Source organism: Melopsittacus undulatus, chromosome 10 (genome assembly GCF_012275295.1).
Source record: "Melopsittacus undulatus isolate bMelUnd1 chromosome 10, bMelUnd1.mat.Z, whole genome shotgun sequence".
In the NCBI taxonomy this organism is placed as follows: Eukaryota; Metazoa; Chordata; class Aves; order Psittaciformes; family Psittaculidae; genus Melopsittacus; species Melopsittacus undulatus.
Window position 1 is genome coordinate 30,723,147 of NC_047536.1, and position 137,651 is coordinate 30,860,797.

Sequence of the window (137,651 nt, forward strand, 5' to 3'; positions counted from 1 at the left end):
GGAGCCAAAATCTCTCCTGACAGGCAAATTCATTTAGCCATTGCACCATTTCCTCCTTCCTTCCCAAGAAGGTGAAGTTGTACTGGGAGATAGTTCCCTACTTCCAAGTCAAACACAGATACAGATGTACACATGCCTGATAGTATTAACTAACCAATTTCTCACAGATTAAAGGATCTGAAAGGCTTTCCCTTAATGGATCATTTTTATGAATAGGTTATTTATGTCCCTGTGGTACTACAGTGTGAGTTCTGGGAGCTTTCACAATGAATGCATGGAAAAGGCAGCACAACTTTAAAATGAGATTTCTTTTTAAACAAAGAGATTCTGATTGTATTTATTACACATGTCAAGAGAAACTAAAACACATGGGATATTCATCATCTCTAAAAACACACTGTTAAGTTCAGCTAACAAAAGCATTCAAATAGATATAATACTGTTAGGAAGAGACTGGGACATTTATTTTAATCCCTCCTCCCCCAACAAAACCAAATCCCAACAACCACGATTTCTACTTAGCAATGAGTAACCAGCCAGATGTAGATGTGGATGTAGTAGCCTGCTATTTCAGGTAACAACCACACAGCGCTCATTGCTAACTGGTTCTTGGCTGTAGAAGCACTTCTATATTTTGGGTAATGCATGTGCTACTCTTTCAATAGTTGCAGTTCCGTTAAAGCATTAACCCCCTCCTTTAGGCAACCTGCAGAAAACCAGAGTCTTTTAGATGCAACCACCACCATCTTCTTTTATTAAAATGGAAGAAATGATCTGCAGTACCTGTCCAGGGCAGTGGCCAGACTCTTCTTTCCCCTGCAGATTCCAGACAGGAACACAGGTCCATAATGGAAACTTATAACACAATATTGTTCTTTGTTATTTGCCTGGGAAACTTCTGTAATGTTTCTTTGTACTGAGAACTCAAAGCAATGGTAGAATACTTGTGTCTCCTATGCTTTGTTCTGTCCTAGGATTGCCTTTATGTAGCTTAAAAAAAAGGAAGAAAAACAAAATGCTGAATTTAAAGCAGAACTCTAAGCTGGATTTTAAGCAGTGCATCTTGGTGTCAGGATTCTAGTTAAGGGAAGCAGAGAGCCTGGAGCAGAGGAAGCAGTGAGAGGTTAATCAAACTGGTACTGGGATCCATTTGTCTCACCCACCAAAAGCGAGAGCGAGCAGTGAACATGGCTGCTCTAAACACCGATGGTGTAAATGAGTTGTTCAACTCCTGTTAAAGAACACCCAGCACAACACTGCTACCATATCTGGGCTCCCAAGGCATTTGTAAATTGAGGATGGGAGGCTATGTATGCAAAAAGGTTCTGACTTCCAGCCCTGCTAGAGAGAAGCCTGTCCTTCAAAGCCGCTCTGAACCCTGGGTGCGCCTACAAGAGCAGGTTCTCCTCCCATTGACTCATTCATGATCAAACAAACCAAGATGTGAGCTGGCTTCAGGAAGCTCGAGCTGCCCTACAGAGACTCTGTGGCTATGTCACCACCTATCTCTTTCCAGTCCTGTCTAGCCATATTTAAATCTAATACTAGGTTGTCCTTGGACCTGGAGGGGCAGAGCCTGAAGGAGCATTGTGTATATGTCTCTTGCTATATAGTCATGGTACACAGGCAGCTTGCCACCCCCTGGATCTCCTCAGGCTGAGATTGTATTTAACTTCAGGGAGAATTCAGCAAGAGGAGATGTAGCAGACTGCAGCAGGCAAGGCTGGGAGGGAGACTGCAAATGCAACAAGCCCCAGCCATGTTGAAATGGAGCATGTTGTTAGCACTCAGCTGTCTGACGGGAAGTTTATCAACAGTACAGCCAGGCAGTGCTGTCTGATACACAACCAATTCCCTGCTCCAAGACTCTCACCTCAGAGCAGCTTTTCTCCAACATGCAGTACTTGGGAAAAGAAACTTGGGAACCCCATTAACACATTAAATTTTGCACCTCCTAGAATCAAATTGTTCCCAGCTTTCTGCAGTCCCCACCACAGCCTCAATTCCCTGAATTGTACCTGCTTTCCAGGGTGGGAATGTAAAGTGCATGGGTGGGGAGTAAGAAAGGCAGCGACGCTGGGGAAATGAAAGCTTTCATCTACTGCAGTCTGGAATCTGATGAGTTATTACCTAAAGAATTAAAGAATATGACAAAGACATTATTATTAAGCCATAAAATGCAGCTATGTATTTCAGACTAGATGACAACAGAGATGAATGAATACAAAGCTGTGTGTAGTGTGGTATCCTTGATCCATTTGATCCCTCTGCCTTCAAAAAACACAACAAAAACCAGTGTCCAAAGTAGCAACCCATGCTCCACCTTCTCCAGGGACTGGACTAGGAACCCCAGCCAGCATGGTGGAGCTAGGACAACAGGCCTTTCTACCCAGCAGGAATGAGAGAAGTCACTTTAATGGTGATTGACACATTAATTATGTCAGATGAAGTCCTGGACATATGAAGTCCTCTTTGCTTATAAGAAATCTACGGTAGAACCCCACCCCTTCCACTCTTCCAAGTTCCTTCTCCCTTGTCTCTGAAAGGTAAAACATGACAATGCCAGAGAACCATTTAATCTAGTGAGTTGCCTTTGATGTCATCTCTGAGGAAGCGTGATTATAGGTGATTATTTTGCCTTTTGAGGCTCATTGCTCATGCCTTTATCGTTTCTTTTTGGTTTCCTTCTTAGGTTTCTTGCTTATCTGTGGAGCAGTCGCCTTTGGCTTCTTCACTGTCTCTGAATTCTTGGGCTCAAAACTCTCAGAGTCCTACAAAAACCAATTGAGAAACAGTCAGTAACTTGTTCTTATGATTTGCTGACAGCTCGCTTTGGGAATCTGAGTATAAGCCAAAGGAAGCAAACGCTGGGTGTCCCTGTTGGAACACTTCTATATCAAACTGAGCCTACGTTCAATGAGACTTGAGCAGCATCATCTCTGCTTCTCTTGCATGTGCTTTTTGATGAGTGTGAGTTTATGCACAGAAGCAGCTTGCTACCACAGAAGCTGTTAAAAGCTGAAGTATCTAAAACAGCATTTGGAAAAGAAAACAAAACCAACTTTAAAGGCAAGAAAATCAACACTAAATGAAAACTATTCAAATTAGGAAAGGGAGAAGATATCAGATAATCACCAGTGGAAACATTCACTGCATTTCTGATAAATGTTAACCATTATCACAGGCAAGACAAAAAACACTCCCCCACACAGTAGTAAGAATGCAAAGTTCAAAGCCTCCAAACTGAGCCCCAAATCCAGGGAGGGAATTGCAGGCAAAGGTTTTTTCACCTGGACTAACAAGGAATGCTTAGATATGCTGCTTGTTTCCTTCAGGGAAGATGACAGATAGTATTTCAGCCCTGGGAAATAAAGTCTAGTTATCTTGTAAAAACACAAGGGAACAGCGCCAGTCTCATCTGAGAAAGCACACACATGCAGATTGCCTCCTTTCATTAAATGCATTTGAGTATAAATATTGCTTTAGCATCTTGGTTTCTATCAGTCAGTGTGTGCCAACTGGAAAAGGACACAAAAAATGGCTGAGCAAGACGTGCTAGTTTCAGGCTTCCAAGACAACGCTCCAGATAATGGAGGGGGAGGCGAGCATCTGACAGTATCCTTTTAATCAAAGAGCTTGGTTCAAACATCTCTCAAGTTACTGGGCTATTAAGAGTTCACATCTGTGTGGCTTTCCAAGGAAGAAAACTTGGCTGGCTTTCCAAGGGCTGTAATCAGTGTATGGAGAGCCAGCAGGCTCTGGAGGAATGGAGCAACATGCAGTATACTGTTCAGGGATGCAGCTGCCGTAAAGTGAACACTGCTGCCTTCTAACGTTCAAACCAAGGTAGACTTCAAAGCCCAAAGCCTCCAAGACAGAGATCCTACCATCCTATCCAGACTCAAGCATCATTCCCAAGGTCTGGAGGGGGAGCCTCTGGTGTTCACAGTCTTGTAAATTAGTCATATAGACAATAAACCTAGAGGACATGTGAAGAAAGTAAAAAGTAGAGCAAGCAAACGTCAAAGCATGCTTGCAAACTCAACAGTAACAGGTCCTTGAGCGTCAGCAATTTAATCGCAGGCCTGGTCTTCACTTTCACACTTCAAACTAAAGCTCTCACTCTTTCCAGCTTTCAAGAATCAGGCTCCTCAGTGCTTCTTAAATGTTTATCAGGGGAAACCATGGACTGTAACAGATGGGTGCTGGCGGCTGCAGAATAACAGTGCAAGACTTGCAATGCCACTGCATCGTGACCAGCAGCCGTGACCATCATCTGCCTGCTGGGAGCTGCAGCTCCTGAGCAGGACAGAATGCACCCATGCTGGGGCAGTGTCATTAAGCCAGTACATCACTGCAACTTCGTATCACACCAGCAGTTAAAGGTGGAAAAGTTGGGTCATGAACTGCATCCTTCACACCATGCCTTGCCCTCAGGCATTCCCTTTCTCACACAGGCTGAAAATTTCCATGCTTCCTTCTGCACAAGGCAGATAAAGATACCCTAAAAACAACACTTCCCATGCTGAGTTATTACTGAGAAAACACCACAAACATTTAGACAAAATCTGTATCAAACCACCAAACTTGCTGCCTAATCACCAACACTAAAATCTCTGTCCCCAGCACATGGAGCTCTTTCATCTGAAAAGCCAGAGGGATGCAGGTCATCCCAGTGGGGTCCAGTTTAGAAGAACAGGAGTCCTGTAGCTCACTTCAATCTTTAACTTTTTCCTGTACCAACTGCATCAAAGCATCCTTCACTTGCTGGCACAGGATTGGGTGTCAGTACTGAAAACTGCCTTCCTCACACTGGAACCCCAGACTGGTTTGGTTTGAAAGAGGCCTTAAAGCTCATTCAGTTCCAATTCCCTGCCACGGGCAGAGAACCTTCACTAGAGCAGCTGCTCCAACCCCCTGTGTCCAGCCTGGCCTTGAACACTGCCAGGGATGGAGCAGCCACAGCTTCTCTGGGCACCCTGTGCCAGTGCCTCAGCACCCTCATAAGGAAGAGCCTCTGCCTAAGAGCTCATCTCAGTCTCCCCTCTGGCAGGTTAAAGCCATTCCCCTTGGCCTGTCCCTACAGGCCCCTGTCCAAAGCCCCTGTCCAGGTTTCTTGTAGCCCCTTTAGGCACTGGAGCTGCTCTAAGGTCTCCCCAGAGCCTTCTCTTGTCCAGGCTGCACAAGCCCAGCTCTCTCAGCCTGGCTCCAGAGCAAAGCTGCTTCAGTCTTCAAAGTATCTTTGTGGTCCCCTCTGGACTCCCTTGAGCAGGCCCACACCCTTCTTAGGTACCTTAGATACCTTGTATATCTTAGAATATACTAGAGCTATCACCTGTATCTTGTTCCCAACAACCTGATACGAAGCAGAGCCCAAAGTCATTTCCTGAAAGGCAGGTCCTGCCAAGAGGAAACTCTGGCGATTAATAAAGCGAATCAGCAGGTGGACAATCTGGTGTTGGGACTAAAGCCACTTCCTGCACAGTGAGGAACATCATGTACATTTAGCACATCTTGCCAGTGCTTCAGGTAACTTTCTTCACTGATACTTCACCCTTGGCTCAGGTATTTGTTCCTGACTTTCTAGTATGGTGGTAAATCACAAGACAAAAGCTGAAGGTGGGAAAGCTGGAAGGAAGGAAAGAGAACAATTAAACTGTTACCAATCCCAGGGGCAGATCACTGTGTCTCCATTAACTACTCAAAGTTGCCTCCCATTCTACTTTCTCCAACTCTGCCCATCAATATTAAAGAGCACTGCTTACTGTCTTATGGGATTTGGACACTGGCAGGATTATGGCCAGCACACAGATAAGCTGGAAAATGGCTCCAAAGAAGAGTCCATAGCGTAGCACATTCTCCATAAACGTGGGCTCAGGGATTTCGGGCGGGGAGAAATCCAGCTCAGCAGCCATCGTGGGTGCACCCTTCTTCTCTAATGCTCTCAAGAAGATTGGTTACTACAAGGAGGGAAAAAAGAGCACTTATTTGCATCATGCCCTCAGGTATTCACTTTCCATTATCAACAAATGACGACTATCTCATGCAGGTTTGTTGAAGATACCCTTGATCTACAGAACCAATAATGAAAAGGGAAATGAGTGTTACATTTTATTTGGTTGCTTCTCTTTTACCACCTGCCTATGAAAATAGTGCACCAATGCTACTATCAGTTCATTTGTAAGTGAGGGAAGACAAACACAATATGAACAATGTTCATGAAACAGTAAAGGAAAAACTTAAGAAGATTAGATTTCTCCCTGACTTTCATGCAAGATGACTATTACACTGTGTATGTGGTCACAGCCTTGTTGGTTTAGATGGTGTACATAGCCAACTGCTACTTAAATAAACCACACAGAAGGTAGATCTGTTGAAGACAGCGGATGAGTTATGTGTTTAAAGTTAGGCATGGTTTTAATTGCCAGTTACACGAAGCCCCATATACCTTGAGATGGTCACAGGTAGTCTGTGGCAGAGTTAAACATTGATCTCCTGGGTCCCAAGCTAGTTTCTCAGCCACAGGACCATCCTTTCTTCCTTCCTTTATCTTTTGCTAATGGAGTTGTCAATTCATTCTATGAATGACTAATGGCTTTCTACATGAAGGGAGAACTCTCCTGCCAGAATTGCTGGAGCACACCACAGAAAGTCCCAAAAGGGAAATTCGATTAGTCTGAGATGTCATCAGAGCTCAGCTGTGGTTACTGTCTGAATCAGTTCTCCTGACCTCTATGAGCCTGGTGCATACTTATTGAATCAGCACTACTTACTGATACAGTTCTCTGTATTACGAAAGCTTGGGTGTGAGATTGTGCTGCGTGAATGTTTCAGCTGAATGGTGGTGATCTGCCTCCTAGAAATTATCTCCAATGCAGGCTCTGCTTTTCTCAGCCTAGGAGGAGATTTCTACACTCTGCTGATGTGACCTAGTTCAGAAATATGCTAAACTTAGACTACAATCTGAGTAAAGTTATAGTTGATAAATTTAAGACAATTCAATGCTAATGCATAAAAGGTGTCATTTGGCAAATGTCACAACATACTAAAAGGAGTGGTATGTAAATGACAAGAAATAATTTTCATTCATCTGAAATGTGGGATATTATTTTGAGTTTTGAAAGAGAGGGGAAATTCCAACCTGCATGAGCTGCAGCCCCAGGAAAACAGACTGTGGAACACCAGTTACTGATGATTCAGATGAGCAGTGCAGATAAGCCTTTGCCTGGGGTGGGACGTGAGTGTATATAATCCTGCCTCTGAATCAGGAACTAAGAACAAGCGACCTCTCACAGTCCCTTCAGGTCTGGACTTCAGTGAAAGGGTTGGGTTTTTTTCCTCGAATTCTGATTAAAACTCAGTAAGTAAAAGCCATGTGGGAGCTGTGCATGAAGCTGTGGGCCACTCAGCAAGTCCCAACACAGCCCCAGAGGCTGCACAGGACATACCACGGTGCCAACAAAGCACGAACACGGCTCATCCCTAACTGCTTTTAAAGGTAAAAAGGCTCTCTCCTCCAATCCACTAAGGCAGCAGCTCCTCAGCAAGAAACGGAACCATGGGAAACTTCACCCTCAAACTGCATTTTATCACAACATTATTTATGGGGCTATCTCTTGAAAATGTTATTCCTGCCCACCCCCTTCCTCAAACAGCACACGAAGGGATGTGGCTTCATTCCTCACCTGGAGTTTTCTCAGGACAAACTCCTACTGAGAATCCTGACTCATACACCAGAAACAGAGCACACAAAAATAAACCAGATAAAGAAACTGATACACTGAAAACAAATAATCCTCATCTTCTGCAAGTCTCCTCCTCCTTTCCCCTTTTCTGTTTCACTTCCCTTGAGGGGATTAGTAATTCTCTAACAAATCCCAGGTGATGTGATCAGCATCAGGAGCTCTCAAGCAGGCTGGCAGCAGCTGCCACTACCATTTTAAGCATTACCCCATGAAATATGCTCAGAGGACCTGACATCATGAAGCAACTAGTCATAGAGTGTCCTTGCTTGCACAGGAGCCACAGCAGGCAGCCCACATTCCAACCTATCAGTGGACCTAAAGTGATGTTTGCAAAATTCTTCCCTGTTTTAAAACTCCTGTGGTTAACACAGCAACCAAACCTGCCCAGGCAAGGAGGTGGAAGCTTACATACATGTGCAGGCCAATGCTGAACCTGAGGGAGGCAAGATTCAGCCTTCCCCACCATACCCAGAAGCTTGCACAGTGTTTCCTCACTGCAAGCACAACCTCCTTGCACTGTACTTTACAGCTCATCCAGCAGGTCTCTGGATGGTAATGGAGTTTTCCTCCCTGTTCCCAAGAGGCAAACAGTTTTACCACCTCTTCCTTGGCTGCTTTTTCTTCCTCACAGGTTATCAACCTCCTTTTCCTCAGACGACGTCACCTATTAACATGGCTACACTTAAAGTAACTGTTCTTAAACTGCATTTAAAGATGGGTACTCCTGTGTCAGACCCTGACACATCACTTCCCTCTCACCCCTCCAGCTTACTTATCCAGTCTCACAGCACCTACCACCTCTTTCCACAAGCTTGGCCATCTTGCTGGAACATTACAGCAGAAATAGGTCACAAACACGTGCACTTTGCTATGGGAATTGATTTTGACTATTTGTCTCTATCAGGATTTTACAGCAAACAGCTACCCCTGCACAAAAGGATTCTATCCTCAGACAAAGCCAGAGCTGTACCACAGGACCAGTGAGAGGCTACAGGCTTGTGCTCTTCCTCAGTGCCACCACTGAAGATGCAGCCATCCCCCTAGACACAGGATCAGACCCTATCATACATAACTGTGTGTTTTCAGGATCAAGGCCATAAACCAGCCACCTCAATGGAGCTAGGGCACACTCAAACCTTTCTTTTTGCTGTCCTGTGTTTCTCAACTGGCATCTTCAAGACCTAACACTATATAAATAATCAGTGTAGGGCAAAGCTATAGAAGCACTTCAAATGATAGACATTAGCTCCCTGTTGGGGTGGAAAAAAGAGCAATGGCATTAGTGCAGAAGATAAAAGCTGCTGTCAAAGGATAAGGCAAGAAATTACTTAGCAGTGCTAGGATGGAGACTGGCCATTACTGCCTTCGGGGGTATCTGCGTGTGCTCAGCACCGCTATAAACAGCCATGACGGGGGCTGAACAGCCCGGCTGCAGGCTCACGGGTCCGCTGCCCCCGGCCATGCCAAGGGTCCGAAAGGAGAAGCCGCCTCAGCGCAGGTCACACACAGCTCCTCCTCCCTTGTCCCCGCGACCCGCCCGCCTGCAGCGGGAGGAGCCGGCTAGGCCCCCATGGGGCAGCGCTCCAGCAGAGCGCCTTCCTGCAGCCCCGCCGCTCCGGGCCCCGCTACAGCCCCCGGCCCCGCTACAGCCCCCGGCCCCGCTACAGCCCCGGGCCCCGCTACAGCCCCGGGCCCCGCTACAGCCCCCGGCCCCGCTACAGCCCCCGGCCCCGCTACAGCCCCCGGCCCCGCTACAGCCCCCGGCCCCGCTGCCTCCTTCCGCCGCCGGCCGCTCACCGACCCGCTCGCCCAGGCCTCACCGTGCCGGAAGTGATCCCCGCCCAGCCGGAAGCGCGCCCCGCCCCTAGCAACCGCCCGGGGCGCCGCGTTGCTAAGGGCGGCCTGCGGGAAGGCTCCACCGCTCGGTTCCTGCCGAAGGCCCCCGAGGCCGCTCGGCTGAAGCCTCCCCGGCTGGGGGGTCCCCACAGCAGCCAAGCACCAGGGTCCGTGTACTCACCCCCTGAATCAGTGCGAGCTCCTGAATCCCCACCGTCAGTAGCGTGGCCTTTCAGTCCTGGCAGGTTTCTCTTTATCCACGAGGTTTTGATGTGCTCCCTTGAAGGGCTCTGGCAGGAATAATTAAACCACGTGCTTCTGGCTTTGCTTTTGGACAGGGATTTATTTTGTTTTTAATATTCCGATTCAGTATCCAGCTCTGAAATGGAGATGTCTCCATAAGATGGAAAATCAGCTAGTGCTCTGTTTGGCTCGTTTGTGGTATTTAAAGAATGTAACTTGTTTTGCCCTTTTCCTAACCCTAAAGTGTCAGGAGTGCCAGGTTAGTTTTGCCGCAGAGCTTTACTATCAGAGAGCCTACATACTCTGGGGAAAACCTAATCGGTTGCTTATTTACTGGCGGGAGTGAGGTACGGCATTTGAAATGAAAGGATTATCTAGGCAGTTACCAAGCATTTGAATTAAATGGGTATTAATGAAACTATTTCAAAGGTTTGGAGCAATTGGATTAAAAATCTTTCACCCTTTTTAGTGCACAGGACTTTACAGACAACTGGAGAACGCACACGGCTGTGAGCTGCAGAGGACAGAGACACCTGGACAAGGAAATTCTTCTAGCATAAAAAAACCTATAGAGAAAATGACTCTTAAATAATTACCAGAGCTTTCACTGCCCCTGGTGAGCAGCTGCCCAGGGTGAGGGATGAATGCAGAGCTCAGGGAAGGTGGTCAGTTCTGCCCTTTCCGCTCCCAAACACTGGCTGTTGAAGCCACAAAGATACTGAATGTATTGTGAATGTCAGGAGGGATCTTCTCGGTATTAAATTCCTCCCAGTACACTGAATTTGGTGGTGCTGCTGCCCACACACCTTCTCATGGGCTCCGATCTTCCCACATTGATGTTTGCTCACAAAGGGGAAAATACACACTCGGATTGCAACTGATCTGGTACATTTCCTTCATTCTCCTCCTCTCCCCCAACAGAAACAACACTACTTACTCTAAGTACAAAGAGGTGAGTTTTGCAGATCTGATACAGCTCCTGCCTGTTCCCTCTGCTACTATCAAGCCCCTGAGGCTGCAGAATCCAGCAACACCAGCTCTGCTCAGGAGACACTTACCCTTCCAACCGCAAGCAGGTGGTGCCATTAGCCCGCTATGGCTGCCTGTCACCAGCACCTCACTGCCCCATTCCATTCAGCTGACTGGGGAATGATTAAAAAGGAAGCTATATATATATATATATATGTATATATGAAGATATTTTTCCAAAGCCCACGAGATGTGAGTGGGTTTCAAAGCTCAAATTGATTCAACAAACAGAAATGTCCACTTTGCCAGTACTCAATTCTAAGCAGAGACAGAGCTCAGGCATTAAGTGTTTATCCACATCCAAATCATCCTCAGCTTTTCTAGCTCTTTCTACAGTTCTCCTTTTGTTTGCACTGCAGTGTTTCCTGCATATCTTTGCAGTGAGACCTATTTGTTATCATTCCTTAAACATGTACACCATAGCCTCATGCATCACAGTCTTTTCATCCTCAGGTTGCATCTTACTCAGCTAGGAAAAAAATTAGTTACAACGGCTTTCACTTTTAAGCCCTTACAGGAAACATGGCCTTTCTCATTCTCTCTCCATAACCAGCATTTTACTTTCTTGATACCAGTAACAGATCTCATTAAATTCTTATTTTTATCAGAAGCTTTCAAACTGCTTTCCCAAGATGAGCAGTAACAGCAGCATTTGGAAACCAAGTCACAGAAAACACACAGACTAACACCCAGGTGGGAAGTGTTGGTGCTGGGGCAGTCACTACAGCCCTTTGAGAAGAGGGTGGGTGTTCATAGACCCTGCCTTACTCTGCTTCTCCATTCCAAAGATCTTGTGTTAGGACTGAGGCTGGCACTCTCTGGCTGTAATATGCTGTGTGTAACCTTCTAGCCCCTTTCCTAACTGAAATGAGAATGGTAAGACCAAAGAAAAACTCCTTAATTACTGAGATTCACTCCTGGCATCTGAGCTCTGGCAGCTGGGATTGGAAGAGGAAGGAGGTGGTTATGTAGAGAGCCAGAAATTCAGGAACCAGTAACTCTTGAGCCTACAGCTGAGTGTCACATGCTGCTGTCTGGCTGAAAGTCTTGGCACTTCACTTGGGTGATGCTGAAATGGTCCAGCAGCTCTGCTAGGAAATAAACAGCACCAGGCAGGTACGAGCTCTATAAATGGATCTCTCCCACAGAGCTCCTCAGCCTCCTGACAGATACACACCTCGCAGGCTGGTGCCATTTGTTCCATTGTATTCTCAGTGCTGCATTAACGTTTGAAGATGAAGTAGGCTTTTCAAGCAGGCTTTAAGCACTATGAGACAGTCCTTTATGACAGCACTTCTTCCACATTTTGAATTACTGATTTATTTTGCCTATTTCATATCTGATCCCATGCTTCACACTCATCCAGAGGGACTCCCTACTTGAGATTATTTTGATAAATGTTTGTATTCAGCTTCCTACGAATCTGAACTCCTCAAGGGAAAATTCTCCCCAGGAAATCTACTGATCTTCAAAGGGTTGAGTCAGGAGGATCTGAAGATCCAAATCCCCACACTTTATTCTGCCAAGGTGAAGAAACCAAGTCTCATATGGTTTCTTAATGGCAAGTCTCACCTGCTGGGTTTAAATTCTGGGTTCTCTGCTTCTTCCTTAGAAGATATTGGCAACGTGGGACAAATCCTGTCTTTCTCATTTTATATTTCCATAGAAATCATGGAATCAGAGACTGGTTTGAGTTGGAAGCGACCTTAAAGTTCATCCAGTTCTGAACTCCTGCCACAGGCAGGGACACCTTGCACTAGACCAGGTTGCTCCAAGCCCTGTCCAACCTGGCCTTGAACACTGCCAGGGATGGGGCAAAAGTGATTGCAAACCTAGGAATGGAAGCTCCTGTGTACGTACTGGTAATGGACAATGCAATCAAATGATTGATGATGAACTTACTTACGCCTTAGTTCTGCCACTTAGGATATTAGAACCAAAATCTGTCACATCCTTCCGCTAAGATGGCAAACCTGTAACTTCTAAGGCAGCTCTGTTTAATTTACCACTAGAGCATTTGTGGTAAGTTAGTCACCACTACATCACTCAGATAAAGAAAACCAGAGAGAACAGTTCTGTGGGGCTCTAGAAGGAGTGGTGGAGATTAGAGAAGCTGGGGACCAACAGCCACCATCTGTGCCATTTTGGGGAAGTGCAGAAAAGCTTTTGATAGCTGAGAATATGGGATAGGTTTATTTGCCACTTGATGGGTTACTTTTTACTGTTGTTAGTTCTACCTCACAAAGTGGGCAGGACCATTTCACATACTGCTCAGCTTACCTGAAGCACTATGTTCTGCATCTGGAATAGACAGGGGCTGTTTTTTAAATCATGGCATGGAGACTGGAGGAGGTAAAGCTAAGGGGAAATCAATATCTGTGAAATTCTGCAGGATCCTAACACTGTCCTTTGTCAGCAAAGGATTGACACTGAAATAAAAGGAGGTGGTGTGTGCTTCACCCAAGGACCCTACAGATGCTAGGTCTGAATGAATGTGTGATCCAGCAGCAGAAGGCACAGCAGCTCGTACCTGGCTGTGGACTTCACTGGGCTTGCACCCAGTAAGGATTTTGATTTAGAGGGCAAATAGACAGTTATCCACTGTGTGATGCTAACCTGGGGGGTAATTTGAGCTATTATACCTGTGTTTTGGGAGCCAGTGGATGTTACCAAAACCAGCTGTGGTAGGGACCATGAGAACCAAGACCATAGTTGCCAGCTCAAATACACACTGCAACATGGATGGATGGATGCAAAACCAGCTCCAAACAGCACTGGATCCTATCACAGTCTGTAGCATCTTCATGCAGAGACATTACCAGCCAGAGCACCCACTGTGAGACTCAAGCAGAGGCTGAATGCTGGCAGTACTGGTGATCACAGCTGTTTTTGCTGCAGCAGAAGCAGCCTCAGTAACCAGAGGGAGAGCTCATGGCATCTGCTGGAGGAGCTCCACAAATGACCCTTCTGGGTCCTGGGAAGATACAAGGGTTCTGCCTGAAGCTGGGACAGGAAATTCCGGGGACAGAAGAGCTGCTCTATTTAAGCTATTTCAGAACTCCTAAACTGGATACACCCAACAGAGCCTGGAGGGGTTTTAGACATTTCTGCTGCCCCCTGCAATTAAATCAGAAGACATAAAGAGGGCTTGTTGTGTGAGTCTTGCTGGGTGCAGCTGTACACGACAGGAGCCCAGCCCAGACAGCACAAGGAAACCCCTAGCATGATGGAGCTTTATATAACCTTCTTTGGAAGTAGCTCACTTGAGATATGAATGTGGATCACAGCCCTCCTAATCCAAGCTCAGCAGCAGGGCTATAAACAAGTCCATTATAGACTGATTCTCCTTGATCTAACAGATATTGCCCAGTATCTCATAGCAGCTTTGTGTAAGGCCAGGCAGAGAGAGAATCAGCTCAAAACCATGCTATAGGATAATACCTTGAAATAGTGTTGGCTCTCAACTGGTTTAACAACATGGTCTGATTCATCTGTTCAGCCAGTGTAGCACCAAGACAGTGGAAGAAAAATAACTCATGCTGACAAATTGGTGCAGCCAACCTCACACATGGGAGAACATGAACAGACTGCTTCCAAAGAGCAGTCTGCAGAGAGAGCAAAGCTGTGTGCACCAGAACAGGGATTCTGAAAAACCACCTCTGTGCTACCCAGAAATCTCCAGTGCACACAAGCAGATGATACAACTGCTATACCTGCTGGATTTGCATGGTAGATCCTCGCCCCATGAACAGGCTGGTGGAGGAAGGCAGTAGTTCTTGCTTCTCTTCCCGTTGTTCTGTTTCTGGATTCCAGTAGAAGGACCCTGGTCAGCTGCTCAGTTCAGGGTCAGCTCGAGCTCCTGCTTTGGTCCATTCAATCTTTTCTCACGTTTTCTCTGCAAAGTGGCCTGGTCCTGACTTGATACCAAAGGGAACATGAGCCCTTGGAGCACTCAGCGGGGAGAGCCCAAAGGCATTGGTGCATGACTGTTATTTAACACCAGAGTCATCTGGCATGCATGGCTCACTCCAGCCTTTCCAACTGTTAGATTATTGCTTACTGAGAGCCCATGGTTTGGAAGGAGGATGCTGCTGCACTAAGGAGTGAGCCATAATCATAGTGCTCATTTCTTACCTCAGCAAGTAGCAAAGGGGCAATGGCAGAGGGTTAGAGCAGCGCTGAATGCTTCTGCTCCCCTGCACACACAGGCACCCATGTGAACACCAGAAGCACCATCCTTGCCTACAGCCCATCTCTGCCACTGACAGCTGTGATGAGCACTCTGGTGCAAGGTGAAGGTATGATAGGCATGCCTATGAAGGCAGATATGAGTCAGCTCACCTGCTGAAACTTCTTCCCAGCGTCGAGTCACACAAGTCCCGAGACAGGAAGGTCTGGATCCCCATCAATTCTGGGCATTATAAAGACGCTATGAAAAATGTGGCAGGTGGAGCTCATGCTGGCACCTCATTTTTCGCTCCTCTGAACTGTCCTGGTCTTCTTGGCACCATGGCTATGTGTTCTTTTTAATGGGGCTTTCACAGACCTTGCTTTAGGACTGGAAACAGCCACCAGCGCATGCAGCACCCTAGGGAAGACCCCTGCCTTTTCCCAGAGCACATGGAGGAAGCAGGGTTCTCCAGCTGCTCTGTGAGCTTGATGTGAAGCTGTGATGTTTGTGAGGGACTGAAGCATGAACTGCCATGCTAACGCTGCAGGTGTGAGTAACAAAGGAGAAGGAGGAAAAGGCTGATAATCAAAGAAAAAGAAGACAGCAAAAAGATAAGCCCTCCTGCACAGGCAGTGTGAGAAAGTACTAATGGTTAACTCACTGTCATTGTGGAATAAAGGGAAAAAATGCAATTGCAAAGGGAAAGAGAAGTTTACATTGCAAAGCAAGTTTGCCATTCACTCCACTAGATCACTGTTGTTGTTATTTGCTCTTCACCCTTTGAAAGCTAAAGCATGCAAATGACTCCTAACTACAGGCGTAACCCTCTGCCCACAACCTCCTTGCCTGTATCCCTGCACACACACAGAAAGCGGATGCTAAACACAGCATGGAAATGCAGAAGAATAATTGATTCTCTGACGTGTAGAAGCCCACAGGACTCCTGAGGGAGCACAGGTATAAAAGGAGGAGATGCACCTCGCTGGCAGCCAGAGGACAGCCAGGGGAGATCCAAGAGCATCCTCCTTGCTCAGCACGTGTCTGGTCCCCAAGACCCCACAGAGGCAGCTCTATAGAGAAGAAGTTGTATTTGCAACAGGGGAAGGAAGCACCGGGGCAGGAGCCGATCGAGGAAGCGCCTGTTTTCTAAGGGTAAGCATGAACCTCTGTACGTGCATGTAACAAGATAATGGCTATATAGAAATTGGAGACAGTTAAATTACACTGAAATGCAACCAAATTGGCATCAGTAATCAGCTTTGGCAGGTACAGTAGCCTTTGTATCATGCAAAACTTCTTTGTAACAAATTATAGAATGAAACAGTAATTGAACTATAGGATAAATGCAAACAAATAGAATTATAATATAGATGAGCCTTGTAAAAACATGTTAGATGCTTACTGGCTGTAGCAGTTTCCTCTTTTGCTATACTGGTGTGAGCTCCTTTTACCCTGGAAAATGAAGGGTGTTTTACTCACCTGCTGATAAAACTGTGTTTGAGCCAAACCAAAGTACGAGGAGAAACACAACAGTGTTGTTACAAGCAACGTGAGGCAGAGCAAGGCACTGACAAGGCTTTCTGCTTTTCTAATGTAGGATTTCATACTAGAAAAGTCTACAGACTTTACAAAACAGCAGGCATGGTAAATGCTTCATTTCATCTACACAGTGGTATTTTTAAGAGTGATCAGGTCAAGGTTTCAGAATCAGTAAGATATAAGTTATCCACCTCTCCAGCATCATTTCCACAATGCTGCTGTTAATGCTCCACAGGGTGGAATGAAGCTATTAGGCTTTATCTGCTGGAATGGTGTGAAAAGCTCTTCATCTTAAGGGCAATTTATTTATTAATCATTTTTGCACATGCTGCCAGAATGGAAAGGAAGGTGTCCCTCACCTCAGGGGAACTGCTAAGGTGACAAGGCTTTGCAGAGCTTCCAAGTTGCAGGAGACACTTCAATTCCCACTGTCTCCTCTGCAACATGGGAAGGGGTGCAGGACCCTGATTTCAGACTCCTTCCCAAGGGAAAAAGGGGGACAGAAACACCCCAAAAGCTAGGATGAGAAGCAGACTGTAGTTAAGGGAGAGAAGACAAAGCAAGACAGGAGGAGAAAAGCAAAGCAAGAAACCATTAAAAAAATCAAATAATAGAGAAAGAAAAACTAAAAAGATCTCAAAGGGACAAAAAGTGGTTCTGGAGAAAACCCAGCATGCAAGGATGAGAAACCAGATACAGAAAGTGGTAATTGGGGCTGTATCCTAGGAAATAAAAAGGGCTTGGTTTTCATTTACGAGGATACTTCTCAGCTCACACAGCAGCTTTCCTGGGACTGATTAAATCTCCTGGTTGACACTTTCTACAGATGCAGGTGCCAGACTTTCCTGGTACCCCCCAACAGAAGCTTTAGATCATCTCCTCTATATGGAAGGATTGGATTTGGGATTTGTCTTGGAGCTATTTAGGGGAGGACAGAGAAGAGGCATGTCTTTTCAAGTTCAAATGAAAAAGAGGGCAAGCAGGAAAACTGCACTAAAATCAGAAGCCCTGTAGGTCTCTTACAGTCACTTCTTTTGCTTCGAGCATTCCTCAGCTGTCTGAGGCAGCCAGAGCAATTCCATAGCAGACCAGGTATGAGAGGAAGCCATGAGCTCACAAGAAGCTCTCTTGGAGCCAGGAGCAATGGTGCTGCTCCCAGGGGAGCAGACAGGAAAGCTGAGAGCACAAGCAGCAGGAGCCAGGCTGAGAATGAGTTTGTGATAAGAAACCCCATTTCTTAGTGCACCACCTTTCCCCATGGCTGTCCCTGCACTTCTGGCACTGCCACTGGTTCTGTTCTCTCCATGGTATCAAGATCAGACCCACTTGCAAGATCCCCAGTCCTTACCCAGACTTCCCCTCACTGTGTTATCTTACAGTCAGGGGAGTGGGCAGCTCTGTCCAAGCAGCAGAACAGAGCTCACTGCTGATGTCTTCCATCAGAAGGGGCCCCCTCCTACCACCACCATCAGTAAAACCCACTGCTTAGAAAAGCTGCTTGGGCAATTTCCATTCAGAAACCGCTCTTTTTGAAAGAAAGTATTGGTATACATTTGGAAGGTTGTTTTTCTTCTCTCTTACAGAGATCAAACATCTTTCTGCTCTTTTCTTCTATGAAATAAGACAGAACAGTGAAACTTGGTATTTTAAAGATTTCTATCCACATTCTTAAAGAAACTTTTTTTGAGCAAAAGATCAATCACTTTCAATGGAAACTCAGGAAGAGCATTCACTGAAATACTTTCCTCCTGTCCTTCGCTTCCAGAGACAAAAGCTCCTGAGGGTGTGCAGCCTCAGCCCACTGCCCTGAGTCATTCCCAGCCCCAGGACATGAAGCAGTGTCTATAAGGCAGACAAACACACACAATTCCATCTTACCTTCCACCAAAGCTGGTGCTCAGGGCCACGAAAACACCTCACCAAGTGGTGCTGGGGGCTCCTCTCAACACAGCAGCAGATCAGCTCTCCTGAAGGGATGTGTTTTGTCCAGTCCCCCCCTCTACCCAAGCACAGTGACTGAAGTTATTGTGGTTTGTCTGGCTAACCAAGCTCAGCACTTGGTCTCCCCTCACTGCCACTGACTGACTGCTCTGCATTTCAGGTGACTCCAAAGGGTGGAAGATGCTGGGTAAGGCCACCCTGCTCCTGTTCCTGCATTTAGTCACATGCTCCATCTCCTCTCCTCTCTACCCAGCTCTCAGGTAAGCTGCTGAGTGTTTTGGCCATGCTGCTTCATCTCTGTGCAAAATAAGCATGTGCCAAATTAAGCTTGCCAGCACTTTGGATAACTGTGTGTTGGTGAAACCTATTTCTTTGCCCTGGCTTAATTCTCTGGGTACACTACTAGCCTAGGGGTGGTTTCCAAAGGCAGCAGGCACCTGATGGAGTATTTCAGCCCAGCTGGTTCTGTAAAGGGAAACTGGCAATCTCCAGAGCAGGCAGCACCTCCAGCTCCATCACTGGTTATAGTCTGTGCCTGCAAGTCAGAACTGCAGATATTCTCATCCAAGAACTCTGCAGCTGCTTAGTGTACTTCCTGTTACAAATCAATGGAAGCACAAGGTCCCAGAATGTGGATTTGCACACGCCATAGAAAATGCTTTAGCCTTGTGCAAAGCCATGGCATAACGACACTAGAATTACTGGAATTTTGCTTGAGGGTGCTGGGAGCTCAGCGATGAGGAAGGGTGTTTGAGGCAGCTCTATCAACCATCTTTTCACTGCTGAAATAGCTTCAGGACAGTTTCTAGTTGAGGAGAGTGACAAAAACCACTTGCACTGAGGAGATGGGGATGGCAAAAGGAGAAAGAAAAAGCAGAACAGGGAGCAGTGGTCGAGAAGACTGACCCCTGACTGGCTACTGAGCACATCTCACTTCACGCCTTGGGTTCCTCTTGCAGGTACAGTCCAGGCCTGGTTACTGGCAATGCCATGAACTTCCAGCTACAGCATAGCAGCCCGTTGCAGAGCCATAACCCCTCAGCAGAGGAACAGGAGGAGGAGGGTTTATTAACAGACCCCACTGAGAAAAGGTTTGTACCTCACCTCTCAGCCCTGCTGCAGCAAGAATACACCAGTTACGATCTTTCCTCAGCCCAGGAGCAGGCCAGAGGGTTGCTTAGTCCCACCAGCACCAAAGTCCAGGCTCCAGCTGAGCCCTGCAACTGCAGCAGGGTCTGATCCCTCACCATTACCAGTGTCCATCATCCTGCTGTCCCCCAGCAGCAGGGATGTACTGATGGGCCTGGTCACAGACCCCGGGCTCCTGCAGGGAACACAGTATCCATCAAGCCCTGTGAATCCATCTGCTGGTCATTAGAGCCTCTCCTTTCCAGCTCTGCCAGCAGATGAAGGTTGGTTATTTCTCTCTGAAGTACAGAGGACTCATTCTTACAACAGTGCGAGCAGCCAAGTGGCTGGTGCTCCCCTTAGCTGTGGATATTTAGGAACCTGGGTCTAACCACAGGCTAGAGACCTGCTGGAGGCTCTTGTCACCCTGTTCCAGGCACAGCCCTCCCAGGAGGTAATGGTGCTGCTGCAGAGCACATAATGTCCCAGGCCCCGCTCTGCCCTTCCTCAGCTTGGGGTTCTCCTCCTCCTTTCCACTTTTCTGACCTCACTTTTGGTTTTCAGGCACTTCTCCTCACTTGTTTTAGCATGGATACTGATTAACAGACATCTCATTTTGTCTGCTGCCTCCATGTCAGAACTGAGCTTCCTCAAATCCTTTTACCTCCAACACTAACACAGTCCAATACCAAAAGGCGTTTGCTGTGGTTACCTGCCCCTGACAGCAGCAGTGTTCCACCTAGTGTATTTTGTGATCTGAAGCACCCACTTCTCACCAGGAAGGTTCATGGCTGGCTGGGTGAGCACAGCCTGTGCTTGTCTTTCCCCGCAGGACGCAGCGCCACGCGGATGCCATATTCACTGACAACTACCGCAAGTTCCTGGGGCAGATTTCTGCCCGCAAGTTCTTACAGACCATCATTGGCAAACGCCTCGGGTAAGCCACAGCCCTTTGCTGGCTTAGGGCTGACGTTCGGTTATTACACTGGGTGCTTTCTTTCATCCAGATAGAAGAAATAGCTGCCTTCTCCTGCAAACAGAAGCAAGCTCTCCTGCTGTTTCATACCCCAAAGGGCATCCTGCATTCCTGTGTCTCAGATCCCCCTAATCACAACTATCATTAAACAGCTTAATTAATTTTTTCCTCCAAGTCTGTGTCAGATTAGATCAGAGCTCTACCATAATACCAACAAGCAGTAATAGTTGCAAATAATAATTGCAATGTTCATTCAGGAAACAGGTATCCCTGGCCTTTTTTGAAGAAAGAAACAGCCTCTTCACAATGATTTGGGGAGCTCTGGCTGGACAGATCAGTTCTTGCCACTAAACTAGACCAACTAGTCTCTTGAAAGCCAGCTCTGCTCCCTGTTCTAACACAGGAGCAAACAGAGCTGACAATTCCTTACTGAAATTAAGCATAATGGCCCTAGGTGCAGACCCAGCAGGTTTCCTCTCTGTGCTCCTCAGCCTGAGCCAAACTTTGAGTGAGGGACTAAGAAGCATCTCTGAAACAAAGACATTTCTCATCTTTGCATAACAGAAGCAGTGAGAGCAGTCCAGGACAAGGGGTGCACGGATTCCTGACAAGGCGCCAGTCTGACAGCATCCTGATGGACAGCCGCTATCACCAGCACATGGTTCTGCTGGACTTCCTGGGAGCCATTCTGCAGAATCAGAGGTAGGTGGGAATCAGTTTGTTATCTGCTCACAGCAGGAACAGGACAAGGTCCCTATTGCTGTCTGGCTTCCAGATATAAAGCTTCTGGATTAATCTCATCTTTTAGGTACACTCACGGAAAGAATAAAGCTCTTACCTAACCCCATAACCCAGCCTTACATGGACAAGTAGGGTGCAGATAGGAGCAGCCTGCCCTGAGCCAGCCCACACCACATCACTGTGCTGTCTTCTCAACCCCGTATTTCAGTAAAATACTAGTGGAAAAAGAACAAATTTCTCCCTCAATCCCAATCCTACCATCACTGTCCCATTCTCTTCTTCCACAGGCCTCAGGACATCTCCAGCAGTCAGTTAGAAGGCTTTCCCAGCACCCTGGCTAAGCTCATGTAAATATTTCTCCCTTTTTCATCTCCCCATGCTCTGGTGAGTACCATTCCCTGCTCAGTTCTGTACATAACACACTGCTTCTGCACTGCTCAAGCTGTTTGAAGGCTTCCCTTCAGGGACACCAACTCCCACTAGTGCCCATGAAAAAAAGGTGCTTGCTGCAATTTAAAGGGAAAAAAGTCCCACTCAATTTTATCAAGTACCTTAAGTCCTGTCAGGCTGAACAGACCACAAGTGTTGTGAAGCTGCATGTGGATGTGTGGTAACAGGCTTGCAGCCTTGTAAAGCCATCTGAGCCTCTGTGCCCAAGTGTTTTAAGCTGGCTAAAGGCAGACAAAAGCCTTCCCCCAGGAGCAGACTCTGCCTCTAGATCCCTGGGACACTTCAGGTTTTCCCTGCACTGAATAGGAGGGGAAGTCTTATTGTTTCCTGTACCCCTCACTCCTGAAAGTCACCACCTGAACTTTGAATTACACTGTAAACCCTGCCAGCCCTGGGGGCTGAGAACCGGCAGATGGTCCAACCTTCAGGAAATCTTCACTCGTACAAACCTCAGTTGTTCTGACTGAAGCAACCTCTTCTTACTTCTCTGTCCCACAGAAATTTAACCTGTCCAATCAGCAATACAAAGGGGCATGGAGAGACCTCTGTGCATACTGAAGGGGGTTGGGGGGGAGAAACTGTGCCTATGGATTCAGCTGGGAGAATGTGGCCTTTCAGCATCTCTTCTGTGATGCTTCACTTGGTTACCTTTCCACAAATAAGGTCAGCCAGGACAAGCCTCCAAAGAATTAAAAGGCTTCTGTGTATGCTCGCAAAGTTTCCTCATAATTCTCTTTTCCTCCTGCTTCTGTCTAGAATAACTCAGAGCTCTTGAGCCTGACTGTACGGTAACCTCCACAGCAAGGAAGACATTCCCAGGTGTGAGCAGCTCAAAACTGATGCATAAGCTCCTCAGATCTGTCCAAAGGAACACAGTTCTGATGCATTGCTTCATTTACTTCAGTCTTTACAGTCTCAATGCCCTCTCTAAATACTGGGCTGTGTATTGAATCAGACCAAAACACCACCTCCATGGCTTAACCTTGAGCTGCTTTACATACAAAAGCTAAACTAACCAGTACACTTGTGATCCTGGGGACATGCTGTCTACTGATTAAGGCTTTTAAATCACAAAGCAGAGCAGAATTTCTGCCAAGTTATCATTCTGTTTGAGGGCCTGACTAATGAAGCCACCCAAAGGCCCCTTTAGGCAACTTTGTACATTGATGTAGCCTCCTCTAAATAGATGCTGATAGCACAACCACACACAGCTTGGATCAGGGAGAGGCAAGACATGAATCCACATGACTACCACCTATTAGAAACACCGCTGTGGGCTGCTACTGTCTCCTTGGCAGCAACACTGAACTCTAAAATGCTCAGTTAAAGTTCCTGCTCAGCCTTGAGGTGTCCAAACTGAAGCTACAGCTCTGCAAGAGTTAAAGGAGATCCCTGTGCATCAGATTGGGCTGGCACTGTTTTAAATCAACAGTGGCTCTGAAGTGGCAAGTTACAACTGTAAATGTTTGTTAACCCAGTGCTCTCATGCAGCTCCTTCCTTCCCTGTCACCCCAATTCTGTTGTTTCTGTAATAATTATGTCTTCAGAAATGTAAATAACATCAGGATGGGGGCTGCTTTTCCCCCATTAGCAAGAAATAAAAATTGTTCTAAATAAACCTGTCCAACAGCAGGTGAAGATGGCTCTTTGTCTGTTGAGACCTTAGTTTCTTGGTTCTGGGCCCAGAATGGAAGATGTCACTCAAAGACAAGTGCCTGTGCTAATGAAGGCACCAGGTACAACACCAATACCTTCAACCAGGTTGGAAAAAGTGGCATGCAAACATATTAAGGTCTCTGAAACCATCCCTCCTTGCACCCAAGCAGTTCCTCATTAGCCTGCAATATTTTTCCTCAGGTGACCATATTTTAGGATGGGAAGCTTCAGTATGCATGGGTATTAGTTCATACTTGCACCAAATCCCTACCACTTACATTCTCATTGTTCAGGCTGTACAATTCCAACACTATGAAAGTATTACAAACTGCCCAGCAGCACTGGGAAGCAAAAAAGGGGATGCTGAGGGAGATCAGTGAAGCTGTGGCAGAGGCAAGAGCACCAGTGGGTAATCTGTTACCCCACCACAGGCAGGCAGCTGTTGGTGAGACACAGGCCATCCTTCTGCTGCAGACACAGCTGGGCAAAGAACACACCAAAGTAAAAACAACCCCAGCAGGCCTGTTTCTGAACGCCTTTGTGAATGTTGTGAAATGCATTCTATGATTCTATGTGTTCAGTAGCAGCTAACACACTTGAAGCCATCAGGACTTACTTGCACCAAGGAAAGGCATTGTGAAAAACAAAGCAGCTTCCTAAAGCAGTAAGTAAACATGGTAGCAACCAGTTAAAAGTTCTGTTAAGTGGCAGCAAAGCTGTATGCAAACACTGGATTGGATACTCCCAATAAAATCAGAAGACCTATTAAAACCACTCTGGAGAGACCCAAGTTTGCATGATAAATAGCTGTATGAGTGCAGCTATTCAGGTATAAAAGGGACTCATTTGAGTGTTGAGTATGCATCAACATGAGAAGACAAATGCTCAAACTCTGGGAGATTAACTATAAAAGCAAACAAAGGAAACCAGAAAATGTCTTGAGGAACAAAAGGCCAGAAGAATAAAACCCACCTTCAATAATGCAGAGCCAAGGAGGCAGAAAATCAATAGCAACACATACAGCTTAGAAAAGACACATCACATCTGTGCTCACCTTCACTAATGTACCAGAGCTCTACAGGCACAGGGAAAAGACTGTCCTAGCACCAAGCATCAGTGGAAAAACTTAACAACAAAGTGGGCAGAAACAAAATATGAGGGTCAAAAATGCTCACCAGGGTGAAAAGGAACTCCACAGTAAAACACTGTGAGTAGTAGCTTAGCTATTTCTTGCTTAAAAGTCCATCTGTCCCACAGGACTTGGAGCATGAAATCAGGTTTTGAAGCAGTACAGAGGAATTCATTAAACCTCTATGGCATCTTGGGTAATGTTCACGATAAGCAAAAAGGTAGGAACTATCACAGAGACAAGAAACAGTGAGCTAAGTGTGAACAACTGCAGCAGGGAAAAGCTTTTACAGAGTAGCAAGGCCTCACACGTGAAGTTCGTTGGAGGATTCAGCTCCATACCTTTATCCACATACCTGCTGGTTGATAAAATTTTCTTGGATCTCCAAATGACATTTGATAAAGCTCCTTTGCCAAAAGGCCTTTAAAGAAACTGGTCTGGCATGAGACAAAGAAGCAGGGAGGAAGTAACTGTCAGGTTTCCCATGTGTTTCCCAAGTTGCACATAGGGAGATTTTGGGCTTTGGTTATACCTATTGGCATGCCCTTCAACAAAGTGCTGCCTGAACACTTCTTAGTAATCTTGAAGGTAATTACTATTACCTGAGAAGTTACAGCTTGAGTAACTTAAACATGGCCACATGGCAACCAGCAGATTTCTGGCATTGTTTCACAGAACAGACACAACAACCTCAATCAAACTTGTACTTGGAGTGAAAAGGTTACTTCCAGGGCCTGGAAAGGAAGTGAACCTGCTTAAGGAACCCACCAAACCTGCCAGAGTCAGACATGGCCAGGCAGGCAGCACCACAGCACATGGGCCAGGCTCCAGGGACTGCTACTACCTGAGCCCCAGCGGCAACTTGGCACAGCCCAACACCATCTGAAGCCAGAGAGAAGAGCCATTAGTGGAGAAGTGCAGATGACAGTGTGACACAAGGGATGGGCAGGAGTGGGAAGTCCCCCCCAATAAACATGTCCCTCTGGGAAAGAACATAAAAGAACAGGAAGCTTCATATGCAGCAATGACTCACACACAAAATTACCCACCAGAAAAAGCTCTTTTCATTCTCATGTGAGCCCAACTTCCAATCCCAGCCTCAGAGACAGCCAAAGAACACAATTCAGGACCGTTCTTTCCTCTTTATTCACACCTTTCAGGATGAGGAGAAACATCTGGGGAAAGGTCAGAGTGTATTTGCTTTTTCCTCTTTTTTCCTAAAGGAAATTCAAACGTCCTGGGAGAAAAAGAGGCAGGGAGGATCCAGGGAAGAGGACTTTCTGGATTCATACGAAAAGCACTGAAGGAGCATGAATACAATAATGAAAATCAGATTCTTTTTTTTCAAAAGTGTAACTGGCACCTTTTGACTTAATAAAAAAACAAAACCAAAAATCTGCTTCTGCCTTCTTCCTTCTGTCATTTATTCACCTCTGCTCTGAAGGTATTGCTTTGTTTTTCCGCATTTCTTCCATTCTTCTGGGACTAGTGTGTCCTGGAAAGACAAATCCAAGAAAAATTAACTCTTCCAGGCAACAAAGCACTTCCTTGCACAGAGAAGTGTCCCCAGACCCCTCATTCACTCTCCAGGGAAGTGTTTCAGACCAGCCTCTCAATGGAAGTTTATCGGAGTGATAAAACCAGTGCTGCAGTGCAACCAAGGGCTGAATTCAAGGAGGATGGAAATGGTCAGACAAAACAAAGGGTAATCTCTGGAGCAAAAGGGATGAATGAGCCTTGTGAACTACAGAAGTGAACAAAAAAGCCAAGCTGAATGCGAAGCCTGCAGGTACCTGAATTGCTCTTCTACTTCTAACAGGGCCAGTCTGTCTGCTCAGAATCAAGTGGTCCATGTAAGCACAAAATAAAGTTCTTTAGGTCCTCAAGAAGAGGAAGCAGTCTGATGTGGGCACAGCACACCCCATCTTTTACCCTCCAAGATGCAGGAGACTGGCATAGCTATGGATGCTGAGCACTTGACAGCCCAGCCCTAGAAGATGGTAAGAATGCACTCTTAACTGGCATATCTGGGGCATCAGAAACCCCAGAAATAAGGAAAAACGCTCGTGAGTGCACACAGCAGCAAAATGTAACTGATGGTTTGTGGATAATAAATTCTGTGCAAGATCTTCCAGGATTAGTCACAGCCCATGGGGAATTAAGGAGTAAGAACACCATGTTGAGAGACAGAAAACATGCAAGCTGTGGAGAACACAAGCAAAGCATTTGGTGACAGGCCACTGAACAGCTGAAAGCCCAAAGCTATGGTAAAAAGAAGCATCCAGGGATAAGAACAGCACCAGCAAAAACAGCCGGGATGCAGCCAGCATTTGTCTACTAGAACAAGTGACAGCCATCTCCAGTTCCTCTCCAGTTACTTGTCACAGCTTGTTCTGTGCTTAGGTACCTCAAAACACTCCAGGGAGAGAAGAGATAGGAGCAGGGTGTTTTTCTTTGGGACATGATGCCAAATTCTCCTTAGGTAATTTTCATGAATCCATCTTCCATACTATCTGAGCTGCAGACAGGAGCTTACACCACAGTGCACATGGTTTCTGTGACACAGCCACCCACGATGGTTTTGTTTTATACCACAAAAACTGAGCTCTGTGTGGGCCTGGAGCACTATGAACATGAGAAAGCAGATGCTCATGCGATGTACCACTGCAGCAATTGCAGTTTCATCACAGGACTTTTGCCAGATGCTCTCTTCCTTCCCCAAAATAAAAAGGTGAACTGACAGAAATGAAAGCTCACATGCATATTCAGAATCAGGCAGCATGCAGAACAGCAGGCAGTCTTGCCTTCTACACCACTGTGCATACAGCAAACTGGGACCTTACCTGCTCAGAATGAAAAGGTCTTTGTGCCAGTGAATGGTAATGGAGACTTATCAGGTGATTGTATTCAGCGGAGGGGGCTGACTGTTGCTGACTGAGCCATCATGACCAGTTTGGAGTAATGGGAGGGTGAGCCCTGGACTGGGTCATGTTTTCATCTGAATGAGGGGCTGCTGACCTGACTCTGCTGCACACAGAGATCATTGTCACCCCAAATGAGGGCGTAATTCAACAGTCAGAGTGCCTGGCAGCTGAACAGCCAGAATACTGCAGATGGGGATAGTGAGTACCAACAGCAGGATGGGAAAAACCCAGGTATCAGCCACTTTCACTGTGGTCTCCTCCAGCCAACATTACTAATAATTTATTTACAGGAACAATACTGCTTAAACCAGGTTTATTTCATCACCTGATAGCTGCCTGGTGCCCAGGACAGGGTATTCAGGCATGCACGTATCACCATACAGGATTCAGATGATTGCAGAAACAACACAAAGACAATTTAGTTCTCAGAGGACACATACTGCTAATATGCAAACCCAGCTGCAGCCAAGGACACCCAAGGACTGATAAAGCCCAATGAGCAACACTGGAAGGATGCAGTTTCAGCTCAGTGTACACAGGGTGAGTGATGAAGTGAAATGAAACAGGCAGCATGCCCAAGAAAGGCAAATTCCAAAAAGGCCCTTACTTCTAGAAGAGCTGGTCACTAGCAAAACCCCCTTTTACCGCAGCGTCCTATACTTTGCCAACCTACTGCTCTGCTCTGCAGCGATCCTGCCAAAAGGAAAGAGGGAGAAAGGTTCAGAGAGGACAGGAAGGAGGAAAGCAGCCCTGCTCCAGGAACCAGAGCCAGTGATAGAATGTAAAAAGCAAAACCAGACCTTCTGGTAACTTCTGTAAAAGATGGTTTATACAGTTCCCTTCCCACAGCTGCCAGCAGTGTCCATAGTGGAAGAGCAGCTTTGCCTCAAAGTGCCATGTAGTTAATTACCACTGCACTTCAACATCTGAGCCAAGCTAGCAGCACCTCACAAAAAGATGTCTTTTTGAACTTTAAAGTCCTGTACAAAGGGTTTAACTTTAGCCTAAGGTAGAAGTTTTACTTTCAAATTTGCCATTTTAGTTGCAGCTTCATGTTGTTCACAGTGAAAAAGCACACGGACACCCCCTGCAGTGTTTTGAAGTAGGAACCAACCACCTGCATTTATATGTTAACAGAAGCCCTGGTTGAGCAAAGACACTTAGAAGTAAGCTTCATTGTATTATTTCTCCCCAAATCTGTATCCTAGGCAATCTGTAATTAATAATGATTTTATCATTACTCTCTAAATTACAACATAGCCCTGTTGGCAACAAAATCCCAATAGGAACTGTCATACTAACAAGGGAAAATGCCACATTGGAAAGGGCTGGACATCTGAAGGAGCAAGGCTGAGCAAGCTGGGAGGTTGGTATGGAAAGGGTTAATCACAGTAATCATCTTCCCTGCTGCAGCCATGCAAGTAGAAATGTTTTAAAGACAACAAATCATTGCAAAGCCTCTTAAAGTAATGTTCTTGTGTTTGGGTTTTTTTTTCTTCTAGCTCTTATCCTGGTTTTAATATGGTGTAATCAAAAAGTGAGAACCGAGGGGTATCTATACAAACAGGTATGCAAAGATAAACAACCCCTAGTGGCTCCAAAGGGGAACGTAAGAAAAGCACAGGCTTGATGGCAAAGCAGGCCAGCAAGATCATCTTCAAAGCCAAACTCTGCATTAGTACAAAAGGGCTAAAACGTTAAATCTCACATGGAAACCCCACGTGGCAGAAGGGAAGAAGAGGGAACAGTCTGACCTCTAATTAACGCACTGTATTGGCAGCCTGGGTCAGCAAACTGCCTGCAGGCTGTGTAAGCTATGGCACGTTCACCAGACACTGCATGGCAGAAGACTCAAGTGTGAAGAATCAGTCCAATGCCAGCACAAAAATGAATGCTGTAGTCCTCACATTTTCCATAGTTTTACTTAGGTGTGCTGCCCTTCGTTGTTGCACACCTCTAATTAGCATCTGCTTCCCTTCCCTTCTGCTATAATCCCCCTGTAGGTAACTGAAGACAGCAGTAAGATACTCCTGTCTTACCTTCCTCCTCTTAAAACTGATCTCACAAACACAGCTACAGAAGAGTTGGGCCTCTTCTGCATCGACAGTGTCTTTCATTATCTAACAATATTGTGAGATCTTGATAGATCATGTAGCAAAATGAATTTGTCAGTGAATGGGTCTTGCTGGATGTGGGTTTCCACAGAGTGCACATACTTCCACCCTGTGCCTGTTTTGTGTGCCTGATCACTTCAGCAATGGCCATGTGGACCATTCTCCTTAAAAGAGCTGTACCTCAGTGACAGGACCTCACTGCCCCAGTCAGTTTAAACCCTTACTCTGAAAACAGGCACAAAGTGGGACTGAGCAGCACATCCCACACAAGGTCTAAGAACCAAAAGCTGTGTTCACTCCTGTATCAGCTACTGACACATAGTAGCCTCAATGTCATCTCCTTCCCACTGATTTTAGAAGCAGATCCCACAAATGCATCCATCCCAGCTTACCGTTTTACTGCTTTCTGAGCCAGCATCCTGTTGCCTGCCAGGAACGTGATACCACCCAAAATGGCCAAGTACTTCAGAGTCTGGAACATATTGAGCTGAGTCCAGTAGACATACATGAGTCCCAACATTGCTGTGAAAAAGTAGACAGAGCCCATGGCTGAAATTGCATTTCAAAGACCATTCGTTATCCTTAGAACACTTGTTATGTTGTACTGCCAAGCTGAAGCATTTGGTTTTTATCTTATCTCTGAAGCTCTGAAATGGCAGATCTGACACTACACATTATTGCCAGGGAAGAGAGGCAGCTGGGTCTCTATCCTGGAGAAAAATGTGACACTGACAGCTTGTAGCCAACCCTCTTGTGGCAGAATTATGTATATATTCTAGACATTAAGGGCTATTAGGAGAGCATACTCTGGATTTCAGTAGAGAATATTAACCTTTGCACATCTGTAGGAACTTAACAGCTTTATAAAGCTTCCAAAGAAAACGGTTTGGATTACGCAACACACTGTCATTTGGGAAACAGTAGATCCAATGTTTTCTCAACCTGCTATGTTTTTGATATTCTAACAAGACAGTAAATGCCTGTGCAACCAAGGACACAGTAAAATTGATGAAAAAAATTGGTCCAGCCAAAGAACAAGAACTTTCACAGAAAGAGCTTTAAAGAAAAGCTATAGCCTTTCACTGTAGAAGCAGCCCTGCAGGTTTCAATCCCCACAGAAACTCCCTGTTACAAAGCATAAACATGCAATAAAGAAACTGTGATCTCTGGAAATAAGAAGTTCCATGAAGTACAGATGAATAGTGTGAGAGAGGAGCCCTGATAATGACAGCTGCCACAAGCTGATGGCCAAAACAGCTTTATCACCATATTAACAATGATGAAAAGCAGGAAGACAGATGAAAACAAGAGAACAAATGTTATGCTATTATGTCATTATAGTTAATAGACCACAAGCCCATTAACCACCAGGGCTTTCATCTGTAACTCCCAGGTGAGAAGGCCAAACAAATCAGAAAGCCTCTGACACTTACCAGCATGTCCCATGTGAAAAACAATGGTGCTGGGAGCAAAGCTGAAGTTGGAGATGTTGGCACCTATCTTTATCCACTAAAAGGAAAAGAAACATAACTTTAATGACAACAGCTTTGTAAATGCAAGCTTTTATTTTAAAATTCAGTACCTTTCAAGCTTGTTTATGTTCTTCAATGACTACAGTGTATTCTCTACAGAAGCACTTGTTTAGTGCCACAAGAGCACAAAGTAGTAATTTTGCTGGAGAGAACTGTTAAACTCCTCTAGTGAAAATTTATCCTGCTATTTCCGAATGCAAACACATTTTCTCACTTATGTTTCTTAAACTGATGAATGTTGCTCCAGATCTACATTTTCCAGAAAAAGCAACATTGCCATTTCTATCCTGCTGAATTAATTTCAATCCAAAAGAAAAAACAGGCGAGGTTCTAGTTCTGCATTCAGAGAAAGAACAGCAAGAGATACAAAATGTTTGCTCATAAACCCCTTTTCAGTGTCTAGAGAACAAAAGAGAAAGGCATTACAATGGGAAATATGTGTAGTATCAGCAGGATTCTTCACTGAAGTCTCATCAACGTGTATATTGTGAACTCCAGAGACCAGCGGACATGACTATCTGACTGCCAGCTTTTGATGACACTGGGAAGGGGAAATCACTGCCAAGCAAACAGGGATGAGTTTCATCCTCTAAATAAGGAATAGTTTAACTTGCCTAGATGAGGTTATGTATTGCATTAAGTTCAAAACACTGATCTGACACTACAGTGAGGAGCAGTGAATGTTTCAACTGCAGACACAAATACTAATTATATCCATAAATGGGAATCCATCTGATAGGATTAAGTAACACATATTTGGTGATGGACATATTAAGCGTGTGGCAGAATCACTGCTTTTTTCCTGTGTAATTCTAACATTAGTTATAATTTAATCTGCCCACTGTTATTCAACATCCTGAGCAGAAGCACACTGGAGAAACTCACCCACCTACTTCTACTCACCAGTAGTGTTTTTCTGCTTTGAATATGAAGTCAATCCCCCCCCCCCCCCCCAAACAGTTTGGGAAAGACAATACCAGACCAACAGCCTGCACTGCCATTGTGAGCTGTGACTTCAGCATTGCTGTGCTAGTTGTGATTAACCTAGAGTTTTAATAAGGAGTTTAGCTGGCCAACCTTCTGAGTGACTTTGTACTGGATGGGAAAAGATGTTCTTCTGTGGCCCACTTCACTCACCAGAATGAGCAGCAAAAGCAATGGGGAGAGAATTAGTGCTGTGAAAGTGTTCGATACCACAGTGGGAGGTCTCTTCTCAGGTTCCCTGAAGAGGTGCTGCAAACAAACAAGACCAACTCATAAGCAGGAGTATTGCAACAGAGCTTCCCAGAGGACCAGCTGCAGCCCTGGTGCTTTTCCCAGATGTTCCTTTAGATGATAAGCATTCCTCGTAAGGCAAAGAGACTTTAAAGCAATGTCTGTTCCAGCCTCTGCACATTTAATCTCTGGCACAGCTCACGTTTCTTTGTGCTCACAGAAGCACTTGTTAGCTTGTCATCAGCACAGATGGCTGGAATGAAGGAAGAGACATTTTCAGAAGCAGAGAGCTTCTGTGGTGCTTCCCTAGTCAAATTTACATGTTTGAGTCTTTTCAGTGACACTAGCTGCTCTCTCATAGGTAGGGCACACAGCTTAGTTATCCACACTCTAGAGGAATGCAACACGTTTCCTTCCATTAAGCAGTAACTCTGCTCTTCCTTTATTTACATCACTTACACAGAATGAGTTTTTTCAAAAATGAATTATAAAGAGGATAAATAACCCCAGTACGACTGGCCCCCATCCCCACACACTGGTTTTGGTTTTGACCATACCTGGATTTCAGGTTTGGGAACGAAGAGGTTCTTCGACTGGACTGTGGATGGCGCATCCTCTTCTGGGAATGTGATTACAACATCAGCCTGAAATGAAATCATGCAGCTTCATGAATTTTGATCTTAACATAATGCAAGTTTTATAAACCCTATTTCATTACTGTGGCTTATTTCCTTATTTGTCAATCTCCAATTGACACGATTTTTTAGAGGGAACAGAAAAAGCCACAAGATTTTTTAAGCAGCAGTTTCTCCTAAACAGAGGCAGCAACAGAACCTACCCATCTCTAAGAACTGGACTTATTTCTAGCATAAAAGGCTAAACCCTGAAGTGCTTGCTGTGAAATTACCAAACCCATAAAGGTTCTGAAGCTCCTGTTCCACCATGAATAAATGTTTGTTTCTGTCTTGCCTTGATGCTTACTTAAAAACTTAAAATGAGCAGGAAACCTCAGAGCCCACAAACGGCCAAAAGGATTCTGGTTCACTACAAAGAACAAAACATTTAAGCTTTCTTATATCCAGGCCTGTACCATGCCCTCCTCTTCAGGCTGTCAGTAATCTCAAAATCACATGGCCACATTGTCAGCTACATACCACATTCCACAGGATTGGATTTTCCAGAGTGGCATCTCCAATTATCAAGTAAAGAGTGTAGGTACCAGAGGCAGAGTCAAATTCAGTCTTTCTTTCAGAGGTATCCAGTTCAAACTTGTAAACATTCTTGCTATCTGGTTCTGCAACAAACACCACCTCCTGGCCAGTCTTTTGGTTGTGAAGTCGGACAAAAGTCTAAAAGGAAAGATTGTAACATTTATGGAGTATCTCACAGTGTTTATAAATGATAGAGAAATAAGACACTAACCCCCAAATCAGAAAGCACATTAACAGAAGTCAGAGTATAAACTGGGAGTCCAGGTGTCTGCAAATCAGCAAAGTTCTATGTCTCTTTGAGTAACAACATTAACACAGGACCAGACTGGCCAACGGCCCACCTGGGGTAGAGGGTAAAATGCTGTTACACCACAGGATGTATGCAACAGCACAAAACAGGGATGTACACACAGACAGGTTTTGTTGGGGTGTTCCTCCTTCCCTTTTTTCTATTTTATATATATATATATAAAAGATTTTAAAGTAAGTCCACATTCAGTGACTTTTCCAGCAAACAATCTGTATTTAAATAATCAGAAGTGTGCTTTTACAGTGCAGGTTACTTGCACGCATTCTGTCAAGTTAAATAAAACATAGCACCATAGCCAAAAGAGGCTTCATTTAACATACAGCCAAAACAGATGAATTCAATCCATCTACCAAGACCAGTGATCTTTCACAGTTCATGTCAGAAATAAAAGGCTTCCCCAAACCTATCAAATCTTTTCTAAAGCAACTGCCACCTCAGATGCTTCAAGATGGAACATCACAGTGACACAGCAATGACAAAAGCTTCTAACCTGGTGAGGGATGAGTTCAGCTCCGCTGTTCACGTCTATCAGCTGGAAGGATAATGCAAAATTCTGGTGGCTGTCAGCAGTGAATGAGCCCTTGGCTTTGGCTGGGTAAGCTACCCTGGGAGGGAAGAAACCAAGGAGTATTGAGGCCATATTCCAGGAAAATCCTTGCTCTTCAACGAACCCGAGGCACACAAGCCTGCCTGGCAGTACCGCAGTCTACTCAGCACAGATGAGCTATTTTATCAAGTCAGGTGAACTAATAGGTCTTTCTCTTCCACCATAAATGTAATGAAAATTAATTAATGGAATGACATCAAGTCATTTTACCTGGTTGTTTTTGGTGCAATACTCTGATCTTTATCTACGGTAGAAAGATCCACATTAATAATCCCAACTTCTGTGGAAACTTTTACTTTCAGCTGCAACAAAACACAATAAAAATTACTCAGAGCACTCTACATATATTAATTATGGTCAAGTTCACAGAAGAAGCTTTAGCTCATCTGTACCCTTCCCTAGAGAAGGTCTTAAACTAAGCCAGAAGACAGAACCTGATCAGAACAGAAGGATCTACAGCAATTCTCTCAAACATAAGCAGTTACTGCAGTCTGTAGGTTTTAATGAGCATATTTGTTCTCCCAGCTTCCAAATGCTCCCGGAGAACTTGAGTTTCATTGCTAAGGTATTTTTCACCATAAACTACCATTTGTTACTACAGGTTTGCTCATGTGAACCAGCCCCACACCCTCACCCTGAAAAATAATTCACAGGGAACCTGGGGGAAAAGTATGTAGAAACATGAACTAAGACATTCAGGCCAAACTTCAAACACAACAGTCTTGGCAGCTCCTTTACAACAGAAAGTGTCATTTAAAATAGAGGTTACCCCTGAAGATGCATCCATTAACAAGTGGACTACCGAGGCTAATGTTAGTAAAGCCTTAGTTTGTTCCAAGATGGGAGCAAAGAAAGATGGACTAAGGAAATATCAATGTTAGAAAAGGTATGTGAAGGCAACTCCGAGCTGCTGCACACAGGCCTTCAGCTGAACACTACACACACATCTCACAAATATTTTAATGCCAGGAAATGTGGTCTCTGCTGGAGTAATGACCCACTGGTTTAGCTCATTACTGTCAAAGCGATGGTGCATTAAGGACAATTAATGCTAATAACAGTAAGGAAAAAAATCAGCTCTTCAGCAGCCCTCCCCCGTACCAATGTGTCTTATTAGAAGCGGTTCCCCCAGAGCTGCACCAGTGTTAATACATTCCTGCTGGGACCTGGGGAGGAATGTGTGCCAGCAGCCAGCTGCAGCATGGCCAATCAGTTCCCTTCTGACACTCCTAAGTGCCATTACTACTACAACAACAACATCAATTTGACACACAGAGTAAAGGTCAGTTGTAAATAAGCATCTTCCTCCCATCCAAGCTGGCTGTGTTAGAAGACTTTAAAAGCTAATCTCCTTGAACAGGTGACTAAGGATAAAAATTACCCTGGGAATAAACATCACTGGAGAAGAGAATGCTCAGCTGTTGATACTGGGGTGACTATATGAATAGTTACAGATGTCACGTTCTTCTCACGGTAATGGACTTGAGGGGGTATCTATGCATGAAATGAAGACTTCATCTACATTCTGCTTTGGACACTTTCTCCACTACCAAATCATTACCATATACCTCACAGTTAGGAAATGCCAAAAGACCTCCTTGACTCTTTCCTACAGCTCTAGAGCTTATACAGGTAAACAACAAATGCTCAGCTTCTGTACACAGGGAATCAGCAGACAACTGCCAGGCAAGGCTTGAGACTTACAGACTCAGATCTTGAGTGCTGTGAAGAACTAACTGTTTTTGCATGGCTACTTTGGGCTGCTCTATAAACATTTCCACTGCTAGCCTTTGTTCATATGCTGTCAGATCAGCATCTAAGTGCTAAGTCAGGTTTGAAATTAATACAAATCTCTTTTGATCATGTATTAATCTGGTTACTGGTCATAATCCAGTCAAAATCCAGTCCATTACAGAAAAAGCATATGATAAAAATGCCATGTAACTGGCAACATCCTTAACGGGTATAAATGAAAAGCTGTTTCAGTGACTAGCACAGAATTAAAATGCCATCAAAAAGTATACCCACCTCAACCTTGTTGGCAATAAATCGCTTATCTCCATCAACACTGATAGAGAAATCATAATAGCCACTTGCAGGTTTCACATTCATGAAGTTCAGCTCAAAGACATCTCTATAACAAAAAAGACAAAGTGTTAAGCATCCTGTAGGACATTAAAGAGATCATAGCTTGCTACGAAGAAGTCTCTAAATATGCCAGATTAAGCAGGCAAAAAGAGAAACACAGGAGAAAACTAACATCATTAAGTGCAGCAGAAAAAAAATCTTCCAAGTCCCCCTGAGGTCAGAAGAACATTGCAACTTCCCAATCCTGACCAGAAGAAAAAGCAACAGAAATTCGCCATCACTACAGAATGTGCTTAGTCACCCATTACCAACAAAACACGACTACAGCCATATGAGTTTTCCATTATACAAAAGCTTCTCTGGTGGAAGACCACATAAGGAAAACAAGAACAACGCTGTTTGAACAACACCGCTTGCCTTACAAACTGTAAATATAAGGTTATTTTCTTACCCTGACAGCGCAAATGCTGTCTGTTGAAGGACAGTGGCTTTGCTAGATGCACTCTTGGCATAGTCAAGCTTTACAGAAGCTTGAGTCAGTGGCTGGGACATAACATCAGTCACTTGTAGCTACAAGGGAAAACCAAGAATTTGTACTAAACCCATTGCACCAGCAGGAAAGCAGAGCACAGACAACTCACTACCCCCTGTATTATTCACACAGAATTCTTCCCTGACCAGCATCCCAGATTCACCTTGTTCTTTCTAACATAATGGGAAAGCTACAGTTTGAAATCAGCAGAGCTGACTTCCACACAGTGCCTTCTTCAGGTAGTGGTTGCTAAGCCCTGGGTAAGCAGAGGCTCCTAAGAATCATTTCATAAAAGCACTAAAGCCCCAGATCTACTGGAACCGGAGGCCTGGAGTTAAAAATGAAGGACATCACCTCACACATTCAGTCAGCTTAGACCTACAGTACTAAAGACTGACCCAAGAGATGAGTTAAGATCTGAGGTTAAGGACTCACCCTGAGTACAGGCTGATGGTGAGACACAGCTGCAGGCCCATCAGGGATGACAATGACAGGCAAGTGGTAGCGGTTCCGGGATAAGGAACCTGCAGCACAAGCAACGCTGAAAGCCTCTGAGAGGGTCTCAAAGTTCTTCTTGCTAAAAATTGCATTCATCAACTGAATGATTTGATCCTGAAAGAGAAAAAGCAAATTATATACAAACATCAGCACCTTACCACTTATACTGGTTTTGGCCAAGGTAATTTTCATCATAGCATCCAGGATGGATTTGTGTTTTGGATTAGTGCTGGAAACAGTGTTGATCAAACAGGGATGTTGTTACTGCTGAGCAGTGCTAACACAGAGCCAAGGCCTTTTCTGCTCCTCATCCCATTAACAAGGAGGCTGGGGGTGCACAAGGAGTTGGGAGGAGACACAACCAGGACAGCTGATCCCAACTGACCCAAGGGATATTCCACACCATACGGACTCATGGTCAGCATATAGAGCTGGGAGAAGTAGAAGGAATGGGGAGACACTCAGAGTGATGGCATTTGTCTTCTCAGGTCACCATTACACATGATGGAACTCTGCTCTCCTGGAGATGGCTGAACTCCTGCCTGTGGTGAATGAATCCGCTGGTTTGCTTTGCTTGTGTGTGGAGCTTTTGCTTTACCTTTTAAACTGCCTTTACCTCAACCCACGAGTTCTCTCACTTTTCTGATTCTCTTCCCACTGCATGGGGGGGTGCAGTGAGTGTGTGGCTGTGTGGGGCTTGGCTGCCAGCTGGGGTGAAACCATCACAACACAAGATTACAAACTGTCTCAGTATAATGTTATTAATAAAAACATCACACATAAAGACTGCTTAATTCCCCAATTGCTTTAAAAATAGCTCAAGTTATGAGGCAACCCCAAACTAGCTTCCTTTTGAGTATGACATTAGCATTCTTATTCTTGGCTGGGAGGTTCCAACCACAATCACTGTAATTGTGCTAAAAACTTGCCACATCAGAATGTGGATCTATCTCTTCAAACTACATATTTAAGAATGGAAGATACAATCAGCTCAACTATTCAGACAGTGTGCAGCTGCAAAAAGACAATTTGGCTCCAAGAGCTGTACAACTGCCTTGATACAGTAGAGAAGGTCCTTGCTACCTGTCAATTTGGGAAGGCCAAGGAGCAGTGATGCAATGCATCCCAATGGCTCTGGAAGGAGCCAATCCAGGCCTATGATAGGCTTATCCCCTTAGACTCAGCAGCATCCTCAAACTAAGAGGATTTGCTTTAAAGTAGTACCACCAAGAGCACAGAGCCTGCTCTGGCTCTGGGATGTGCCAAAGCTGATTTGTTCTCTCTGAAGTAGGAGTGGGACCACATCATGCAGTTGGTTTTGCAGATCAAATTTGTAGGGTTAGTGCCACACTGCCCAGGGTATTCTGTGTTATTCAGATTCCTCCATCACTCCTTGCTAGTCTAGAAAACAGAGGAATTGGTTACCTGTACTTTCACCAAGCAAAGAATTGTGGGCTAAATTCTAATCAGAAATGAGAATAAAGAAGAAAATAAAGCAATAGGCATACACTTAGTTTTGATGAGTACCAATGTACATCACAACTAGAGAAAGCATCCAGACAGATGCTACAAACCTCCTGCATAGCACAAATCCTGCTGTTTTTCATTTATGAGGGCATGGCATAGCTCCAGACCCTGATCAGCATCTGACACTCATTTAAACTGCTGGGGGAAACTATTTTTTCCAGCTAATACACATCAATCTTCAAAGAGAGATTTGTAGCATTCTGGAGGCACTCTCAGCATTCACAAGAGATAAAGCTTTAAGCCCCAACAACGGCATTTCTGACAGCACAACACTGAACTATTTTTCCTGATTGGTCTCTTTTTAAACATCCATTGGATACTGACAGTTTGAATTGTGTGTAGCAGAATCACTACCTCAAAAAATGACACCAAAATGACTCCGCATTAGTCTGTTTGCCAGAAGCATGGAAGAGAGCCAAGAATGAACTCAGATGTCTTATGCCAGGTTCTGTCTCAACGCTGCCACTTTGGCTTGGGCTTTAGGGAGCTGCCATTCTCTACCACAAGTACAGCTCAACTCAAGTTAACTTGTGGATAGCTTGCAATAGTAATTTCTGGCTTTGTTAAGCTCAAAAGGAATTTCTGACAGACTTTCATTTTAGACAAGCTTTTTGCATCTGGTTTCCTGTTGGTGTATGGTACTAATGCTGTCTCCCCTTTGGGCACCCCAAACTGGGGTGCCTGCATTTCCTCACAGGTAAATAACATTTACAAAGCACTTAACAACACTGGAGAGTGGTAGATAAGTGCCAAATACCAGAACAAACTCCAAAACAATAGGTTTTTTTTTTAATAGCTTGTCTCAATAAACAGAAGAAAAGCTAGGCCTCATTTGCAATTTCCTTCTGTACATCTGAAAAACAAACCAAATTCAGGCAGTGGTCTTGAAGGTGGAGTTTCCTCCTAGATTCTGTTCCTTAGCATTCCCTCTCACATATCCCTTTTCGCTGAGTGTGCTCATTATTTTTTCCCAGTAGAAATTCTACCCAACTATAGTGGTCTCTGTGCATGACAGGGACTAGGCAGATGCTCTTTGAGAGCTACAGTGTGCAAGGGAGGAAAAGGCAAATACAAACCTCCTTCATTGCTGGCTCTGTACCCACATGGTCTGACAGTTTATAGGCAGCAGCCACAAACAGTGCAGTAGTCTCAATTCCTTCTTCAAACTGCAGATAAACTCCACCCAAGTCATCCAGGCGAGCAACAAGATCCTGACAGAAAGAGTTATTAAGGTTTAAATTGCATTCTAGTAGATCCACAGAAGTTAACTCTACTGTTAGACCTGTAATCAACAGCATCTATATGGAACCACTGACTTATTTTGTAATAGTCATTTGGAAACAGGATTTAAAAAGAAACCATCAGCCTTTAGTGGATTTAATTGCATTTAAAAGTCACGACTTTCTGTGTTTCAGTCTCCTGTGAAACACTCAGAAGTCCAGAAGAAATATCTGCTTGAAAGAGCTAAGTCAACCCACATGATACAGGCAAGGAATTAGCAAGGTTGGTTTTTATTTTGTATTTCATATTAGTATCTATTTTAGTACTACAGAGATCTAAAATTCCTTAATTTTAAAAAGCACAGTGTGTTCCTACCTCTATCTCCTCAACAATGCCACTTAGGTCTGCCTGTTGGGATAAGTACGATGCCGTCTCCAAAGCTTGGATGGTTCTTAAACAAGAACAAACAAAACCAAATGATTGTATGATTTTTCCTTCCTCAGAAACCAAACATCATTTAAGTCAAAGCAACTACAGTTTCTATTCTGAATAAAGTGTAAACCAGCTGTTATTGTAGTCGACTCAAGACAACGAATGTGAAGTGATTCCTGCTTACTGTCATGTTTTTTCACCTCCCAGTACAGGCATACAAAACAACAGGGCTGAGAAACAGCATCAAGTCTACAGCAACCATAAATGAGACAGAACCATGGCTGGGTTTATGTCAAAAATTTGTTGTGAATCTTTTAAAAAGAGAAGGCTTCTTTGGGATACGTCGTTTTCAGTGAGCGCTACTCTTGAATGCAGATAATTGCCCCCAAAAGAATTTTTCATGCCCCCAGAGGGACAAATATGAGCTGGACAAGTCACAGAATCCCAGACTGGTTTGAGCTGAAAGAGGCCTTAAAGCTCATCCATTTCCAACCCCTTGCCACAGGCAGGGACACCTTCCAGTACAGCAGGTTGCTCCAAGCCCCATCCAACCTGGCCCTGAGCGCTGCCAGGGATGGGGCAGCCACAGCTCCTCTGGGCAACTTGTGCCAGCATCTCACCACTCTCATAGTAAATAATTTCTTCATGATGTCTAATCTAAATCTCCCCTCTTCCAGCTTAAAACCTTGTCCTATATCCCTACATGCCCCTTGTAAAAAGTCGAGATTTCTTGTAGACCCCCTTCAGTTATTGGGAACCTGTTATAAGGTCTCCCTGGAGCCTTCTCCTCTCCCAGTTGAATAAGCTCAGCTCTCTCAGCCTGTCTTTATAGGAGAGATGCATCAAATGAAAGCACAGCACCTGATCTACTACACCCATATTACAAAAATTAAGTGTTAAAATACCCTTTACTCTAAACCCCAACTGCCTAGAGGATAAACACTCAACAGTGAATTATTTCCAACTGAAAGACTTACGCCAGCACACTTTCCTCCTTGCTAAGACGAGCAGTAAGAGCACTAAGTGCTTCCTGAGATGCCAAAGGAAGGCCAAAGCCACTCAGGGCCCCAACAGCATGGAAGATCTGGGTGACTGAGGAATCCTCACTGACAGCTGCAAGCAGCAGCTCCCTGGTCTCATTTGAAATGGTAACCTGAGGAAAAACACAGGTAACACATTGATTCACACTTGAAAAACCACAGCCTTCTAATTACCACTGACTGCTTCCAGGAACACCACACTTATTGGTGAACTCCTGGAAGCTTTTGGGATAAGGCCCTTTATTTATTATTAGCTTAATTAATTAAATCCCAAAGTTTTCCTGCCCACAAGTCAGGATAATCTAAGATTCAGATTTATCCTGGTAATCTGCTATTGCTTTCCACCTGGCATCACATCCTTGTGCAGCAGCAGTACTGCTGAAAAATGGGGCTTGGACAGCCCACCCACAATGCAGCAAGGGTGGCCTGCATTTGTGTCCTTGCTGTGGTTCAACACAGGGTTTACATCCAAACAGTTTCTCATCTACCAAAAAAATTTTTAACTGATGCTGTGAATTCTATTAGAATGTGCTAGCTCCTTTTTTTTTAGCCACCAATATCTATCGAGTAACAGCCCCTCTGTACTACTATGAACCTATGACACAACTGAATATAACTCACTAAAAGAAAGTAAAAATAGAAGTTATGCATAAAATAAACCAAACAAAAATATCAAGGCAAGTATTTCACTGGTAACATCTGCCTTCAGAGCTCAGGGCTCCAAACCCACCTCGCAGCCAGCCAGGACCCGGATAGACTGTGCAGCATAGAAGAGGGAATCAACGCTGCTGGAGTCCACATGAGACTTGATGAAATTGCATGCAGCCTGTGAAGAAACAGAAGTTAACTGACAGCCACCAACCCTAACCACTAACAAAGCCACCAAGGAGATGTAAAGAGTACTCTGAGTCAATTTCATACATGCTGCTGTGCATTTTAAGACTGAACTAAAGGCAAATTAAATCCATAGGAATATTTGCAAGCCTACGCTGCACAGAAACGAAGGTGATTCCTGCTAAAAGAGGTGAACGATTTTCACAACAACTGTACTGCAACCAGAATTCCAATTTAAATTTGAGTATAATTCTAAAACCCATCAAAATTGAAGTCCTGTGGGTATATTTAGCCAGGAAAATCTCCCAAGATAGAGAGCAGATGAAGAGGGATTCTGTGGGGGAGTTTCTTTCCCACCTATACAACACACACAATCATTAATGGAGGCAGAATACAGAGTTTCAGAGCATAACCAGGTAAGCAGCTACAGTGTGAAGGCCAGCAGTGAGACTGCTCAGTAATCTGTAGCATATTATGTTTCATTAACTAGTTATTAACTGTGTTATTATGTAGGATACTAACTGAACACTAGATACATGGATCATTAAAACTGCATTTTAACCAGAAAATAACCAAGAATTTAACTGCTCATACATAAATGACAAGGTTTTGAGTATGCGGAAAACAGGCCTTTACAAGCAGGACAGGATTTTCATGCTACAGTTACCCAAGAATACCAATAGATGTTCAAGTGTTTTGCCTAGCTATTAGTATTTTTACTACCTCTACCTTTTAAACAGTCTCACCCCATGAAGCAGTACACTGCTCACAAAGAAAGCCTCATCACAAACCTCAAATAAGTAATTCCTCTTTACCTGTAGAAGCAAAGGCTGTGCTATCCCTGCCGAAACTAGGATGTACTAAAAACCCAGCCACACTGACATAAACGAAAGCAGCAAGGCTCAGCCTTGCCTGCAGGAGACCAGTAACCACCACAGCCATGTGTGCAGTGTGGTGAACTGCAGCACCTTCAGGACTGTCACATTAAAGAGTTTGTGGTGCAAATCCACAACACTCAAAGAGAAACAAAGTCCAAGTGGATCAGAACTACTGAACTAGCTGAATTTCTGAGACAGAACAGCCTTGCATTCATAGCTTAGGTGCATACATAAGCACACACCGGCACAAAAGCAGAGGTGCCTGTATAAGCAGGTTGTTACAAGGACAGCGTTTACTAGGTTTAAACTAGAAGTGTTCCAAAGCAAGGAAAGGCAGTAAGCATCATGCTGATGCTGCAAACCTTTGCTTCTAGTCTGGGCACACAGGAGCATATTTTATATGCAAAAAATAATGAGATAATGGGACCTGGCTGAATTCAGTGTTAGAACCGAAATGAAATAATGAGAACTCAATCTAACAGGACAGCAAACAGGCTGCAGGCAGAAATCTTTTGCACAAACCAGGAACAAACCGACTGCTGTAGCAATGTCACAACAGGCTATGGAGAGACAAACCCTGAAACTACCATTTAGAGGCACCAAGTATAAGAGAGCCCCTGGCACGTCAGTGCTCAGACAAACATGCCACTTATTCCAACAGCACACTTTAAAGGTTGCCAGTAACCGCCACTGCCTTGCTGCGATGCTTCCTAAGGCCACAACGCACATCCATCCGCCTCAGATTTGCCTCAGGGCCCGCAAGCAGAGCTCACCGCACAGATCATCGCGTCTCGCGTTGTGCAGCTTCTCAGCACCGCCAACTGCTCACCTTTTCGTCTGCCACCCGCACACCCAGGCTGGCGAGGCCCACGATGGAATAGAAGGCGGCTTGAACGTCGGCGAAGGGCCGCTCCAGCGCCGCCCGCAGCCGGGCCAGGTCCTGGCCGGTGAGACGGTGGCTGGGGGCCAGAGCCCGGGCACCGGCGAGGAGGAGGAAGCCGAGGGCCGCCGCCAGACGCAGACGCGAGCCTGCGGAGAGACAAGCGGGTTATCCCCCGGCCCTCCCCGCAGCACCGAGGCCGCACCGCCCTCCCGGCCTCCCTGCGGCCGCGGCCCGCGCCTCACCCGGCGCCGCCATGATGTCGCCTGGGCCACGGCGCCGCTTCCGCCCCGAGCCCCGCCTAGGCCTGGCCCGCACCATTGCACCCGCGCCAAGGAGGGGGAGGCAGGGACAGCGCATTTATGGAGGGGGCCTCAGGCCCACCGGAACCAGCTCTGAAGGCTGCGGAACTGTGAGAGAGAGCAGACCGCGGGGACGGGGGACGGGAGACGGCTGCCAGAGGAAGAAGAGGCAGCGGCGGCTCCCCTGCGCGGTGCCAGTGGTTCGGGCCTCCCGGCGGCCCTCGGCAGCGGGCGAGGGCGGCCCCCGGCGGGATGTGGGCTGCGCTGATTGGCCGAGCCGCCTGCAGCCCGCAGCGCGCCGGGGCGCCCCGGGATGGAGGCGGCGCGGGGATGTGGCCGGTGCTGTGTCCGTGTCATCCCATCCCGTCCCATGCCATGCCACCCCATCTCGTCCAATGCCATCCCGTCACATGCCATTTCACCCCATGCCATCCGTTCTCGTCTCATCCCATGCCACCCCATGCCACCCCATTGCACCCCATGCCATGCCATCCCATGCCATGCCATCTCATGCTATGCCATTCCATTCTGCCTCTTGCCATGCCGTAGCAACTCATTCTGTCCCATTCCATCCCATGCCATGCCATCGCATCTCATATAACGCCATGTACATGCCATGTAACATCGTACTATGCAGTTTCATGCTGCACCATGGTATGCCATGCCTGTTGTGCCACAGCCTGTGTGCCAGGCACTGCTATGTGGTGCTGTGCTGTACACACAGCCAGACCTCAAATTTCACCTTGGCAAAGCAAAACACACATCAAATGGTGGGCTGTTATGTTAGGAGCTGATGGAGTCAGGTGCCTCAATCTTCTCTCTTCTGGTTTAAAATCACCACCCCTCATCCTATCACAAGCCCTGATAGAAAGTCTCTCCTCATCTATCTTATAGGCTCCTTTTAAGTACTGAAAAGCTGCAATAAGGTCTCCTCAGAGTCTTCTCCAGGTAGGACAAGCCCAGCTCTCTCAGCCGTTCCTCACAAGAGAGGTGCTCAGAGCTGTGGCCCTTCTACAGACCCTCTCCAACAGGTCCATGTCTTTTCCTGCACTGAGGACTGGACACAGACTCCAGATGGGGTCTCTGCAGAGCAGAGGGGCAGAATCACCTCCCTCAACCTGCTGGCCACCATCCTCTGGATGCAGCCCAAGATACAACTGGCCTCTTGGGATGCAAGCACACATTGCTGGCTCATGTCCCATCTCTCACCCACCAGTACCCCTAAGGTCTTCTACTCCAGGGTACTCTCAATCCCTTCATTCTCCAGCCTGTATCAATACTGGGGTTGCTCTAATTTAGGTGCAGGACCTTGCACTTGGCCTTGTCAAACCTGATGAGTTTTAACTGACCCACCTCTTGAGCCTGTCCAAGTCCCTCTGGACAGTATCCCATCCCTCGTGTCAGCTGCACCATTCAACTTGATATGAAATGATGGGCAGGGAAAGGAAAGCAGGGAGAATGGGCTTTGGGGTTATACTATGCTGTTTTTCCTAATGGTCACTTGCAATACCCTGTTTCATACTGCATATTGTTTGCATTTAAGACAACAGCCCAGTGGCTCAGCTGTCAGCAGTGTCAAGTCCCACTGCCTTTGCTACAGACAGCAGCCGGCTACCTACCTGGTGTGAATAAATAGGCACAAGCAAGCCCTTGGGAATAAACTGTTTATTCTTGGAGCTGCCCAGGGCCATCTCTTTGGGTCCCCATCCACTTCCCTCTGTAATGAGTTGGGCTGCAGGGGCTCCTACAGCCTGCGTGGGGCTCTTGGCATGTGCTTACTTTTCTTCTTTAACATCTCCTTCACAGTTTCCAGAACTTCAAGGACAACGGCTCTGACATACTCGATCTCTGCATCCTGCTGCTCAGCTCTGGAGACAGTAGCCGGGCTTTGCATGGACGTTGCCTCGCTTGCTCCTGGGATCTGCTGTTGCAGCGGTCGGGGTGATCCTGGCCTTGACACATCCTGACAGTTCAGGCACTTGTAAAATGAACAGCATCCTACAAAGGATGACAAGATGGAGCTAACATTGTCAACAGCCTCTACTGTCATTCCATCAATGCAAGTCTGCAAAGATGCTCTGCTGGAGGCTGCTGGTTCTTCTCCAGATTTGCTCACTACGGAGGCTCTTCTGGCACCTGGCCCACTGGATGCCAAATGCTCCAACAAGGTCTCCAACACTGCTGTCACAATCTCCTGAGCCACCAGTCTAGTTTTGTCCTGGAGATCCATGTAAACCTGCAAAAGCTCTGCCTGACTGGACACGGCAAACAACCTTCCTTTGACCCTATAGGGAGCCTTCCCTGAGGCATGGTGGGACTGATCCTGCGCCATCACTGTCTTGACCTTGTCCTCAGCCAAGTCTCGAAGCTCCTCCTCTTCTTCAGTCAGTGAAACCTGCAGCTGGGATATGTTCTCAGGCGCTGCTTCTCTGGCACACTCAGAAGGCTAAAATGAGGAGCAGATAATGAGTGAATGTGTTCCTTTGCCTTGGTTTGCTTTCCTCTTCCTCCTCACAAGACCCCTGCCCAGACAAAGTCTCAGCAATCAAGCTTGAAAAGCTCTGGTTTCTCCATAGGCCACCCAGCACAGAGCTTTCTGGTCTCCCATGGCCAGGAGACGAGTGTCACCAGTGCTCCTCAGAACCAAGCACTGCTATTTTGCTTAGAGCAAAGGGCACTGTAGCCCCACTGGACCTCAGCACGATGAACTATGTGCCATGGACCCTGAACTGCAAGCTAGTGGTTGCCTGGGTACTGCTGGTTGTGGCTGGAGGACATGCCCCTGGGCACAGTGGGTACCCACAGGGACTGGTACTTCCTGTGGGCTCACTGGCTCTAGAAGCAGGATGCACTGGGCAGAGTTGAATAGAAGTGGGAAAACCATAGAAGATGCTACAGCAGGCTCTTTGCTCCAGTCTCTTCTGCCACGGGTCTCAGCCACTCTCGGCTGAAGAGTGCTGCCCTGAACCAGAGCAGCCCATTTAACTCTTCTTGAGGCCAAATGCCAAGAATGGTTGTTTTCAGAGCAGAAACAGAAATGATCCTTTTTCTTGGGGCACCTGGTTGTTATCTGCCAGCCCAAGCAAATATACTGGCACTGATGAGGCTGCACCTGGAATCCTGTGCTCAGTTCTGGGTCCCACACTACAAGAGAGACCTTGAGGTGCTGGAGCAGGGCTGGAGAAGGGCAATGGAGCTGGTGCAGAGCCTGGAGCACAAGAGAGATGGGGAAGGGCTGAGGGACCTGGGGGGTTCAGTCTGGAGAAGGGAAGGCTCAGGGGGGACCTGATGGCTCCCTTACAAGTGCCTGACAGGAGGATGGAGCCAGGAGGGGCTGGGCTCTGCTCCCAAGGAACAAGGGATGAGACAAGAGGAAACGGCCTCAAGCGCAACCAGGGCAGGTTTAGTTTGGATATTAAGAACAATTTCTCCACCAAGAGTCAGGCACTGGAACAGGCTCCCCAGGGCAGTGGTGCAGTCACTGTCCCTGAAAGTGTTCACAAACCATGTAGATGAGGTTAGTTGTGGCCTTGGCAGTGCTGGGGAACTGCTGGACTTGATGATCTTAAAAGGTCTTATCCAGCCTGGTTGATTCTAGGATCCTTTGGACAGGAGGCAGCCTGAAGTCTACCATGGGCTGCCAGCCCCGTGCAAATCTGGGAAGAAGCTGCGAGTCATGAACAGCAGCGATCTGAAATTGTCCTCTGCCATCATTTGCCATTCTGCAGTTTGACAGCCTGACTGCCATGGCACAAGGAGCTAAACCCTTCACCCTGGCATAGATACCACCATGGCAAAGTGTAATGTGCCCCCCGCTTCTTGTCTCTGACATCACACACAAGCACAATCTCCTCAGCACCGAGCAGTGCTCGCGAACACCCTCTCCTGAGACCTGGGTACCAAAGCGCTGTGCACAGCGGAGGTGGTCCCCAGCACCCGGCAGTTCCTACTCACCGCACCCTGTAGTGTGCTGGCTGCGTCTCTCCTCTTTCCTGGATTCATTTTGCAGCCGGCTCGCTGGAAGAGGTATTGCACTTTTTCCAGTGCCTCCAGTCTACTGATCCGTTTCTCAATGGCAGCGAGAATCCTGCCAAGAGACAGGAAAGCAGCTGAGAAGGAGCTGCTCTGTCTTGCCCATGCCCTTTCCTGCTCTGCCATTCCCATCATCCCACTCCTGGTTGCTTTGCTGTGGCAGCACCCACAGCAAATCCCAGCTGCCTGCCCAAGGCTCCAAACCCAGATTGCACCAATGTGTTCACAGCCTTCCACAAGTGAGGTTTGTTCACTTTCTCTCAGGGACCACGGGTCCTCTTCAGGAGCGAGCATTACTTGGCCTTTTCTTACCTCTCTCTCCTTGCCCTCTCTTCACTTGGCAACCTCTTTCTTTGCTCGTGCACCAGCCACTCTCGCAGCTGAGAAATGTGCAGCTCATCTGGCAGATCAGCAGCACCCTCTAATTCGTCCAGTTCTTGCCAAAGCTCGTGCTGAAAGGTGACATGGGTTGTGACTTACTGTTGCTGGACAAGTGTTCATGCCTCTGCATGCTGAGGCATCCCATGGGCTCAGGACAGTGCCCTGCTTCAGCCACGCAAGCAGGACAGAAGAGAAATGCTTCCCTCAGCACCCTGCATATTTGTATGGACCCTTCCTGCCCGTGCCCAGCCCTGCACGAGCTCACGTAGCAGCGAAGCCCTCACCTCTCCTGCACTGGCTACCTCCTCAGGATGCCACAAGCCCCTGTCACCATGCCACTGACCTGTGTCCATGAACACTGCACTTTGCCTACCTCCTCTCGCCTGAACATGTTCTCCGTATCCACCTTGAGCCTGACCAGATACTGCCTGTACTCATTGAACTGCTTCAAAGTGCAAACCACCTATGGAAAGATGAGGGCAGAAATCCCCCAGGAATTGTCAAGCCAGCTACTTGTGCTCCCAGGGATGTGAGCCCCACAGCCCCGTGCCATCCACCAGCAAGCAGTGGCTGCAGCAAGTGCTCTGGGAATCCCGCTTGATAGGGGCTGTTTTTATCAGCCCACCATTCAAACCTACTTTGCCATCATAGGTGATGCAACCCTTTCTCTTCAGCATCTGCAGGTGGTCCTTGCGATGGTGGTAGGCCTGCAGATGTGGGTCATGCAGGCTGTTGTATTCCATGTTCAGCAGGCGGCAGTAGGGATCTTCCAGGTTGAAAAAGCCTGAAGACTGGAAAAGCTGCAAGAGACAGTTTCCAGAGCATGAAGGAGGGAGGAGAGAGCAGCAAAGAAGTACCAACGGCTCTGCACCAGGGAGCCAGGAGCTTCCCTCTACCCCCAAGCACTGTCAGACTGAAGGGCTACCCCATAAAAATGGAGAGCTTTCCGACCCCTTCCCATTTCCTTTACCTTTGCCCCTAGTACTGCCCTGCAGAAGATAGGCTTGGTGCTGGGGTGCAGAGGGATCTTGACGCCGAGCGGCAGATCCAGCAGGTGAGTACGTCCTTCTGCCGGTAACGGTCTCCTGCTCCTGAGCTAAAAAGAGGGAGGCATCAGACATTACCTCCATAAACCTCCCACCCAGATGGCAGTTGCCAGAAAGGCTCTCAGAAGACTCCAACCAAGGGGAGTATCAAGAGCAGCCCAATCAAAAGCTGCTCTTTGCTTCCTCACAGCTCCCATCCCTTCCTCACCACCTCCCTCCTGCTTAGCCACAAGCTGGGCTGGGCAGAGAGGCCGGAATCCCTGAAAACCATTCCCAACCACTCTTGGACCCCTCCCAGCTCCCTGAGCACATCAGAAAGCCCTAGAGCAGCCTCACATATCCTGGGCTGCTGGGCCAAGTCCTCACCATCAGCTTGTTACTCCTCTTTGCCCGCTTCCTCTCTGCGCTGGGCTGCATGTCTGTGCCTCCATGGCCAGCAGCGGGAGGGTGCTCCATGGCTATTCCAAGTGTTTTCCTGGGGCTGTAAGACTGCGCTGGCACATCTCACTCCAGAGGCACCCAGTGGCAGCCACCACAGATGCTGCTCTGTAAAGCAGTCGCCCCATTGTTCCATTGATGCGTTGCCATGCAACTGCCCGGCCACGCCAGGGCCTGCCTGAAGCCCATCTGGCCACACATTTGGAACACCCATTCATGTGCATGTGAATAGCATGAAACAGCACAAGAACAAATATGATCCTGCTCGGACAGGAGGCTTTGGACCAACTGTAGGCAGGGGCTGCTTTGGAAGCTGTGAGAGTGCCTGCAGTGCCTCCTGGCCCGAGTATATGCAGTTTCCTATGCAGGCACTAGAGCTGCATTTGTAGAGAAAGTCAGTCAAAACGGGTAGAAGCTTTACCATCAGCATGTGGGAATTAAGGCAATGCCCAAACCCAGGTCATAAATGAGCTCCTGAGATTTTATTGGGAAGACCAGATGGAGTTCCAGGAACCTTTGTTCCAGCACACACACGCCTTTTTGCCTTCTGGCAGGGGACAAAGCAGATAGCTGTGGGGAATGAAGGATGCCATAGATAGCCAGCATGTCCTGTATCTACACAACAGCCTGGGGGGACCAAGTCACCCTCGGACTCTCCCAGGAGGTAGCAGGCAGTGCCTGACATTCTGCATGGGTACAGGATGGCTCCTCTCCACCATGCTTTGCCTTCCCCTCCTTGCGCTTCCGTTGCCCTGTCCCTCTCACACATTCTTTCTGCTCTGCCAGGACTCCTCCACAGGCTGTAGACCTCAGAGGTACCATTGCTGCTGCCACAGAGCACCTCTGGCCTACAGCATGTCCCCTACCATGGGTCATGCTCCCCAGACTACTGCTGGCTCTATCACTACTGGCAATCCTGGCAGTATAGTTGGAGTTGATGATCTTACAGGTCTTTTCCAACCTAGCTGGTTCTATGATTACCAGCACCCACATGGACCACTAGAAGCAGGTAGTAGTCAGTGGGACTTACCTAAACTGGGCAGTCTCTTGGCAACACCTCTGCTCCAAGCTCAGGGCAGGCATCACAGCTCCCCTGAGTGGGTCAGGTTGACAGATGGGTGCCTCTGTACCTTTCAAAATAGAGTCACCCACTACTACCACCCGCTCCCTTTTCCTGGAAGCACTGGTAGCTCTCTCTATTGGTGGGGCAACTGGCTGTTGTTCTGTTGTGGCAGGTAACACCCCGTTAGCCCCCCTGCAGAGCTGTGAAGCGGTTCTGGGTGGGAATGGCAGGCTTTGGAGGAAGCTCCTTGCTTTTATTTGTCCTTTTCCTCCTCCTTTTGTTGTTTCAGTTACAGGTTCCCAGCCCGCTGGATTAATGCGCTCCCACCTTTCTGTGTGTACCAGGAGGGACATCTGTGGGCTCTGTGCAGTGGTCCCCCCAAGTCTGGCCTTGAAGCCAGCACTTCAGCCTTCTCCCAGCCTCCATGATGTCCCTCAGCCATTTGACTACCTCCTGCAGCTCAGCCATGTCTTGCTGCATCATGGCCTCTGTGCTCACACAAACTGCAGCATTTGCCTGCTCAAACAGCAGTGTTATGGCCGTTTACTGCTCAAACTGCAGTGTTTGTCCTGTTTGCCCACTCAAGCTGCTGCTTTCGTCCCATTTGCCCACCCAGATTGTCTTGCCATGCTTCCTGGGTGTTTTTTATCCTTTGGAGGTGGTGCTGCTCCTGCTCCTGTGCAAATCCCGACATGGACTTTAGCAGCCTTCGTGGCTCCTTCCATTCAGCAGGGACTCCTGGTCACTGTCTTCCCCATCAGCTCCAGTGATAAAGGCAGGGGCTGCCTTGGAAGCCTCCCTGTGCTCTCTGGCCTGTGTATATTCAGTTTCCCACAAGTGCACTGAAGACCTTGCTGTGGCTCTGGAGGTACAATCCTGGGCTTGCTGAAGGCCTCCTGCTGCCCTCTGGGCACCTTACTCAGTGCCTTGCAGGAGGGATGGGAGGAGAGTACCTGAGCTCCCCCGTTTCAATTGTCCCTGCTTCCTTTGAAGGTGTGACTGGCACAGGAAGGCTGAGCAGTGTCAGGACCTTCCCTGGTTGAAGATTCTCTTTGTTGCTTGGATCTCCTTTCTTCCTCTTACACCTTCCTTCATGGTTTCCAGAACTTCAAGGACAATGGTTCTGGCATATTTGATCAGTTCTGCGTCTGCTGCTCAACTCTGGAAACAGCCTTTTGGGTGCTCTCCTTGGCAATCTCACACCTCACTTGTGAAACAGCAGTTTTTTGCAGTGGTTGCAACACAGGCAGCTTTGCTCTCTTCCTTTGCTCTCCTGAAGAAAGCAGAGGAGCAGCAGGACATCATTGCAAGGAGATTTCTCCTAAGAGCCTGTGCAGTGTTTTGGAGAAATAAGTGTATTGAAAAAAATAAATCCAGACACAAAGTCTTTGTATACAGTACAGAAACTGCAGACACAGGAACATCCTGATGGGGAAAGCTGTGTGGAGATTGACAAGGCAGGCTATCATGGAGCGCTTTGGAAAAAGGAGGAAATCTTACCTGCTCATCAGGTTCATCCTGCTTTTCCAGGCCTACAACTGACCCCATCCACATAAGCCAGCACCAGTTTTGTCCCACCACTGCTTCTGCTGGGCAGTCTGCTGTGAACACTGAACTTACTTTGGGACTCATGCCTTGAACAAAGCCCTTGCCATAGTTCACCTGCTACAGCAGGTCCCCGACTCGGCTGCTACAGAGGCCTTTTGCTGTATACTCGTCACGTTAGCTCAGGTCATCACTTGTGCCAGATCTGGCTGTTGAGTGCAACAGCTGTCTCCCAGGAGACTGATGGTCCACAGGTACTAGTGCCAAGCTAAGGTTCAGAGACTGACCCAGCTTCCGAGTCTCTGCCTCCAGAACAGCAGCTTTGGGCTCCCTGAGCACCGTTGCTAAGGAGTAAGACAGCTCCTGATGAAGGTCTGACAGCTCCTGGCTGGTCTTTGCACAACACTCAATGTAGTCCTGCTTGTATTTTCGTTCTTGTGCCAGCTGTGTCTGCAGAAGGGAAACCTGGAAGAGGCAAAAGGCCGAGCTCAGACAAGCCCACACTGTCTGCACCATCCATAGCTGCTTAATACTGGGTGTTGCAAAGATCCACCCTCTAATTCCAGCCTTGACACTTTGTCCTTGCGGAATGGGAAATAACAGGTTCCCAGAGTCACTGTGCACTGAACTGAGATTATCAGCAATTTTGAGTTTCTGGCTGGCATTCCATTCACATGTGTGACACCAACACATTATATGTGTATTAAAGAGGAAGGTTCCTACAGGATTTAGTAGTCCAGATCGCTATTTTCAACAGATTTGGGCTATTGACAGTTCAGTGCCACAAGCTGCTTCCTCACTGGGAGTGCTACTGGTTACACAAGGTACTGAAGATTCTGAACAAGTTTAAAACAAGGCTGTGTTATGAACAAGCTTAAAAGCTTGACAGCTACCACACAGAAAGGATGCAAACCCATTTTCCCTAACTAAAGTGTTTCACAAATGAGCAGAGCATAATGTGATGAATAAAGCCCAGGAGGAAAATGATCCTCAAAGGACTGCTGAGGCCTTGAAACTCCTCAAACTCAATTATTTCCTGGCAACACAGGGTTGTGCCTCCCGGGCCTTTTAGTGGGAGAGACCACAGCTCTCATGTGCTGTTAGGTTGGCACTGCAGTGCCAGCAGCTCTGGCATGTTGCCCTCTGACTGCTTGGGAGTGGAAGAGATGCACACAGAAAGTAAGACATCAAAGGGATGTCTTACAACAACCAATATGCATAGGTTAGGAACACTTCCACTGAAGGGAGGGACAGATCTGAGCTGCCTTCTGAAACAGTAAGGGCACCTTTGGGAAACTGGGCTTGAAAAACCCTCCCATGACAAGGTAACCCAGAGTATGAATGGGAGAAGTGGCCATCTGCTGCAAAGAGCATCTCCCAGGAAGCAGGAGATAAAGTTCCAGTTCTGCTGTTCCCCAGACCCAGAGGAGTGCCCTGAGTAACCAGCTGAGGACTATTTTGGAGTAGAGCACCTCACTTTTCCTGCTGAGCTGCTGGAGCAGGTCCACAGTGCAGGCAGGCACAGCAGCCACAAGGGGAAGGAGCTGCAGATTATTTTCTGTAGCAACAGAACTCCAGACACTGAGGCTTCCTGGTGCAAAGGAATATATCTTTATCTGATTAACATATACCTTGATGGCTACAGCAGTGTTCTTGGCTCACTCGTCAGATCTAATCACACACTTGACTCACACAAATCTTACATACATTTTGCTCTGACCACCTGCGAAGGTTCACCTCCTCGGGGAGACCAGAGTGTAACAGCCCCGGGAAAGTACATGGAAGAGAAGTTTGGCGGCTGCTGCTACTGCCAGTACCACTGTCAAAGGATGCAATAGGGTTCAGTACCTGGAATGCGCATTCTTACACAGATAAAACAAATGTCTCTACAATGCTTAGGTCTCTGACTCTGCCCAATACTGGGATAGTGATTAGCACAGAATAGCAATACAAGACTAATGACTGCCTGAAGGCTATAAGCTCTGGCACTGCCTCATTTCCCTGAAGCTCTGATAAGACACAAGTTCCACTGTTAATTGAGCCAAGGGAAAACAGGAAGAGTCAGCAGCATGAGTAAGACTCAGTGGGAAAATCATAGAATGGCTATGGTTGGAACAGACCTTAAAGACCTTCCAGTTCCAACCCCTGCCTTGGGCAGGGACACATTCCACTGGAGCACCTTGCTCTGAGCACCTGTGTCCAACCTGGCCTTGAACACTGACATTATGATGGGGTGGCCACAGCTTCTCTGGGCAGCCTGGGCCAGTGCCTCACCATGCTCACAGGGAAGAACTTCCTAATATCTAATCTAAATCTCCCCTATATCTAATCTAAATCTCCCCTCTGGCAACTTAAAGCCATTGCCCTTGTCCTATCCTTATACACCCTTGTAAAAAGTCCCTCTCCAGATTTCTTGTAGGCCCCCTTTAGGTATTGGAAGACTGTTACAGAGTCTCTCCAGAGCCCTCACTTCTCCAGGCTGAACAGTCCAAACATTCTCAGCCTGTCTTCACAGGAGAGATGCTCCAGCCCTTGGAGCATCTTTGTGACCCTCCTTTACATCCTCGGAACATTCTCTATTTTCTGTCAAGTTCCAGTCTTATGAATCATCTCTCATCCCTCTCCCACCCTGCCTGACCTTTAGGCAACTCAGAGACTAGACCTAAGTGAATGATGCTGTCTGCCCATGGCCAACAGATGTGTCTGACTGAGTATTTCCTCTGCCCAGTGTAATCCCTTCCTGCCAGCCAAACAAAACTTGGGCTGTAGCATCACACAAAGTTGTGCCCATCAGTACAGCAGCCACAGCAGCTGCTGCTGAAAGCTTTCCTCCTCCTCACCTGGTTCTGCAACTCAGTTAACTGATGACTGCAGTGTGCATGAGACTCCTCCTGTGAAGGGAACACAAGGATTTCTTATTAGTCTCTAGTCTGACCAGGGCCATTGTCTATATTCAGCTCCTACTAGGTCTGCCACTAGGATTTGCAATCATTCCTCTGTATAGCCATAGCCTCTTCCTTGAGGAGAGAGACCCTGTTCTCACCTGTTTTGAAGCTGGCATCTTGTGCTTGTCAGATGGCAGCGATCCATCACGGTAAAACCTCCTCAGCCTCCTCCGTTCACACTCCACCTGCACGTTGGATAGGAGAAAGGGTCAGAGAAACCTGCCACCAAACAAGAAGCAAAAGGGTCTCTGGACATCATGGCAAGGAGATTTCTGCTCAGAGACTGTTAATTGCACTAGGGAACGTTAGGGGCAAAAAGCTACCTGAAGCAATTATGGAAGAGAAAGCACGAGAGGAAACAATTCTTGACACAAGAGAGTGTATGGGGATACTGGGCAAGAAGGGGGGCAGTGGGGAGCCAGAAGAGAGAAAATACAAAAATGTGTATAGGGGAAGTGGGAGAGGGAAGGAAACAAGCAGGGGACTCCAGAGTGCTGTCTGTGGAATGTGTTGTGTTCCAGTGGACCATAAGGCTTAGCACAGGCAGAGAAAGCCTGTTTTACCTGCTCAAGAGTCTTCCTGAGCTCTGCATTGAGTTGCTTCAGCTCAGTCTTCTCAAATTCCAGCCTTGCGACCTGCTGCTGCAGACGTTCCAGCCGCTGCGACAGGAGCCTCTTCTCTGAGAGCCATGATTGCTGCTCTCCTTCTGTAACAGCCTGGGGAGGACATTCAAAGGAGATTATGTGAGCTGGTGCCACATGAAGGTCAGAAAGTTGTTAGAATCAGCAAGCTGGGGAGAGTGACAGGACTCAGAAATGGACAGTGCTAAGTCCCTTCTCCTACTCCTGGTCCACAAGCCAAAATAACACACACTCTTCCTAGGAGCTTTCCTCCAGATCACCTCAGTGAAACAGAGTTGTTTGCTCTGCTGATACATATATAATACTATAGAGTCTTGATACCAGCACTGTAATGATCTATATGGATACCACTGAAATCTTCCATGGTTTTCAAGTGTCTTGCCCTTGTCAATTCCTTGCTTCAACAGAGAAGAAATTCACTTCTCTATCAATAGATTCCAGTAACTGTCACCATCCTGATCGGGCTCATGGTAATATTTGCCAAATAATGTATAAATGTGCAATGCTTTTTATTAGTAGCATTTTTTATATGTTTATATAGTAACATAATGCTAAAAGTATTGGCAGTCCCAGGCTGTTGCAGCAGTTCCACTGCCAGTACCTAGATCAGATCATCTTGGACAAATCCACACTGATTCGCCTTCCTGCATTTTGGACTGTGCCAAAACTACACCCTGAATGTGCAATGAAGCCTTTAACCTGACCTGGCAATAGTACAAATTCCGTTGGTTTGAATACATGGGAAAACATGCATCTCAGACATTGATATCTCTGAAAACACCCTAGAATCATAGAATAGTTTGGGTTGGACAGGGCCTTAAGATCATCCAGTTCCAACCCCCCTGCCATGGGCAGGGACACCTCACACTAAACCATGTCACCCAAGGCTCTGTCCAAAGTGGACATGAACACTGCCAGGGATGGAGCAGGATTTCCCCTTAGGGAAGCCCTGCTGTCACCAAGCACCTTGCTGTTTTCCATGTGCCTGAGCATGCTTCCAGGAGAATCTGCTCTCAGATTTTGCCAGGCACAGAGGTGACACTGACTGGTCTGTAGTTCCCCGGCTCATCCATTTTCCCATTCTTGAAAATGGGAGTCAGATTTCCCTTTTTGCAGTCATTGGGAAATTCACCAGACTGCCACGAGTTTTCAAATACGATGGCAGTGGCTTAGCAGCTTCCTTTGCCAGCTCCTTCAGGACCCATGGATGGATTTCATCAGGTCCCATGGACTTGTGTACATTCAGGTTTTTAAGATGGTCTTGAACCAGATCCTCTCCTACAGTGGGCCTAGGGTCTTCATTCTCACACTCCCTGCCTCTGCCTTCCGAGACTTGGGTGGTGTGGTCAGAGCATTTGCCACTGAAGACCGAGGCAAAGAAGTCATTCAGAACCTCAGCCTGCTCCAAATGCGGGGCAGCCAGTTCTGCCGACAGCTTCTGGAGGGGGCCTACGTTGTCAACAGTCTGTCTTTAGTCGCCAGGTACATATAGAATCCCTTCCTGTTATCTTTAACATCCCTAGCCAAGTTTAATTCTAACTGGGCCTTAGCTTTCCTAATCTGGTCCCTCACTTCCTGTACAACATCCCTGTGCTATTCCCAGGCTGCCTGTCCTTGCTTCCACCTTTTACAAGCCTCTTGTGTCCTTCTAACTTTCCTCAGCAGCTCCTTCTCCACCCAAGGAGGTCTCCTGGCCCTCCTGCTGCACCTCCTTCTAGTTGGGATGCAACACTCCTGAGCTTGCAGTAGGAGATCCTTGAACATCAACCAACAGTCTTGGACCCATCTGCCCTCTAGGGCCTTATCCCATGGAACCTTCCTAAGCAGGTTCCTGAAGAGGCCAAAGTCTGCTCTCTTGCAGTCCAGGGCAGTGAGCTTGCTGCACGCCCTTCTCACTGTCCTGAGGAGCTCGAATTTGACCATCTCCTGATCACTGCAACCAAGGCAGCCCTGGAGCGAGTTCAAGGTGTGGAGCTGTTGCAGACCCCTCCTGAAGCAGGCAGCCCTGGACACACGCTGCTGGCACCACATCTTGTGCTGCCCTCGCAGCCTTTGCTGCCCATGGGGCTCAGGTTCTCACATGGGCTCACCCGTGATGGGCACGGCTGGAGGACGTGGCTGGGCTGAATTCCAACCCCATGGACACATCCCAAGTGCAGCACATGAGCAGTGCTCAGGGCGATTGCAGATTCTATGTTCATGGGGATATATATTCTCATACATTTATGGGAAACATCATTAGAATCCTTTCTAGATGTTTGAGTTGACTGACAATCATAGTGCCTACCTGGTGATGAAACCGGTCCGTGTCCCTCTCTGAAACTGCAGTCTGTAGGATGGCTATTTCTTTCCTCAAAGTCCCATTGGCCAATTCACACTTCCTAAGGGCAAGAGTCAGGGCTTGTGCTTTCTCCTTCCATTCAATTTCTCCACTTTCAGTCTGCTTCAAAATAGCAATCACACGCTCCAATTCTTTCCCCTTTGCCTTCCTTTCATCTTCCAGTTGCTGGGTTAGCTCCTTCTGCCTTTGCAACGAATGGTCTCTCTCTTGGAGCACTCTCTTCTTCTCTGCTTCCACTTCCTCCCACTTTTGGAGTTTTTGGATTAGTTTCTTTAGGGTGTCCCCTTCATCTTTCCATTGCAAAACTGATGTGAATTGTTTTAGGAGTTCGCTTTGCCTCTGAAGCTCTTGTTCTTTTCCTGTCAGAGTCTCCTCTAAATTCCTGACTCTGTCTTGCTGGGACTTTATCTCTTCATCCTTCTTGGTCAGAGTCTGCTGAACATGTTGGAGATCTTCCTGAAGAGCTCTTACTTCCTTTTTTAACTCGTTTTGCTCACCGTGAGCCTTGGTTTCTCGCTCCCTCTCAGACAAGACTTCTTCCAGGACCTTCTCTTGCTCTCGGTGATGTCTAACTGCCTCATTGCTCTCAGTTAGCCTAAGCTGGAGATTCTGCAAGGTCTTTAATTCCTCTTCTTGGTGCTGGAGTTTTTGCTTCAGAGCTTCATTGTCTTCATCCCTCTTCCTCACCACTTCCTCAAGCAGATTCACTTGCTTCTGCCATGATGCTAGTGCTGTTTTCATGTTTTCCCCCTGAAGCTCTAACATGCTCATTTGCTCTGTCTGCTTGAGGAACTCCAAACACTTCTCGTTCAACATCCCACTCATTTCTTCTAGATCCTGCTCTACACTCTTGGCCTGCTTACTTTCTAACTCTTTCTGCTCCTGAAGGTCCTGCACACGCTCCTGCAAGGACATTATCTCTTGATCTTTAGCTTCTAGAGAAGATTCTGCATGTTCTAGTTTTTGCAGTATGGCTTTAGCCTGCATTGCTGCCTCCTCCTTTTGCTGCTGAAGCTCAGAGACAGCCTCCTCCAGAACCCCTATCCTTTTTTCTCTTTCTTTCAGAGTCACTTCTGTAGCTTGAAGATTTGTTTGCTCAGCTTCAAGCTTTTCCTCCTTTTCCTTGCATGCCTCACATTGCTTTCTAAGGGATAAAATTTCTTGCTCTTTTTCCTTCAGTGCCACTTCAAGGTGTTGCAGAATTTTCTTCTTCTGTTCAGAGTCTTGTTCCTGTTTCTGGAAGGTTTCAATCACTTCATTCTGAGATTCAATCATTACATCCTTATCTTTAAGTATTGCCTTAGTGTATTCTAAGTCTCTGTGTAAGACATGCAACTTTTCTTCTGTTTTTTCCTCATAGCTTCTCATTTGTTGCTTTTGGATGTCTATGAGTCTGTCCTTTCCTTTTAAGGTTTCTAAGGTCTGGTCCAGTTGGTCACGGAGAGTCCTCAACTGCATTTCCATGGTTTCTTCAACTTCCTGCATTTGGTTTTGTTGTGACTCAAGCTCTTGATCTTTCTTAGATAAAGAAAGTGCCATCTTTTCAACTTTACCATGAAGCTCTTGAAGTTGCCCCTCTTGCTGCTCCTTGTACTGCTGCAAGAGTCTTAACTGATCCCTTTGAGAATCACACTCATTCTCTCTGTCCCTGAGACCTGCCCTCAGCTGTTCAAGGCTTGCCTGCAGAGATTTCACCTCTTCTCTGTGCATTTCCAGTTCTTGAATTTGCTGAGTCAGAGATAAAAGCTCTGAGTTTTTCTCCTTCAAGTTTCCTTTCATATGATCAAGATCCAGAAGCAGATTTCTCACTTGGCATGCACCGTGCTGTTCTAGCATCTTTATTTTCCCTTCCTGGAATTTGACCTCCTGATCCCTCTTCTCCAGCTCTTTGCTCAACTTGTCGACAGCAATCCTCTGCATTTCTTGCTGCTTCTCCAGCTCCTGTATCTGCTCTTGCTGGGACCTGATCTCCAGGTCCCTCTCCTCCAGCTGCTTGCTCACTTTTCTCATCTCAGCCCTCCACATTTCTTGCTGCTTCTTCAGCTCTTGTATCTGCTCTTGCTGGGACCTGATCTCCTGCTCTCTCTCCTGCAGCTCTATGCCCACCTTGCTGACAGCAATCTTCTCCAGTTCTCGCTGCTTCTCCAGCTCCTGTATCTGCTCTTGCTGGGACCTGATCTCCAGGTCCCTCTCCTCCAGCTGCTTGCTCACCTTTCTCATATCAGCCATCTGCATTTCTTGCTGCTTCTCCAGCTCTTGTATCTGCTCTTTCTGGGACCTGATCTCTAGGTCCCTCTCCTCCAGCTGCTTGCTCCCCTTTCTCACCTCAGTCCTCTGCATTTCTTGCTGCTTCTCCAGCTCCTGTATCTGCTCTTGCTGGAACCTGATCTCCTGCTCTCTCTCCTGCAACTCTTTGCCCATCTTTCTCACCTCGGTCCTCTGCATTTCTTGCTGCTTCTCCAGCTCCCGTATCTGCTCTTGTTGGATTGCAACCTTCTGGGTTTTCTGTGTTATGTCCTTAATAAACTGATCAAGAGTAGCTTTATGTACTTCTTCCTGGTTTTCCAGCATTCTCATCTGTTCCTGGTATAACTTCATTTCTCCCTCCCTCTCTGACAGGATAGCAGTCATATGAGTGAGGGTCTCCTGCAAAGCTTTTATCTCCGATCTCTCTTTCTGGAGCATCTGGATTTTCTCCCGCTGGGTTTCCACTTCCTCAGTTTTAATTTTCAAGATGGACAACGTGGTCTGAAGCTCTTGTTCGAGGCAGTGATTCATGTCTATTGCTGTGTTTGCTCGAGCTTCAGAGGCTGACACTGATTCCTGAAGAAGTTTTATCTCACCTGCTAGTTTCTCTTTAACTGCCTGCAGTCTGTCCCGTTCGTGCTGCAAAACAGGGAGAAAAAGGTTCAAAAATTCCATTGCCACGTGTTTGCTTTTCGTATTGGATTTGACTCCTGCTCTAGCAGCAGTCAAGGGCTGCCTGCCCTTTCTCTGCCTCTTGAGATGCTGTGCCACCCTATATGTTGTACCTTTCCCAGCTGACTCAGCCAGTTCCACCTTCCTTTATGCCCTTCCCTGAACCCAGCTCCAGTGTGTTCTCTCAAGGAGGAGCTGCCACAACTGCAGCCAGCATTTAAAGTCCAGATTAAGCACGATTTAGGCAGGGGCTCAATGATGCCACTCTATTAGGAAGAAAAAAGAGAACACTTCATTTCCCTTTTTATTATTTGTTTGAACCTCTATTGTGCAGAATTGTCATGGGTTCATCCTCTAGAATGCCACTGTCCTCTCTAGAAGGAGTAAGGTAAGATCAGTGTCTGTCATTCTGTGTTTGAAACCAGATCTAGTTTACCCCTTGCAGACACACATATTTAGCTGGATCAGCATTTTGGTTTCTCAAATTTGTCTACTTTCTCCCCACTGTCTCCTCTCAGCTAGGTAACACTGAACAGTTTTCTCTATTAGCAGACTTGGTCTTCTCACCCCTCTTTCCAGTTCAGTATTTAGAAATCTACATCTGGATTTGGACAAAATAACTGGACAAAGCATGAACTGTAAAGAGAGACAAGTTTGAAAATTACTTTCACTAAAGCTTCAAGGCAAAATTCTTCAGAATTGAGGAAAAGAAGCACCCTGAATCAGAACTGGGGTTTTATGTGACTGCAGCAGCTTTTCCTAACTATTCAGAAGGATGCAACTGGAAACTTGATCTTTTAGAATTCTTAACAGAAGGCCAAAGAAATGTAAGGAATGGCCTTTCACAGCATCTGCCAGCCTCACCATGACATCTTTTTTTTGCTCCTCAGCGCTCTCAAGTTTCCTTTCCAAAGATGCCACCTCTTGACGTAGACTCATAGCCTCCTCCTTTAAAGCAGTGGCCTCTTCCTGCAGGACAACTTGCAGAGAGTTCTTCTTGTGTTCTGCCATCTGTGTCTCTGCAAGCAGAAAGGTGAAGGTGAGAGGGAAAGCAAGACCAAAGGACAGAGAAAATGTAATATCTGTCTGCTTGTGGTTTCCAGGCCCACAAGGACTTTCAAAGCAGACATAAATCAAGGAAAATTCAGTCAGAGAAGAGAAGAATTCAAGTGGCAGGGTTCAAAACAATGTGAAAACATGTTTGCTCTTCTGCTTGTTGAAAGGCCAGGGCTAAGAGCATGGCAGCATGTCATCCACAGCGTCAGGTGCAGGTAGAACTGACATCGATGAAACAAGGAGAGAGACAGTAGATAAGAGTCAGATCTATTGTGCTAAATGAAAAGGAAGAAGCAGCAAAAGTGAAGACTGACTGTGACACGGTTAATTGACTGGGAAGACTTAAGAGATGAAATAGAGAAGGCCAGACACCAATGTTGTACTTGAAGTGTACAAATTAAACTAACAGACGGGAACTAAAGATGGAAAGAACCAAGTGGGACAAACAGGATCCACCCAGTGATAGAATTTAAAGTCTACAAGCTGTTACCATATGTAGTAAGAACTATAGATGCTGCAGCAAAAGTGATGACCTAAGGCTTTACTGTCCTGTAAAGACTCTGCAAAACGATAGGCAGTTTCATCTCAGAGAGGGAACAGGAAGAAATACTGATCAGGTAAAGGTACTACATGAGCGAGTGACAACCTGTGGGGGAGGCACTGGGCAATGCCCACATTTCCCTCTTCCTGTAGTCTGAGACAAGGAAAACAAGACATGAGATGAAAAAGCAAATCTGATGGGGAGAGTGGGAAAACAAGGACAGAAAAAGGAGCAGTGATGCCTGTCCATATGAGATATAGATGCCAATACCCTGGAGGCTCTGAGCGGGCCCAGAGATTAGAGGAAGAGGTGATAGCTACACAGGAAAACAGTTTATAGATAAACACAGTGTTAACATGGTGCCAAAGGCAAAAGAAAGAAGTGGCCAGGGATGTGAAAACCTATGTTTGCTATGGCAGTGAGCTCAGACATGATATCAGTATCAGCAAGAAAACAGGTAAGAAGGATAGAGGAGCTCAAACATATACATAGGAGCTCAACACTGAACAGGAGCTCTGTGAATCTGCCATCTAAGAGGAAAACAAAGTCAAGACAGAAAAGGCTTTTTACTGGTTGGTGCTTTTAAAGAACATACAGAGAAGGATGCTGTGAGGCATCAAGCTGCACCTTAGCAGTGACACGCAACCTGAAAGGCACCATGTCTGCACATTATCACCAGCGGCACATGGGATCTTTCTCCATGAAAAGCCTTCACATGGTTCTATTGGTTAGTGTCATGCTTATTGTTCTCCTTCTCTTATCATCTCAGGCACCGTGTGTTTCCCCTGCCTGGTATGAGAGATCCCTGCTGCTCAGTCAGTGGCTTGGAAAGGAGGAGCTGTACCTTCCTGACTTTGAGCCAACTGTTTCTGCAGCTCTTGATTGTGGGCACTGAAACGGTCCCTCTCAGCTTGCCTCTCACTCAGCTCCAGCTCAAAGTCCTGGATCTTCTTCCTTGAATCACTCTGGAAGGGGGAAGAAGGGAAGTATCACCTCACAGAGACACTGCTGGCAGGAGACAAAGATGTGCAAATACCAAGGCAGAAATAGCCACGGTGGGAGGGGACAACTGGACAGTAAATGTGATCATGAGTCTCCATTCTCCCTATGGCAGAAAGACAATGTAACCTGTAAGAATTTACAGCTGTTCTGGCTTTGGCAATCTGCTTGTTAGTTCAGGCTAGCAGAGGTACAGGGCTTCTGGATGCAATGGACACACGTTACCAGATCAAGCTGAGTCTGCTTCAGGTGCTGGCGCAGGTCTTGCAGGGCTGCTGCCACTCTGTCCACTGTGAGCTCTGCAGGGAGGTCTCTGGCCTGAGAAACAGTCAGATCCCAGATATGACCCTGTTCTGAAGAGAGAAGCCATTCTCTTTCAAGATTGAATGGAAGGGTTTCCAACACATGAGGTCTCTTTATTAACAGGAGAAGGTGGCACTGCCTTTAAACCTTCCCAAGGCTTGAGCAGCCTAAACTGAAAGGATGATTCTATCCCATCAGGATTGCAAAGAACCACACCTCCCTCCATCTGCTCTCCTCTATGTGCCCTATAGACTTTTTATCCCAGTCTCCCACACTTGCCTGAACTCCAGGTGACCAAGTCTCTGCTGTCACAGATCATGCGGTGCAGAACCCAGTGCAGTTTGTCCAGCTGGGACTGGGCTTCACAGTGGGCACTCTTAGCCTGCTGACACTCCACAGCCAATGCCTTTGCTCTGTTCTCTGTGCTACAAAGCCTCAGCTGCAGTTCAGACATCTCAGCCTCCAGCACATGCACAGAGTCCCTCAAGCACCGCTCGCCTGCTCGAGATTCCTCCAGATCCTGCAGCAGTTGCTTCTCCCGAGCTGCCAGGCCAGCCTCCTTCTCCAGCACTACCTCCTGCAGTGACTCTATCTGGAACACAGATGCACAGAGCCTCAGCAACAGGGCTGCTCTTGAGGCAGAAGAGTGGGAAGTACAAGGAATGAAGGAAAAATTACTTCAGGCAAAAACCACATTGGAAACAGAAAGCTCAAAGCCAAGGACTCAAACAGAGCAAAATCAGCTAGAAACAGGTATGTGGAGGTGAAGGGGCCAAAAGTAAGTTTCCCCATCCCAAAATGAATGGCCAAACTGTCTGGCTTTCATGCTTTCCAACCTCAGAAATGAGGCTCTCCTGTGTGTGGAGACGGGTTTGTGGGGAAGTGGGGTTGGGTAGAGAGTGAGGTGGCAAATCAAGCATCCCTGCATGGAGGGTGCAGCTTCAAGGGATGCTTGGGAGTAGAAGGGAAGACAATCAGCATCCTTTAGGATGCATCTCCAAAAGGCCAGATGATCTGGCTGCACCTTCCACACACTGCAATAACCCCTTCTGCAATAACCAGGTTGCTTAGTGCCCAATAAAGGTAGAAACACCATCTGGGGATAACATTTGTAATAGAGATCCTGGGAAGCTTCAAAGGAGTTTTCCATTTCTCCTTAGAGAGTTAATGCCTCAATGTCTCTGGGCAGAATACGGGAGTGTATGTTGTTGGGAGGGAAAACAAGTTGGGGCCTACAAGCTTTCCCAGGAGAGCAGGATGCTAGTGCCCAGCTCACCTGCTTGTTGAGCTCTTTTATTTCCCTTCTGTGGTCTGAATGGAGCTGCTGGGCCTGGTGAAGAGCAGAGAGGAGCTGAGACACCTCGTTATGCTGGGCAGAGTTCTTTTCTTCCAGCGCTTTGAGGCTCAGCTCCTTCTCTTCCAGAGACAGGGTCAGCCTGAGAGAGGGAGCATGCAACCCATTACTACGTAGTATAACATTTAATAAACTCTTAGGACTTCCACCACCAAGGGGAAAATTGCTTTGTCTGAGGCTTGTCTACACAACCAGGCTGCTTGCTCAGCTCTCTTGTTTCTTGGGTACCTCAGTGGGGAATCAGTTCAAAATCATGGTTTTAAGATGGCTTCTGCCAACCAAAGGTGTCAGGGTGGAAGACTGATACAGATCCCTAATATTTAAAGTTTACTGGATCCGAGGTGGAGCTGATGGATCCATCTAGCTCATTGTACTGCAGCTTTCCTGCCTCCTTTGGTGTGCTTCAGGTTTGAACCCCCTGGAAGTTTCATTGACACTATGAACATGCTGATTGAACAAAACACATTTTAAGGAAAGGACTACTCCAAAAGCCATAGTCTTCAGAAAAACTATCACTGAAGGATTAAAAGAAACAAAAATGAAACACATCAAGAGAATGAGACATCTACATGGGGAACTCAGAGTTCTGCTTTGTCAGAAATGCTGCCACAGCCGCTTTTATATGCAAAGACCTGGAAGAGGGAATTCATTAAACAGACTGGAGAGTCTCACAGGCTTTCACTTACCTGGCTTTTTCACTCTCTAGGACCTTCAGCGAGGCTTGAAATTCTGTGTTGTGACGCTCTACTTCTTCCCATCGACTCCTTTCCTCCTCCAAGGACTGCAGACACACCTGCAGCTCCTTGTTCTGATCTTCTACCTCCTCCCATCGACTCCTCTTCTCCTCCAGGACCTTCTGCAGGTGCACAACCTCCAGCACCTTCTGTCTTGACAGTTCCTGTGCCTCACTCACTTCTTGTTGAGCTTTGCGGCCAACCTCTTGCTGGGACTCTTCAGAGGCTGCCAGCTGAGATGTCAGCTCCGCCACCTCAAGTAAAACACAACAAAGCAGTCAAAAGGCTACACCTCATCCCAGGCAGCCATATCACACAGTGTGAGCAAAAGGAAAGGACAACTTTCAATTTCACCCTAGCATGAAAATACTAGATCCACAATGGAGAGAGCCAACTTGCTTAAAAATCTGAGTGGGTCATCACGTTCAACTGAAAGAAACACCTTAAAAAAACAAGGCTAGCAGCAACAGGCCACAAGAAATCCATTCTGATGATGGATTCATTCTAGCAAACATGTACAAGGACTAGCTCCTCTGCCCAGGGCAGCAGCTGAGATTCAGCTCATCAGTAAGTCTCCTTCAGGTCAGTGGAGACGGAGAGCACAGGATGATGGCAGCCCCAGGCACTACCCCATCAGCCTGCTCTTTGCAATGGAAAGGCAAGATGGAGACCAGCCAGAGACCACCTCTTTGATGACTGGGGTAGCTATTGCTGTTTGAGTCACCTCTTTCTGTAGAGCACTCCTCTGCTGAAGAAGGACATTCGCTTCCTCTTTGATTGTTTTAAGTTCTTCTTTGTGCTGCTTCTCCACTGCCTTGATCTTACTCTGAGCTTCCTGCAGCTCTGCTTGCAGCTTTTCTGTGATGTTCTGTAAACACAAAGGGACAGCAAGATACTGCAACTGGCCATCAGGTTCAGCTTCTTCCTCAGTAAAGGGACCAGTAGCCTGATAATCTAGTCACAAGACAGGCCATGAACTTAAGCACCAGGAATAAGGGGTCTCTTACAGAGGCTTCAAGCCCAAATTTCACACCTCTCTTGACCACGTGAAAGGACAGAAACAATGGAAGAAAGCTTCTGTGACAGCAGTTGCCAGCAATGTCAGGAGTCACCTTCATGGTAGACAGGAGTCTGCAAAGATCCTACCCCCTTGCTGCACCCTTCTGCTGAACTCGCCTTAGGCCCACACTGAATCTGTGCCTGCATTTACTGCCCCACCATAGGCCTGTGGGTCTCGACATGTATTCAAGTACAAGTCATTGGCTCTGCTGCCTGGCCTACGACATGTAGCTTATGACAGATGCCATTTCACACCCTCAGGCTGTTATTAATCTAAAGCCAGCCCACAAAGCTTGCTGGAAGAATTCAGAACCGTACTGGTCCCTACCAGGTCTTGCAGGAGCTTCTTTATTTCCACTTCATGATCACTTTGACACAGTTTGAGAGTATTGTCATACTGTTGCTCTGTCTGCAGGAGCTGTTGTGTCATGTCTTCCCGTTCCTGCCTCATCAGAGATCTCTCTGTTTCCAGCTCCCATTCAAGGCACTTCACTTCCCCTGCAAACACAAAGGGCAACATTCAAAGTCTACAAAGAAACGGGTCTGACTTTACTGAATGTGAATTTCAGTGGAGGAGGGATCTCCCTCCAGCTCCTTCACTCCTCAGAAGCACTGCACAGAGCTATTGTTATACCATATTTTCTGGGCAGGAGGCTCACCAGAAACCAAGCACATGAAGCTCTCACCTTGGATCACCTCCTTGGCCTGTGTGACTGTGTGTAGCTGCATTTCCAGCTGACTCCTGGAAATTTCCAGCTGAGACAAGTGCTGCTGAGCCTCAAACAGCCTGGATTCCAGGGTGTCCTTCACTGACCTGCAAGTTAGGAATACAAAGAGAAATGAGTTTCTTGCTCCTGACACCCACAAGGCGTTACTCCAGTAAGAAATCATTCAAGATCCCTACCACTCAGTATGGAAAATGGGTTGCACGGAAAGTTGTATACAAGGAGCATATTTATATCATTTAATATAGCAATGCAGGCTCCTCTGAGGGAATGCCTGGGCCTTCCTTGTGACCTACAATACACAGTAAGACCTCCTGAATTGGATCTCAATAGCCAAACCTTAAACTGTTCTTGTCTGATCTATGACACATGGGTAGCTCTGCCCACAAAGTCTGTGCCAGCAAGCAAAAGCCCAGCCTCTGCTCACAGAGGCTGTGCAGGGGGACAGAACGAGTATTTCCCTGCCTGAGTCATGACATTTTAATGGAGTTCATAATGTAGCTCTAGGCAGGTAATTTTACAGCTTCCTTCTGTTTAAATGGGACTAAAGAAATACAGCAGATGATACCGTAAAATCTCATGCTTGCAGCAGCATTTGTAACAAATATGAACTAGATTTTATTTGAACAAGAGAGATAGGTATCCTTCAGTTTAAACTGATGGAAGTTCAAGGGAAACTTGCTACTTTTCTCCAAGCATTGCTAACCATGCAGGCAACAGCCCAAACAGCTTGGCCCTCTTTTAAAGAGAAGCTTTGGTACAAATCATGCTATACCTTTTTCTTCCATTTTGCTCAAGATTCTACCATTTTCTGCCCATGGAAGGTGAAAACACCCAAGAAGCACACAGGATGCAGTGAATCCTCAAGGAATGATTCCCATCTCTACAATTACAGACATCTGATAACATCCTGCCTCGGGTCTCCTCCCTGCCTTTACCTGGCCTCTTCCAGCTGCTCTGAAAGGCCTTGTCTGTCCCTCTCCACAGCTGCCAGACGCACCTCTAGGGCAGCCTTCTCATGTACCAGCAATTCCTTCTCTTTGGACACTTTGGCCAGCGCGTGCTCTTGGTGACAGGACTCCTGGCGCAGCTGCTCCAGCTCACCTCTGGCCAACTCTTGCTGGTGGTAAACCTAAACCAGGACAAAAGACAGGGAGAGTTGTGTGCAGAGCCACCCAGTGCCAGTTCCGAAGGAGCCAGACAAGAAAGAACTCCTGTACTGGGGGCTGAAAGCTTCGGAGCATCAGCTGCGCATTGCACTCATACCTTGGGCTGCCAAAAGGACAGTGCCAAAAGGCACTGTTAGCTTGAAAGTGGTAAGTACGGCCATACTGGGTTGCCTGGGACCAGACAGCTCCTTCAGGGCAAACATACATACCTCAGGCTATGTGTTTCATGCAAAAACCACTGCATCTTCCAGAACTGACACCCTGCAAACTAAAATTCCATCAGAATCTATTCCCATGCTGGGAAGTTTCAGGAGAGATTGAGCAAAAGCAACTGCTCAGAACACCCAGTCTAAACTTCGCCAGACATAACGTGAGGCTGTTTCCTCTTGTCCTAGCACTTGTCACCTGGGAGAAGAGACCAACCCCACCTCACTGCAACCTCCTTTCAGGCAGCTGTAGGGAGCGAGGTCTTCCCTGAGCCTCCTTTTCTCCAGACTAAACAACCCCAGTTCCCACAACTGCTCCTCATCACACTTGTGCTCCAGACCCCTTACCAGCCTTGTTGCTCTTCTTTGGACATACTCCAGCATCTTAGTGTCTCTCTTGTAGAGCGGGGCCAAGAACTTACATAGGATTCAATGTGCAGGCTCACCAGTGCCCAGTACAGAGGGATGGATGGTCACCTCCCTCATCCTGCTGCCACACTATTTCTGATAACAGGCTAGGATGCTCTTGGCCTTCTTGGTTACCCGGGCACAAGCTGGTTCATGTTCACTTGGCTGTTGACTAACATCCATCCTAGCTCCTTTTTCCCAGGCAGCTTTCCAGCCACAAAGCTGCTTAAACAGGGGAAGTTTAGATTGAATAGAAGGAAAAAGTTCTTTACTGTGAGGGTGATGAGGCACTGGAATGGGTTGCCCAGGGAAGTTGTGAATGCTCCATCCCTGGCAGTGGTCAAGGCCAGGTTGGACGAAGCCTTGCGTGGCATGCTTTAGTGTGAGGTGTCCCTGCCCATGGCAGGGGGGTTGGAACTGGATGATCTCAAGGTCCTTTCCAACCCAAACTATTCTATGATTCTATGTCTTAAAATACAATTTCAACAGTTTCTAGATGTCATTCTCATTCTCAGCGGTACAAACCAGCAGGCATTGACTCGCAGCTTTGTCCTGCTCTCTAGGCTCAAAGCAATGGACTTTTGAAAGTAGCAGATTTCACAACAAAATGCATGAACAGAAACATGCAGCCCTGGGTTTTGCTTCAGAAAAAGGACACAAGAGCTACACAGTTTGTTTCTTTTGACACACATGAGAGTAGGAGCCCCACTCAGGCTCATGGACAACACAATCATCTCTGCAGTTTATCAAAAGCCAAAAAAAGAGGTCAATACAGACAGGTGGATTAAAAGAATCCATAGAAGCAGAGGACAACACAGAGAATTGCAGAGCAGCTCTGCAAGCCACCAATACATTTCCAACAAGAAGGAACCAAAAGCTTTGTGATCTCCAGCTCTACCAAGGGTCTCCTTGACAAAAACATTACAGAATCCAACAGATGCAGCTACACTGAACCAAGCAGTCAAAAGCCCACCCAGAAAGCAACAGGTTTTTTGTCTCACCTGACTCAGTTTCTCTTGGGTTTCTGCCTTCTCCTCTGCCAGGGTCCTCAGCTCTACCCGCAGACCCTCCTCTTGCTCCTCTGCTTTCTTCAGCAACTGCTCCAGATGGGCTTTCTCTGTGCTGAGCTCTTCATTTGCTCTTTCACACAAGCTCAGCTTATCCTGGCCAGAGATCTTTGCTCTCTCCATCTCATCCGCTTTCACTGACAGAGCTTCATTCTCTTGCTCCAGCTACAAGCACAGGCGCAAGGAGGAAATAAAGTACAGGAACATTTACTCCATAGGAGGTTTGGCTTGAACAGGTAAAGGAACATTTCCATGTTCTGTCAGTCACACCACTGGAAGGCAAGAAGCCTGAGAAGCAGCAGCAACTAGAGACAAACTCCTGGCAAGATCTTTGGCAACTCTGCTCACCTGCAGCACAAGTTGGTTCAACTGCACTTTATCCAATGCAAGAGCTTCATTGATACCACTCATCTTCACTGTTGCAACACGCAGATCAGCTGTTTCAGCACTCAGCTTATTCTGAGCTCCTGTCAACTCTGCCACTGACTGCTCTGCCTGAAGGGACAAAAGAACATGACAAGAAAGGCAGGAAAATCCCTGACTTCCAGCAGCAGCTCCACATTGCCTTTTATGTCTCTGATGTACTCCCAGTTCAGCACTCTCACTAAGCACTACCCCAGAGAGCCCCTATGGTGCGGTCACCATTTTCCAAGCGGGAGAACAACATTTTCCCTGTCTTCTACTGCCAGAAACAGCATCTGTCATGGTTCTGCTATCACAACTCCCTCTCCCACAAGGTGATCATACCTTCTCCAGTGCCATGCTAAGCTCATGTTTCTCCTGCTTCAGCAGATCCCTCTGAAGGTGCAATTCCTCCAGTGTCTCTCTTGCAATTAACAACTCACTCTGTAAGTATGAATTTTTTCCTTCAAGTGCAGCTAAGTCCTTCAGCCTATGAGAAGGGGAAAGACAAACAAGTTTTTAATGTAAAATATATTCTCATTTCCAAAACCCACATACGTACCATGCCCGGGACGTGGCAGTATGAATGACTCTTAACAGCCTTCTGCCTACACCTAAGGAATGCTGGAATCTCCTGACTAGAGCTGTATCACTCTTTGTCACTGATGGATGTCACTGATGGAGGTGAAACATTTGCCATTGAGAAAGTAAAACAAGCTTCCAGAAATCACAGAACGTTTCCAAAAAGTTCAGTTCAGCTGCACAGCTCCTGCCTGTGAGCTCTTGCTCTCCTTTTTCATGTACTGGCTCCAAGACATTCCCAAGTTCTTCTCTGGGCAAGACAGACTTTTTAAGTCAGATTCATGGTCATAGAATCATAGAATAGTTTGGGTTGGAAAGGACCTTAAGATCATCCAGTTCCAAACCCCCTGCCATGGGCAGGGACACCTCACACTAAACCAAGTCACCCAAGGCTCTGTCCAAACTGGCCTTGACCACTGCCAGGGATGGAGCATTCACAACTTCCCTGGGCAACCCATTCCAGGGCCTCAGCACCCTCACAGTAAAGAACTTGTTCTTTAGATCCAATCTAAACTTCTCCTGTTTAAGTTTTAACCCGTTAACCCACAAGAGGCGAAGGTGTGTGTGTGAATTCCCAATCCAATAATCATAGGGTCACAGGATGATTCAGGCTGGCAGGGACCCCAGGAGGCCTCTGCACAACCTCTCTAAGCAACCTGTTCTGCTGCATGATTGCCTTCATGGTTCCAGTTTTTGTTCTCCCTAAATCCAGCTTGAACCTCTCTTCTCTCAGCTTGTGCCTGTCACCAACTACCCAGGTCAGGTTTGGAATGATGGTTTTAAAGGCTCATAAAGAAAGCACAAGGAGGCAGCCAGACCTGCCCATGTGCTCCCTTCCCATTTCTGTGCTACAAATGATGAGCATGCAAAATTTATTATCTTTATGTGGGCCTCCTAAAGCCCAGCAGTGCCCCACCTGCCCAGAGAAAGCTTTAACACTCACAGGAGCTCCTTGTCGTGATGTGCTCTCTCCAGAGCCTGCTGCTGCTCCACCTTTTCCCCCTGGGCTGTATCCTCCTTCAGCTGCAGTTCAGTGTTACTCTGACGCAGACGTGAGGCTTCTTGCTCTGTTACTTCAAGCTGTTGCTGTAACTCTTCCCTGGTTTTCTCTAGGTTTGCACAGTCACTGCAGAGACAAGGCTCAGTTAGAGTGAAGTGGCCTGAAAGTCACAGATCCCGTTTTCGTCATTCCAAGATGGAATTGTAGGGAGCACGGTAAGGAGGAAGTTGCTCTTTCCCTCACAAGGTAACTGAAGAGGGAAAGAGAAAGGAAGGCTTTTGTTTTCATTCAGTGGCTAGGAAAGGGCATCCAAAGAACAAGAACTCAGAGAAGCAGCACATCAAGAGGGAGGCATACACACAGCAGGGCAGGCAAGTTCTTTGCCCATAACACCTATGAACTCCCCAAACTGGAAGCAGATTGCCTCTAGAACACAGGAGGAGGAGGAAACACTCACCTTCTGAGTGCTTCTACCAGAGACTGCAGGTGCTGCCGGTGGCTGCTGGACGTCTTGCATTCCTCCTCCAGTTGTTCAATCCTTTGCTGTAGTCTCCTGCCCTTCCCTTCCTGCTCTCTGTGCTGGTGCAGCAGGTCATTGATAGCATCCTGCCTGGCAGAAAGCTCTTCTTTTAGGGCCTGCAAAGGATAGGTAGGGAAAGAGCATAAACAAGCAATAAGGAACAGGGAAGATGGCTCCAGACAGGTGAGAGAAACAGCTCACCTAAAGGAAAAGGGTTGGAGATCAAGGAGAGAGAAGCAGTAGAGCACAGAGGTGGTGGGACTGGCAAGACAGCACAGGACCAAGAGTGGGAAGGCTAGAAAGAAATCACCTAAACTGGCTAAGCAAAGGAAAAAGTTCCAAGCTAACTGAGGCATTAGCAGCTGAGCCTGTGGCCAGCAGTGAACACAAGCAGAAAGTCTCACCTGTGTTGCCCCTCGCCTCCTTGCCACTGCTTCCTGCACCAACACAAAGGCATGCTCTGCATCAGTGAAGCTCAGAGTAGAGAGGATGTTGTTAGACTCGATGTGCTGCGAACTGTCAGCGAATGCAATGCTGGCCACGCTGTCACTGTCATCTAACACCACCTGAAAGCCCACATCAAGCTGTTATTCTTTTTCATTCTACTTGCTTTTCTTTATCCAGTTCTCTTTTTTTCCCCACTTCACCACAGAGCCATTAAAACCTCAGTTCTCTCATTCCCTCAGTCCACAAAGAAGTTTTGCCCCTGTGGCTACAAATACACCAGGGATTGCTGAATACAGCTACTATAAACAAGAAGAGACAAGTGTGAAGTGGCTGGAGGCTGCCTGAACACCCAGTTTCTTGAGGCTCTCAAGAATGAGTTTAGTCTCCTTCAGTTTCTTAGAGCCACAAGCACTGGATGGACACTGGAAATAGCAAGGAAAGGAAACATTAATGCTGCCCAGGGAAGAAGGAAGCCGATGAACACTGGAAAACAGCAGTGAAAAAGCTAATGTTTAGAATTACTCAGAGCAGTAGCACAAAAGGATAAATACAACTGCGTAAGGGGAACAAACTGATTTTGAGAAGCTATGTAAGAGATCTGATATTAAACCCTCCTTCACAGAGTGAAGTTTAGGACTAAGATAGGGTTACCCCTAAACAGTTGCAAATCTGGGGAGATAAGAACGGTCAATGAATGTAGGGTGAAGGAGCAGAGCTGGCCAGTGCATCAATTCAGTCAGTGACCTTTTATAAAAGCCTGAGGAACAACAGAGTCATTGCTCAAGGAAGGTGGGAGAAGCATCCAAGAAAAACTGGAATACAAATGTCAAGTAGAGAACTCAGAAAGCACAGCCCAAGAGAGACTTTAGCAGGACGGTGAAGGCAGAGGTACTGAAACTTCCAGCCAACACAGCCTGAAGTGTCACAGGACAACTTGGGAGCTCTAAACAGGTTTTATGTCAGAAAAGTGGTATAAAAATGAAACAGTCAGTAGCAGTTAACACAGTTCACAACACAGATCTAGTCCCTGGGCTTGTCTGTTGCCTTCAAATCAATTTACAGGAATGTGGTCTCAACTCCGTACTTACCTCAGTTATAGCTTTGATCAGCTTCTGGAGGGAAAGATTCTCTTCTTCAGCACTTTTAGTCAATGAAGCTTCATATTCTTTCTCTAACCGACTTGCTTCCTGAGAATACAAATAAGGAAAGGGTGGGCAGTGAAAAGCTGCTCCCCTCTGGAGCATTCCCATCCTCAGTAGCACTGTCATGCTGACAAGCCTCAGCCCGAGTGAGTCCAATATAATCCTTCTCATATCTATTCAATTTCTTCTTTGTTAAAACTAAGAAGAGAAAGCCCAACAGCTAGTTTCTATGGGCTGCTATCAAACTGTCAGTTCCAAGGAACTTCGATCCCCAGATACTTAAATCACAGACAGAATAGCATGGGTAGTACCTTCCCTGAGGAAGACACTTGCCTTGTGTGCGGCTCTCCTGCCAACGCCTGCACCTGACTCCATTTGTGCCATGACAAAAGGAATATTTGGGCAATGTGCCTCATGTTCCCACACAGTCAGCATCTTTGCCACTCTCTCTTGAGGAAGCCACACCTCCTTGCTAAGGCTGAAGAGCAAACACTGGGCTATCTCCCAAACACAAGTAAAACATACTAGTAACTCCACAGTGCTGTTCAGTGTTTTCATGGTCTTCTCCTTCTCCTCGTTTTCCTTCTGAGAAAGTACAAGCAAGGCTGAGAGCTCCACCACCCTGAGAAGAGAAGGGCCATGTGCCATTCCAAAAGCATTGCCCACCATCACCTGTTACAGAGCTAAGCAGTTCCCAGGAGCATAGCAGAGAAAGGTTAAGCCAGAAAACACCACAAAGGCAGCATTCATCTCTACAGGTTAACATGCAAAATGGTTGTAAAATGGCACTTCTGGCCCAAAAGATCTTCTCTACTGACAGCTCCTTGCAAGATTGAGCACTGAGGTCATACACGGCTTATGATGACCCTGGGCAAATTCCTCCCAACTCCTTTAGGAGATCCCTGGGTAGCAAAAGGGCTGTACAAGAGACAGCACTCTCTTTACACTAGTGTCAGTTTCTCACCAACAATCAGTTAACAGCACAAACACTGTCATATACAATCTCTTTCCCAATCTTGTCCTGCTCAGAACAGCTTCTTCTGTCAGACAGGCATTTATTTCTAGCCTTTCTGTTGAAGGCAATACTTTGACTAGGGCAGAAATACGGCTGTGCAGAATGGCTGTTTTTAAATGTAAACATAGCCCATCCATGAATCCAAGAAACAGCCACAAAAGAATGCTGACAGTAACGAAGCTGAAAACACCTTTACCTGTCTTGAAGCTCCTTCTTCTCCACGTCCTCCTTAACTTGTAAGCACATCACTTCCTCGCTCTTCTGGTTTATTTTCTGTCCTGCTTGCTGCTGTGCCTGATCCCTCAGGACAGGTCTACCCAGAGTGACGGACTCCCACAGCCCTATGCCAGGGTTTAGATGGGAGCAGTTTACAAGTATAGCTCCAGAAAGCCTCATCTGCTCTGCCTTCAGCTCTGTAAGATCTCTAAGCAAGAACAGAGAGTAAGCTAATGTTCATGCCACCATCCTTATGAGCTGACTCACTTTTGGAATCCTGTAACTGTGCAACAGTAAAAGCTGGCAGGAAAGAGGACAGCTTTGCTGGGGACAAATCATTCATCTAACACTTTGGGATCAGGACACCTCTTGACAGTTGATCAATGACTACTGGATGGCTGAGGAATGAGTCCATTTTCTCCTCAGAGCTAAGAAGGCTTCAAGGACCTCAAACTACTCTTACTAATTGTTGCTCCTGCTCTATCTTATTAACATACTCCAATTATCATTAATAGATATAAAGGATTTTCCCAAGGTCCCCAGCTTTTAAACCTAGGTGATTAGCCTGAAACAACCTATTAGCATCAACACTTGGCATGGCTAAGAGGCTCATGACAACATCTACACAACAAACATTTCAGGAAGGTGGGGTAAGAACAAGCCTAAAACGTTGTAACAAAAGAAATACAAATAACACAAGAATTAACTAGTCGGTCAGGCATACTCTACACATTAAGGAAGGCTTGCAATCAAATAAGATAAATGGCTGACAGTAACCCAGAGTCTGAAACTGCATGCTGACACCACAACAGTGTACTATTACAGCTACACTACTTTTGTTTGTGTAGAAGGCAACGGTGAGAAAGGAACCTCACAGAGCCAAAGAACAAGAAAACAATCACAGAAAGAGGTACCAAACTAAGCAAAATAAATTGAAGAAGTGCCTCTGCACTGCTTATAGCCTGAGCCCTTCAGTTTTACCTCAAAACCAGCATCAAACAAAAGGATTCTGAACACAGCCTAAAGCCTAGTCCTTCAGACTACCAAAGGAGAAACCATATCTTTAGCTGCAAGTAATATAACATGGAGGTGTGAAGGAAAGCTGCCTTTTTCCTGCAAGAGCTCCAGCCTCAGCTTCCACTCACCGGTCAGTGGCAGTCTTCATCTCCAGGAAGTGCCGGCGGAAGGTCACCACCTCACGCCACAGCCTGAGCAGACGGTTATGTTCGCCCCTTACGTAGTTCTCATAAAGCTAAACATGCAGAGGTAAAAAGAAATGCCAGTTTAGCCTTCACTGCTGCCGTACGAGTCTTTCAGATAGGAGAGGTACAACCGTTTTCACCAGGTATCCTTTAGTAACTATTGCAACTGGGGCATCAAGGACTGAAAAGGCACCACATAAGCACCCTCAGCAGACCTGGGACCTTACTTCAAAGAAGGGAATATCCACACTTCTGCAAGAATGGCTATCAGCAAAGCAAACTGACCTTGATTCTTCATCTCACCTTGCAGAGGTGTCTACAGTCTTGGTGGAGGAAGACAAAAATAAGTCCCTCCAAGAGCGGTGTCAGATTTACTTACAACAGGCTATGGGTAAGGGAGGCCTATCCTGTTCTTCTGTTGGCTACTCTGACTCAGAAAACACACAGACCTCTTCAGTCTCCACTGCTGTAGACAGAGATTTAGGAACTATTCAAAAGAAGAGCATTCCTGTGAGACTGCCCTTCAGTGCCCAGCAACAGCAGGTGCTTGCCTTCAAGAGCAAGCAGTATGGTCAGAGCAGGTGAGCATCTTCCATTACCACAATGTCCTCACACTCCTCCATCTCACACCCATCTTCTGCTTATCAACACTACTACATCATCAGTGTCGCCACAGCTTTCACACAGCAAGTTCTCTATGCCAGCAATAAAATGCATTCCCATTCCACCTGGCACCACGTCTGACATTCGGAGAGCTCAACCTTACCTCACGTTCATTGCGCCATTCACTCTCCTTCAATTCCAGCTCCTCCCGCGCCCTCATCCAATCTGCCATCAGTTTTCCAACATCTTCTTTGAGGGCTGAATTAACCTCATACGCTTTATCCAGGTGCTCCCGCAGGAAAGCATTCACTTCTGCCAGATTCTCACGCCTTGGAAATGGAGAAACAACAGGGCCACTCAACAACTGCTACCCACAAGCAGCATCGCCATATATTTCCAACTGCCTCAGCTCTGACTTTGTTTTCAAACAGAGGAAGTAACCATGCTTCCTAGGGTTAGCCAAGAGCTCTGTGTGACAGCAAACCCATTGCTTCTCCTTGCTTTGAGTCTTCATAGTTGCAGATTTCCACCTACAATTTCGCTTCCCCCTTCCTCTTCAACTTCGACGATGCCAACACACACCACCTTTCTCTAGCGTTGTCACTGAACCACAGAATCATTTAGGCTGGAAAAGGACCTTGAGAGGTCACCTGGAATAACCCCCTGCTCAAAACAGAGCCATTCAGCACACAACGCTACAAATGCACCATAGAAAGAGATTGAGGACCCGTCACCCTTCGAAGCGGCTCCCCCAGCTGCTTCCCTTGGGGAGACCAGGCACTACCGATAGCTAGGTTTTCCCTCACTTCCAGGAGTATTCAGGATACCAAGTATGAAGGAACACTTCTTTCTTTTACCTTTGATGCTCCTCTTCCAACTCAAGCAGGGCTTTCTCCAGGCTCTGCTCATCTTCTTCACACCTGCCTGGAAGGGATCCCTTTACAAGAAAGGAAGTATTACATGTTTAGTTAGATTCTTTTGTTCCCTTCACTACTGTAAGCACCCATCACTTTCCTCACCATTTGTTTGGTATCCCAGCAGCTCCTGGCTTCTTCCAGGCATACCAGTGCCATGACTATGGAGAGGAAAGGAGTTACTCCTCAGCCTCCCATGGTTGCACTCTCACAGCTAGGTAACCTCAGCTCATGTCATGGTTTAAAATCAAACTGCAGAGCTCATTCACTCACTCCCCCCCTCGCTCCCCCAACTCCTGGAGAGTTAGGAAGGAGAATCCAAAGAATGCAGCCCCCACGCGTTGAGATAAGCACAGTTTAATAGCTAAGGTATAACATAATCACTATTGCTACTACTACTACAAATAATAATAATAAAGCCAATAAGAAGTGAAGAGAATACAACACCTCACCAGCCACTGACCCATAACTCACCCCACCCTGCCCGGCCAAGCACCAACCGATACCTCCTCCATCCCCCCAGAGCTCCAGCCCTTCCGGGTAACTCCCGGTTACATCCTGGGTATGATGTGCTATGGTATGGAATACCTCTTTGGCTAGCCTGGGTCAGGTGTCCTGCCTCTCCTTCCTCCCGGCCTCCCCTCCTCCCTGGCAGAGCATGAGGCTCAGAAAAGGCCTTGGACAAACCAAATATTTGAGCAGTAACTCAACACAGCGCTGCTATCAGCAACCGTTCCCAGCCCGAAAGTCAAAACTCAGCACTGCACCAGATACCAAGGAGAAGAAATGACTGCTACTGCTGAACCCAGGACAGCTCATGACCTTGAGTGCTCACTTAAGACTTGGAGCCTGGGAATACTCACATACCCTTCATTTCCCAGGTTTATTCTAGCTGTGAAGCAGAAAGCAAGCACAGAGCCAGCTCTCTATGTTGAATGTCAGAACTCTCACCTCCCAAAATGCTATGCTTCAACCAATTCTTGTTCAGAGACAGACACAGAATGAGTGTAACAGGCAGTGTAGCCTGAACTTAAAATCCTTCTTGACAGGCTTTTCTGCACTGGCATTTCTAAGACTACCTGCCCTAAGAATGGCAACTGGACAAAACACCAATGGGCAAACTTAGACTGATTTCTTCAAACCAGTCTTGTTTTCCCCTGCCACTGCTTTGAGGAGCTTTCTGTCTGCATTAACAAACGCTACACACACTACCTTTAGTTGACAACCTACACACTCACCCCTCCTGCTGCCAGCTGCTGCTCCAATTCTTGACACCGAGTCCGGTACTTGAGTACCTGGATGGATACATGCAATGAAGGTGAGCAAATGCAGGCTGCAACTCGGCTCCTCCTGCACTAGCATTTCTCTTTAAGTCTCTACAGCCCCAGCACAGCACGTTTCACAGTGCTGGCGATGCAGCCAGCAAGCCATGATACAGGGAAGCTTCACTGTATCCCGTAGCAAAGGCATTGAGCCAGGTTTGGTTCCCACGCAGTGCTCGCTGATGACCCGAAGGCAGCAGTGCCAAGCAGAACATGAAACTGACTCAGCCGTGCCTGGCCTGTGCCCACCACGGACCCCAACCAGGCACGGCCCGACCTCCGCCCGGGGCCGAGCCCGGCGCCGTTCAAAGCCCCCCCTCGCTGGCGGCCACACGAAGGCGTCTGTGAGCCCGGCAAAGAGCGAGAGAGAGCCTGGGGGCGGCGGCAGCGCGGGCCGGGCCGGGCCGGGCCCCAGCGCTTCCCCCGAGCTCCGGCCTCGGCGCCATCCCGCACTGCGCGGCCCGTCCCGGGCAGCTCTCCCCGGCGCCGCTGCTCACCTTGGCCTGCAGCTGCCGCACCAGCTCCTCTTGCCGGCACTGCGCCCCCGCCGAGCCCCGCAGCCACTGAACCCCCTCACACCGCACCTCCCACCCGGGCTCCGCCGCCATCACCCGCTCCGAGCCGCGCCCGCCTCCTGCGCGACTCCGCCCCGCTGCGGCCTCCGGCCCCGAGCCCGCCCCGCGCCCGGCCCCCGGCCGCTGCCTCGCAGGGAGCCCGCTCCTGGGGCTGGGTTTGCAGCCCCGAGGCCGAGAGTTACCTCAGAGGAAGCTTTGGGAATACTGTCAGGGTGAGAGCTGCCGGCTGCTGACAGAACCCAGCATGGCTTGGAACCGGCCTTAAAGCTCCTCCAGCTCCAACCCCTGCCACGGGCAGGGACCCCTTCCACTGGAGCAGCTGCTCCAAGCCCCTGTGTCCAGCCTGGCCTTGAGCACTGCCAGGGATGGGGCAGCCACAGCTTCTCTGGGCACCCTGTGCCAGCAGCTCCTCAGCACCCTCACAGGAAAGAGCTGCTTTCTGCCTTAGATGTAACCTAAATACTCCGTTTCAGTTTTAACCCATTGCCCCTTGTCTTGTTGCTGCAGTCCCTGATGAAGAGTTACTCTCTGGCATTCTTGTAGACCCCTTCCAGATACTGGAAGCTGCTCTGAGGTCTCCACACAGCTTCTCTTTCGGCTGAACAGCCCCAATGTTCTCAGCCTGTCTCTGTATGGGACGTGCTCCAGCAATGGCCAAAGGGCCCAGAGGAGGAGGACAACATCCTCAGACCTGTGTCTCATCAGCAAGAAGCTGGCAATCAAACTAACTTTAAAGGTATGCTGGAGTGGACTGCCTTCATGATAATGCTAAATATGACATGCCATTGAGATAAGGGACTCTTGCGCACGGAGACCCTTACTCACAAACCATGTGTACTAAAATAAATCCATGTTGTGTCTTTAAACAGAGCAGGTGAGAGCTAATGACTGTGAAATACTGACCAATCACTGTACTGCTGTACATAAATATAATGAAAAAGATGGCACGGGGTGTGCTCCACTTGTAGAAACACAGCACTGAGCACCCTGGGCAGAATCATAGAATCATACAACAGTTAGGGTTGGAAGGGACCTTACGATCATCCAGTTCCAACCCCCCTGCCATAGGCAGGAACACCTCCCACTAAACCCTGTCACCCAAGGCTCTGTCCAGCCTGCCCTTGAACACTGCCAGGGATGGAGCATTCACAGCTTCCCTGGGCAATCCATTCCAGTGCCTCAGCATCCTCACAGTAAAGAACTTCTTCCTTAGATCCAATCTAAACTTCCCCTGTTTAAGTTTTAACCCATTATCCCTTTTCCTATCACTACAGTCCCTAATGAAGAGTCCCTCTCCAGCATCCTTGTAGCCCCCTTCAGATACTGGAAGGCTGCTCTGATGTCTCCATGCAGCCTTCTCTTCTCCAGGCTGAACAGCCCCAACTTTCTCAGCCTGCCTTCATACAGGAGGTGCTCCAGTCCCCTGATCATCCTCGTGGCCTCCTCTGGACTTGTTCTAACAATTCCATGTCCTTTTTATGTTGAGGACACCAGCACTGCACACAATGCTCCAAGTGAGGTCTGACAAGAGCAGAGCAGAGGGGCAGGATCACCTCCTTGGTCCTGCTGGTCACGCTTCTTTTGATGCGGCCCAGAATATGGTTGGCTTTCTGGGCTGTAAGCGCACACTGTTGGTTCATTTTCATTTTCTCATCAACCAACACCCCCAAGTCCTTCTCCTTGGGCTGCTCTGAATTTCCTTTTTGTCCAACCTGTAGCTGTGCCTGGGATTGCTCCGACCCAGGTGTAGGACCTTGCACTTGACATGGTTAAACTTCATGAGGTTGGCATCAGCCCACCTCACAAGTGTGTCAAGGTCCCTCTGGATGGCATTCCTTCCCTCCAGCTCATCAACCGAACCACACAGCTTGGTGTCATTGGCAAACTTGCTGAGGGTGCGCTAAATCCCATTGTCCATGTCAGTGACGGAGACGCTGAACAAGACCGGTCCCAACACCGATCCCTGAGGGACACCACTCGTTACTGGTGTCCAGCCACACATTGAGCCGTTGACCACAACTCTTTGTGTGCGGCCACCCAGCCAGTTCTTTATCCACCGCCTGCTCCACCTATCAAACTGATGTCTCTCCAGTTTAGAGATAAGGATGTCGTGTGGGACAGTGTCAAACGCTTTGCACAAGTCCAGGACATCAACTGCTCTACCCCTGTCCAGCAGTTCCGTAGCCCCATCATAGAAGGCCACCAAACGGCTCAGGCAGGATTTCCCCTTAGGGAAGCCCTGCTGTCACCAAGCACCTTGCTGTTTTCCATATGCCTGAGCATGCTTCCAGGAGAATCTGCTCTCAGATTTTGCCAGGCACAGAGGTGACACTGACTGGTCTGTAGTTCCCCGGCTCATCCATTTTCCCATTCTTGAAAATGGGAGTCAGATTTCCCTTTTTGCAGTCATTGGGAAATTCACCAGACTGCCACGAGTTTTCAAATCTGATGGCCAGTGGCTTAGCAACTTCCTTTGCCAGCTCCTTCAGGACCCATGGATGGATTTCATCAGGTCCCATGGACTTGTGTACATTCAGATTCTTAAGATGGCCTCGCACCTGATCCTCTCCTACAGTGGGCCTAGGGTCTTCATTCTCACACTCCCTGCCTCTGCCTTCCGAGACTTGGGTGGTGTGGTCAGAGCATTTGCCGCTGAAGACCGAGGCAAAGAAGTCATTCAGAACCTCAGCCTGCTCCAAATGCGGGGCAGCCAGTTCTGCCGACAGCTTCTGGAGGGGGCCTACATTGTCAACAGTCTGTCTTTAGTCACCAGGTACATATAGAATCCCTTCCTGTTATCTTTAACATCCCTAGCCAAGTTTAATTCTAACTGGGCCTTAGCTTTCCTAATCTGGTCCCTCACTTCCTGTACAACATCCCTGTGCTATTCCCAGGCTGCCTGTCCTTGCTTCCACCTTTTACAAGCCTCTTGTGTCCTTCTAACTTTCCTCAGCAGCTCCTTCTCCACCCAAGGAGGTCTCCTGGCCCTCCTGCTGCACCTCCTTCTAGTTGGGATGCAACACTCCTGAGCTTGCAGTAGGAGATCCTTGAACATCAACCAACAGTCTTGGACCCATCTGCCCTCTAGAGCCTTATCCCATGGAACCTTCCTAAGCAGGTTCCTGAAGAGGCCAAAGTCTGCTCTCTTGCAGTCCAGGGCAGTGAGCTTGCTGCGTGCCCTTCTCACTGTCCTGAGGAGCTCGAATTTGACCATCTCCTGATCGCTGCAACCAAGGCAGCCCTGGAGCGAGTTCAAGGTGCGGAGCTGTCGCAGACCCCTCCTGAAGCAGGCAGCCCTGGACACACACTGCTGGCACCACATCTTGTGCTGCCCTCGCAGCCTTTGCTGCCCATGGGGCTCAGGTTCTCACACGGGCTCACCCGTGATGGGCACGGCTGGAGGATGTGGCTGGGCTGAATTCCAGCCCCATGGACACATCCCAAGTGCAGCACATGAGCAGTGCTCAGGGTGATTGCCGAGTGCTTGTGGGACAGGGAAGGAGCACAGGAGATGGTCCTGGTCCTTGTGGAGTTGGCCAGTGCAGCCTTCACCCATTTTATTGATTATGTAAGCACCAAAGTGTGTCTCTGTCATCTCAGGGGATCACGTAACGATTGCCCAATGTCCCCCATGGAGCTGCAGCCCCTTCAGGGCTTGTCCCCATCCCCTGCTCACAGCAGTTCTGCAACTCTGGGGTAATGTCACAGCCCACGTTACAGCGGCAACTGCCCCTGCCCGGACACCAACACAGACCTGCACCCTGACTGCACCCAGACTTTTCGCCTGTTCCCATCTCCGTGCTCCGTTCCCTTCTGCCGTGTTCCTGATCTGCTCTGCCCTGCTCCCATCCCCGTCTGCTTGCTGCCATCCCTACTGCCCTGCTCCCAGCCCTTTCCACTTTTTCCCAGTCCCATTTCTTTGTTCCTTGCCCTTATACCTGACTTATACCTTATACCCGATACGAGGAAATGCAGGCCCAGAAGAAAGCCACCCGTGTCCTGCTGGTGGCCGCGCTGAGCCCTTGCGGAGGCGAGGAGGCAGAGGACTCCCTTCACAGAGTAAGGAGCTGGTGAGTGCCGAGGCAGGCGTGGGGCCGGGTCTGTGCCCTGGCCCCGCAGGCAGGGAGCACGGCCGCTCACCCCTGCCCTCTCTGCTCTCCCAGGTCCTCAAGCCCTTACCGCCCCGCAAGGTGCTCAAGCAGAGCAGGAAGAGGATCCTCCGGCTGCAGGCGCCAGCCTGTCAGAGCTGGTGGGTGCTGCTGGACAAGGAGCCTCCGGCCTCCCGCCAGCTCCTGCTGGGGACGTGCCCGGGTCCCCAGCGCCCCACGCCTCTGCCCGGGCAGCCAGAGGGGACCGGGCTGCCCAGAGCCCTGTCCCACACCTGTGCTGCGCTGCTCTGGCCAGCACCAATGCACTCTGCTGCTTGCCTTTTGCCTTAGGCTATTCCAACAACTGCGGGAGCTGGAGGATCAGGCCACCAGCAGGACCCAGCTGGGGCTGGGTGACGAACCCATGCAGGTGGACGTGGAAGGGGAGGAGGAGGAAGCGATGGAGGTGGATGAGGAGGTGGAGGAGGCGATGGATACAAACTGAGCAGTGGTAAGGCAGCACGTGCCCCCCATCCACTGCTGGCACTCAGGCTGGGTCGGCTGCTGCCGCGCCGACGCTGGGGCTGTGTGTGACGGCCCCGCTGCAGGGACACGGTGCCCGCTGGCCTCATCCTGGCGGCACAAGCGCCAGCACCGCGCTGCCCTGCACTGCCTTTGGGACACGCGAGCCCAGTCTGATGGCGTAGAGCCCGGCTCCCAGCCCAGCCAGCCCTGAGCCCCGCGCCAGAGTCCCGCTCTCCCCAGACGCTGGCAAACACAATGACCATCAGGAGCCTCACTGAAATGACCTTGTGCTGCTTCTTTCCAGGGCTGGAGAAGAGGGAAGTGTTCATGGGGTTTGGAGAAGTTTTCGTTGGAAGAGTTCCTGTTTTCTTTGAAGATTGTTTCTGGTTTAGAAGATTGTTGTTTCTTAAGAAGATTGTTGTTTCTCTCATAGGACTTATAGGTTTATATAGGATAGGTGTAAGTTAAGAATAAGACTTTTACATTTAGGTAGTATAGTTGTAGTTTTAGGTAGAAGAGTTGTATTTCTAAGAAGAACGGTCGTTCTTTGCTGTTTCTTTTGTTTATTTTTGTTGTTTTGTAAATACATTTCTTGACGTTCTTCTGACCCAGTCTCTCTTTGTATTCACTGCGATCGCACGTGGCTTTGGCAGACAAGTGGATTCCCCTTGCTCTGAGCTCCCAGGGCTGGAGGGGCCTTGGGGCACCCCAAGTGTCCTCCCGTGGGCTCCCTGCCCTGGCAGAGCGGCTCTTTCAGGCTCTCTGCAGCTGTGGGCAGGGATGGGCATGGGCGAGGGACCAAAGCTCTGGGCGCTCACCCTGACCCCTCGGGGGCTGCAGGGCACCTGCTCTGGTGCTGCCATCGGGCACAGCCTGTGCCAGTGCTGACCAAGGCTTCTTGGGCTGCTCCTCAAGCTGGGGGAAACACGGGCACGTACAAGGCATGGTTAAACTTCATGACCCTTGTGTTGGTTGGAGGGTCATGGGGGCACTGTAGTATGAAGGATGTGAGCACAATGACAGCAGAGCAGGTCTATTGCTCAGGGAAATCAGTGGAACAGCTGGAGCTTCCTATGAGAGGCTCAAACTCCAGCACTTGTCTGCCAGTGGTGGAGGAGTTCCTGTCCAGTATGAGAACCAAACATGCACAGATGGAATTACTGGCTCTTTTCCTTCCTGTTTTGTAGCAGGAAGCAGTCAGACTGCAAGCAGTGAGATTAAACCTGGTGTGACAGAGAAAACATCACGCTGACAGGGCAATGTGCTCTGTTAATCTTTATTTCATAAGCTCATGCAGAAATGCCACAAACAGTCATGACAGACTGGTCTATCACACAAATTCACTTATTCACCACTAAATCATAAGGTTTCATAACTTATAAGCCATAACTCTTAATTTATGGTGAGGCTATGATAGGTCCATGGTGGTCCCGTGTCCCAGCTGGCAATACTTCCTTCCATGGGCACATCCTCATGTGCTGTCCACATGGTCCTGCAGCCTCCCTAGCACTCCCTGCACCCGCTGCACTACCTCCTCCTCATCCACACTGTGGAAGGCCTCGGTGGGGGTGATGGGGAAGGTGTGGTAACTTGGGTACTGTGTGGCTTTGCCATCCACGCCATGGCTATGCAACCACTCCACCTCCTCTGCCAGGCCCCTCAGCTTTGGCTCTGCCACCTCCAGCCACTGGGCCAGCCCTACCAGCCCTGGTGGGGCCTCAAAGGCTTTACTACAGCAAAGTACAGCAGCCACCAGTGCCTTCTCGAGGGCCTGGTGCACCTTGAAAAGGACCCAGTTGGAGAAGCAGCACCTGATGTCATTATGGGCTGCCTGCAGGTCACTCTTGGCCTGCCGCAGCCACCGCTGGGCTTCTGGAATGGATGGAGTCAGGGCCATGGCCTCCTTGCACAACCAGGAGCCATGGTCTTCCCATTCCCAGTAGTGGTGCTGGGCAGCACCCAGCAACACCTTTGGCTCCCTGCTAGCACTCCGTAAGGTTGCCATGCTGTGACCTCCACTGCCCTTTGGCATCAGGCTGCAGGAATCCTTCCCTGGCTTCCCCCTTGCTGCAGCCTCCCCATGCAGCTTCTTCTCCATCTCTGGTGCCGTGACCTCTTCTGCCTCTGGTGCAGCACCCACCAGTGCCACATCATTCTCCTCCAGAACCAAAGCCACATCCCGTGGCTCTTGGCAGACCAGCATTTCCCGCAACACTGACAAGGCTTGTGCTTCCAGCTGTCCATGCAGGATGGTATTGATTTCCTGTGCTAGGGTCTCCAGGACCCTCAGCTGGTGCCGGCCCAGCACCAGCTCTGCATGCCGGATATAGAGGAGCCGCTGGGCACCACCAGCCAGGCACACATGGACAACCCGAGGCTGGGAGGTGCCCTCTACTTTGGCACCGTTGTGCACCAGCACAGTGCGGATGTCCTTGCAGCACTGCACTTTCAGCTGCTCCAATGCAAAGCTGCAATCCACTTCCATTCTTCTCATAGCCCTCTGGCTCTGCCACTGGAGCAGGGACTCCAGCCCCATCCTAAACCATGGTGATACCAGGAGGGTCTGCAGCTGCCTCTGCCCAGGGCACTGAGAACCATAGTGGCATGGCTGCAGGCTGCTCTCCAGCTGCTGCTCTGTCACCTCTGAGAGTGCCCGTGGCTGCAGGCGCTGTGGTAGCATTTGCAGCAGCCACCAGGCATTGCACCCAATCCCCGGGAGTTCAGCCATGAACACAAAGGTCTTCCCCAAGACCCTGGAGGTGTTTGAGGACACACAGTCATTGAAGTACAGCTCGTGGGATGGCTCCAGGCAGTCAGCAGTGCTCAGCAAGTACAGCTCAGACACGCTGGAGAAATCAGGGGGCTCCACTGCCTCCCGCAGCAGCTGGAAGAAGTGGCGTGTTGCCAGCAGGACTGTCTTCTTCTGGGCGGTATTGAGGGTCCCACTGGCACGGCTCTCCTGGTGGATTTGGGCCAGGACACGGCTGTAGTGAGTCAGTGTGGGGAGCAGGACCACCCCAAGGTGTTGCAGGAGGTCTCCATAGACACTTATACGGGGGTCAGGTGTGAAGAGATAGGGGTAAAAGCAAGCCTTGTCCGGGAGCGATGTCACTACTTGCCATGGCATGGCCATGTTCCCTGACTTGGCCAGCACCACAGGCAGCTCCGTGAGGCGCCCTGCATCCACGTCTTTCAGATGGGTCTGCAAGAAGTTGTACACCTTCTGGAGCACATTGGTCCGTGTGTTCAGCTGCTGTGGTGTCTGGCAGGCTGCCCTGCATATGTGCTCCAGGTTGGCCACCACTAGGGCAGTGGGTACCTCTACAAGGACTCCCATGGCCTCCAGGAGGTCCTTCTCGAGTACAAAGAACTCTGGCAGGATAGCGGCTGATGTCCACAGGAGCTCAGCCACATCTGCTTGGCAATGGTAAACACTGCCCTTCAGGGCCACGGGCTTAGTGCAGGCTGCAAAGGGGGGGTGGAGGTTCCTCAGGTTTTGGGGGATGTCCAGTGGAGGCAGGAAGTGGATGGAGGCAATCTGTTCCAGGAAACTCTCTGGGGGTTTCTCTTCAGGATTATGCAACAGGGTACTGAGCTTCCTGAGCATCTCCTGCTGTCGCACCAGCAGGTCTTCAGCATGGCACCCAGCCTCAGCAGCTTCTTGTTCTATCTGCAAGGCCAGTTCCACAAAATCCTCTGCAGAGAGGCTGGTGCGAACACCAACCTGAAGCAGGAAATCCTCAGCAGCTTGCCTGTGGTGACCTAGCTCCTCGAAGAAAGACTTGGGCACAAAGCGGTGTTGGAGCCGCAGGATCCTGAAGGACTCTGTGTTGTCATAGAAGTAGGAGGCCAGGCGCAGCACACCTTGGGCATCACGTATAAAAGCTACAGCCCGAAAAGCTGCCACAACAGCTTTCTCCAACTTAGCATCACAGATGTATTTCAGCTCAAAGAACAAGCGCAGAGCTTCCATAAGCTGTTGTGCTGTGAGCTGAGACATCCGGGGCAACACCACAGTCTTGAAGAGCTGCTTGTCATCTGTGACCTCCCACCCCAAATCCTTGGCCAGCTTTTGGTGCATCTTGTCTGCTGTGAGCAGCACCGTGTCCTTCCTCAGGTTGTACAGGGCTTCAACACCCTTGGGCAGTTTTGGGAACCGGCTGTTGAGCAGCAGCACCTTGCAGTAGGGTGCCACAGAAACATAGTCCCCATTATACTTTTGGAAGAGAGGCAGGAACTGGAGCTTCTGCAGTGCCTGCGAATCCAGTTTTCCTTGCACAGAGTACAGCAGGAGAGTCACATCCCCATCTTTTAAGTCTCCCCAGTGGAGATCAACTCTGGTGTCTGCCAGCCGAGACACAAAATCCCTGGGCTTTGTGGCTGACAGTGTCCTTGTTTTCAGGCAGTGGTAGGCAAATTCATGAGGCAGCAGGAGCTGCCGGAGCACAGGGATGCCCAGTTTGTGCAGCACCTTGGCCACGTCTGTCTCACACTCAAAAAGAACATTGGGGAGGGAGGATAGGGGAAGTAGGTGCTGTGAGCCTGGCTTATTCCCCTCAACAGGCAGAATTATCACATCCTGGAGATGATTCATGAATGAATTCATGTTTGCCTCCAACTTGTCTTTGGTCGCTGAGGATGTGTAGACCACAGTGCTGAAGAACTTCCACAGCTCCTTGAGCCACTTATTCCCATCTGTGGTCCAATTCAGGTGACCCAGTGCCTCCTGGATGAGTGGTGTGGCCTCCTGGAGGTCAAGCTCCTTCACAAAGCAAGGCAGGGTCAAGCCAGAAATCCACTTGTTGGCAAAACGGTGGCAGTGAAGGGGGAAGAGGTGGGCAAAAGAGCTGCAGAAGACTGGGTGCTGGGTGCTGAGGGCATTCAGGCAGCCATCTTGTGTGGCCAGCAAGGGTAGGCCTTCCAGTTCTGCCTTGTCCACGTTGTGGGACTCCAGGCAGCATCTCAGCAGGATGGCACAGCTCTCTGGGGTCCTCAGGGGTGTCTCTGCTAGCATGCAGGGCACGGGGAGTGCCAGGGCCTTGAGGAAGCGCCGCAGAGAGGCTGGCTGGAAGGCAACAGCATCCACATGGGCTTCAGTGAACTCCCTGTAGATCTGCTTCAGGTGAGTGAATGGGGGCACCAGGTTCATGTTCAGCTGCTGCAGCACCTCCTGGAGAGGTGGATGAAGTGTTGTCTCAAGGAAGTATGGCTCTGTTAGCACATTCTTACCACCTGGAGATGCCCAGGTCACTGTCACCATGCTGTCAGGTTTTTTGCTAAGTGTCTCGATGTGGTACACAGGCACCAAGCTTGCACAACTGAGGTGCCTATAGATATTCCCCACCAGGTCCTGAAAGGTGGGTAGTGCCTCTTTCACAACAGGGAAGAACTGGAGGTAATGGAAGGTCAGCTGCTGCTGGCAGACCTTGAGGGACTTGTACTGGAGCCCTTCAGGCCCCAGGGCTTTCCACTGCCTGGTGAGAAAGGCACAGTATAGTGGAGCCATCAAGCGCCGGAGCAAGAAGCTGTTCCAGGCTGCCTCTGTGCTTCCTGAGTCCTGGCGGAGAATGCGCCTGGCTGCATCCACAGAGAAGTTGGCATTGATGTGCACAGGTAGCCCTGTCTTCAGTGGCAGGGGGAGGGTGCAGAAAGCTTTGCCTGTGAATTCATGCAAGACTGATGGCTTCAGGCAGGCAGCCACAGCTCCATAGGGCAGCCGCCCAGGCACTGGAGATTCCTCAGTCCCCTCCTGCACCCCAATCTGGGAGATCACTCTCCACACAGTGCTGGCCCTGGCCCTGCTGGTTTTGACTCTCATCATATAGGAGACAGAGGTGGGGCTGTTCTCATCCACGTCTTGGCTCAATCTCTCTTGATATGCCCGTCTCAGCTCTGCATCATGATCTGTCAGCTCTGTGTCCACCCGCAGCTTCTCCAACAATTGCTCCCCATCTGGGGGGATCTCAGAGAAGACCACGGTGCGGACGTGCCGGAGGAAGAGCACCAAGTCCTCACCTTCCTCAGCCAGCACTCTCTCCATTGCCATGATGTCTTGGTCTCGCACAACTGTTCCAGACACCTTGGAGAAGACAGCCCCAGTTGCAGTGCGGAGGGGCAGACGGAAAAGGACACCCTTGTTCAGATTGAAGAGGGAGGGTAAGAAGGTGCCATAAATATCTGGGAAGCTCCTCTTGAACTCAGGCGTGACAGCAAACATCCCACCAGGTCTCTCAGTTGTGGCTGTGGACAGGTAGCAGAGATGGGGATCAAAGACACACAGGGCGCTGTCTCCAGTAAGAAAGGCTGGGCAGTCAGTAAGGTGATAGACAGTGTTGAAGCCAAGGCCATATTTGCCTGTAACATTCTGCCGGCCTTGCTTGCCACCCACCCCCAGAAGCTGAATGCCTTCAATGTCCTGCTGCTGGAAGGGCCTGTCATTGTAGATGCAGAGAGCTGGGCCCTGCAGCAATGCCCATTTTTCACTGAAAGTGGCATCTGCTGGGTGCTGCCTGCGGTCCCACACGAAGTGCACAAGCCTCGCACCAGCATCATCTGCATTCTGGACCAACTCTTTCACGATATCATGAGCAGATGCTGGATACTCACTCAAGATGTTCTTCAGCCGTGTAGGCAAGTCTTCACGGGCACCAAATGGCTGTGCCCAGGGGCTCATGCCTGCGATAAGTAGTTGGCTTTTCTCCAGTGCTCGGTGGCGTGTGGTAGGCACACTGCAGCGCTGGGCTATGGCTCGGGATAGCTGTTCATGGCACAGCAGGACATCTCTGTCCATTGGCATCCATGGCATATCATTGAAGTGGAGCTTGTCCCGTGGACGCAAAACACCCTCCTGGTCGGGTAGAAAGAGTCTTTGGGTCTGGTAGGCATCTGGCTCGTTGTCATCTAGCATCAAGCCAACAGACACCAGCCGCAAGGCCAGAGCCAGCTCCACGGCAGGCAGGGGCTCTCCAGCGTGCATCTCTGCCAGGGTGCGGAGGACTCGGACATAGTCATCCCAGGTGAATGTGTGGCGCAGCCCCACACACTCCCAGAGCTGCTTGTAGGGTTGGTACTGCTCTGGAAGCTGGTGAAGATATGGGGCAGCCTCAAATGACAGTTTCTCAGCCACAGCCATGACTGGCACAAAGTGGGAGCCCACCAAGATGAAGGGCTTCTCTTGGGCCACTGCAGAAGCCACCTCACCCCAGAGGGAGTGATCTTTCTGGAGCAGAGTATGCAGGTAACTGTAGCAGCAATGGGCGCTGTCCTGCAGGTCCTTCAAAGGGAGAGCATTGGAGCTACAGCTCAGTGCCTCCAGCTGCTCAAGGACTGTAGCTGCTGGTATCTGCCGGTTCAGTCCCAAAAAGGATTCCACTTCCTTGGGGAGGCTGAATTTTTTCCCCAGAACTTTAGGAGCAAAGACAGGGTGGATGAGTCCCACTAGTGGGGCTTGCAGGTAGAGCTGGCCAGCTGGCAGCAGCACGTGTTCACCAGTTGGCAGTTTACCAGGGAGGAAGGGCACAGACTGGAAAGCTGCCTGCATGGTGTTGTTCACCCTCTCCTCCACTGCATCCTGAAGCAGCTCAAGGATGCAGGCAGCCCTCTGGTAGCCTTTGGCATGGTCCTCAGTCCAGATAAGTTTCACTGTCTTTGCCCGTTCCAGCAGCTCTGGCAGGGTCGTTTTGTCCTTAACCATGCCCAGCCTCTCCAGTCGGCTTAGTCTTTCTGGGGAAAGGAAAGCATCCCCAGAGGGGAAGCGCCCATCCCTAGGGTCATATAAAGAGGCAGTGCGGCCTCTGGGATGTACCAGGCAATTGATGAGCTGCAGGTGACCATGAGGGGTGGCAGGGATGCAGGGCACTGTCTGCAGCACTTTGTTGACATCATGATGGGACATATCCAGTGCATGGAGAAGCAGTGGGTCCCGGTCAGCAATAGAGAGGTCTTTCAAATTGGGAAGCACAAGCTCGCAGTAAAAGCGGGGCCAGTCATAGATGCCAGCTTTCACTGCCTCCCCGAGGCCCTTCTGCACCTTCTCTGGCAATGCCACAGCTAACAGGGGATAGGGCAGGGTGGTGGCAAAGACACGCTTTGCCACAGCACCCAGCTTGGGGTGTCTGACCACAGCTTGGTGCAAGAAGCGAGCGTCCTGCAGTGAGCACCATGAACGGCCATCAGAAAAGAGCCTCAGGCCATTTCTGGATGCCACAGCTTGGTAGAAACCAGTCACAGCTTCTGTAAAGGGGTAACAGGCAGTGTTAGTGTCCGGCCAGAAGATGTGATATTCATAGTTCTCCAACTCACCTGCCTCATGCATGGAGCGGAGGAGATCCAGTGCCCGGAGCCAGGCAACAGGCACGGCATTGCGGAGCAGCATCCGATTCCATTCACCTCGCTCTTTTGTATTCCACAGCCCCTTCCGGTTTGAGAGGATGCTGAAGGCCCCATGCACATGGATTGACAGCCCTGAGGTGACTGGCATGGGAAGGTGGCAAAAGACTTGCCCCTCCTCGGCACCTAGACGTGGCACCCACTTGCCATCTGCAGTAGGGGCAAGGGGAAGGGCCACACCAGCCGTGGGAGGTGAAGGAGGGTGCCCTGCCTGTGTGTTCTTGTGAAACAGTTCCAGCAGCTCCCCATCACCATGACACACCAAAACTAAGTAGTGCCACGTGGTCTTGGATGCTTCCTCGCACGCTGTGAGCTGTTCAATGGCTGCCCAGCTCAGGGGATCCCCCGGGGTGCCCAAATCTCGGATCTCCTTTCGCCGCAGCCTGCCCAGGGGCATGGTATCCTCCGCAGAGGTGGCTGTGTCTGGCAGCATCTCCAGGGACATCTCTCTCACCTTGCGCAGGAAGAGCAGCAGGAGCCGGTTAGAGCCAAGGAAGCTGGTGCCAAGAGACTGAATGCGCACTGTACCAAAGGCCTCTGAGCAAATCTTTGATGTCAAAGCTTCCTCCTCAGTGCGAAAAGGCAGACGGAAAAGGCTTCCTGGAAAGGGTCCTGGCTTAGGCAGGCGGCACCCAAAGATACCATGGTAGGGCCGGAACTGCTCAGCAAAGGCATGGAGGATGCGTGGTCGGCTGGAGAAGTCCAGGCGGATGCCAGGGCTGCCGGCCCTGGGGATGTGCTTACCCAGGTGGGTGCCATTGGGATCAAAGATGAGCAGTGTTTCCCCACTCAGCACTGCCGGCACATCTGTGACACGGTAGACGGAGCAGAAACCCAGCCCGAAGCGCCCGATCCGGCCTGCCTGGCCCTCCTTTGTAGCAGCCCCAACCCGTGTGATGTTACGGAGGTCATCCTCTGTGAACAGGGCATTGTTGTAGGCCCAGAGGGCTGGGCCGTGGCAGGCACCCATGCCAGGATCTAGCAACCCAGAGGTGGCCTTTCGGCAGCGTCGCAAGTCCAGGAGGAAGCGGCACACGGTAGCTCCAGCATCCTCTGCATTCTGCACCATCTCTGTGAAGAGGTCACTTTCCTCGCCGTACTCCTGCAGGATGTTGCGGAGCCGTAAGGTGATGGATTCCGAGGGGCCGCAGGCAGTGAACGGCTCTGGCCCCAGCACCTGTGTACTGAGCAACTCCGTGCCAAAGAATGTGGCTGTGCTGGATGGCACTGCCTCATGCACCACCTCCTGAACATCCTCCTCTGTGTCCAGCTCCATGTCCAGGTACACGGTAGTGGCAGCCGGACGGAGGGCAAAGCCTGAGCCCTCCAGGATCCTCACAGGAACTGGCACCGTGCCCTCACCCTGGTGCCCTTGACTCTTAAGCCATTGCAGGACAGCTACAACCACCTGCAGCTCTGCGGCAGTGCCAGCTCGGGAGCTGCGTGTGTCTATGTCCTGCCCAAGGCAGCGCAGAGCTGCTACTGCTCTCTCCTCACTTACCCTCATCTCCACCCCCCAAGCCCTAAAGAGGCAGCTGTAGAGCAGGAAGTCAGGGGGCACCCGGGGCACCAGCATCCCCAGCTCCAGCTCCTCAGGATAGCTCAGCACGGCATCACGGGGCAGGACAAACCCAGCTCCAGTCCACACCACAGCATCGTCTGGGGCAGTCCCAAAGGTCTTTAGGTTTTCCTGCATGTGCTGGTAGACAGGCCGGAGTGCAGCACCTATCTCATCTGTGTCCCTGCGCCCTGCCAGCTCCATCAGCTGCTTCCACACTTTCTCTGGTGGTGGAGTTTGGCTCAGCCCCAGCTTCTTCTCTGCCTCTGGCCCAAAAGCAGAGGTCAGATGCATGGCAAGCCCCACCAGGGGCTGGTACTGGGTGGACCGCAGCTCCTCTGGGGACAGGAAGGGCTGCCCAGGCTTCCCAGTGCACTTGGAGCGAGGCACCCATGGCAAGGCCCGGAGCTGTGAGAGCTGCGTATTGCTGAAGCCAGACAGTGCCTTGTGGTGATTGCAGACCCCAATCAGTGCCTGAGCTCTGTCCAGAGCTGCCTTGTCACCCTGACTCACTTGTGCTGCAGCCTTTAGGATGTCTGAAGGCACCAGGCATCCCTCACCGTGCCGCAAGCCCAGGGTTCTCAAGGCACGGAGGACAGGCGGGCTGCAGAAAGCAGCAGGAGGAAAGCACTCGGGGCCCAGCAGTGTCTGCAGGGTGCTCTCACAGGGGTCATAGAGGTCTTGTGGGCGCATAGGGCCATTGGGGGTGTTCAGGAACGCCAGCTTGCTGCAGGCCTGCTGGAGCGGTGGGCTCTGTGCAAAGAAGATGTCCCCATTCTGCAGCACCCAGAGCAGCAGAGCCTGTGTCTCAGCTGCCCGCCCTGCATAAGCACCTCTGGCCACAGCTCTGACGGCCTCCAGCATCACTTGGACTACACTGATGAGGGGCTTCTGGAGTCTCCCCAGGAGCTGACGGTCAGCTTCATCTCGGCACTGCAACATAGCCTCTGGCAGCACCACATCTCCAGGCAGCTTCAACCTTGGCTCCATTGCCAGGGTGTCACCAGCTGGTACCAGCTTTGTGGGCTGTGGGGTGGCCAAGCAGGGCAGTGGGATGAAGAGGGGCAGAGCAGCCAGTGTGGCCCTGTCCTGCTTTGTCAGGGATGGGAGGTCTGCCAGGTAGAGCCGCAGGGTGTCCACATCCTCAGCAGGCAGTGAGGCCAGGCGGGAGGCCACAGCTGCAGCCCCCCGCCTGCCCAGGGCCTGCAGGGCATTGAGTGGGGATGGAGGTAAGACATAGTGGGGCAGGCAGCGGTGCCATGTGCCTGGAGGCACCACTGAGCAGCCCAGGACCTCCAGCACAGAGCCCACAGCAAGTGGCAGGTACTGCTCCTCCCATGCCTGGAAGATGAGACTGGACCGGGGAATCAATGGAGCCAGGCGGATGCTGGGGGCATCCAGTGGGGACAGGGCGATGAGAGGGAACCCCTCCAGAGGGCCCAGGTCTTCCATGTGGTGGGCCAGGAATTGCCACAGGGCTGGGAACCAGGAGGCTGGGGGCTGGGGGGGGCCTTGGTCCGGGTACCAGGTCACGGGGGTTGAAGACTGGGATGTCCAGGCAGGGGGCAGGGCCAAGCGTAGGGTCCGGGCAGTCACGTCTGGATCCAGTAGAACCAGGTTGGGGAAGAGACCTGTGTGCGGGAGCAGAGGCTGGGTGAGGAGTATGTGGGAGAGGGGACCTGGAAGAGGGTACCCAGGATGTGGGGGAAAGAATCTGAGAAAGTATCCTGCAGGGGATGGGGACAGACATACGGGGGATAGGAGGGCCTGGGCACTGCAGGGTAGTGGATATCTGGAATAGGAGGAACAAGGGAACCTCAGACTCATGGCAATAGAGAAGAGCCAAGAGGGACCAGTATTGGAAGCCACAAAGGTCTTTGGTTGGGGAATACAGGGAGAGCCAGGATTCAAAGGAGCACAGAGGGATGGGAGTATGTGGGAAGAACAGCAAGGACAGGAGGGTACCCAGAGCTAGAGGGAAATGCAGGTAGGAGAGGTGGCCCTGGGCTCCAGCAGTGCACCCCAACCTGGATAGACAGGGACATTTGGGATCTACAGCGCTGTTGAATGGAATGCTGTGGGAAGCACAGGAAGTGGCCTCAGGCAGGGGATCAAGGACCCCAGGTATATACAGGGAGCATCACTGTGGGAGATACTTGAGGTACAGAAGGGCCCCAGGGTGTACAAGGGTGCCCAGGGCTGTAGGGTTTAAGGGTGGTGCAGGGACTCCCCATCTCTTACCCTCTTTGGCAATGCCTCGCAGGAGGCTCTCCAAGCCTGGCTCCAGGTCTGAGGGCAGGAAAGACCCAGCCAGGCCAGGCAGGAGCTCCCTGCGGAGACAAGCAGAGGTGCTGGGGAACCAGAGGAGTAACAGGGCCCAGGCAGCCCCCTGGACCCGGCTCAGCTCCCACTCGGTGATGTGGGAGAGGAGGGCAGGGAGGTGCCCAAGTGTCCAGGTTTGGCTGCGGCTCCTCTTTCAGCTCAAGAGCGGGAGCTGTGCCCTGGGCAGCCAGCTGTGTGCCCACTCCCACAGGGAATGGGGCTGCCTGGGGCCACGCACTCACCTGGGGCAGTCGCAGGTATCCACGTAGACGACGTCTGATGCAGTCCCAAAGGCCACAAAGGTCCCATCGGCACGAGGCAGGAGGGGAAGCCCCCGCAGCTCAGCGTGGCACCCATCCCCGGCCACATAGCGCAGCAGGGCCAGGCGCTCCGCGTCCGGGATGCCCTCAGCACCGTGGCTCCGCAGCACCTCCCGCACGTGTCCCGCCGTGGCCTCCCGCACGCCCTGCGCCATCCCCAGCGCCAGAGCCCTCCTGACATGGGCCGGGACCTCAGCCACCGGCTCCCCGGCTGCCAGCAGCAGGGCCCGGACCGCGCGCTCCGCATCCCCCGTGCCCGCGGGCAGCAGCACGGCCTCCGCCGCCCGCAGCCGCCCCGCGGGCCCCGCCGCAGCCGGCACCAGGGTGCGTGCGGCTGCCAGCCCCTGGCACACGCGGGTCACCAGGCTGCGGGTACGGCCACAGCCGGGCGTGTGCTCAGGGTCTGGCCACATGCTGTAGGGGTCAGTGCCGGTTAGGGCTGTGGCTACAGCAGCCATGTGGCTGTAGAGGCGCGGCAGGAGGCCGAGCAGCAGCAGGCTGTTCCAGCGGGCATCTTCCTCGCCCTCCTCCCCCTCCTCAGGCCAGCGGAGGTGGCGGCGGTCGTCAGAGAGGGCGAAGGGGGCACTGGCATGGACGGGCAGCCCTGTGGCGGTCTCGTCGGTGGCTGGCAGGGGTAGGAAGCAGCAGAGCCGCCCTTGGCAGGGCCCGTGGAGGGGGTGCGCCAGGCTCAGCTCAGGGCAGCACCCCAGCAGTGCCCCCAGCGCCACGGCCGGACCCCCTGTGGCCCTGCCCGTGGCCACCAGCCACTCGCTCCTGTCCCCCGCTCCGTCCCCACGCAGGGCCAGCAGGCACCACGCCAGGCTCAGCCCCTCGTCCCCTGATGGTGCTGGGACAGGGAGAGGCTGAGGGGATGCCATGAGGGTCCCCATGAGCGTCTGGACCCCATCAGGGGCCACATGGTGCAAGGTCACGCGGCGGACATGGCGGAGGAAGAGGAGGGCAAGCGGGGCCTCGGTGAGGAAGGTCTGTAGGAGGCTACGGATGCGCTCGGGACGGGAGACCCCTGCAGCGATTCCCGAGGGCTGCCGGCGGAGGGGGAAGCGGAAAAGTGTGCCCTGGGCAGAGCCACGGTGCTGTCCCACAGCCTCCAGCCCAGCCCAGAAGGGCTCGAAAAGGCCAGGAAGGTCCTGGGCTTCAGAGACATCCCAGCGGGCACCGGCGCCTGGCAGCACCCGGCATTCAGGGTCCAACACCCCCAAAGACGGGGGGCTCAGCACACCTGGGAAGTCTGGAGACATGGGAACCATGAGGCCATAGGGATGGCATGGACAACACCGCCTCCCCGTATCATCACGACCCATTGGTGTCCCAGGTGCCCACCCACTTACGCTTAAGTCCAACCCACAGTGCCTCCCATGAGCTGAAGTTCAATCCCACGTCACCAAGCCCCCCCCATCTGCCCCTCCAGCCCTGCCCTCCATTGCCACCCCAGCTGCTCCCCAGCATCCCCCCAGCTTCAGACACAGCCCCCCATTTCACCCAGCCTCAGTGACCCCCCATCACCCTGTGCCCCCAGTACAACCCACACCCCCAGTTCAACTCCAGTTGAAGCCCCAGTGCCACTCACCGGTGAGGTGGTAGACAGAGGTGAAGCCCAGGCCAAACCGCCCCACGGTGCCGGGATCCTTCCGCTTGTGTGAAACCCCTGGGGTCAGGATCCCTGCCCAGTCCCGGGGGGACATCAGGGCATCATTGTAGGCCAGGAGAGCTGGGCCTGGGGGGGGGTCAGGACCACGGGTTAGGGGAGATTTGGGATGTGCAGGGGGAACTACGACCCACGCTCAGTGTCCCCACAATCTCAGTCCCCTCTCCAGTCACACAAAAGTGCCCCCGGTTCTCCCTGCACTGAGTCCTCACAGTACCCCCAGTGCCCCCAGCACTGCCCAGAGCACCTCACTGCTGCCAGTTCTCCCAGTTCATTCTGACTCCTCTTCACCCACATCCCCCAGTCCCTCCCAGCGCCATCCCTGCCCTTTGTCCAGTGCTTCTCACCCTGGGTGCCCTGCAGCCCCCCTCTGGTGATGTCGAACTCCCGCTCATCAGACACGAACACGACCTCTTTAGCGCCGGCATCGTCCGCGTTCTGCACCAGCTCCTGGATTCGGGAACCAGGGATCAGTGCCCGGACACCTGAGCCCCTCCAGCCCGCAGGGTAAAGCACCAACCCGCTGCCCCCCCCAAGGACCACCGCGCAGCCCGGCTGCCTGCAGCCTGCTGGGCACCAGAGCACTGGGTTCCGGGGGGTCTCACCTTGAGGATCTGCCCCCCATCGGGGTACTTCTGCAGGATGCTCTGCAGGTAGTCAAGGAAGACGGGTGCCCGCTGGCAGAATGCCTGCCTGCAAAACAGAGAGAATGGGGGCTCCATGGGTAACCAGAACCCCCTTGGATCCCCGGGATGTCCCCTTCCTTGCGGGGGTCAGGGGCTCCATCTCCTCGCAGGACGCGCTGGAACAGCCACCCCAGGGATGCCCCCCACGTCCCCAAGCCCCCGTCTCTCCCTGGGCTGCTCCAGCAGCTGAAACTTTTCTTCAGCCCCGCATAATCCCCACCTCCCACAGCAACAGTTCGGGTCCCGCCGCCTACCCCTGAGCCCTCCCGTCCCACCGACAGCCCCAGTGACCCCGGAGGGCTCCAGCCATCGCCCATGCCCCCCATAGCCCCCCAAAGTCCCGCTGCTCGCCCTTACGCGTTCGGCTGCGTCATGTTCCTGCCAGGCAGTGCCGAGGGGGGCGGTCCCTTCCCCTGCAGCCCCGGCAGTTTCGTTTCCCCGCAGCATCTGCCTCTCCTTTCCTGGCTTTTTTGATCCTGGAATTGCAGCAGGGCAGGGACCGAACACACGAGGCCGGGAGGATAGGGGGTGGGGGGGGGGCAGGGATATGGGAATATGGCAATGAGGACTGAGGGATATGGCAATGGTACGGGATACGTGGGGATATGGCCATGGGGCAAGGACTGTCAGGCTATAGCAACGGGGTGTGGCTGTAGGGTGGAGGCCATTGGGTTATAGGAGTATGGCTATGGGAGAGGGATGTGGCTGTGGGTTGGGGATGATGGTAACGAGGCAGTGGGAGCATAGAAATGTGGCTGTAGGGATAGGGCTACTGGGGTATGTCTATTGCGCAGAGTACAGTGGGAGCGTGGCTATGGGACTGAGGCCATGGAGCCATGGCCATCGGGAAGTGCTCTAGGGGCATGGTTATGGGGCAAGAGCCATAGGAATGTGATTCAGAGCATGCAAGGCCATAGCAGTGGGATGGGGTCCACTGGGGTATGGCCCACAAGACCATGGGGATGAGGCTATGGGGCAAGTGGCCATGGCAATACAGTGGGACCCATGGATATACAGCTATGGGGTGATGGAGTTGCATGGGATATAGCTATGGGGTAGGGTTGCTGTGAGCACGTGCACATCACCACGGCATGTAGGGATATGGCTGAAATTGCTATAGGTCAGGGGGATGCTGACATGTGGCTATATGTTGGGGCATGGGGGACAGCAGTGGAGTGGGAAGAACATGGAGACATGGAAATGGGGTAGGAAGGAAGAGGAGCATGTGTATGGGGTGATGGGTACATGTAGGACATAGCTTGGAGGGGACAACTTTGGGACATGTCTGTGGGATGGGATTGCTGTGGGATGGGGGAGACGTGGCCATGGGTGGAAGGGATTGATGGGAGGAAAGGCTCAGCAGCTCTCTTCCAGCTCCCCATGCCCTGGGCAAAAGGTGACCTGACTCCTTCAAGCAAGTCACCTCTGAGGGATGTCCCTACCCATGAGCAGGCAGCCAAGGAGCTCCCAGGCACAAGAACTGTGTGGGGACAGGGAGAATAGGAAGGCACTGAGAAAGGCATCTTCAGGGACACAGGCAGTGGGGAACAGTCCCACAGCCTATCCTTTCCCTGCTCCCACATCACCCAAAGCATCTTCCCCTATTTAATTCACTCTTCGTTATTGCCAAAGGGAACTCTGGGCACAGCAGTGGCCAACCCAGACCAGGCAGCTGAGGCTGGAGGCCAGGCCCCAGCTGTGCTGGGAGTGAGCAGTTATTCGGAGTAAGGACCCTGTTGTTGCTCCAGCACAAGCCAGGGAAGGCCTGGATGGGTGATCCAGACCTACAAGTAGTAATTATTGCTAGTATCGCTGTTCCTGCTCTAATGAGAGATGCTATAGGGCAGGTGGGATGAAAGGGAGGAGGCCAAAAAGAGCCAAATGGGAAGCCAAGTTAATTCCTTCCTATTCCACTCTGTGGAGTCACCAAACTTGTGCCATAGCCGTGGGGGAGAGCACAAGCTGGACATAGGTTGTGGGCAGAGAAGCTTGAAGCTGCCAGAGGGGAGATTGAGATGAGCTCTGAGGCAGAAGCTCTTCCCTGTGAGGGTGCTGAGGCGCTGGCACAGGGTGCCCAGAGAAGCTGTGGCTGCCCCATCCCTGGCAGTGCTCAAGGCCAGGTTGGACACAGGGGCTTGGAGCAGCTGCTCCAATGGAAGGGGTCCCTGCCTGTGACAGGGGTTGGAGCTGGAGGAGCTTTAAGGTCCCTTCCCAAACCAGTCTGGGATTCCATGACCCATGGAATCCTCTCCCTCTCCACCAGCTGGTCTGCACTGTGGCAGGGGGCACCATGCAGGGCTTCTGAGCATGACATGGTGCTGAGGACTTCCCCAACCTCAGTGTGAGAGATCTGACAACAAACAGAGGGATAAAACACCTGCTTTAGTGGCAGAGAAGTAAAAAGGGAGGATGGAGATTTTACATCCCTTCAGATGCTGGGGACACCTCCACAGATGGGTCCAGCAGCACTGCAGGGGAGTGGGGGGTGTTCTGCCTCCAGAGGGACCTAAGATGTACTTGCATCCTACATCCGCTTTTTATTCTGTCTTACTGAGACAGCGATTTTATGGTGTCACACGTTGCTGGACCCTTCTCACCAAGACTCAGAAGGAATCCTGCAGCTTCCCCTGCCCTGCTTACAAAACATCACCCTGTTCCGCAAAGGCTGAGATGAGCCATTTCCCCTTCAAGTGACCAGGGCCAAAAAAGAAACGAAAAGCCCAGAGAGTTTTACTCCTAAGGTCAGCAGGATCCTAAGACCACGTCGTCACAGATGCCCAGCTCTGGGTTGCTGACTTGGGCATCCTGCTTCCAGTTCAACCATCCCAGCCCTGCAGAAGCAGTGCGACAGGAGGTGCTTTGTGGCAGCAGGGGGATATCAGGACCCACAAGAAGCTGCTCAGTGCCTCCAAAGCCTTCCCCTGCTTGAGCCAAGGACAGAGGGAGCCAAGAGGGACATGGTGCTGCCCATGATCCCTGTGCTGGCCTTCGGTGAGTGCCAGGGGCTCTGTGGGCTCTCGGAGGGTGACGTGAGGCATCCAGACGCTCCGCAGGGGTGTTACACAGCTGCTTCTCTTGCAGGCACTTGGATGCTGGTGCAGAGCGAGGCTGCAGCCGGTGAGTACCATGAGGAGGGAGATGGGGAGTTTGGGCACATCTCTGCTCCCTCACCCCAGCACCGCAGAACAAACCTCCCCCTGCATGGAGATGGGGCCTGAAGCCATCTCCAGGCTCGCCCCGGGGCCTCCTGTCTGTGTGGCAGCATCTCTGTCCCTGTGCAGGTGCCCCCACCATCTCCATCTTCCTGAAGCCGCCTGGGGTGATCCCACCTGGAGGCTCCACCATCATCTGCTGCAGCTGCCAGGGTGACGAGGGGAATGTTGTGCTGTACAAGGACGGCAAACAGCTCCGTACCCGGGAGCTGCAGGACGGAAGGGCTGAGTTCCCCATCACTAATGCCACCCAAAAGGATGCAGGTCCCTACAGCTGCCATTACGTGGCTGGAGGCACTGTGCTAGCTCGCAGTGAGACCCTGGAAGTCATGGTGAAAGGTGAGGGATGTGCGGTTACCCCTTCACGTGGGATCAGGCTCTAAGGGGCACACAGGGATGCACTTGGCTTCCCCCTGCACAAAGCGGGCAGGGTTTTTTCCTTCTTCCCTGGTTTGGAGAGGTGGGGACCATCTTTACCTCTGCCTGAGCAAGGTGGGGGGGTCATGCAGATGCTCCATGGAGTGGCTCCCAGCACCGTGGTAAAGCCCAGCTCACCTTCGCATGCCCTCTTCTCTCCCAATAGAGTTCCGTCTCCCGAGTCCTGTTCTCTCTATCCTGCCGGGACTCGAGGTGTCTGCAGGAGCTCGTGTGACTTTCCGCTGCACCATCGCACACGCCGGTGCCAGCTGTTTCCTGTACCTGGAGGGCCAGGACAAAGCCCCTGACTTAATTTATAAGGATCAAGAGGATTTTAACCTCTCCCGGGTGCACAAAGGCCATGAGGGCCGCTACAGCTGCCAGTGCTACAGCTGGGCTGCTGTGATGGAATGGTCTGATGTCAGCAACAGCCTGGATCTGGTGGTGAAAGGTGAGACATCCCCAAAGCTGCATCTGGCCCCTCTCTTCCTCCATTGCCACATCCTGGAGGAACTAGAAAAGAGGATGTGGAGGAGGAAAGCAGGTGTAAGAGGGGTTCAAGCAGAGGATTGCAGCTTCCTTCAGACATGTGTGAACCTTGCCAGTTCCTCAGACACCCTACAGATGACACAGGGGTGGGACAAGGGTCCCAAGCCGTACATCTTGGCCTGGTGGCACTGGCTGGCTGAGCACGGGTGGGTGAGGGCCGGCTCCATGTCCGTGTCCCACTGCCACTGGTGCCACTGGGGGGGGGGTAGGGGTGTCTCAGGGAGGTAGAGCCCTCGGGGCTCCCTGTGAACCCTTTATCCCTCTTTAGCCCAGCAGTGTCTCCTTGCCCGTGTGTCTGCCTGCTCTGGGAGCCTCACGTGTGCCCCTTCTATCCCCTTGGGTCCCCTGTTGCCCCTGTGGGAGGGCTCCTTTGGTGTGTCAGCTCCCTTGTGAGGGTCCCCAGTGACTGTCCCTTCCTGCCCCTGCAGATTACACCTGGAGCAATGTGGGGCGCCTGGTCCTGGGCGCTGCTGTCCTGGTCCTGCTGGGGCTCATCGTGGCCGAGGACAGGCACGGCCTCTGGTGCATTTTGCCTGTGGGGAGAGGTGACCACCACGCTGCTCCCTGCACCCAGAGCTCCCTGTGACTGGGAGCAGGACGGGATCACTGGGATTGCTCCAGCATCTCCTCACAGCGGGATAAATCACAGCTCCCCACTGGCTGCATCCAGGGACATGGGGCAGGACGGGAGAGGGAGACCCCATGGCCGGGGCTGAGCCCTCCCTCTGGTGTATGTGCGTCTGTCCCTTTCCTTCTGTCACCAGGACTGAATAACCAGTGTCCAGCTGCAGAGACTTCCACTGCTCACAGTCGTTTATTACTTTAAAACACTGACGAAACACATCACGCTGTCATCTATATATATAAATTTACTTTGAGACAGCTATAAATTTATATATATAGGACCTTTAAACCTCTTTATACTCAGGACACAAAGTTCCGGAATAGCTTCACTGGCTACAACAGAAGTAGTTTCATTATGAAAACACAAACCTCAAAAATGGGGGGGGGGGGGGGGGGAATTAAAAACAAGTGCAAAATGAATGAAAGTGCAAAAAAGTTTCTGCTGCCAGAACCCTGCTCCTGCCCCTTCCCCTGTGCCCCTGCAGGGATGAGCAGGCACCGGCCCCAGAGGGAAGGGGTGGAGTGGAGGAAGGAACCAAGCCGCAGCCCCCAGCGCCTTCCCTCCCCTCCCAGCGGTTGAGAGAGGAACCGAAGTGGCTGAGTCACATCCCTCTCCCAGCTCCCTCCTGCTCTCCCTCAGCTGCACTCACAGCCCCAGCTTTGCCACTGCAAAATCTCTGCCATCCCTTTGAGGCCATCTGGAGGGTTTCTGCCTTATCTCAAAGTGCCTGTGATGGACGTGGAAGGCACCAAGGGAAGGCAGAGGCCGGCATGGCCACGCTCCTGCCTGCTCTCATGGAGATGGAGACCGTGGCCTCGCACCACCACGATGCTGCCCATTTCCATGCAGAGGAAGATGCTCCAACTGCTCCCATGCCCCAAGACACCTGCATCCCCAAAGACACTTTGTGCCCGAGTCTGGAGCACATGGTGGGACATCTCCCCAAGCCAACAAGAGTGGCAGGAGCACAGGCTGGGGGCCTCTACCCACAAACCCATGACTTGAACAGCTCCTCATTGACTTGGCAATGTTGGCTGCAGCCACAGCTCTCAGAAGCACCCCAGCGAGGAAGCTGTGGCCACACTCAGCCCCACTGTCCTTCTCCAGCACCCCGGTGACCCGGCAGGGAACATCCCCCTGAGGAGTTTGGTTGGGCAACAGGGGAAGGATGAAAAACTTTGGTGCTTCTGCCTTGGTCACAGCTGCCCTCAATGCAACCTGAGGGGGACTCCCAGTCAACGCTCTGTGGTGATGGTGCTGCCGAGGCCAGGGGTGCAGCAAACCTTCCTTCTCCTGACTTCCTGCTGGGACCACAGACAACTTCTGCTCCCAGAGGACACAGCACCCAAGACCCTGGCCCAGAGCCTGCTGCCTCCACAGCCACAGAGAGCACTACATTAAAACAGCAATGCACAAACAGCAGGGGAAATGGTGTCGTGGTACTTCCACAAACACCCATCCACACACACACACACACACACAATGCTTTGGGTTTGGTTTGGTTTTAAAGAAAACAAGAAGAAGGTTCTAAGTTTTAACAGTAAATAGCCCTTGACCACCTAAAAACCCTGTAACTCTCACCCAGATGAATCCAGAAGCTTTGCACCCAAATGGCTGAGCTGGCCCAAGAGGCTGATGAAGTGATGCTGGAGACAGCGGGTAAGTGTGGGTGACAGAGGCCTCGCATCACCCTTCCTGTGGGGCCAGTTTTCCTGGCAGCACCTCCCTGAACAGAGACCTGGGTCCAACCGCACAGCCAGGCCCCAGAGCCAAGGGGAGCACCTTGGTTTGTGATGCTTGCTCAGAGGGAGATCACAAGAGCCCAAAGTAAGGCAGCACCCCATGGGCAGAGCTGGTGCCCAGGCAGAGCATGGCTTTATCGCACCCAACAGTATAGCAAGAGCTGCTGCTGGTGGTTGCCATGGTGTGGCTCTTGGCTCCTCTTCCCCTCCAGGAGGGATCTTCTGAGCTCGCCACCACCTGTGCTCTGCAGGGCAGCACGAGGCTCTCCATCCTTCACACTGGTTCAGATCCAATACCAGGGTAGCATCTCCTCTCCCAGCACCCGGGGCAGGGCTTAGTCCCTTCCCCAATAGGAGGAATGAGTTAGCATGACAGCATGGAGCAGGCCAGAATAGGATGCTTTCGTAAGATGATTCCTCACAAGCTCAATAACCACATCCTGTGAAAGGAGCTGTTCCATTCCAGATCCCACCTGGAGAGTGCTGGCACTGTGCAGTCTCACAGCTGAAGGCTCCAGGGCTCCTCTTCTTCCACCTCAGTACACAGTGGCCCCAAAAGAGACTCCCCATCAAGTGAAGAGACCAACGTTAGGACCATTTACTGTGGATCAAGGGTGATTTGGGGAGTGAGTGTGGAAGCCAGAGACACGGCTGTTATTCCCACTCCCCTTCTCTCCACAGCTGGCCACAATGCAGTGCTTGAAGAGGTGGAAGAACATACAAAAGGAAAGGAGAGGGAGAGCTGCCTAAATCAAACCCAAGCATTGACAAGACAAATACATGGAGTAGTTGCAAGTCCTGTGTGAAGAGCAAGCAGCAGATGTCTCAAGACGTCTCAAGAGCAGGTCAAAGGTGACCCCAAATATTCAATAACAGAGTCAAAGTGCTACATTTCCATGGGAAGCCTTGAACAGATTGACCCAGGGGTGACAGTGGCTCCCAAGGCAGTGCTGCTCCAAAGCACATTGCTGGTGCACTTGCTAAGATCTCTTCATCCCTGTCTTTGGGCACTGGGAAAGGGGAAAAGAACATTTTGCTACCGACATGTTGTTCTTGGGAATGGGAAAGAAAGTGGATGTGGGACTCGGATCACATCACTGTAGGTCTGCCAGGACCCCCAGGCATGGAGGCTTTCCTGGCTTTGGAGTCCTGGACTCCATTACAAGGGACAGCATTCCCAAAGTGCCTGCACCCTTGTTGAAAAGATATTACGCTACTGAAGGGACAGAAAGAAACCCAGTTAACTGCTGAATCTCTTCTAGGTCTGCTGGTGAGGGATCCAGGACCAGCAGAGGATCCTGCTCTTCAAACAGCAAAACCTGGGGGCCTTTTGAAGGCAAAATAGGGGGAAAAGGTGGCTTGGCAGGATTGAGTCAGCCAACTCAGTACCACCTTCAGAAACAAATGTGCCTATGGAGGAATGGATGCTTCTTATCCTTGGCAGCTGTCTCTGCTCTAGAAAGGGCCTTGTTCCCAATACCTGAAACAAAGAGGGTCCAAATCTCCCTTGCAGAGCATTTTCTAATTGCTGCAAGGGGAGCAAGTTAACCAAGCATCCTTTCTCCCAGAGATGTGCTGGCCAAGACAGCCTGAAGCCCAAGAGGAAATAAAGCTTGCTCTGCACTCACCAACCCAGGCCCTGTAGGGCCCTGGAGTGCTGCATTACTGTAAAGAGGAATAAAGCAGAGACACTGGTTTGAGGCAGAGCTGCAGCCAGGACATGGTGCTCCTTGGAAGGCGCAAGAGTTGGGCCACTGGTCCCCAGCGCAGTGAAGGAGCAAAGAAAAGTCATCATCTGGCCTTGGAATGGGAAAGTCAAAGGAATGCAAAGACGAAGGCAAAGTGAGCAGAAGCTCCTCGAGAGTGTCCCTTGGAAACAATGTCAGCACGAGCCCCCCAGAGGAACACACTGGGGTGAAAAATGAAAACCTCTCTCAGCTGCTGAGCAAAGCCAAGACCGGCCTTTAAACGGGTGCAAGGACATACAGAGACAGTCAGTCCTTCCCTTACCTGGGTGATTTGACTGGTGGTGTCAGCCCCCAGCTGCTACACCCTCCACACTGCTCCCCTGTGCCTCACCACTGCCCCGAATCAGTGCACTCACAGCGGGACACTGGGTGCTGCTGTCACACTAAGAGAGGCCATTCCCACATCAACCCTCTGCCCTGCAGCCCCCCCGAGGCTTGGGGCCAGCCTTTGCTCGGCGCTGGAGGAGAAGGGCAGTGTAGAGTGGAAAGGAGAGGATGGGAGATGGACTGGTGGGAGAGCAGAGATGCAGCACCCAAGAGGACATGAGCAGGACATGACAAGACGTGGTCGGTCAGGGGGAATCTCTGTCCTGACCAGTTTGGCAGCACCGATGCTAAGAGAGGGTCCCAGCTGGGTGAAGAAAAGTCACTTTAAGGTATCATCAGCATTCTTGAACATGAGGATGGCATTGTAGATCTTGAGTGCGGGGCCCAGCTTGACACTCATAATCTTGACGATGTCAGCCTGCGTCAGCAGCAGGAAGGCCTCGCCATCGATCATCTGGGGAGGAGAGCAGGGACAAAGGCACTCACTGAAAACCCAGACTGTGACCTCCTAGGGACAGCAGGGGCACAACCTGGGGACATGCACCGTCACACTCACCCTCAGCCAGATACCACAGATGATCCCAGGAAGTAGGGAAGGGGCTACCCACAGCACTCCCATGCTTCTGCCCCAGACAAATCAGAGCTTGTGTGTCCAGGAACAGGGCACAGGGGAGAAAAAGCCCTTCCAGGGGCTGCCCCAGGAGCTCGCACTGCAGACAACTCGGGCTTCTGCTGTCTGCACAGCACACAGCCAGCAGGCAAGCTGGTCTGGGCAAACATCCATCCATCCATTCATCCATACATCCATGAATCCATCCATCCCCTGCTCCAGGTCCTAGCAAGTGTGCAGGCAGCCCCTAGCTCCACTTTGCAGGCTGAGCACTGAAGGCATTTACTACCAGGCTGGGATACTTGCTATACCCAGTGTGCACAGGATCAGCCTGCCCTGAGTGCACTGCACATACTGGAAAGCAGCTCCTCTGTATGCTGTCCACAGAGGGGTCTAATAACAATGAAACTGGCTGACAGACAGCAATGCACCTAACTGCTGTGCAGATGCATTGAGAAGATACAGATGGGGAAGGATGAATGGGTGAGGAACGAGCAGCTTTCCTCAGGAGGTGATCATGAGGGAATCCTCATCCTCTTCCTGCTCACCCACCTGAGCATCCACACAGGTGCCCACCCTCACCCATGCCAGGAGAACAGGGCAGGAGGATCACTGGCCAATTCCTCCCTCCCCTGTTGGCAAATAGCCGTCCTTGCCCACCTGAACTCATCCTCCAGCACTTCTCACCTCATCCTTGAAGAGCTTGGCTTGGTCCTCACAACCAGTCAGAGTCTGAACAAAGCTAAAGACCTTGGAACAAACAGAGAAAAAAGTCAAGACAGAAGCAATGTTTCTGGCTGGAGACCCCCAGAACTCCCTATCCTCACTTCCACAGAGGCATTTTGTGCCCTGCAAGGTAACACGTGGCTGTTAGGGCAAAGGCTGCAGCTGCAGCATGCTCCCATCCCTAGAGATCACCCTTGCACCAGGGCACAGGAGGTGGCCTCATCCAGCCCGAAAGCAGCTACAGCATTTGCTCAACAGCCCAGAGAAGTAGCTGCTGAAGCCCATCTATGCCTGGTGGATGTACCATAGTGCTGCACAGCCAGGCAGAGTGCTCCCAACCATGCCAGTGGGTTAGGAGCCAGCACTCAGTCTTTAAAACCATCTTACCTCATCGATGGTCCACTTGGCCACTGTGGCTGCTGTGATGCCGGCCACCCCAGGCAGGAGCTTGCAGTGCTGCTCCCAGCAGAGCGAGAGCGAGCGGTCGGGGTGTGCAGAGAGCGCAGACATGAAGAGTGACTGGTGCATATTGTCTGAAGGAATAGCTGCCAACAAAAGTGCAAGATGTGATCCAATGCAGGACAAGAATGTCCCATCCCATCCTATCCTACAAGCCTTGGAGAGGGACCAAGCAGAGCTCTGGTGACAAGATCTCTGTCAGATGGTCAGCTTTGGTAGTTGACCACAAGCTCCTCACTGGTGCCGACCTGTGTGAGGTCTGACTGAGTGAGCCAAGGGAGACCTGCCTCCAACAGCCACCACCCCAGCTCTTTGAGCCCTGCCTCAAAGAGAGGAGACACTTACTCTGGAAGTCTTCCTGCTGGATCTTCCGGTACTTTGGAGGTCGCCCTCTAAAGAAATGGAAGACTGATTTCCAACTGGGTTTGGACTGGCCCGAGGGCTCTCCTCCACACCGCACAGAGCAATGCCTTGGCAGTGGGAGCAAGAATTACCTCTTGGACCCTGACCCAAAGGGTTGACAGCTAAAGACAAAACATGGGAAGAAAAACCAAGAGAGGTGCCCAACAGAGCTGGGAAGACAAACACCAGCTGCCAACAACCGTGCTCCTCGTGGTCAAGGAGCCTCAACAGCTTGGCCATCCCTCCCAGCGATGGCAGTGGCAGCACAGAGGCCCTGTGCTGCTGATGGGGCTCACCAGGACTGCCCCTACCTCCCATGGTGCCGAGACTTCTTTCGCTGAGAGAAGCCAATGAGGTTCCTCTTGCGAGCCGAGGCCTCACTGTCGGACAGGTCTGCTTTCAGCCTGCCCTGGTTCTTCTCTGCCAGCGGGCACCCTGAGAGGCAGTAATGGGCTGTGAATCTCCCAGTCACGTGTCCTGACCCATCGCATCCCGGTGTGGGGCACTTCCTAGAGCACAGAGGGGAGGCAAGCGTTGGACCAGGCTCAGAGCAGCATGGTGGGGGCATCCCTCCGCCCCTAAGCATGGGAAGCTGTAGCCCTGGTCATAGAAGGCAGAGTAAAGATGTGGTGAACAAAGTCCCAGTGTAAGGGTGCTGGGTGCAAGGGCACACCCTGTACCTCCAGGTACAAACACCCATCCCGCCTTCACTGCTATCACAGCGACCCTGTGCAAGTCACCAGTGCTGATCCTTGCCCCCACAGGCAACCATGAGTGTGGCCAGTAGGGAAGCCCCTGGGAGCCAGATCTGCCTTCCCCATCCTCAGAGATGCTCCACCATACTCACTCCTCTTGACAGCAGCCTGCCGTGCTGGGGTTGGCACAACACTCTGCCTGGTTTTCCCTGGAAAAAGCCTCCCAAGTGACTGACTGAGCTGGGGAAGATGCACTGCTCCTTCTCAGGACTTCCCAAGCTCACAAACTCACAGTGAAAGACATCCATGAGTGGTGGGAGGCACACCTCCTTGAAGCTGGTATCAGTGAACAGCATCTTAAGGGCATATGTTACCGACGTAGCCCCCACAGGTAGATGGGCACATAGGGTACCCCCAGGGGCTGTGGGTACACAGGACAGGTGTGGAGCAGGAGCTTACACAGTTATACCAGCCACAGGCTCCAGGCTGTTTTGGGGCCTGGCCTGTGGAGAGCAAGGGCTGACCCTAAGCATGGAGCAGAGCCAGGTGTGGGGTGGGTGCAATGAAGGGCTGGCTGCTGGTGTGGGTGGGGGGGTATGGAAAAGCAGAGGAAGAGGCTTAAGGGAGGCTGTGCCCCTCTGAGCTACACTGGGGAGCTCACCTGTGGTGAAAGCTGTACTTGGAGCTCTTGGTGTGAGGGATGCTCTTGCAGCCCAGCGTTGGGCAGCCCCCATGGGCAGAGGAGGCTGGTTCCTTTGGCCCTAGACCAGGAACAGAAACAGAAGAGAGACTGTCATGGGCTGCAGCCCCAGGGCAGAGCCAGGGCTGTGGGATCCCTGCCTGCCCCAGACAGGAAGTTTTCCAACTGACAGCTCCACAGAAAAGCCCTTCCTTCTTGCCCATCCTTGGGCCATTTCTGTGCATGAGCAGGTGGTGGTGAGAGTGCAGATCTGGCACACTTGGGCCCTGGCCGTGAGGGACTGACCCAGGTACAGGACTTACTGAGAGGAGGCTGCAGTGGGTGTCCAGTTTTTGAGCACCAGCCTATGGGGTGGATGTCCGGATGATCTGCATCAATCCAGAAATCATAGACATGACTCCAGCCATCAAAATGGATCTGGGGAGAGACAAGTAGAGGGGTCACCCTTCAAACCTCAGGGCACCTCCCTGAGGAGTTCTGAAGCCTTCCAAGCTGACAGCAAGTAGCAGGGTAGAGCTGAACTGCAGCACAAGCCTCTCCTCCATTCCTGGAGCCAGGCACTGGGACCTGCCAAATTCCACACATTGTGCTCCCACAGACCTCTACACACTTTGCTACTGGAACTGGCAGTGAGGTGGGAAGGGTAGGATCAAGCCAGCGCAGTACTTGGACACAGGTGCAGCACTGATGCTCCAACACCCACCTTTATCCTGTGATCTTCCACGTCCTCCACACTGGCCACGCGGATGAAGGACGGAGTCCTCCTGTCCACTGCCTCTAGCTTCATGTTGACCAGGAAGCCGTGGGGTGGACGCTAGGGCCGGGAAGAACCCAGGTCAGTGGGGAGCAGGGCCATGCTTCGAGCTCCTGCACCCCTCAGCAGCCTTCCCAGCAGTGAGCACTCCTCAAGCCCAGCTCCCAGCCCTGGCCTATCCCAGTAAGAGCCAGCCCAGCTCACAGTGGCAACAGGAGAGAGTGGCTACAGGCCTCCTGGATATGAGCTGTGTTTTAACAAGATGTGAAAGCTGTGCCCAAGGGAGGAAGGTCTCCAAGACACATTTTGGGGCTCTATCTTGCAGCCCCACTTGTCTGGACACAGAGGCTGTTGCTGCAGTTAGAAACAGCAACTATCAAGCAAGCCTAAATGATTTCTCACCACCCAGCTTCTGTCTAGCTGAGGGCATGGTCATACTTCCCATTTTTCCAAGAACTGTTTGCACAGGATAGCCCTGACTTCTGAACTTGAGTGTAGATCTGAACCTCAGGCCTGTGGCAGGAGCATCCTCAACATTACTTGACTTTCATTAAGGTAAAGATCTGACAATGAAGAAAACCCAAATCTCTGCCTAGCACAGTGCAGTAGATGATGTGGCACTCACCACTTTAAAGGCCCAAGCTGGGACAGCAGATGCACCAGTTTCCTTTAGGTACTTTTCCCAGGTGAAGTTGTCAGGGTCAGGATAATCTGAAAGCAGGGAAAATGCAAAAGGTGAATGCTGCAGGAAGACAGCAAGTACCACAGAATATCCTACTGCTTTTGACCAACCAATCCTGAGCCAGACACATGGGAACCTGAGAGACATCAAGAAATGCTACTATTTCCTCAGGGACAATAAAATCCAGGGTACATGGAAGCATAAGCATCTGGGCCTGGACAGACAGCTTGGGTCCTGCTTGTGTCTCTACTCAGTTCAAGACAACCACGCAAACATGTGCAGGAGCCTTGGCAGGAGCATGGCTGTGGCCTTGCTGAAGGAAACTGCTTGGGCCTGCAGACAAACAAAGGCCCCAGGGTTCCCTGTGCCACCCTGGAAGCCTGTCCCCAGGGGGATGCACCACTGAGGGCTGTGCTCCCAGGCCACTTACTCACCTTGAGGAGGTGTGAGGGGTTTGCCGTGCTCCTGACACCATCCAACTGGGTGGATGTATGGACTGCTGGGATCACACCTAGAACACAAACCCGAACTCTTACACAGGGCTGAGGTACCTGGCTCAGCACAGACAGCATGGGCTGCAGGGGTCCAGGGCAGGTCATCTGGTGCACCCCTAGGTCTGTACCACCAGCAAAACCCCCTGCATAAGTCAAGGTCTTCTACAGCATCCTTGTCCCTGAGTGACCAGGAAACCACAGGCCCTGCAAGGCAAGGACTAGGGCAAGAGAATGTCAGCTCAGAGGGGCAGGACATGAACATGTCCTGGTTTCAAGCCCTGCAGCAGAGCTACCCAGGGAACAGCAACCACTTGCTGCAAGTGGGGAGACAGGCCATGCCTTTTAGAGCTTGGAGTGGTGAGAGCTGAGGAATCTGGTGAGCTCTTGTCTTGGGGTCATGGCTCCCCATAGGTCAGAGCACACTCAGGTACTGCTGCTTTGCAGGTCTGTCCTAGGACAGTGAAGGCAGCTGCCCAGCACCAGGGAGTGAAGAGCAGCTGGGGACAGAAACTGCTGCAGCCTCAGGGCAAGAAGAGGTCAGAGGACTCCAGCAAAGGAAAGGAGTTGCTCTCAGAACCCTGATTGTGCTAACTGGCCATTTTAATTGGCCTTAAGCAGCCTCAGTTGGGACACTTCCCCACCCTGGCAACAATCCCCTGCCTACAGATGCAGGAGCTCCTTTAAGATAAGCCCTTCAGTCTCTGTATTGCTTTCTTCCTCCCAAGAGGATTTCAGGGTGAGCCTACAGCATGTGATCATGTCTGACTTTGCCCCACATTAACTAAAGGGCTATGGCAATGTCCCAGGAGGTCTGTCCCCAAGAAGGGTGACCCTCTGCTTCACTAGTGACCCATGCAGCAGCATGTTGGGATTGTCCCACTCTTTCCCAAGCACCCCATCACTTTTGCTGAAGCAGTGGCAGCGTCTCCACACTGACACCCCAGGAGCCTCTGTGCACTTACCAGTAGTCATAAGTATCATCCCAGTTGTCAAAGTGCACCAAAAAGCGATTGTCCACCACGTCAGTCACTGTGGCAACACAGATGAGGGAAGGGTTCATGCGGTCAACAGCTTCCAGCTTCATGCCCACCTCAAAGCCTGGGGAAGCCTCGTGCTGGGGGGATAAAGGTTTCTTTCAGAGCTATGGTCCCAGCGCCCTCCTCACCACTTCCCCTGCCCACTGCAAGCAGGCACCTGCCCAAACTCTCCCTGGCCTCCAAGCAGGACCAGGACCACTTAGGATCCCAGAAGGGCAGTGCTCTGCTGTGTATGCAAGAGAAGAGGCAGAGGGTGAGTAACTCAGCTTGGCCAAAGAAAGAGGAAAAGAAACGTTCACACTCTCAGGATCTTCAATAAGCAGTAACCTCCCAGAGAAAAAAGTCTCCAACTTATACCAGCTCATAAAGGACTTGTTGTAGTCATGAACCTCCAGTTAGCAGCAAGCAGTGTTCTAGGCTTAACAGGAGGAGCTGGGATGGGACCTTCACCCTACCTTGCTTTTACTTCTTGGATCCAAAATCTGTGCCAAACACTGCCTCACACACACTAGTGGGATTGTCGCAGCAATGAACAGGAGGTTTAGACACAATAAACAACTGAGAGAGGCTGATTTGTCAGTAAGGCTGAGTTTCCTCTGCAGCTGACAAAGAAACCATTAGCATTTTGCACTCTGCTATATTCCCACTTTCCTTGCCCAAGCTGCCATATGAAAAATAAAGGCAGAGACAGAAACAATGAAGACACAAAACAGAGACAAAAGAACTCTGCTTAGAAAACCTTAACTGAGGGCTCTGGGGCAAAATAATTGTTGAGAGTAGTGGTTACTCCTCCTCACCACTACTTTTGCAACAAATGTACCTGTCCTGGATGAAATAGTGAATCAGACCAATGCCAATTTTGGGCACACCAAACTAGTACCCAAGCTATAGATCCTCAGCGGCCAAACATGCCCCATCTCATCGAGCAATGCCAGCAGTACACTCTCTGGCCCCCCACATGGTGGGGTGGACAGAGGGAAGTCCAGCACTGGCAAAGAGATTCTGCTCAGCTGAAGGGGAAGAAATCACACCTGAACCTGTCAGGAAGGAGAAGCTGCTACTCACAGCATTTCGGACCATGAAGAGGTGCTTAGGAGCTGCCTGAGCCTTTGTTATCTTCAGGTAGTTTGTCCAGCTGAATTCTTCTTCCTTATAACCTACAACCCCTCAAGAAGAGAAATGAGAGCAGCAAGTTGACAGAGAGCACCCAAGTGGTCATGAGGCTGAGCCTGGACATCTGCAACCAGCCTGCCCTCACCCTGCCAACTGTGCCCTGCTGCGAGCAGCCCTGGGAAACCCAAAACCTGTGACCCAATGTCTGATTCAGGAGGGGTGCTAGGAAATGTCCAAAGCATCAGTCCCATCCACCCTGGGGCACAGCTGCTGTCTCCAAATTTGCCCCAGAATGGGAGCGAGCAGATCTTTAGCATGATGGGTGCCTGAAAGGTGGTCCTGTGGAGCCCCCATCCAGTACACAGCAGCATCCTCTCACAGGGCCCATCTCCAGCTCTACCTTTAGGTGCCCACTACTCATCCACCTTCTTCAACAGCACCCACCAACTGAGACGTGCTAATTCCTTACCTTTTGGGGGCTGGAGTTTGTGCCCAGTCTCCTCAAACCAGCCAGCAGGGTGGATATCAGGGGAGTCAGCATTCAGCCAGAAATCATGGCACTCCGAGTAGCCATCAAAGTGGAGGCGCATTCGGAAACCGCACACCTACCAACAGGGAGGGCAGGAAAGGGAAAGGACCATGGAAACCTCCTGCTGCCCTTGGCTGAGCACTGCATGCACCTCTTCTCCTGTATATTATCTCAGCCTTATCATTTAGGGAAGCAAAGAGTCAGTCATAAGCAGTGCCCAGATTAGGAGGCACAAGCCACTCCCAAAAGGTGTCCAGCATGGAACAAGGCAAGTGTAAGGAAACCACAAGCAAACCCTGAGAAGGGAAGTTCAGGCTGGTGTGTAAATGCCATGGTGGGGCATCGTGCTGTGTCCAGAAAGTGCAAGGATTACCTTTTTTGCACCTGGGGCAGATGCTGGCATGGGGATTTTGACTAAAGGACCCACAGGTGACTTACCTCAGCCACTGTCAGGATAAAGTACATAGATGGGTGTTGTGGATCAATCCCTTCCAGCTTCATCCCCACTTTAAAGCCATTCTTGTGCTGGGAAGCTATTTGGTACTGCAAACAAAACAATTAAACTACAATGTAAGAAATGACACAGGTAGAACCATCCCAAGGAGCACCCATCAGGCAATGGGAGCTGCTGGGACCAAGGAATTGGGGGCCACAGGTTATGTTGCCATCCAAATTTTAACTCTTTTCATGTAGAAAACCACATTCTTCCACCTCCTTGTGGCTTTGTGTCTCTTGCTACTGGCAGGGCAGGGTGTCCCCAGGGAGACAGGGACATGGGCCTGGCTCCTCTTCTACCCTGGCTATCAGAAGCCTGGGAGCAGGGGTGCAGCGCAGCAATGTGGCCTCAGGAGAGCTGACACATGGCTTTGAGGAAGGGCTGGAAAGGCTCCACCACCCTGCCAGAGCCACAGGGGTGTCCTAGACAAATGCAGGGTGCTTGGGATGGGAGACGGCACCTGCTGGGGAGTGGGACCCAGGGCAATCAAAGCTGGAGGCTGATTGGTCACCTACAGGTGAAGATGGGAGTTTGCTTATTGCTCAGAGTCCCGCAAAACAGGGAAGGAAGGGAGAGAGGAGAAGGAAGAGGGGTGGGAAAAAAAACAGGGAAAGAGAAGAGAAGATGAAAGAAGGAAAAAGACAGGAAAATCCCAACTCACATCCTGGAAGAGATTTAAAGGGGCAGCGACAGCTTTCTGCTCCTCCAAGTAGGACGCCCAAGACCAGCCTTCTTTCTTCTCCTCACTGGCACCTGAGCGCAGCACAAACGCACACACAAGAGGCGCTGCTGAGGGTCTGCTCCAGCCCCTGGCCCTGCCTGCCTCGGAGCAGCGTGCAGGGCAGGTCCTGCTGGGGCCACATCCTGCTCTCATGCACAGTCCTGCATCCCTGCAAAGCTCAGCACCATCCTACAGAGCCCCTTTCTCCAGCAAACCATGGAGGGACAGACCAAAGGGGCCCCCTCTTACACAGGTCCCCATGACCCAAATGTCCTCGTTCACTCTAGTAAGGCACCTAAAGAGCCTAAGGGACAAGCCATTCTGTGCAAAGCATCAGGACACCTCTGCAACCAGTCCTCCTCCAGCCAGTCCATTTGACCACGGCACTGATGGATCTGGGATAGCAGTAGGATCCATGCAGAGGGCTGGGAATCACTCCCAGCTGCAAGGGCCATGTGCCCAGTCAAACCAGCAGCGGGCTCACCTTCTGCCACCACTCCAGAAGCACCAGCTCTGCTATCCTCTGCTTTGAGAGAACCACCTGATCCTCCTTGGCACACCAAGGCCACACTGGTGCCCTAGAGATGCATTTACCTATCTGGTATTCACGAAAAGATACCATCATCTCTACAGGCAGGAGGTGACCCTTCATTCCTTTGAGCCCTTTGGGAAAGCTACAAAGACCTTGCCCAAGGCACATGAGACAGTCCAAGTCTCCAGCCACTTTCTTTCCCTGCTTTGTAGTATCTGAAGGGACTCCAGGAGTGCTGTGCCTATCCCAGCACTGAGTAATTCACAGCTACCAGTCACCCATGACAGACAACCTTGGGTAAGGCAGGCCAGAAACACAGCGGAAAACCCAACTCCTTTCTCCCTTGGGCTTAGGGGAAGTAGAAGTGGAAAAAATAGGAACCTGTGGGAGAAATTAAAGCTGAGCTTCACTGAGCAAGGTTATTAACCCAGATGCTTCGCTAATACGTAAGAGTGACAAACATAGAATCATAGAATGGTTTGGGTTGAAAAGGACCTTAAGATCATTCAGTTCCAGCTCACTACTATGAGCAGAGACACTTCACACTAGACCATATTGCCCAAGGTTCTGTCCAGCCTGGCCTTGAACACTGCCAGGGATGGAGCATCTACCACTTCTCTGGACAACCTGTGTCAGGGCCTCACCACCCTCATAGTAAAGAGCTTCTTCCTTATAGCTGACCTGAATTTCCCATTTAAGCTTGAACCCATTGCCCCTTGTACATCTTCATTATTCTGTAGGACTCTGAAAAGAGTGGCAGGCATGTTTGGGGAATCTGTAAGTACAAGCTCTGTGCTTCTAGAGAATGACAAATACACCTGGAGACAGAGCACACACAGACTCTGCTACACTGAAGCATCCAGGTGTGCATTTTGTTTGCTAGTGTACCTCTAACAGAAGAGAGAAAGCTGAAATAACCAGGCTCAGCATTGCTTACTTGTATGCAGCAGGGAACACTCATGCTCAGGGCTCAGACTGTAGTGAGTGAGTCTGAAATCTCTTTTTAATAGAGGCTAACTCAGTGTAATATGAGAGGTTAACAACATCTGGCCCCTGCTACTGTCCTTACATTTGGCTATGGAGAGGAGTATGAAGCTGGAGCAGTTTCATTTTAAAATTACTTTGAATATGACCTTTCACTATTCACAGACAAAAGGTTTCCCATAAATGTTTATTTGCAATATTTTTCCTTCCCCCTCATCCCATTGCACCACAGGGATAAAACCAACCAAGCAAATGCTGCATCCTGAGCTTGTCTCCTTCCCCTCTGTGTCAACAGCTCTGCATTTGCGATCTCCTCTGATATGGCCCAGGAATAGATCCCCATGAGATGAGACAAGCCTTCAGCAGCACCACACCTACAGGAGCAACTCCCAAACTTGTGAGCTCCCGATCACGTGAGAGAAGTTCCCCACAAGACCATCCAAAGAGGGAGTCAAAGCCAGATGTGGCTCAGTCATGTTATTGCTCAGGATAGTGCCTCTCGGAACAAACACAGTACCCACAAGCATGTAATACATTCAGCTCCCAAGGGGAGGGACCAGAGAGCACTGTACAGTACGGCCCAATGCCTGAAGAAGACACAGCTGTATCTGTAATGGTGCACCCTTCCCATGGAGAGAAAGACAGGAAAGGAGAGAAACGGAAAGAGACAGAAAGAGCAGGATCAAGCAAGCAGAGGAGCTTACAAGCCTTCAGGAACATGTTGCACTGGGTGTTTGACTCTGCTGAAGCACCAAAATGCTGTCCCAGACCCACAGCAGGACCCACAGCTGTGGTGGGAGCACTGACCCCACTGCCTGCCCAGCCCTGCATACCGTGCTGGCTCCCGTTCCATGCATCAGCCTCTGGGATGTTGATGGCAGAGTCCTCAGTAGAGATTTTCCTCTCTTCCTGCTTTTCTTCCTAGACATGAGAGCAGACAAAACAGAAACTCATCATGCTGGAGGTCTGCACACAGGTTTGTGCTTAGTGTTGTAACCACAGACAAGTGCCAAAGGCCATGCTGTGCATTTGCAACATCCACAATTTTACTGATGCTTGGCCCAGAATGGGCAGCCAAGAGGATGTGATGATGGGAGCAGATTTTCACGCTGACTGGTAGCAATCACACCTGGAGTAGATCTGCAGAGCTTCCCTGCCTTGTCAAATCACTGTCCCTTCCCCAGGATACACATCACACAGACACACACTCTTACTTCAGCACTTACTTTGGTGACACAGACTCAAGAGAGCAGTTGAGTGCTCTCTGTACCTACAGCCCAACCAGGACATGTCTAGCACTGCCCAACCTGAGGCGCTCAGCATGCCCAATAGCCCACCAAGTGTCTGATGATCCACACATTCAAGTCTTTTTATCATTAACAGCCAAAATGTTACCTCCTTCACATATAGCTAACATAGCACTGAAAGACACCGATAACTGTGTACATATGCAGCACACAGAGGGGGGGAGCCATGACCGACCCTTGATATCAGCATGTGTGCACACACCCACCCTGCCCTCTTCCTACCATTTGCTCTGATTCGTATTCTTCCTCTGAAGGGCTCTGGTAATCCTTCCTCTTTCGTTTCTTCACTGGCTTGAGGATTTCAGTGGCATTGGTGCTGCTGGCAGAGTTTTCCACAATGACAGACCTGCATGGAGTAAGGGAGAGTAAACCACTATGGCATGGTGGTTATGGCTGGGGTGTCAGTAAGGGACTGGTTGCTGGAGAATCCCTGTCACCCACCCTCCTGACTAACGTATGCACTCCTTTCAGCACACAAGTTGGCATGAGGTTAGAACCAGGGTACAGAACAGAATCATCTTCACACAGCTGGGTGTCAGAAACCTGAACCCAGGGATGGATCAGAAGCAATCTAGTTTTGTAGCAGGGCTCTAAGCTTCATCAGAGCCACTGAGAGATGCTGTAAAACAAGTCCCGGGAGTCACACATTAGTAAGCAGTAGGCTGGAAATGGCTTTGTGACCCATGCTTCCCACTGCTACTCTGCCTGCAAGCACCCACTCCAGCAACCCCCTGCTCAACCACATACATGTTTATGAGGCCACAAATTGAGCAGGAGAAAATCTGGCTCATATGCTTCCCGTTGTCTCTGGGACACCCCCTACATTGCAGCCAGGGCACTCTGCGTACACTCTGTGTCCCCTCTTCATCCCTTGCTGGAGCATAGAGACCGGGGGGGGGAGAGCAGACAGATGGATGGATATGGCTCAACATCGAGCAGACTCTCCTTCCTTTACCTCTCTTTAAACTGCTGGTGACAGTGTTCGCTGCAGAAGCCTCTGCCTTCCCGGGCTCCATCTGACATATGCCTGCGACCACAGGTATCACAGTGGCACATGCTTTCTGCTGTTGGAAGCTTGGTCTGCTCTGGCGCATCTGAGTCAGAGAGAAGAGAAGCAGTGAGGCACAAGGTGCAGCAAAGGAAAGAGCAGGAAGCAGGAGACATGTGCCTCACTCAGGGCCTACAGCAGCCAGCGCCTGCTAAATTATGGTACCCCCCAGAAGTGCCACCCTTACCCTGAGCCACAGTAGGATTGTCCCTGCTGGTGGGTGCCACCTCTGGGTCCCCATCTTTCTCTGTGTGACCCTCCTTTACAGCTTCCACTGGAGGCATCTTATCAGCACTCACTACCTTCAGCGTCCCGTACTCATTAATTCGGAACTACATCATTGAACCGAAAAACAAGGAAGAATAGTTAATAAGGAGGATAGAAATGCAATTTGATAGCTAGTGGGTGCATGTGAGCTCTGAGAATAAGAGGGACATGGTTGAGCCAGTAGTGTCTTCAACAACAGGACAGTTCTTAGGTCATCTTTAAGGTCCCTTCCAACCCAAACCATTCTATGACTCTATAGTAGAGGCAAGCACATCACTAAAGTCTCCTATCCTGCTGCCCCTCCCTGCAGTCTCTGCTGGCCTCTGAGCCTGCCAGGGCAAGCACACTGCCTGACATGGGTGAGACCAGCACCAGCAGGCAGCATGAGGCACACGAGGATGGCTGAAGGATGTCTGGTGAGCATAAGGCCACTGTTCCCAGTGAGTGCAGGAGCTTGGTGAGAGCCAACTCCATGGCACAGCTTGGAAAGGAAACATTCCCTGCACAGCAAGCAGCAGTCCTCTGACTCCCTGTGCAGGGCAGACCTGCTGCAGCACCCCAGGCACCATGTATTTGCCTTCTCTGCTAAGGTCACAAGATGGCAGGGGCACAGTGATGGGGCACAAGAGCCTCAAAGAGTGGGAACAACCAAGAGCTCCTCCAGCTGACTGATGGTCTCTGCCTGCATAAGCTGGGGACTGCCACTTACAAAAGCAAACAGCTGAGAGAAGTGGTGAGGGGAGACAAACATGGTGGCCCAGGGCTACACTTACCCGCAGGTTACTCCCAGGCAAAGTAGCCACCCCATCTTTCCACTCCAGCACACGGACTGTGCTGCAGGTCTGCACCCCACTGATCTGGGGAATGACAGTAGCTGTGATGGGCTCACTCCCTGCTCCCCTCTCTGGCCTCTCGGCTCCTGTGCTTCTCTGTGGTTCCCGGGGGAATCGCTGGATTTCTAAGGTGCTCGTGGGAAGGCTGATGGCAGTGGCGTTTGCTTGAGAAGAGAAGAAACAAACAACCAGAGGCATACACAGAACACAGCAAGTGTCAGATTCTGCACCCAGGACAAGGTAATCCTGCTTATATGTACAAACTGGGGGAAGAGAGGAGGAGAGGAGCCCCAGGGAAAGAGATCTGGGGTGATGGCAAGTTGAACAGGAGTCAGCAGTGTGCCCTGGCAGCCCAAAGAGCCACGCTCTGGGTGCACCAGCACAGCACCACAAGCAGGTCTGGGGAGGTGACTGTCCCACTCTGAACAGACCTGGTGTGGCCCCAGCTCAAGTCCCGTGCACAGGTTTGGGTCCTCAGTAGATAAAGGACATCAAACTACTGGAGTGTGTCCAGAGGATGTGACCAAGGTCTCGAGGGCATGACTTAGGAAGTGTGGCTGAGGTCACTTGGCTTGGAGATAGAAGGCTGAGGGGTGACCTCATCACAGGCTACACCTCGCTCACAGGGGCAGCACAGGGAGGTGCTGATCTCTCTCTGGTGACCAGCAATAAGACATGAAGAAATGGAATGAAGCTGCATCAGAAGATGCTCAGGTTCAACATAATGAAAAGATTCTTCACCGGGAAGTTGGTCAGTCCCAGGGCAGTGCTCATGGCACCAAGCCTGTCACAACTCAAGGAGTATCTGGACAATGCTCTCAGTTTTAGGTAATCCTGCAAGGAGCAGGGATTTGGACTCAGTGATCCTTATGGGCCCCTTCCAACTTGAGATATTCTACAATTCTGTGATAATGCAGCAACCTAGGGGCCCACATGCCCTGCAGGGCAAGCACACAACACACTGTGCTGCACTGTTCTGGGCCCCAAGCATTAGGGGTTTGGTTTAAAACTCAAGAGATTTTGATCAGCCAAGTGACATGGGATGGGCACCAAGAACCACTAAAATGACAACAGCAACAAGGCTTTACCTCCCAAGGTTTGGGAGGAGGACACATATACAAGGAATGTGAGGTAACAGTGTGGGCAGAGAAGGCTGGGGAGGCCCCAGTTAGGACAAGCCTGTGTACCTGGTATGATGAAGGCAGTTGTTGGCAGGTGGGTGCTCTGCACAGTGCTCTCGGTGGTGACCACGTGGACGCTGACCTCCCCAGCGGTGTTCCCCTTCGTGCTTCTCACAACCTCCATCTCTGCTCTGCTGTCCATCACCTTGCCAGGACACAGAGCGAGACACTGTAAGATAGCAAGACAGAAATCAAGTTGGGTACAAGTACAAACCTGACAAAGGAGTGAGAAAGAGACTCTGGAGGATGGTCCTCTTCCTTTCAACCATCTCCCAGCATAAACCCCTGTAGGCCATAACAAAAGCCTATTGAATCCAACAAAGAAAAGCCCCTATTATGAGATCCCAGCTCAGAGCCTGCAAATGCCAAGGGGTTTTTCTTACCTGGCACCACCATAGGATGCTCTGAGCACAGCAGGTCCACCACAAGCTATGGATGCTCCTGGCTCCCACTGATGTAGGCTGTGACAGAGAGTTAGCAAATCCTACCCTGGAGCAGACACAGGTTCCTCCAGTTCCCCTTCCGGTTCTCCTGCTGGGCAGTCACCCTCGATCTTCTAACTGGCTGTAGGAGAGGAATTTCACAAGTGGCAGGAATTAACCAGGGGGTGGAGGGAACATGAAGTCCACTGGATGCAGCTGAGCTTCTCACAGGACTGGTGATGTTCAACCCATTTAGCCATGAGTTTTTCAAGAAGTAGACCTGGTCCTGAGGGTACTACCAGGCTTTACTGGCCCTGACCAACCTCCCCTGGACCCCCCACCCCTGACCCACCACGTCAGCCCCACCATAACCCGTCTATGCTGTACTGCAGCAGTGCTGGTCTCCAGCTGCTGCCTGGACCTGATCTGGCTGGCATCCTGGCTTGATCTCAGACCTTGCCTGGTGACCTGAGCTCTATCTGGACCTTGCCACAGTGACTCTGCCATCTGCCTTGCTCAGTTCCTGTCCCTGGGGCAGCAGCTGGCCCCTGTTGTGCCCCAGCAGGCAGCAATTCCAGTACCACCATACAGAAACTGAAGAATGTGGGAAGCAACAGATCTAATAACCCATTTACAGCCAATACCCGATGCACAGCACTGCTGATCTTCCACCCCTTTACCAGTTTATCCTCTCCCTTGAGCCCATTAGGCCCTGTCGCTCCTCCACTGCACACCAGAATCCTTTCAAGAGATTTCCCACAAGAAAACCTCACTCCTCTGCTCCTCCTTTTAGTTGTTCTGTCCATGTCCAAGCATGCAACATCAGGGCTGCTCTATTAGCACTGCTGAAACTCAACAAGGTGAATTAGGGAAAGATGAAGAGTGGGACAGATGGTAACTAAAAAGCCCCTGATCTAAGTTGTTTGGTTTCTTTCGTCTTTCAATTAAAGCCACACAATTATGTTCATACAATTATACAACAAACCACCATTTCAAAGGCAGAAGATGACAGCATTGTTACACCCGTAACAATGGTGCCTACACCACGATGCTGTCAGGAGAACTGAAGGAACTAACCCAGCCAAACACCAGACTCCAATTAAAAGCCAAAATGAATTTGGCAGCCAACCTGTCTTGGTGCTTCCCAATACCCACCAGCAACCTATCTGCTTTCATAGGCACTTAAATCCAACATTGATTCATCACTTGGGTTAAATGCTTCAGGGACAACTCCTGGTTTTGTGTGAGCTGTTGCTGCTTTTTTATGTATTTATTTAAACAGAACTTGGGACTGGAAATGCCTAGAAAAGGGAAATAACCAGATCCAGTGCTCAAGCTGGGTGATGACCAAAGTTGTCTCTCTACAGCACTCTATGATGTTGGCCAACACCAGCACCCTGGACCAGGGGCTTGGGAAGCAAGCATTTTACACACAAGCCTCCAACTCTGCTGCAGTCTCACAAAACCACAGCAAAGCCAGGGAATGATCCGGTGTTTGGAAAGAGGAGGGATACACGGTGCAACAGGCCATAGAGGAGCATGGAGAAAAGCAGCTCCCAGCATAGACATGCTTTACAGCCCGATCAGCACTTTCATAAAGGACAGCCTGGTCAACATATGTGCTTCTTTTCATCCCCAAACTGGCTTAAAATAACTGTACTTTCAACAATATGTTTATTGGCTCTGTGGCTTCTCAGATTTTTAAGTATTCCTGAAATCTGCACTGGAGCCGCCCATTTGGAATGCTAAAGCTTGACAGAAAAAGACCCAGGGGTCCTGGTGGACACCACATTGAACATAAGCCAGCAATCTGCCCTTGCAGCAAGAGGTGAATGGTGTCCTGAGCTGCCTTACAGAGGATAGAGGGATCCTTCCCTCTGCCCAGCCCTGGTGAGGCCACCCCCGGAGTGCTGAGTGGAGCATCCACAGCCTGGGCTGTTTGTTGTGCCCTGCTAGGCTGGGTTAACACTCTCCACGCTACAGGACCCCTTCAAGCATTGCGGCGGTGTCATCTGCAGGCTGCAGGCCAACACGTGTGTGAGAAACATCAGAAGGAACACGGTCAAGCGTCCACTGTTAGAAGGGACTTCCAAGCTCTGCGTGTCCCAGAGAGGATCCCTTGGGAAAGCAAGGGATGAACAGCTCCATCCCCTGTGTCTGATGGAAACCACTGGCTCATGCCTGGGCAGCGCCTCACCCCACACACCCCGAACTGGGACCAGTGCCGCCGCACCAGTACAGAACTTGTCCAGGGGAGATAAGCACCTGCCCGTCTCCAGTGTGTGCTGAGACAGCCCCGGCTGGGCGTAGCGGCTTGGCTTGACAAAACACACTTGGCTGCACCTAAATGTGACCCTCCTGAAACCACCGGTTACAGCGGGCCGCCGAGCACAGGCTCCCTCCTCCGGGGCCCTCACGCCAGCCCCGCCGCGGCCCGGCCGGCCCCGGCCCCCCGCCGCTCCGCTCCGCCCCGCCCCGCTCGGCCCGGGCCGCGCCGCCCGCCCCGGGTGCCTCCCGGTGAAAGGCGGCCATGGTGAGCGTCCCTCCCCCGCCGGGCCCGGGGCCGCCCCGCTGCGGGGGGCGGCGCGGAGCGGGCCCGGCCCCGCCGCCCCGGGTCCCAGCACCCGCTCACCCAGCCCGGGCCCCGCCTGTGGGGCAGATCCAAGGCGGCGGGGCCGGGCGGGGAAGGCGCCGCGCTCCTTACCTGGGCGGCGGGGCCCGGCCAGGCCGCTGCTCGCAGCCGCTGCCGGGGCTGCCGGGCCCGGTGTGCGCTGCGCAGAGCCGCGGTCGGGCGCGCCCGCACCGCACGGCCCGGCCCGGTGCTGGCGGCGGCTGCGAGCGGGGCCGCACCGGGCGGGCGTGCGGGCCGGGGGATTGGGGGGGGGGGGGCAGGGGGGCGAGGGGGGGGGGGGGGAAAGGAGCCGGCGGCGGGAGGGGCCGTGCGGGAGCGCGCGCGGGTGCGCGGGGAGGGGGCGGCAGCGGGGCCGGTTGGAACGCATGCACTTAATGAGCGCGTCGCCATGGCAACCCGCGCATTCCGCCACGCCGCAGTGCCGGGGCCTAAACCCGCCGCAGGATTTAGGGGAGACGGGGAAGGGATTGGGGGGAGGGGGGGGGCCTGTCGCCATGGCAACGTCCGGCTCGAGGATATCCCCCCCCCCCCCCCATAACCCCAGGCTGCCCCCTGCTCGTCCCGTGCAGGGTGGCCTCGAGCTGGCACTGGGGTCCTGGGTGTCCATGTGGGGCCCAGCGACCCCACCCGCACCGTGCGGAGGAGGCCGGAACACGGGGCTCCACCGGTTGTGTCTCCTGGGTTACATGGGACGAGCGGAAGTCACTGACAGCGATCTGACCCCCGTGGGGAGCAGCTGGACTCCATGATGGGTAGGATGTGCTCTCCTCAGCAGCCAAGACCCCTCGGTGCCGCAGGCCTTGCCTGAGGTATGTATGGGCTGCCCGAAGCCTCTCCTGTGCAGCACTGAAAAATGACTGGAGAACATTAACATGGAATCTCCAGACCACTGGGAGGCAAAAGGATCCCTCAAACTAGCTCTCTGGAGAAAGCGCAGGGCAAGAGGAGTGCTTCCTAAGTGCTCAAAGAGGTCAAAACGCAGGGAGGCATACTCGCACACCCATTAGTATCTGATAGCCATACAAATGTGCCTTTCAGACACATATCTTGCTTATCCACAGAAGGTGAGAGTGGTGGGAACCAAGACTGGAAGCACGAGGACCAAAGAATGCACAAGAAGCTGCCAAGAACAGCACCTGATGTGTGTTGGACCAGCAGGGAGAAGCAAGAGCCTCTCAACTTCGAACAGCTCAACGGCAGCGAGCTCTGGCTGGGCCAAATCCAGGGCCCAGAGGATTCCTGGTCACCCTGGGGAGTGCAAGAACAAACTCTTTGTTTCTAGCATGAGTATCTGTCAGGTTTGTATCACCTTTTGTGCTCTTCAATGTTTAATGCATTAAAAAAGGTGAAGTCACAGACTGATGAAGCAATTACATCCTGAAAATCAGGAAGCAAGTAACAGGGGTTTCTGTTACTGCCACTGCCTTCAAAGAAAACTTCAGTGGCACAGGATACAAAAAGGTCTTCCCTATAAAGCCCTTTCTGCTGCAGTGGGGGCAGAATCAGGAACCAGGAGCAGAGTGAAACTCAGGCACTTGAAAAGCAACCCAGCATTCACCTTTTGCCACTGTTTTTCTGTTCCTGGCTATACTTGATATGAAAAACAATCATGAATTCAGAATGATAAATTCCTGGAAAAGAGCTACTTGAGGCAAAAAAGAGGCATCACTGCCTTCCCAGGGAGCTCTCTGGATGCTGTAATACCGGTGCATTTCTCCCTCCTGTGCCTCAGCTTCCATTTCCACAACCTCTGTTTTAAAACATCTGAATTTACACATACAAACTGAAGGATGTGAGGCTGGGAAGCAGCCACACAGAAAGAGATCTGGAGGTCTGGGCTGATGGCAAATTGAACCAGAGTCCGCAGTGTGCCCTGCAGCACAACAGGCCAGATGTGTCCTGGGTGCACCAGCACAGCATCATGAGCAGGTCGAGGGAGGTGAATGTCCCACTCTGCAGGGCACTGGTGCAGCCCCACCTTGATGCCTGTGCACAGACATCTTCCTGTTGCTGCTACTTTGTCTGCAGTATGGATCCAGCTGTTGTGGTCCATTCCTTCTTGCATAGGAACACAGCCACGTTCATCCAATTTAGATATATTATTGACAGATGTTGCCAAAAGGGTGCAAATTTATAAGCTACCTCAGAGCAGTTTATTTCAATTATTTATTGGATTATGAAACGACTGAAACCTTCCCTTGACATCTACACATTTAGCAAAAAAAATAATGCAGGAAGAAGCTTTGAGAGTTAAGATCCCACATTCTGCTAGTGGCTTCTTTACACCAAACCACAAAACAAAACATGGGGGGAAAGGGCTGATCGCAATGTTAACATATACCATTATGATCCCAAGAAGAGATAAAGTTCTTGAACTGTTAATAGTTGCCACTATGCAAAGCAGTATCTATTTTAGTTTTGCTTCTCACTTTTTAAAGTAAGGCATTCCTATTCATGTGAAACAGACATTACAAAGCACTCAAGAAACACAGCCAGGATCTGCTAATCCCATTGCAGGAACTTTATCTTCTAATCAGCAGTTGAACTATTCATCTTTCAAATGATCACAACATTTTGCATCATCTCTGAAGGACATTCTGAATGTCCACTCAGCTTAATTTTCAGTATTTCTAAGCTCCTGAGCCACATTCCCAGCTTTTGCTCTTTATGTCATTGCCCCGGGGATGCTATGTGGATGTTGCAATGCTAACCTGAACTAGATTGGGAATTGGGAACAGTTCAAGTTAGTCCATATGAGTAATAAATCCAGCAGCCATGTTTTAAATGCCCCTCCCCATGGCTCATGCAGAGAATTACAACCTTGTTTGGGATGGAGTCATCTCCCAGTTGTGAATTAACTCTGAAACTGCAAAATTTAGAGGTATTAAGAGGTTAAAAATGCTTTAAGTAGGAAAAAGGAGTGTCACCTGTTCCAGCCACTTACAGTTTCACACTAAGCACAGTAATATTGCTGGGTGAGATACTTGTTTTGGTGTACATCAACCACAAATCTGTGCTCTTCTAGCTTACAGCAAGCCACTGCACTGTACCTGCTTTCTTAATGATATAAACAGCCATTTCAAAGGGTATGTTTGGTGATAGCACATCCTAAACCCTTTTGTTCCTAGACACAAAGGCTAAAGTGAACCTTCCAGGGCCTTGTCATCCAAGAGGAAGTGAGCACCTCTGTTCTCTGCCCCTTCCACTGCCTTTGGGGACAACCAAATTACCTTCCTTGCCAGCTAGATGCTCACCCAGCATCACCAAACCCTACAGCAGTACCTTATTTCATGCTTCAGGGCTGGAACTGGACACCTACCTACATCAGGAACATCCTATTTTCAGCTTGATTCCTCCCCAGCCCTGGAACATCAGGGGTTTGTTCTCTTCTGCCTCAAAGCACTGAGCTGGAAGCAAAAGCCTGGAAGAAAAAACCCTTTTGAGCAGGGAAAAATAACTCTCTTTCATAATGTGACACAGGCAGCCAAGGAGATGAAGTTCAAAGCACACAAGCAGTAGGTCACCCAGAAATGCCAAGCAAGAGTGAATTTGGTTTAGTACTAGTATAAGGGGAACAGAAGGTTTTGGATTCATGTCTTAAGGTGTTGGGTAGCTTCATGAAGAGCACTCTGACTTGCCACATATGTGAAACAGAAACACTTCCCTACTGTGTGCCAGTCTGAGACACAATAAAGCAGAAAATGGTTTTCACCATCTGACTTGAAGCAGGTGTATCACAGGAATCTCTAATTTAAGGAGAGAACTTGCACTTAAGTCGAACACCAAAATACAGGAAAAATAAGTATTTTTCAAACACAGGGAAAGGCTAAGAACAGCCTTCAAATACAGCCCCAGATCCTAAGCCTCCTCTTTAACAGTAGTGTTGATTTCTCCTTCACAATTTGCTATAGGACATGAACATTTTCAGTCAAGCCTGCACTCTGCAGCTGATGAGGCCTATTTCTATTTAGGTTTTTTAAGAACAAACTTTTATTGGTTATAGCAAATGCAGAACAGTCAGGATGCCCAGTGCTTCAGCACACCCCGAAAAGATGGCTCCACATTTTGTAAACAAACTTGAGACAGGACCAATACCAAATGGTTTTGCCATCCACTATTGCTACTGCTGCAGACCAAAGCAAAGCACATGCTGCAGCACACATCAAGCATTCGAGTCTGTAGTTTTTTACTCTTCTATAAAGACATTTATCCAAACCACACTTCCATAATACATACAAGAAATCTCAGGAATAACCATACTTGTGATCACACACACCAGACCCAGACTTCCACTCCTACAAGAAGTGGTGCTGACAGAGCGAGAGGCATTCCAGTGTGTGGGTTTTGCTGGTTGTCACAAGCCTTGCACTTAACTGCACTGAGTCAGTACCTGGCACTACTGAAATCCCACCAGCTTTCCAGAGGAAGCAAATCTAGAATGGTGTAAGTCACACCAGGGAATTCCTGCCTCACTTGCACAGCACAGGTCTGTTTCTCTTGCACAGCTCCAGAAGAAATCCTTGGTATATAAAGGAGGTACAGGCAAGCTGGTTAAACCCAATCTAGGGCCTTCCTCTAATTCATGCATAAAGATGACTCCAAACATAACTCATCATAACAACCCCATTTCAGAAAGCTAATATAGCTGGCACAAGCCACCATTCTGTATCATTACCCAAGATCAGGGTGCTACAGGACAAGGCCTTCTCATGCTGGCACAGAAAGCCAGTTCTAGAAACAAGCCATTACCAGTATCTACGAGCATATGCAAAAAGCAGTTGTTACCATCGTGTTTTATTACCACAACAATACAGAGAGATACTGAGAACAGGCACATAATCCCTTTTAATCTACCGAGCTTAGTTCATGTTCTGAGTGCCACATGTATTGTAGTGATGACCCCCAGAAGCAGATCAGAGGAGCAGCTCTCCATGGAGTCTGACATACTCTGTAATCAGCATAAATAAAATCAAGAGACATGCTTTTGTGTCAAGTTTAAGGGACATCAGTATTTCCACAGGTGTATCTTAGGGCTGTAAACCTGCATTAAGCTATTCTTGCAGTCTGACTTGTGCAGAAAGTCCCCAGTACTCCTTCACACCTGAAATCCAATGCAGGAGGCATTACCTGCACTGATCAGAACTGCACCATTGATTTATTCCAGTCATAATGCTAAAATACACCTTAACTAAACCAGCTTCAATAAAATAAGCATCACTTACCACATTTAACTAAACACAGGGGTCATCCTATTCCAGGTGTAGGAACTTTAGCAGTAATGCCCTGTGACTTTAGTCGTGACAAACACCTGCAAGACTCATTGTATGAATAATCATGGAGAAGCTTGGCTTGGCAGCTCAAGATTCCCATGTGTGGGACAGAAACAACATGGAGAAGTGTACAGTAAACCAGCACCACTAACCGGGCTGACAACAACACAAACCATCTAATCACAGCCATTCAGATTACATCAGGGATGTGAGATTATCACGCAAAACTAAGTTTATCCTGTGATCCCTTCTCATGCTACCACAGCTACTTACACACAGCAGGCAAAGGCTCCAGCTTTCTAGATCTGATCAGGGAATGGTTAAGAAACAGAATTAATTTTCAAGAGAACTCTTTGCATTGTGAAGCAATTCCAGGAAAGAAAAGCTGGCAGTCACACTTGAACACGTATTCGATGTGCTCCTTGTGCCTGATGCAATTCATCTACCCAGATGGGCAAAATTCTGAGCAGTCAGGGGTGCTGCTTCCACATCCAGTCACGCTCCAAGAAGGACAATGTGTTAGGCCAAATGGTGCTTGGCTGGCTAGCTGGTCTCAAGCACAAAACCAAGTGCATTTCCAGAGCTCCCAAGTCTCTTACTAAAACAAAGAAGTTACTCCAGGAAAAGAGGTAAGTAGGATAAACTGTGATTTCCCCAGCATGAGGCAGAAAAAGAATCCCATTACACTGCAATAAACACAAGAGTTTGAGTCACCAATTTAATTTTATACAAGTCAAACTACACGTTGTATAAAGAGTACAAGGCAGTTCTAATGTTCGCTATTGCATGTTACAAAAATCAATTTAGCTAGAAAGGGGATTTTTTTGACGAGTCCTATTCCACAATTTAAGTGAGTTGGCAACTGTGGTTTAGCAAAGCCTTTGTTAAGACTAGAACTCTAGCTTAAAGACTACATTTCCCATAGAAGTTCAGACTTACACACAATAGGATTATAGTTCTCATCTGAAGCAAAAACATTAACATAAATGAGTCAAAAAGGAGGGAAGACAGTGTTATTTTAGCTAGTTTTCATATCCAATGGGTATTTAGAGGCTGACAAACCATATGACATACTAGTGACTTGGACCACATCCAAGAGACACCGAGTGTCTGACAACAGTGACATTGACACTCAAGCAAAAAAAAAAAGTCAGAAAGCTTTCCTTCTTTCAAGTAGGAAACACAGGGGGCTTCAGCAATACTGTATGATACAGGTTCCAGAATACCTTTATTACCTTTAATACAGTCACAGTATTGGGGGTGTGGGGGGGAATGTTCTTTTGGCAAGTTAAGATACAACAAACACACTCCAACTTGGGTTTATTGCTCATCTAAAATCTTCCCAGTATTGTTACCGGTTTATGCAGTTTGCAGCCTGCTTCCACAACTTAAGCTGAAACAGAATTCTCTGAGCTGACCAGCAAGGCAATCCTGCCCTTGGCAGCAAGCTGGAACCTATAAGCTAATGATATCCATAGTTCTAAGACCATGAAGCAAGAGGAAAAAAAAAAAAAAAGGAAGGAAAAAATAATGATACTTTAAAAAGCTCCAAGATTTAAGCTGGTTTATATTCAGTTTATTTTTCTTTATAAAAAACCACTTTGCATTTAAGAGTAGTTAAGTTACTCCTGTGGAAATGCTATAAAATCAAAGTTTTAGCTGAATTTCTACAAAAGGGGGAGTTTTAGTGCTTTATACCACCATCCAAGCTCTTAATTTCCAATTTGGGATACAAATTAAACCTTTATGCCTCAACTTAGTTCTTAGGCCATTTGCTCCTGCAAGAGAAAAAAAATCCCAACCTCTCAAGTACTAACATAACACTAAAATGGCCTGACAAGTAGGAAAGTGTTCCATAATAGTGTGCAATGTAAGAGGAGAGTTCTAGTCTTAATCTCTTGAACTAGATCTTGATCGTGAACGAGATTTTGAACGAGATCTGGAGCGGGACCTCGATGCAGCTCTTTTGGGTGGTGACTCTGAACGAGCCTTGGCAGATGGCTGCTGCTGCGGAGAATTGGAACGAGACCTACTCCTTGACCTGGACTTAGACTTAGCATCTCCTTTACCATTTTCTTTGGGAGAGCGAGACCTGGACCTGGATCTGGATCGAGACTTCTCAGACTTCTCCTTGGATCTGCTGTGAGAGCGTGAACCCCTGTCAGACTTGGGTTTTGATTTGCTCTTTGATCTAGACTTCCTGCTTTTAGATCTGGAACGTGAGCGGTCTTTGCTTCGTGACCTGGATTTAGAGCTTTCAAAAAGAGACAAAGTTTATTCTACATGAACTGAAGTGTACTTACAGCAGTTGGCAGTATCTATCAATGCACAAGCAGCAATTCCTGTCTTAAGAGAAAACAAGGGATCAACTCACCGTGAACGGCTTTTGGAGACACTACGGGACCTGCTGCGGCTGCTCCTACTTCTACGACTTCTGCTTCTAGATCGTCGTCTAGATCGTGACCTAAAAACATGGAACAGGTAATTTATTCCTCATTGCTCTGCAGTCTAACAGAGAAAAGCTGCCCAGAAACTTCTAAACAAGTGTGGCCACATGAAGATGTACTATCAATACACCTGGATCTGATTCACTGGCAATTAATTGCATCTGATGCTTCACATGTGAAAAAGTCTCAAACTTGCCTTTGCTGTATGTAAAATAATTCCTTCAATATTTTCAGGCATCATCCTCTTCCTAAATCAGCTGAAGGCTACTCCTGCCTGTAGGGTGACCCAGACCCATTTTTAGCCTGAGTAACTGATACAGAGACTGACTTGTCCCAGAAATTACCTTGACCTGCTGCCAGAGTATGATCGTCTATGGCTTGACCGTGGCTTGTCTTCAACCAGCCTGATCTTCCTTCCATTTATCTCTGTGCCATCCAGTTTGTCCAGGGCACGCTTCATGTCCGAGTAAGATCGGAACTCAATCACTCCTTCATTTGTACGCTCTTTGTGAGCATCTGCATAGGTTACCTCACCAGCTTGCCTCATGAAATCCTACAAAGAGTAAATGAAGAATTGCATAAGCATTCACCACACTTACGCTTCACAAGTACATGAGCTTAAGACAAGTCTGAGCAAACACAGAAGCATTAATTGCCTGTAAATATTCATGCACAAATATCTCAATTACTTCCACCTAAATCAAAAGGAACACCAATTTTCAAGGAAGCCATCACTTCCTGCTAGTCACAACAGGCTCCATGGTAGAACATTAATACATACTTTCAAATCCTGCCAACTACAGCGACTGGAAAGGTTTTCAACAATCAGTCTGTATTCTGTACGAACAGGCGGTCCATATTTATCTCTTCCAGATTGTCTCCGACTGCTATATCCGCCACCACCCCCACCTTTATTGTACAAAGAAATAAAGTTAGATTGTCTCCTAGCATGAAGAAAACTAAATGTTCTGAAAAAGTTAGTTAAAACAGTTATATTTACTGGAGTAGGACTTTATTTCTCTAAGCCTCCAATAAACTTTGCAATTTTGCCATGATCTACATTAATGGCAAATCAAACAGACTAAAATCCTACAAGTCTGTGCTCCTAAGATCTGTTAGAGAGTGACTGCTCCTTATTAGATTCACCTTGCTAAGTTTTATTTTACAGAACATTGTAAAATATAAAACTTAACTGATTACATGCATTTCTACAATTTACAAAAACGTTTACTAGTTACACTAAGTACTTACATCACAGTATGAGGTTTTTGGTGGTGGTTTGGCCACAAAACACGCAAGGTAACAGTCACCTAGTTCAGTTTAACCAGTTTTGTCTAACCCTTGGAATCCTCACCATCACCCTGCGTCTAATGGCAAAAGGCTGCTGTCGTCATGGCTTCCGGTAAGGTCAGCCAAAGGGTCATAGGGCAAGGGTCACACAATGTATGGAAAAGCCATGGCCAATCAGGAAAGGCAGTCATCTTAGCCTCAGTGGA

The 137,651-nt window shown here is 49.8% G+C and overlaps 9 protein-coding genes and 1 long non-coding RNA gene across 19 annotated transcripts in view; 3 read left to right on the forward strand and 7 right to left on the reverse strand.

Annotated features, from left to right (window-relative positions):
* Nucleotides 1-323: 323 nt before the first annotated feature.
* Nucleotides 324-9,590, reverse strand: MANBAL (mannosidase beta like). Of its 5 annotated transcripts, none has more exons than XR_004080254.2 (3): nt 7,686-7,730; nt 5,766-5,960; nt 324-2,771 (listed from the first exon to the last, which is right to left on the reverse strand). XR_004080254.2 is itself a non-coding variant. In XM_031046989.2 (3 exons), exons 2-3 carry the CDS (start codon nt 5,913-5,915, stop codon nt 2,664-2,666), a joined length of 258 nt encoding a protein of 85 aa, XP_030902849.1. In that variant the 5' UTR covers nt 5,916-5,960; nt 9,566-9,590; the 3' UTR covers nt 324-2,663. The 5 variants fall into 5 exon arrangements, 4 of the variants coding, with proteins under 4 accessions (XP_030902849.1, XP_030902847.1, XP_005146805.1 ...); XM_031046989.2 differs by lacking the exon at nt 7,686-7,730 and adding an exon at nt 9,566-9,590; XM_031046987.2 differs by lacking the exon at nt 7,686-7,730 and adding an exon at nt 9,547-9,567.
* A 6,377-nt stretch (nt 9,591-15,967) lies between these two features.
* Nucleotides 15,968-23,421, forward strand: GHRH (growth hormone releasing hormone). Of its 3 annotated transcripts, none has more exons than XM_031046995.2 (7): nt 15,968-16,176; nt 18,665-18,764; nt 19,464-19,595; nt 20,465-20,569; nt 21,173-21,310; nt 21,637-21,733; nt 22,298-23,421. In XM_031046995.2, exons 2-6 carry the CDS (start codon nt 18,685-18,687, stop codon nt 21,698-21,700), a joined length of 519 nt encoding a protein of 172 aa, XP_030902855.1. In that variant the 5' UTR covers nt 15,968-16,176; nt 18,665-18,684; the 3' UTR covers nt 21,701-21,733; nt 22,298-23,421. The 3 variants fall into 3 exon arrangements, with proteins under 3 accessions (XP_030902855.1, XP_005146807.1, XP_030902856.1); XM_005146750.3 differs by having other exon boundaries at nt 22,556-23,421; XM_031046996.2 differs by having other exon boundaries at nt 21,176-21,310; nt 22,556-23,421.
* A 2,285-nt stretch (nt 23,422-25,706) lies between these two features.
* RPN2 (ribophorin II) lies at nt 25,707-44,766 on the reverse strand. Of its 2 annotated transcripts, XM_034067122.1 has the most exons (18): nt 44,673-44,766; nt 44,377-44,576; nt 42,566-42,661; nt 41,773-41,948; nt 40,739-40,814; nt 40,219-40,353; nt 37,553-37,729; nt 37,037-37,155; nt 36,526-36,631; nt 34,708-34,799; nt 34,381-34,495; nt 33,524-33,718; nt 32,927-33,013; nt 32,292-32,387; nt 31,056-31,131; nt 30,015-30,144; nt 28,116-28,201; nt 25,707-26,079 (listed from the first exon to the last, which is right to left on the reverse strand). In XM_034067122.1, exons 1-17 carry the CDS (start codon nt 44,746-44,748, stop codon nt 28,150-28,152), a joined length of 2,004 nt encoding a protein of 667 aa, XP_033923013.1. In that variant the 5' UTR covers nt 44,749-44,766; the 3' UTR covers nt 25,707-26,079; nt 28,116-28,149. The 2 variants fall into 2 exon arrangements, with proteins under 2 accessions (XP_033923013.1, XP_033923014.1); XM_034067123.1 differs by lacking the exon at nt 28,116-28,201 and having other exon boundaries at nt 44,673-44,765.
* A 1,613-nt stretch (nt 44,767-46,379) lies between these two features.
* Nucleotides 46,380-53,363, reverse strand: FSIP2 (fibrous sheath interacting protein 2). 2 transcript variants are annotated; one of them, XM_031046981.2, is made up of 7 exons: nt 50,555-53,362; nt 50,113-50,238; nt 49,781-49,942; nt 49,516-49,605; nt 49,074-49,213; nt 48,684-48,816; nt 46,380-47,175 (listed from the first exon to the last, which is right to left on the reverse strand). In XM_031046981.2, the coding sequence occupies exons 1-7, from the start codon at nt 50,642-50,644 to the stop codon at nt 46,474-46,476; spliced, it is 1,443 nt and encodes a 480-aa protein (XP_030902841.1). In that variant the 5' UTR covers nt 50,645-53,362; the 3' UTR covers nt 46,380-46,473. The 2 variants fall into 2 exon arrangements, with proteins under 2 accessions (XP_030902841.1, XP_030902842.1); XM_031046982.2 differs by lacking the exon at nt 49,516-49,605 and having other exon boundaries at nt 50,555-53,363.
* A 29-nt stretch (nt 53,364-53,392) lies between these two features.
* On the reverse strand, nt 53,393-81,674 carry CEP250 (centrosomal protein 250). The gene is made up of 29 exons (XM_034067003.1): nt 81,564-81,674; nt 80,983-81,039; nt 79,688-79,767; nt 78,994-79,159; nt 78,171-78,277; nt 77,006-77,233; nt 76,320-76,416; nt 75,741-75,839; nt 74,610-74,771; nt 74,143-74,321; nt 73,629-73,811; nt 72,449-72,593; nt 72,050-72,196; nt 71,636-71,866; nt 69,790-69,983; nt 68,813-68,940; nt 68,455-68,624; nt 67,792-67,935; nt 67,020-67,321; nt 66,256-66,415; nt 65,259-65,571; nt 64,902-65,029; nt 64,522-64,642; nt 62,945-63,099; nt 59,108-62,047; nt 56,743-56,895; nt 56,278-56,364; nt 56,075-56,125; nt 53,393-53,699 (listed from the first exon to the last, which is right to left on the reverse strand). The coding sequence occupies exons 1-29, from the start codon at nt 81,672-81,674 to the stop codon at nt 53,412-53,414; spliced, it is 7,326 nt and encodes a 2,441-aa protein (XP_033922894.1). The 3' UTR covers nt 53,393-53,411.
* A 5,849-nt stretch (nt 81,675-87,523) lies between these two features.
* On the reverse strand, nt 87,524-101,650 carry LOC101875992 (sacsin-like). Its single transcript, XM_034067004.1, has 7 exons — nt 101,552-101,650; nt 101,114-101,201; nt 100,856-100,958; nt 100,431-100,577; nt 98,765-100,091; nt 98,442-98,530; nt 87,524-97,831 (listed from the first exon to the last, which is right to left on the reverse strand). Exons 1-7 carry the CDS (start codon nt 101,566-101,568, stop codon nt 87,726-87,728), a joined length of 11,877 nt encoding a protein of 3,958 aa, XP_033922895.1. The 5' UTR covers nt 101,569-101,650; the 3' UTR covers nt 87,524-87,725.
* Nucleotides 101,651-103,839: 2,189 nt separating this feature from the next.
* Nucleotides 103,840-106,371, forward strand: LOC101876160 (natural cytotoxicity triggering receptor 1-like). Its single transcript, XM_005146827.3, has 5 exons — nt 103,840-104,185; nt 104,276-104,311; nt 104,476-104,745; nt 104,990-105,274; nt 105,801-106,371. Exons 1-5 carry the CDS (start codon nt 104,152-104,154, stop codon nt 105,956-105,958), a joined length of 783 nt encoding a protein of 260 aa, XP_005146884.2. The 5' UTR covers nt 103,840-104,151; the 3' UTR covers nt 105,959-106,371.
* Nucleotides 106,372-106,419: 48 nt separating this feature from the next.
* Nucleotides 106,420-125,931, reverse strand: LOC101877895 (L3MBTL histone methyl-lysine binding protein 1). Its single transcript, XM_031047011.2, has 22 exons — nt 125,768-125,931; nt 125,391-125,553; nt 124,144-124,367; nt 123,291-123,435; nt 123,011-123,149; nt 122,278-122,401; nt 121,582-121,669; nt 119,173-119,264; nt 118,454-118,558; nt 117,956-118,091; nt 117,439-117,539; nt 116,299-116,450; nt 115,277-115,353; nt 114,786-114,871; nt 114,110-114,220; nt 113,709-113,823; nt 113,368-113,467; nt 112,323-112,520; nt 111,955-112,001; nt 111,538-111,695; nt 111,112-111,174; nt 106,420-110,268 (listed from the first exon to the last, which is right to left on the reverse strand). Exons 2-22 carry the CDS (start codon nt 125,524-125,526, stop codon nt 110,134-110,136), a joined length of 2,532 nt encoding a protein of 843 aa, XP_030902871.1. The 5' UTR covers nt 125,527-125,553; nt 125,768-125,931; the 3' UTR covers nt 106,420-110,133.
* A 2,351-nt stretch (nt 125,932-128,282) lies between these two features.
* Nucleotides 128,283-129,792, forward strand: LOC115946143 (uncharacterized). Of its 2 annotated transcripts, XR_004550088.1 has the most exons (3): nt 128,283-128,339; nt 129,008-129,247; nt 129,500-129,792. It is a non-coding gene; the product is annotated as an uncharacterized lncRNA (long non-coding RNA). The 2 variants fall into 2 exon arrangements; XR_004080258.2 differs by lacking the exon at nt 128,283-128,339 and having other exon boundaries at nt 128,974-129,247.
* A 4,608-nt stretch (nt 129,793-134,400) lies between these two features.
* LOC101878065 (serine/arginine-rich splicing factor 6) overlaps nt 134,401-137,651 on the reverse strand; it is a 4,712-nt gene continuing 1,461 nt past the window's right edge. Inside the window, exons 3-6 of the mRNA XM_005146752.3 lie at nt 136,937-137,064; nt 136,500-136,708; nt 136,083-136,172; nt 134,401-135,962 (exon numbers count right to left, since the gene is read on the reverse strand). Coding sequence (XP_005146809.1) covers nt 135,599-135,962; nt 136,083-136,172; nt 136,500-136,708; nt 136,937-137,064 — 791 coding nt within the window. The 3' untranslated portion in view covers nt 134,401-135,598. The remainder of the gene's footprint in view (nt 135,963-136,082; nt 136,173-136,499; nt 136,709-136,936; nt 137,065-137,651) is intronic.

Coding starts and splice junctions, on each gene's coding strand:
- LOC101877895 (XM_031047011.2), bottom strand. CDS start 125,526: ATGGACAGCAGAGCAGAGATGGAGGTTGTGAGAAGCACGAAGGGGAAC. Junction 119,265..121,581: donor ATGGAACGGGAGCCAGCACG/GTATGCAGGGCT, acceptor TGCTGCGCTCAG/GTGCCAGTGAGGAGAAGAAA. Junction 112,002..112,322: donor AAGTCTCGGCACCATGGGAG/GTAGGGGCAGTC, acceptor CCATTTCTTTAG/AGGGCGACCTCCAAAGTACC.
- CEP250 (XM_034067003.1), bottom strand. CDS start 81,674: ATGGCGGCGGAGCCCGGGTGGGAGGTGCGGTGTGAGGGGGTTCAGTGG. Junction 79,160..79,687: donor TTGGAAGAGGAGCATCAAAG/GTAAAAGAAAGA, acceptor TCCATTTCCAAG/GCGTGAGAATCTGGCAGAAG. Junction 74,772..75,740: donor TGATCAAAGCTATAACTGAG/GTAAGTACGGAG, acceptor GTGGGCTTTCAG/GTGGTGTTAGATGACAGTGA.
- FSIP2 (XM_031046981.2), bottom strand. CDS start 50,644: ATGGAGCACCCTCCCGCTGCTGGCCATGGAGGCACAGACATGCAGCCC. Junction 49,606..49,780: donor GCATCACCTATGATGGCAAA/GTAGGTTTGAAT, acceptor ATCTTTCCATAG/GTGGTTTGCACTTTGAAGCA. Junction 49,214..49,515: donor ACATGTTCAGGCGAGAGGAG/GTAGGCAAAGTG, acceptor GTCACCTTTCAG/CACGAGCTTTGGCAAGAACT.
- RPN2 (XM_034067122.1), bottom strand. CDS start 44,748: ATGGTGCGGGCCAGGCCTAGGCGGGGCTCGGGGCGGAAGCGGCGCCGT. Junction 36,632..37,036: donor ACAGCATTTGCGCTGTCAGG/GTAAGAAAATAA, acceptor TTTTTGTTATAG/AGATGTCTTTGAGCTGAACT. Junction 33,014..33,523: donor ATCCAATCCTGTGGAATGTG/GTATGTAGCTGA, acceptor ATTTCATTTCAG/GCTGATGTTGTAATCACATT.
- GHRH (XM_031046995.2), top strand. CDS start 18,685: ATGCTGGGTAAGGCCACCCTGCTCCTGTTCCTGCATTTAGTCACATGC. Junction 18,765..19,463: donor CCTCTCTACCCAGCTCTCAG/GTAAGCTGCTGA, acceptor TTCCTCTTGCAG/GTACAGTCCAGGCCTGGTTA. Junction 21,311..21,636: donor GCCATTCTGCAGAATCAGAG/GTAGGTGGGAAT, acceptor CTTCTTCCACAG/GCCTCAGGACATCTCCAGCA.
- MANBAL (XM_031046989.2), bottom strand. CDS start 5,915: ATGGCTGCTGAGCTGGATTTCTCCCCGCCCGAAATCCCTGAGCCCACG. Junction 2,772..5,765: donor TGTCCAAATCCCATAAGACA/GTAAGCAGTGCT, acceptor TGGTTTTTGTAG/GACTCTGAGAGTTTTGAGCC.
- LOC101876160 (XM_005146827.3), top strand. CDS start 104,152: ATGGTGCTGCCCATGATCCCTGTGCTGGCCTTCG. Junction 104,186..104,275: donor GATCCCTGTGCTGGCCTTCG/GTGAGTGCCAGG, acceptor CTTCTCTTGCAG/GCACTTGGATGCTGGTGCAG. Junction 104,312..104,475: donor GCAGAGCGAGGCTGCAGCCG/GTGAGTACCATG, acceptor GTCCCTGTGCAG/GTGCCCCCACCATCTCCATC.
- LOC101875992 (XM_034067004.1), bottom strand. Junction 100,959..101,113: donor ATGGGGGGCAGATCCTCAAG/GTGAGACCCCCC, acceptor TCCCGAATCCAG/GAGCTGGTGCAGAACGCGGA. Junction 100,092..100,430: donor CTCTGTCTACCACCTCACCG/GTGAGTGGCACT, acceptor CCATGTCTCCAG/ACTTCCCAGGTGTGCTGAGC.